Source organism: Camelus bactrianus, chromosome 9, assembly GCF_048773025.1.
Source record: "Camelus bactrianus isolate YW-2024 breed Bactrian camel chromosome 9, ASM4877302v1, whole genome shotgun sequence".
NCBI lineage: Eukaryota > Metazoa > Chordata > Mammalia > Artiodactyla > Camelidae > Camelus > Camelus bactrianus.
In genome coordinates this window covers 13545265-13677921 of record NC_133547.1, presented here as the reverse complement: position 1 = coordinate 13677921, position 132657 = coordinate 13545265, and the positions used below count along the sequence as shown (strand labels likewise).

Here is a 132657-nt window from a genome sequence, read left to right as displayed (position 1 = left end):
GATAAAGTAAGAAGGGAGGTAGAGGCCTTTCTACTTGATATACAGATTTCAGCAGATGCAGGCTTCTAACTCATCAAATACTAGCAAATTACAGTTTCCTGTAATTTCTGACCTCCAAATTACAGGTTGATTAGTGTGATTTTAAAACCAGTGGCAATCTCCTGATGCTTGGCCCTCTAGCCATTCCAAAGATTTGGAAGCATCTAATCCCCTATATTAAATCTTCTGTTTGAAATACCTAGGATACCTAGAGATATTTCTATTTTCCTGCCCTGAATCCTCATATATGGGTTCTACTGCTTCCATGATAGCTGATTAGTTCACAGATGTACAGTTTAAGAGTGGGCCCATAACTTTATATAGGACCATTTATGCTCTTTCCACCTTGCCTATTACATCTCAAGGAGTAAGTATCACTGAGTGATAGAACAGGTTATCTAATGTGTTCTGAGCAGCCCAGCCCATAACGTAACTGATAATGCTTTCATGTTGAAGTAATTTCTGTCACTTTCCTCCTTGTTACAGAGGAGTGGTAAAAAAGTGATGGGCTATGGGTGATTAATAGATTTGCCAAAAATGGGCCAAACTCTCAGGTATACTTGTCATGCCAGAATATTATGTATTTGTCATGTCATGTCTACAGACAAGGACTTCTGAATCTTTTTTTTTAAATCACACACAGAGACAAAAGAAAATATAAGCCTACCTTATTTTCTGGATTTGGGCAATAAGTATAAAGTATGTTAAAAGGTGGTAATGTAGTTGAAGAAGTAGAAATTACTTGTATGATTCTGAACTAGAACAAATAGTCCTAAAATTTATATGCAACCACAAAAGACCCAGAATTGCCAAAGCAATCCTGAGGAAAAAGAACAAAGCTGGAGGCATAACCCTCCCAGACTTCAGACAATACTATAGAGCTACAGTAGTCAAAACAGTATGGTATTGGCACAAAAAAACAGACATATGGATCAATGGAACAGAGTAGAGAGTCCAGAAATAAACCCAAGCACTTATGGTCAACTAATCTTCGACAAAGGAGGCAAGAATACAATGGAGAAAAGACAGTCTCTTCAGCAAGTGGTGTTGGGAAAGCTGGACAGCAGCTTGTAAATCAATGAAGCTAGAACACTCCCTCACACCATACACAAAAATAAACTCAAAATGGCTTAAAGACTTAAACATAAAACAGGACACCATAAATCTCCTGGAAGAGAATATAGGCAAAGCATTCTCTGACATAAATTGTAGCAGTGTTTTCTTAGGTCAGTCTCCCAAGGCAAAAGAAATAAAAGCAAAAATAAACAAATGGGACCTAATCAAACTTAGAAGATTTTGCATAGCAAGGAAAACCATAAACAAAACAAAAAGACAACCTACGGAATGGGAGAAAATATTTGCAAATGATGTGACCGACAAAGGCTTAATTTCCAAAATATGCAAACAGCTCAATATAATAAAAAAAAAAAAACCCAATCAAAAAAATAAGCAGAAGACCTAAATAGACATTTCTCCAAGGAAGACAGATGAATAACAGGCACATGGAAAGATGCTTATCGTTGCTAATTATTAGAGAAATGCAGTTCAAAACTACAGTGAGGTACTGCCTCACACCAGTCAAATGGCCATCATCAAAAAGTCTACAAAAAATAAAGGCTGTAGAGAAAATAATAAAAGGAAGCCCTCCTACACTGTTGGTGGGAATGCAAATTGGTGCAGCCACTACTGAGAACAGTATGGAGGTTCCTTAAAAAACTAAAAATAGAGTTACCATATGATGTGGCAATCCCATTCCTGGGCATATATCCAGAAAAGACGAAAACTCTAATTCGAAAAGATACACTCACCCCAAAATTTATAGAAGCACTATTTACAGTATCCTTCCACCTGTCTGCTGGACCACGGGAAGACACAGGCCACTGGCCCTTAATAGAGCACAAGACACAGCCTTCACCTGCGTCTGCCAACCGCCAAATGGCGCTCGGGCTCCCCTACAACCCAGGTTACCTTCCAATGGCAACTGTGCTTGTGATTATCAAGCTAGCTGCCCTCTGTGCATCGCCCAGGAGCAGTGGGAGGGTGGGTTTCAACTCTGACAAACTGGGTTGTTAGATGAGAAGAGGGAGAGGATACTAGGAAGATGATGGGAGGTAGGAAGAAAGGTGAGCCAGAATTTCTCTCCTCCGGTTACCAATAACCCAGATCTCTGAATATGTACACCATCTTTGACACCACCACAGCGGCAGTAGCAGCTGAAGTGGCGAGACACAAACTAGACTCAAATCCAGATCTAGGTGGATGGTAATGGATTCAACAGGGGGTGGGGAGAGGGAGGATGAAATCTGGTGTGGCGGGCGGCGATGAAGATCCCCAAATCCCCATTCAAAACAAGGGTCATGTCGCCTGAAAATCCTTTGACCTCGAGAGTGGTTCCTATGCTAGTGGGCAGAGGAAGCCCATGCCCTACGCCACACGGGGTGGGGGACGCTGCCCCTCCCAGTGCCTCCCCAGATTCTATTGAAAGCCCCTTCTCTCTGTCATTCTTCCTCCCAGCCCCCCAACTTCTCTCCCCCACTCTAATTCTGCTTGGTAATCCTGGCCTGGCTTTCTTACTCTTGGGAGACCCAACAATACATCCGTACATCGATCCATCCACTTGTCCGTTTATCCATCCGTCCATCCTTCCATCCATGCACTGGACCACAAGAAAACACAGGCCACAGACCCTTTATAGAGCACTGGACACAGTCTTGGCCTAGGCCAGTCAATTGCCGAGAGGCGCTCCCTTTGCACCAGAACCTAGTCGACCTGTCGCATAGCAACCTGCCGTGTTGTGCTCAGGTCCCGCACAGTAGCAGTTGGAAGGCGCTCTTCAACTCTACCAGTCTGGGTAGTCTGAGGCGAGAGGGCCCGGGGAACAGAGGGGAGTTGATGAGAGGTAGGTAGGGTGCATCAGCCATCCTTTTCCCATGTTACCGACATCCCAGATCTCTCTGGATGTCGCCATCTTTAATGCCGCCTGCACTGACACCACCACTGTCACAATGGCAGCTGGACCTGGTGGCCAGATGCTCTGTAGGCTCAAATTCAGATCTGGGTTGGTGGGAATGCTGTCAAATGGGCAGAAGTGGGGACATCGGGGGCAGGTCATGAAATCTGGTGCAGAGGACGGTGAAGAAAACCCCTAGTCCCAGCTTGAAGTGATGGTCCCTGTTGCCTGAAAATCCATTGACTCCCGAGGGTGGTACCTCCCCTAGACATGGGCAGAGAAGGCCCATGCCCTGGGGCCAGAAGAGGTGGGGGGTGCCTGCTTCTCTCAGTGACTTCCAGGAATCTGTTGAAAGCCCCTACTCCCAGCCATTCTTCCTCCCCTGCCCTACAACATCTCTTCCCCACCCCCCTTAATCTTGGCTTGGTAAGCCTGGCCTGGCAGGGAGCCTCAACAATCCAACTATTCATCCATCCATCTTTCCATCCATCCATCCATCCATTTACCCCTCCATCTATCCGCTGGACAACTAGAAGACACAGGCCCCAAGCCCTTAATAGTGCATTGGGCACAGCCTTCGCCTAACCCTGCCAACCGCCAATCTGCACTCGGTTCTGCCAAAGCCTAGCCGACAACGTATCGCACAGCAGCCGGGCTTGTCACTGTGAAGCCAGTTGCCAGCTCGCGCGCAGTTAGTGAGAGGTCTTCAACTCTGGGAAGCTGGGTTTGGGGGAAGGGGCAGCGGGGAGAAGAAGACAGAGGGGAAGTGCTGGGAGGTAAGGAGGTGGCTGGACTTGGGGTGGTGAGACGCTCTGTGGACACAAACCCAGATTGGGGTGTGTGGTTATGGTGTCAAATGGGAGGCAGGGGAATAAAATCTGGTGCGATGAAGATCCCTAGTTCCTGCTCTAAGTTATGGTCTCTGTCGCCCGAAAATTCATTGACCCTTGAGAGCTGCACCTCCCCTACACAAGCGCAGAAAAGGCCCAGGCCCTGGCGCCACACGGGTTGGGGGTCTCTGCCTCTTCCAGTGCCTTCCGGGAGTCAGCTGGAAGCGCCTTCCCCCAGCGGTTCTTCCTCCCGCGCCCACCAGCCTCTCTCCCTACCTCCTTTAATCCTGCTTGGCAAACCTGGCCTGGCCGGGCTTTCCTCTACTTTCGGGAGCCCAACAATCCAATTTTCCAGTCATCCATCCATTGACCCATCCATTTATCCTTCCGTCTTTTCGCTGGACCTCTGGAAGCCAGGCCACAGGCCCTTTCAAAAAGCGTGGGACGCAGCTTTCACCCTCGCCTTCCAACCGCTAGCATCCTCGCTCCAGCCGTGCTTAGTCCGGCGCTTGCGCAGCTGGAGGGTGGGGTCAACTCCAGCGCCGTGGGTTTTCAGGGAGGAAGAGGGAGAGGACAGAGGGAGGTGGTGGTAGGTAGAGAGGGTGCGCCAGTCTTCCTCTCTTCAGGTTACCGACGTCCCAGATCTCTGCGGCAGTGGCTAGACCTAGTGGCGAGATGCAGACACTGCCAGGTGCCTCTGTGGACATAAATCCGCATCGTGATGAGTGGGAATTGTGTCAAACGGGAGGAGAAAGGGGATGAAATCTGGTGAGGCAGGCAGTGATGAAGATCTCTCAATATCTACTGGAAGTGATAGTTGTATCGCTGGAAAATCCATTGACCCCTGAGAGCGGTACCTCCCCTGGACGTGGGCAGAGGAGGCCCATGCCCTGGACCCACATTGGGTATGGTCCCTGCCTCTCCCAGTGCCTTCCAGAAATCTGTTCAAAGTCCCTTCTCACCGTTTTCCTCCTCAGCTCCCCAACCATTCTCCACCATCCCTTCACCTCCACCATCACTATCACCCAAAGGACATTCCCTGGAGTATCTGGCCGAGATGTTGAGGGTGCTTCCTCCTCTGTGTGGGAGAACCTTCCTCCTTGGACAGAGGTGATGATGCTTCCGCAAAGTGTCCCAGGACTCAGGGCTCTTTCCTCAGTAGTTGTCCCACTGACAGATTCCTGTCCCTCTTTGTCTTGTCCCCCCTATGGCTGGCCTCCCTCTGACAAAGCAGGGAAGTCGTGTGGTGCTTCTCTCCTTCTGCCCTACATCTGGACTCAGGGAGAGGGCCAGGGGAGGGCTTGTTCTAAATTCCTGCTGTCCGTGGTGGCTAGTCTCCTGATGCCTTTCTCCTGCCCTACTCGTGTATTTCTCCCCAGTCAAGTGCCCTAGGGAGCAGGAAATCTGGTCTTCATCCTACAGGAAGGTCCTGAGACATGAGTTTGACTTGCTGATGGAAGAGCCTGCCCAGTGGGCTCCCCATTCCCTAGGTGGCCTGCCTGGTGTGGTCATATTTATTGGGCAAGTCTTTCTTGGCCTCCTATCCTATCCTACCCCTCCTGGAGGGAAACATCCAAGCCATGATATGAGGCCATGTTTTGTTGAGGAAGAAATGAGGCCTGCATTGAACCAGCCAGCTAAGAGATGCCCTTGATTCTCTCCAGACAGGAGTTGGCAAGCAGGGCCCAGTCGGAGCCCCTTATTTCTGTCTAGAAGTACCCTGGGCATCATTTGGAGAGGTGGGCACATGAGGTAATCGGCTGTGTCTGAAGGCCTGGTGTTCAGGGCAAGAGGCAGCAGTATCTGGAGGAAAGACATATGTCCAATGCTGTAGTAAGAATTAAGTATGTCTGGGGGTTGGCCTGGCTGTGTTGATTTCCAGGCAAGGCATCTTAGTCTTTACTGTGCCTTAAGACAGACAGAAGAGCTTGGTAAATTGCCAGGATTCCGGACTTTGAAGCCAGCTGTTTCTGAATGTTGGCTCAGACATATACCACTGGTGGGCACTTGGGTCACTGACTAAAATTCTGTGTCAAGCCATTGTCACCTCTGCAGTGGTGATTATCAGGAAAGGGCTCTAATGGTTCTTGAAGGAACTAAAGTGAAGAAGAAGCAGTTTATTCCAGGCCCCGGTGATTCTCACTATCAGTTTTTTCAAAGGCTTGCCAGGCTCTGTCCCCCCCCATGTCCCAGGTCCTGGTGGTGGCAGCACCCACCTCCTGGTACATCTGCTAAAACTCATCAGACCAAAAGGGAAAAGCAGTACCTTTCATTTGATGTGGATCATGCCACAAGGCAGTTCATTGATAGGTACAGGGGAGGTACAAACACACATTCATCATAGACACAGAGGGAAATGCTTAGTCTGGACGGGAATGAAATCTCATCGATAAAGTTAAAAACAAAACAGAACAAACCAAGGAAATGGAAATGGGGTATGTCCAAATTCAGATCAGGGTGGGTGGGAAAGGTGTCAAATCGGGGGGGTGGGTGATGAAATCTAGCAAGGTGGGGGGAATGAAGGTCCCCAAGACTCCACTAAAGTGATGGTTGTGTGAACCGAAAATCCATGGACACTGAGACCAGTACCTCTCCAAGACAGCCCCAGGGATACCCTTAACACCATCCGGAGGAGAGACACTGTTGCTAGGCTTCTGAACCTGTTTAGTCAACCTGACCCGGCTTTCCTCCACTTTCAGGAGCCCTAAATATCCATCTGTCCATCCTTCTATCTTTCCATCCATATATCTGTCCTCCCATTCATTCACTGGACTGGACCCCCCGGAGAAACTTTCACAGCTTTCGCCTGCCCCTGGCCTCCGCGGGAGGGCGATCCCGCACCCCCAGCGCCTGGAGGACTCCAGCTTAGTCACCCTGGTGATCACTGTGATGCACACAGCGCTCTTTGCCTGCACATGCGCAGTTCCAGGCCAGGTGCGACCCTGGGACGCTGGGTGAAGTGGTGGTGCTGGGGAGAGAACGGGGGGATGTGTGGGTAGGGAGGGCCCTGTGCCCACCTTCTTCTACTCAGGTTACCGAGATCTCACACATCTGAATTGCTGCTGCTCCTGCCACCAACACCAGCATCTCCACCACCCTGGTGGAGGCTGGACTTGGTGACTAAACACAGACACACCGGGCACCTCTTTGGACTCATTTTTGGGTCAGGGTGGATGCGAATGCTGTCAGATGGAGCGGGGAGGGCTGGAATATGGTGAATTGATGGTGATTAATTTCCCCGAGTCCCCGCTGGAAATGATGGTATCCACTGAAAATCTGTTTTCCCTGGTACCAGTACCTCCCCTAGTTGTGGACAGAGGAGGCCCCTGCCTCGGCGCTATATTCCAGGGGACAGCTCTCTGCCTGTCTCAGCACCTTCCAGGAGATTGTTCGACGTTCCCCCTCCTGGCCTGTTCACCACCCCCACCACCTCCTGGGCATGGCCGGAGGGTCAGGCCGTGGAGGGCACTACTTCCTGCCAGGTGGGGCACACCATTTTCCTGGCACCTTCCTCCTGGGACCAGGACAATAGGAATATAATGAAGAAGAACACATGCAGGAGGTACAGAAATGTAAGTCTGACATATCCATCCTAGAGAGAATGGAAAATGGAGAGGAAAAACTGTGCTTCAGAGGCAGGTTTGAGGCTCCTTGGACCAACAATGACCCCAAGCCATGCTTTGAACCCCAAAAAGAACCCCAACAATTGTCATGAATGAAAACCATAACCAGGTCCACAAGAGGAAATGCTCTGAAGGCCAACCCAAGATCCGAGAGGCTGGGAGGGGGGGCAGTGTGAGGAGAAAAAGCAGTAAAGGAGTGATTTCAAAGGAGCAAACCTCATCCCAAGCAGCCCTGAAGTTTAACTTCTCAGTGAGAACAGTTGAAGCCAGATTAAGTGTGCATGAATAAGAACATGCAGGTAAACTGGAATTGTAAATCTACCACTGAAGAGTGGAAAGGCAATTGCAGATGAAATACTCAGAATGATGAATTAGAAGGACAAGTACAGTCTAGGTGTAGTATATACATCTCACAATGTACAGATTGTCCTGTGATTTGGAATGAAAGTCAAGGTACGTTATATGTAGCAAGAATGTCAATGCAGACACCTGCCTAGACGTTCAGAAATATATGCTGAGAAGGAAAACTGATGTAACTGATTCCACAGAAGCTTGGCATTGACATTCTTTCATTAGGAGACCTTCTTCTTAATTATGCCAAATCAATACCATTTGAGGCCATGAAAGACAAGAAGATATTGAAATTTTAGAGGCTGGGGGCAGCTGAGGAGAAATTCCTTCCTACTCCTATGCTTATCTAGGAGCAGAGAACAAGACATTAGTGGAAAAACAGTGGATTTGCCATAAGATCTGCAGTTGAGTTAAGAAGGTTGTGTCAAAGTTACTTTCCTGTACCTGATGTTTGCATTATGGTTAGGTAAGATTTGGGGGTTTTTTCCCCCTGACAATAGATTGAAAGTAGAAACCAATAGCAGAAGGAAAATGGAAAATTCACTATGTGGAAATTTTAAAACACACTTTTGAAAAACCAGGGAGTCAAAGAAGAAATCAAAAGGGAAATCAAAAATTATCTCAAGACAAACAAAAAATACAAAATATCAAAATCATGAGATGCTGCAAAAACAGGCTAAGAGGTAAGTTTATAGCAATAAATGCTTATATTAGTAGAGAGGTAATATCTCCAGAATAAAACCTAGGTTTACACTTCAAGGAATTAGACAATGAAAAACAAAGCCCAAAGTTAGAAGAAGGATGGAAATAATAAAGATTAGAGCAGAAATTTTTTAGAAATAGAGAATAGAAAAATCAAGGAAATTAAAAGTTGGACATTTTGGCAGCACAGATAATAAATAAAATTAAATAAAATATAAAGGAAAGAGGAGACATTATAACTGATGCCACAGAAATAAAAAGGCTCATAAGAGATTACTATACTTATACACCAGCAAACTGGGTAACCTAGAAGAAATGAATAAATTCCTAAAAACATACAAGTTACCAAGACAGAATGAAGAAGAAATAGAAAGTTTGAATAGATGTGTAAGTACTAAGGAGTTTGAATTAGTAATCCAAATCCTCCCAAGAAGGAAAATCCCAGTAACAGATGGCTCTACTGGTGAATTCTATCAAACATTGACAGAAGAATTAATGCCAATCCTTCTCAAACTCTTTCAAAATTTGAAGAGGAGGGTAAACTTCCATCTTTACCCTGATACCAAAGTCAAAGACATCACAGGAAAAGATAACTAGTAGGGTTCAAAATGGCCAATTAGAGGGCCATGAACCCACCTCCTCCCATGGATACAATAAATCTACAGCTACATACAGAACAATTTCCTCTGTAAGAAACCCCAGAACTAGCTGAGTGACTCGTACACGTTGAGTGAATGAATAAAAATCCACATTGAAACAGGTAGGAGAGGCTGAGACACAGTCTTGCCACAGAGACCTCCTCTGGCACAGTGACCCACAGTCAGGAGGGACTGACAAACTGGAGCTTCTCCCTGAGGAGTGAAGGGTTTGAACTCCACATCTAGCATCCTAGTTTTTAAGACCTGTACCTGAAAGATGAGGTCCCCAAATCTCCAGCTTTGAAAGCCAGAGGGGCTTGCCTCTACAAGAACCACAGGGGGCTTCCTGAACCAAAGGCAACTCCAGACTCTGATGCTGAAGCTGTACAGTCAGAGACAAGGTCCACCCCCTGATGGTTGTGGTTAACACCACAGATTTCAAAAGACAGTGTCCTTTGCAGGGTGCTATGAACTGAATTGTGTCACCCCCAAATTCACATGTTGAAGCCCTGGTGCTTCAGTGTGACTGTATCTGGACATAAGGCTTTTAGGAGGTAATTATGATTAAATGAGGTCATAAGGGTGGAGCCCTAATCCAATAGAGAAATAAGAAGAGAAATGGAAGATCGTTCTCTCACTCCATGCACGTGCACCAAGGAAAGGCCACGTGAGAATGGCACGGAGGTGGCCAGGCAGGAAGTCAGCCCTCATCAGAACCCACCCAGGCTGACACCTTGATCTTGAACTTGCCAGGCTCCAGAACTGTAAGAAAATAAATTTCTGTTTAAGCCACCCAGTCTATGGTATTTTGATTAGATAGGATTCCATGGAGCTCTTCATTGACTTCATGGCCCCCAAGTGCTGATATAAAGCTTGGATAGGAAAAGACTCCTAGGTAAAAATAAACTAAAAAATGAAGCCACACCATATAAAGATGTTACTCACTCTTATACTAGGCATGATTATAATAGATAATAATGATGATGTTAATAATATATGTTTCTATGGGGTGGGGGAAGGGTAGGGGTATAGGAATAACCAGTCTTTTCAGAGAGAAGTTTTACAACCACACTGTAACTACTCTAACTGGAGCATAATTGTATACAACACTATAACTAAGACTATAAGTGATCATACTAATAATGACCTTTCAGAGACAGCATTGCATGAGGGTTAATATAATAGACGTTGTAGTCAGCTGGCCTGGGTTTGAATTCCCTTGAGCTGTTTACTGGCTTTGTGACTTTGAGCAAGTTCCTCGATTTTTTTTTTCCCCTTAGTGGAGGCACTGGGGATTGAACCCAGGAACTTGTGCATGCCAAGCATACGCTCTACTACTGAGCTATACCCCCAGCCTCAAGCTCTTTAATTCTTAATGACTCAGATGCTCATCTGTGAAATGGGAATAATAGTTGAGCCAGTATTAAGCATTACTGTGTGGATTGAAATGAGCTTATAGATTTAAAGTCCCTGGAACAGGGACTGGTGCACTCAACAAAATTTGCTTATCATCATCATCATCATAATCATCACTATTAGCACTGTGTACTGGGTTCTATGCCATTTAAACCTCACAGAGACTTTGTAATGTGTGGATCATTTCCCTCTGATTTTACAAGATTGTCATCATTCCTAATAGAGGTATCAATTATAATGATAATATTAACATAAATGCAAATAATCACAATGTCAGCATGGCAGCCAGCCTCCAAGATTTCCCTTAATGAATCTTGCCTCCTAGTATTCAAACTTCTGTGTAGTCCTTTCTTATAATGAATAGGGTTGACCAGTGTAACCAATCCAGCCACCATATTTAAATACACACAAGAAGCCTTAAGGGGCCCACATGGTAAGGTATTTAAAAGTCTCCTGCCAATAGTCATATAAGTTAACTTGGAATCAGAGCCCACAAGCCCCAGTCAGCCTTCAGAGGACTGCATAGCTCTGGCCAGCATCTTGACTACAACCTCATGAGAGTTCTTGAGCCAGAACCACCCAGCTAAGCTGTTCCCAGATTTCTGGCCCTCTGAAACTGTAAGAAAATAAATGTTTCCTGTTGTTTTAAGCCATTAAGTTTTGGGTAATTTGTTACATAGCAATAGATTGCTAATGTACTCAGCAATGTATTATAGATATGCTGTTTTCCACAGTGCAGTGGAACCCACCCTGTGTTCTCAGAATTGGCATTAATGATAATCATAAATTTAATATAATTCAAATGATTATATTAATGTGGTGCTTACATTTTCCTGTTTCATAGATGTCTACAGAGAACACAAGCAAAGCCCATTATTATAATAAATATTAAAATAGCACAATAATAATATTAATAAAAGAGTAATCTAAATTGTGCTGATTTCACAGAGGTAAAAAAAAAAACAAAACACTGCCCCTAGAAGCGAGGCTATTGTTGTGTTAATATAATGCAAACAACAACCAGAAGGTGGCAGAAGCAGAAGAGACACAGGATTTCTTAGCATCTGAGTGGAAGTTATTCATGTTGTCTTTAGTAATCAGAGGCGTACGATAAATAATGGCAAGGATTATGATATTAGTTATAAATTATAATTGTGTTACTTATACTTCAAATCAATAAGAATAGGTTAATTGTGGAATTAAGTAAAACAGTAAGTGGTGTGGCATGGCGTATGGTACGGAAAGTGGGGTGAGGTGAAGTGGGGTATGCTAGGTAAGTCTCTCCAGGCAAAGGCCCAAAGGGGAACAAGCTTCCTTGATGTTAAGAATAGCCAGAACTGGGCTTGTTTGACAAATAATAAAAATGTTGACCAGCTCCAACTGCTGGTTCTCCAGACCCTACATCCCCTTTTATTTTAGTTATATCTTTTCACTAAAAACATTAAATGTAGACACGTAAAAATACAAATAACTGAAATTTTATGTAAAAAGCTGGGATACAAAATATAAAAAATACATAATCTAATATATAATCATATAGTATATATATCATATAAAATTGAAATCTTATTTTATTGTAATAAGGAAAATACAATAATGATATTATAATGTACTATATATTATAAATACACAATATTACTATAGTATATAATGATATGCAATATAAAATTATAACTAATGTACAAACCTAATTATGTATAGATATTTATAACCTAACATCTAATAAATAATCTTTTAGCAAACATAATTTATCACATAGTAAAACATAGTACTTTTGAGATTCATCCATGTTGTAGCTTGTGCCAATGAATATTTCATTTTGGCGGGGGTAGTAATTAGGTTTATTTATTTATTTTTAGAGGAGTTACTGGGGATTGAACCCAGGACCTGGTGCATGCTAAGAATGCACTCTACCACTTGGGCTATATCGTTCCCCCAGAATATTTCCTTTTTATGGTGTCATAAATCAGCATATTTATGGCTGAGTAGTATTCCATTGTAGAGATGTACTACAATTTGTTTAATTACTCACCCACTGATGGACATATGGATTGTTTCCAATCTTTTTGTGATCATGAGTGAAGTTTCTGTGAACACTTGAGTATATACATGATTTCTCATTTCTCTACAGTAAATACCTAAGTGTGGGATTGCTGTGTTGTAGGCAAGGATATAATTAACTTTATAAGAACTTGTGCAACTTTCGTCTGGAGTGGATATACTATTTTACCTTCCCACCAGCAATGCACGGAACTGTGCATTGCTCTGCATCCTTGCCAGGTTTTGGTACTACGTGACTGACTGCTGTTCTAATAGGTGTGTGGTAGTATGTCATTATGGTTTTAATTTGCATTTTCATGATTAATGATGTTGAGTGTCTTTTCATCAACTTATTTTCCATGTGTATCTCATACAGTCATATGGATGAATCTCAAATACATCACATTAAATGAAAGAAGTCAGACTCAGAAAGAGATACATACTTACATATATTTGGATACATACATTTATATGACACATGAAAACAGCAAAATTATAGACACAGGAAACAGATCAGTGATTTCGAGGGGTTGAGAGTGGGTACAGAGAATGGCTAAAAAGGGATAGGAGGGAATTTAGGGGAGTGAAGGAACTGTTCTCTTGATTGTGGTGTTGATTACATGATTGTATGCAGTTGTCAAAACTCAGAACTGTACACTCTAAGAGTGACTATTACTGTATGTAAATTATACCTCAATAAATCTGACTTAAAATATCTCAGTACTATGATATTATATCATAATAAATATAAAAGAGAAATAATGGGAAGTAATTTACTGTAAGATAATATGTTTCCCTCTGTGGGGTTTGGGCAAAGTCATACAGAGAGGGTCTGATGCTCACGTCCACCTATAACTAGTAATCTTATTAACGACAGGACACTGTCATCGGTCTCCACTAGTCCGCTCCCCTCAAGTGACTCATAGTAAATCACTTCATCCTCCTTAATTCTATTTTACAGGTGAAGCAGCTGAGGCTCGAGAAAGGTTGCTGGGCATCAGGGCTGGCACCAGGATTTTAATCCATGTCAACAGCCCTCACTATTCTGCTTGTATCACTCCTCATGGAGTAAACGGGAAGCTCAGTTTGTGATCTCCTGGGACCCCAGATCCTGCCCAGCCTACTCCAGACCAATAATTCCCTGGAGTGTGTCTCTGAGGCTACGACCCTATCCGCATCCCTTCTCCATCCCCCAAGGTTCCTGACCATGCAAATGGTGGGGACTTGGAGAAGCAATGCTGGGGGACTTGCAGTAGCCACACTGAGTGGCCTCATGAAGCAATGTGGGCCAACGGCAATCAGCAGACACTGTGTTAGTGAGGGCCAATAGGGAAATAGCAGATATTACCAGGATTTAATGGAAGAGCCACAGATATTGTATTAGTGGGTAATGGGCATCAAAAGGCTTTGTGGGTTGTTAATGAGTCTTACACAGATGGCTAATGTGGAGTTTATGGTGCCTTATCAATCATTGCCCTTACCTGGGGAGAGGGGAAGCAGGTTAACGGCACACACCAGTGTTCAGAGAGAGGACTGGGGGCACCACCACATACCGTGTTGGGGATGGTTACAAACACAGCTAGGTGGGGTCATGGAAGATAACTGGAAACGATCATTGTGACGGACAGCTAATGGAGGGAGACGCAAGTCATCCTGCTAGAGGTTTAATGGAAGTATCAGGAGATATTAAAAGCTGGATTAGGTGGGGTATATATACCATGGTTCCCTACTCCGAGGATTGTAATAAGTGGTCATTAGTCACTAGTTAGGTGGAAGTGGGAATAAATGGGGAGTATGGAGGTGACAAGACTGTTTTACAAGTTAGGTAAAGTAACATACACTATGCTGGAGGTAACTGTAGAAGCCGTATGTCAGATCTCTAGACACTACTTCTTGGAATTAATAAGGAATGATAAACATAGTGATGGAGTCAGGTAAAAGGGGGATAATGGAGGGTGTCCAGACCTTGTGCTGGGGTGGGTTAAGAAGAGGGTAATGGAGCAGTCTCCAGACTCTCCTGAGGGGTCAGCTAACACTGTCCTAAGCTGGGGGATAGTGGTGGGTCACAAGACATTAACTGAAGCTGCAGTGCCAAATGAGGGAAAAGTGGGTAGTGGGTCACCATAGTGTTCTAAGACAGGGAAGGGCATACGGTGGTTCACCAGATACTGTGAAGGGGTGAGAGAAAGGGGAGCTGACGATGGATTAGACGTGGAGCTAAGGTGTGGTAACGGGATATGTCATTACACACTGCCCAATTTGGGTGAGCCGATTACAGGAGAATCTTTAGTCCTGTCCCCTCAACCCGGTTGTCACCATCCTCGATTGGGATTGCTGTGTTGTAGGCAAGGATATAATTAACTTTATAAGAACTTGTGCCAATGGACTGACCTGGAGGAACCACTTTGCTGGTGCCAGTTTGTCCACCCAGCAGCTGAACATTCAATCAGATCCTCTCACACATCTGTGAGGCCACTGCTGCCCAACTCTTGGTTGAGCACCAAACTTCCAAGGAAGGCAAACCTCTCCCTGCTCTTGACCTTTTTTATATTATTGGCTTTGGGTGTACCTGTCAGAGCATGATAAGCAGGTCTGTAGGTGGGCATGGGGTGGGCAAGAGCCTGTCAAGGTGCAAGTAGGGTAGGGCAGGACTTGTGTGCTGGGGCAGAGTGAGGGGGCTCTTTTGTGGTCACTTTGAAGCTGACTGTGGTATTTCAGAATCACTGAAGGGAATCCTGGAACATCAAACATCTATATGGGATTTCCTGTGCCACAGTTCTCCTTTCTTTATATGAGTTGGCACCAGGCCAAAAGGTTTACAATTATGTTACAACTTTCAGGCCAGGAAGGAGGCACAGGCCAGGTAAAGACTGGGGGTGGAAAAACCTGGTGTGTTTTAGGCAATTTGGTTTTCCTCATTGGAGCATTTTATGCTGCAATGTAGAAAGGATCAAAGGGAAGTCAAGGGACGAGTAAGGTCAACACTCCACAATGTGCATCATGGAATGACTGCTGTATGTCAGGCATAGGTCTAGGTCCACAGTGGGGACAAAAGAGGGAAAAACATTCTAGAGTGGAAATCACAGACAAATAAGTTAAATATACAGGGTGTCATGGTAATAAGTGCTATGGAGAAGGATAAAGGAGGAAGGGGAGGGGGCTGGAATTTTAAGCCAGGTAGGCAGGGAAGGGCAGGGAAGGGCAGGAAAGGCCTCTGTGAAGAGATGCCGCTGGAAGAAAAATACGAAGGAGGAAACCACAAAGATATAATGAAGAACTGTGCTCTTTGAAGAGGGCACGGCAATTGCAAAGGCCCCGAGGCAGGACCTAACGATGTGTTTGAGGCAAATGGGGGAGAAGGTCCTTGTGGAGTGCATGGCATGAAGATGGAGAGAAGACAATGAAGGCATGTTGGAATTTGTTTTCGATGAGTTTTGCTTTCAATTTGTTACTATCATCATGAAGGTCAGGTCATTAAGGAAGGCAGATGGGCTGGAAGAACCACGACAGTAAAAGGGAGACTGAGGTGAGGAGTTGATGGAGGTGACCTGAACAGTCTCTCTTTAGAAGCTTTCCTGAAGGTAGTGGGAGTCCAATAAGACCCTAAGCTGGGGGCTAAATGAGGCTCAGCGAGTCTGGGAGATACGGGTAGTGAGCAGAGGTGGTGTTTAGCACTAACGGGCAGTCACAATGCTGTTACAGGACTCAGAAGACAACGTGCTGTATGAGAGCTGAAGACACTACACTCTACTGGTGGCTTAGAAGGTGGCTGCCACTCATGGTGCTAGAGGATAGCGGAGGAGGCAACACACACTCCGAGGTTTATGTCTGTATACATAAATAATTTTTTATTGTGGCATCTCTTTCTTGATAAAAATATTCAGCAGGGGATTGGATACGCAAAACCATGTTAGACTCAACAGAAGAATAACATCCAAAATTCAGTTAGACATTGTGTTCTGCAACAAACACCTCACAGAACTGAGGGTTTATCACTCTCATATATATTGTGTCACTCTACCATTCAACTGTTGGCACTTTACCCACTCCAGAGTAAACAGGATTATCATCAACATGACTTCACGTAATGCTTCATATGCAGAATTTGGTAACAGTGTTCCATTATATTTTTCATGAGAAGGCTTTTTCTAATGTACCAAATTGACCAAGTTCCTTCTCAATATGAAAGCCCCAAGGTTTGCTGAGACTGGTGACAATGTGGGAAGGGGCTCACCTCACTCAGGGCCCTTCCAGAGGTCCTCTTCTGTAGTGTGACATTCTGATGCAGTATTTCTGCTTACGATAATATGCATGTTTTCTGTTGCATGAATTCAGTGATGTAAAGCCAGATCTGATCTCACTGAGGTTTTCTCATTCTGTTCCTCTCAAGTGTGAATACTCCGATGCACATTGAGCACTGATTTCTGAACGAAGCCTTTCCCACAGACTACACACTTATAGGGTTTGTCTCCAGTGTGTGTTGTCTGGTGTTTATTCAAATTCGACCTGTCAGTGAAGGCCTTCCCACACTCAGCACACACATAAGGCTTCTCCCCTGTGTGAATTCGCTGATGCACTTGGAGTTGTGATTTCTTAGTGAAAGATTTGCCACAGTCACTGCATTCATAAGGTTTCTCTCCAGTATGAATTCTATGATGTATAATCAGCTCTGACTTTTGTCTGAAGGTCTTCCCACATTCAGAGCAGATGTAGGGCTTTTCTCCAGTATGAGTTTTCTGGTGTTTACTGAGATTTGACCTGCCACTAAAGGCTTTCCCACACACAGCACACACATATGGTTTTTCTCCTGTGTGAATTGGTTGATGCACCAGGAGCTGAGATTTAGAGGTGAAGGATTTCCCACAATCACTGCATTCATAAGGTTTCTCTCCAGTGTGGATCCTCTGGTGAGTAATGAAGTTTGACTTCCGGATGAAGGCTCTTCCACACTCAGTGCACACATAGGGTTTCTCTCCTGTATGAATTTTCTGATGCACAATAAGTATTGATTTCTGGTTGAAGGCTTTTCCACATTCATGACATTCATACTGTCTCTCTCCAGTGTGAATTTTCTGGTGTATATTGAGGTGTGATTTCTGGGTGAAGGCTTTTCCACAGGTACTACATTCATAAGGTTTCTCCCCAGTATGAATTCTCTGATGTGTAATCAAGTCTGACCTTTGTGTGAAGGCCTTGCCACATTTGGAACATACATAGGATTTCTCTCCTGTATGAGTTTTCTGATGAGTAATGAGATTTGACCTGTTGGTGAATGCCTTCCCACACTTAGTGCACATATAGGGTTTCTCTCCTGTGTGAATACGTTTGTGCACATGGAGTTGTGACTTGGAAGTAAAGGATTTCCCACAATGACCACATTTATAAGGTTTCTCTCCGGTATGAATTATTTGATGGGCAATCAAGTGTGCCTTTTGGATGAAGGCTAGCCCACATTTCATGCATACATATGACTTTTCTCCTGTGTGAATTCTTTGATGCACTGTGAGTGCTGACTTCTGAGTAAAGGCTTTTCCACAATCACCGCATTCATAAGGTTTTTCTCCGGTGTGAATTCTCTGATGTATAATCAACTCTGACCTGTAGGTAAAGGCCTTACCACATTCATTACATACGGAAGATTTCTCTCTAATTTGAACTTTCTTATGTGTATTGAGGTTGGAACTACTGTTGAAAAGCTTCCCATATTCGTTGCATATAAAGGGTCTCATTCTTGTGTGAGTTCGTTGATGTACCTGAAGTTGTGACTTAGAAATGAAGGACTTCCCACAGTTACTGCACTCATATGGTTTTTCTCCAGTATGAATTCTTCGGTGTGCAATCAAGTGTGTCTTCTGGATGAAGGCCTGTCCACATATGATACATATATAGGATCTCTCACCTGTATGAATTTTCTGATGCATCTTGAGTGTGGACTTTTGTGTGAATGCTTTGCCACAATCACTGCATTCATGGTGTCTCTCTCCAGTATGAATTTTCTGATGTATACTAAGATCTGAGTTATAAGAGAAGCCTTTCCCACATTCACTGCATTCATAGAGTTTTTCTCCAGTATGAATTCTCTGATGCCTGAAAAGAGAAGATACCTGGAAAAATGCTTTCCCACAGTCACCACACTTATAGGGCTTCTCTCTAGTATGGGTCCTCTGATGTGTAATGAATTCTGGTTTCTGTACAAAAGCCTTCCCACAGTCAATACATACATAGAGTTTCTCTCCTGTATGAACTTTCAGATGTACCTTGAGTTGTGACTTCTGGGTAAAGATGTTTCCAAATTCAGCACATTCGTAAGATTTTTCCCCAATGTGAATTTTCTGGTGTTGAGAGGATGCTTGCTTATAGCTGAGGGTTTTTCCACATTGATTATGGTCCCACAATTTCTCCCCTGCTGGAGTACACTGACGGCCAGTAGAGGAAGAAATTTTACCATGTTCAGTAATCTTATTAATGTTCCTTGACCCACTGTTTCTATTATGACTGTGTAAATCTAAATTATGCTTCAAGGCATTTCCAAATAAGTCACACTGATGGGGTCTTTTTGGGGAAGGAATGTTTTGGCTCCCATGGATTATTTTTCTAATGTCCTTATATTCATAATCTCTCTTTATAGTCAGTGTTTTCTTGATGAAAGCAACATCTCTTAAAGATTTCTTTTCTCTTTGCTGATAGCTCTCTATCTGGTCACCAATCTGCCAAAATTCTTCTAGAATAAAATACAACAAAATGTCACTTGTAGCATCACTTTCCCTCTCAATGTAGAAAGAAGCTTTTTCAGAAATTCTCTGCTGTGAAGTTTGAAACTCAAACTCTCCTTCTCAAAGGAGAATGAGGAGATGATTTTAGCTCAAAGAGCAGCTAGCAGAGGCAAGAGGGGAGGGTCATATGGCTCATCCAGGTTGAACAAAGGGAAAAGGGTGAGGTGACTCATTGGCTAAGGCTCGGTGACAGTGGTGACAGGAAACATTCTGGGATACAATTCAGTTTATTTAGGAAACTTTATGAAGACAATGCACCATGCACTTAAGTGAAAAAAGTAAGGCAAAGAATAAGATATACATCAGAATAACATTTATATAAACTAATAATACATACCCCAAGTTACTTTAAATTTTAAAAGAACATATATGAATTTAAAAGTATGTTTCCATCATATAAAACAATTGCCTGTGATGGGAAGTGAGATGAGTGTGGGGAAAAGAAGGAAAAGGGAATAAATCAAAAAATAAATAGAGAATCCTTACCCATACTGATGATGATAGTCCTGAATGAAGACATGATTAAATTCAAACCCCATGCGAAGTACAGAAATAAAGCAATTACAAAAATCAGCCAGCCAGGCAGAAAGCCCCTAGTCAGTGTAAATTCTCAAGCACCATAAGAAGGAAAAGTCCGAATGGTACTCCCAAAGGCTAAGCAACAGCGACCCCTAAGTCATCAGCTGGAGAAAAGGCATAGGGAACGGGGAAGTGAGAAATTTTATGTCAGTGACTATGGAGGAAACAGAAAGAGAGCATGATTGGAGGTAAAGTTCAAAAGCATCTCACAGTGAGAGAGAGAGAAATGAAAGAGGACTAGTAGGAGTGGAGTGTCTTACATATAGTAACTTTGAAAGAAAGCAGATCTTAAAGATACATAAAGAAGATCTCAGATAACGGGGAAGGCAGAAAGATAAAAGAATGTTAGACAAATGGAGCAGAACCAAGAAAAAAAGTAAATATTTAATGAGGCAAACCGGCATGTGATCCAGACTCCAAAAAAGCCAAGGAAGAAGACGGAAATGACAAAGGCATTTATGTAGAAGGCTTTTAGTTATTTGAGAGGCCAATGTCAAGGGTTCTCAAGTAACACAAAAAAATTAGAACCCTCGAGAAGAGCCATCTTTACAGCGTTACAGAATGCCAGGCTTTCTCAAGATAGCTGAGATTTACTCTCCTGTCTCCCATCAGCCCAGGTCCCACTCACCTGGACAGCTCTGACGCAGGCTCTCACTCTGCATTGCCCATGGCTCCTTTCCTTGCTCCAACATGAAAACCTCTGGTTCAGGAACTTGATACCCTGTTTGTGAGACATGACAAAAAGTCTTGGTCCAGCTAATTGTGTTTCAGGGACCCATCAATAAAGTTCTGTCATTCAGTGAGGCTTTGTTCTTTAGGAAAGTAATAGTATATCTCTGAGAACAGAGTACAGTTGTCCCTTGAACAACAGGGGACTGTTGAACTGCATGGGTCCACTTATCTGTGGACTCTTTTCAATAACTATATTTACTGAAAATACTGGAAAATCTTTTGGAGATTTGTGAGAATTTGAAAATACGGACAAACTGCATAGCCTAGAAATATCAAAAAAATTTAAGAAAAAGAGATGTCATGAATGCATAAAATACATGTAGATACTAGTCTATTTTATCATTTACTACCATGGAATATACACAAATCTATTATAAAAAGTTAAAATTTATCAAAACTCACCCCCACAAAAACTTACAGACCCTACATGGCACCATTCACAGTGGAGAAATGTAAACAAATGTAAAGATGAGGTATTAAATCCTAACTGCATAAAATTAACTGTAGTGTGTACTGTACTACCGTAATTTTGTAGCCACCTCCTATTCTACTGCAGTGAGCTCAAGTGCTGTGAGTATCCACTTAAAATACCCTCATCATGTGAGCAGTCCCTCTCTCCAGCAAATTGCGTACAACAGTAAAAAGGGATCTCTCCGGGTTCTCATGTACTTTTTGTTCAGTGCAATATGATAAACCCAGAATAACATCATGGGACCCATACTGGTGCCACTAGTGATGCTGGAAGTGCTCCCAAGAGCAGAGAAGCCATGACATTACAAGAGAAATTTGAATTGCTTGCTCATCCCATAGATTGAGGTCTGCAGCTGCGGTTGCCGGCCATTTCAAGATAAATGAGTCCAGCATAAGGACTATTGTTTAAAAAAAAAAAGAAAAGGAAAGGAAATTCATGAAGCGTCACTGCAGCTACACCAGCAGGCATGAAAACCTTGCATTTTTTGAGAAATACTTTTTTTTAATCTTGTACTAAAAATGTAGTTTTTAATGTGGGTGCAGGATTGCTATAAGAAAAGCATAACCAGAGACTCTAACATGATTTGAGAAAAAGTGAAGTCATTATAACTTAAAGTAAAAGGTAACCATAAGTTTATTCTCTATGTCTGTGAATTTGTTTCTTTTTGTAGGTAAGTTCATTTGTGAACTTATGGTTATCGGGGGTAAAGGGGTTGGGAAGGGATAAATTGGGAATTTGAAAATTGCACCTCTTGGGGAGTGATGGAAATGTTAGCTAATCTTGACTGTGGTGGTGGTTTCATAGGTGTATACATTTATCAAAATTCATCAAATTGTACAACTGAAATATGTGTAGTTTACTGTACAGGAACCATACCACAAAAAAGGTGTTTAAAAAAAAGCAAAAGGAAGGTGACGGATCTAACACTAGAGAATTTAATGCCAGTAGAAGATGGTTTAATAATTTTAGAAAGAGGTTCAACCTAAAAAATATCAAGATAATAGGAGAAGCAGCTCTGCTGACCAGGAGGCAGTAGATGAGTTCCTAGACGCCATTAAGAAAATCACTGAGGAGAATGGATATCTGCCTGAATAGGTTTTTAATGCAGATGAAAGTGCTCTATTCTGGAAAAAAAAAAAAAAGCCACAGAAGACATTTATTACTAAAGAAGAGAAGTGAGCACCAGGATTTAAGGCAGGAACTTAAATCCTAACTAACTCTACTGTTTTTGTGCAAATGCAGTAGGGTTAATGATCAGGAGTGACTTTATCTGTTTGTAAAGCGGCTAACCCCAAGCCTTGAAGGGAAAAGATAAACACCAGCTGCCAATCTTGGTTACAAAACAAGAAGGCCTGGATAACAAGAACCTTTTTAGATTGGTTCCACTGAGGCTTTGTCCTTGAAGTCAGAAAGTACCTTGCCAGTAAGGGAATGCCTTTTAAGTTCTTTTGTATTTGGACAATGCCACTGGCCACCCAGAACCCCCACCAAAGCTGTCAAATGGTCTACTTGCCCCCAAACACAACATCTCTAATTCAGCCCCTAGATCACAAGGACCATTAAGGCTTATTACACACGGTACTCTATGGTAAGGGCTGTCAACACTATGGAAGAGAGCCTCAAGAGAGAACACTATGACAAACTAAAAGAATTACACTACTGAAGATGCCACCGTTGTTAGAGAAAATGCTGTGAAAGCCATCAAACCTGAAACAAATTCCTGCTGGAGAAACTGTGTCCAGATGTTGTGCACGACTTCATAGGATTTACAACAAAGCTAATGAGGGAAACCATGAAAGACATTGTGAATAAGGAAAAAAAGGTGGGTGAAGGTTTTTAAGATATGGATCTTGGAAAAATTCAAGAGCTAACAGACGTCACACCAGAGGAAGTAACAGAAGACGGCTTGATGAAGATGAGCGCTTCTGAATCAGCGCCAGATTATGAGGAAGAAGACACAGAAGCAGCAGTGCCAGAGAACAAACTGACGTTAGATAATCCACCAGAAAGGTTCTGATTATTTAAGACTCCTTCTGACTTCTTTTACGACACGGGCTTTTCTGTGATATGGGCACTGAAACTGAAGCAAATGGTGGAAGAAGGATTGGTACCACATAGAAACATTTTTAGAGAAATGAAAAATCAAGAAAATGGTCAGACAGAAATTACAGTGTATTTCTGTAAAGTTACACCAGTGGGCCTGCCTCGCCTGCTCCCCTTCCACCTCCACCTCCTCCACTTCTTCCATCTCTGCCACCCCTGAGACAGTAAGACCAATGCCTCCTCTTCCTCCTCCTCCTCAGCTTACTCAACGTGAGGATGATGAGGATGAAGACCTTTATGATGCTCCACTGCCGTTTGATGAGTAGTAAATAATCACCGTGCTGTACAGTTAATAAACTTACCTGTTGTGTGTGCATGTGTCTTCCTGTGAAAATTTAGTGACTGTATGGCAGCAAGAAAGGGATGAGATGTTTTTTGTATCATCATCATCATGATCATCAAGGATGCATCATGTAGAACACCGTGTGCAAGATTTGTATTAAAGTCGACAGCTTATCCTTACATAGGCATAAGGTGAGTGATATTTAATATAAAATTAATAATGTGTTTGTTTTCTTGTTTTGTAACTTCACTTTCAAAGAATTGCATTACCATATGGTATGCCTCTCTTGTAACTGGAGAAACTGCATATCAGCCTATCATCACAGATAGTGATTTTTTTTTAATGTAACTGTTTCCAATACTGTATTATGAATCTGACTGTAATACCATATTCCATAAAAACTGTACAGCACTTCGTCCATTAGTGTATAGGGTCAGCTACCGTGTAGCCATCACACTGCTGCTTCTTCATCACCAATAAGTGAATTGTTCATTATACCTATAATACGAATTTCTTTTTCACATTATCTTTTCATTTTTGATGTCTAGTGTTGTAATACATATAACATCTACAGTGTTTTGCATCACTTAAGACAATATTGATGTAGGTACTGAAAGAAGACGATTCACCTTGTAAATGATGTAAACTTATGGTACCGATAAATACAGTATAGTACTGTAAATGTATTTTCTCTTCCTTATGATTTTCTTAATAACATTTTCTGTTCTCTAGCTTACTTTATTGCAAGAATACAGTATATAATACATGTAACATACAAAATATGTATCAACCGACTGTTTATATTATTGGTAAAGCTTCCAGTCAACAGCAGGCTATTAGCAGTTAAGTGTCTGGGGAGTCAAAAGTTATACATGGATTTTCAACTGTGCAGGGGGTTGGTGCCTCTAACCTCTGTGTTGTTCAAGGGTCAACTGTAATATTCAGAGTGCCCCAAAGGGCTAAAGAATCCTGAACAAATAAAGGACAAAACCATCATATAAATCAGATATCTCACAGTATTCAGCAACTGAGAAAGAAAACAATCTCAGTGGGCCTTCCCTTAGCCATGCAGGTGACTGTGCTTACCTACTGAGAGCAGGTGGCTGTAGGTCTCCAGCATCACATCCCGGTACAGGTTTTTCTGATCAAGGTCTAGTTGCTGCCACTCTTCTCTGCTGAAATCTACAGCCACATCCCTGAAGGACACTGATCCCTGTAAGGGCACATTCCTGTTCAGCATGAATAATTAGCTTTGGGGGAATGGAGAGACTCTATTTAGAAATATGGAACTTGGGATTTGCTGCTGTTAATACACTTCCTCTTTTTAAAAAATCACCTCCCATCATTTCCCTAACATTTTATTATGCAATTTTATAAACGTACAGAAAATTTAGAAGAATTTTATAGTGAAAACCTATATGACTACCACTTAGAATCTATCACTAACATGTACTATACTTGTTTTACCACACAGTCACTCATCCTTTTATCCATCCATTAATCCATCTTACTTTCTAGTGCATTTCAAAGTAAACTACAGATGCCAGTACACTTCCTCATAAATACTTCAGAATGCAAATCACTAACTAGAGTATAGTTTACCTTTTTAAGGTAAGATTTACATATAATGAAATGCACAAATCCTTGGTATACCATTTGAAGTTTTGACAAATGCACACACCTGTATAACCCAGGAACTTTTAAAAATAAGATTTCATATAGGGTGTATATTAAATATCTAGTTTTACATAATATTTTATGGAAGATAGACATCAAATAAAGAATTTCTGCTTTGTTCTATACGGTTCTAAGTCAATTATTTGTTTTTCAAAACTGAAGATTGAACTAGACTCTCTTATTCTTCTAGCAACTGGATGAATGACCTGTGATACAATTTCTGAGCAATTTAGAACTAGCCATTATGCTAGTTGTGGAAACACAAAAATGAATTATTTATGTTTCCAATGTTCTAGCAACTTAAAAGAACTAGAAAATAAATAAGATCTAAGGTTTAAAAGAAAAGAAAAAGAAGACACAAGTTCACTAAAGTGTCAAAAAGTAAATCTCCATGTGGAACACACTGAGGTCCCCAAACAGGAAAAAGTCCATTCTACATGGGGGTGTAAGTTTATATTAGGTGAGGAATTTAAGTTGGAAGATGAGAAGTGTAATACAGAATGGGGTTGTGAGGGAGGCCAGAAAAGATGAAAGCAAAGGTGTGGATACAGGAAAACACACAGTGAATTTGAAGAACAGCAAACAGATCTATGCAAGTGGAGAGAAGTCTGCACAATATGATAGGAAGGTGGTTATGGGAAAAGCAGTTTGCTTATAGAACAAGTATGAATGTTTCACTTTAAGTAAAGGTAATAATCAGATTTATATTAATACATTTCCCTGTAAGATCTGTATTGCAGAATAACCAAATAAAGAGGAAAAGTTCTATACAGAATGATTGCTCACTAATCTATCCTAGAAGTTAGGATAGAATTAGAATAACATCATTTCATAACTCCTAGTGAAATAATGGGTTTAGACAATAATCATTAAGGGTTGCTCAACTGTTTGAGGTGAAAGGCTGAAGAGAAGTTTAAAATGTATGAATCAGCTAGCAACATCTGCACCCACTGATCAATGTGTTTTAACATCACAAAAAGAGAGATAACCAGAAAGAATGTGCCTCCTGACATGATACAGTAATTAATTTCATTCTATCACCCATTAAGTATTTTCGCCAAATATATTAAAAAAAAATCCAGCCTGAATCTCATTAAGCCTCCAGATCTAACAAATCACTCATAGGTAATTGAAGGATAGAGGAACATAGTAAACAGTATCAAGACCAAAACATCAGTTAAATCCATAAAGCAGCAAATGATCAGTTTCTCCAAAAATTAAACTACAACAGAAAAAACATGGAGGGAAATCTTTTATTAAAAGAGACGTCAGAGTCATACCAACCAAATGCAACTTACAGACTTTGTTCAGCCCTTAATTAAAGCAAACCAACATTAAAAAGGTACTTATCACATGTTTAGAGAAATTCAAACAATAACTGGGTATTAGATGATATCTAGGAATTACTGTTATGTTTTAGGTGTGATCACTGCTTACTGCTTACGTTAAACAAAAAAGGAAGAAAACAAGAATTTTTATCTCTTAGAAATACACACTGAAGTATTCAGAGATAAAATGGTGTTTGGGATTTACTTTAAAATAATCCAGCAGCTGGGGAGGAGGGTGATTTTAGATATTATAAGGATGATAGAACACTGATGGCCACCAAAGCCGAGTGACAGGCACAATAGATATAAGGGCTCCTTATACTATTCTCTTTACTCTTGAATACATTTACATTTAATTCATAATAAAATGTTTTTTTAATGTTATTTTTTAAAAACATGATATTAAAAAAATCTAATCTGGAAATGCATAATTGAAGGAATGGCTATTTTCATCTTGAATCATAAACACTTAAAAAAGGCATTATAGGGACTTGAACAGTCCACATTCAGCAAATTATAAAAATAGTTAGAGTATCATCAATGATATAGAAGAACAAACAACAGGATCTAATCAATATTTAGAATATTTCAACCAACAGCAGCAGAATACACAACTTTTTCAAGCATCCATAGAACAATGACTAAGACAGACCATATCCTAGGCTGCGAAACAAACCTCAACAACTGAAAAGAACTGAAATAATCCAAAGTATGTTCTCTGACCATAATGGAATCACACTAAAAATCAGTAACAAAAATAACAGAAAAATCTCTGAAGAAATTATATTAGAAAATAATAACAAAAGCTATCTGGAAAGTTACAAAATATCTGAAAACTAAACAACACACTTCTAAATAACTTGTAAGTCAAAGAAGAATCCTCAAAAGAAATTTAGAAAATACACAGAACTGAAAGAAAGTGAGAATATAACATATCAAAATCTGTGGGATGCAGATAAAAATGTTGAAAGGAAAATTTATAGCATTAAATGCTTACATTAGAAAAATGGAAACAAACAATCCAAATAAAAAATGGGCAGAGGATTGGAATAAGGCATTTTTTTCCAAAGAAAATATACAGATTGCCAGCAAGTACATGAAAATGTGTTCAACATCACTAATGATCAGGGAAATACAAATCAAATCCACAAAGAGACATCACCTTACACCTGCTAGAATGGCTGTTATAAAAACAAAAAACAAATACCCCCAGAAATATAAGAAACAACAAGTGCTGGCAAAGATGTGGGGAAAAAGGAACCCTTGTGCACTACTGGCAGAATGTAAATTGGTGCAACCACTATGGAAAACACTATGGAGTTTCCTCAAAAAATTAAAACTAGAACTGTCAAATTGTCTAGCAATTCCACTTCTGGATACTTTTTCAAAGGAAATGAAAACACTAACTTGAAAAGATATATGCACCCTCACATTCATTGCAGCATTATCTACAGTAGCCAAGACATGGAGGCAACTTAAGTGTCTAATGATGGATGAATGGATAAAGAAAACGTGGTATTTATGTATGCAATGGAAAATTATTCAGCCATAAAAAAGAAGGAAATCTTGCCATTTTCAACAGCATGGGTAGACCTCGAGGGCATATGGTAAGTGAAATAAGTCAGACAGAGAAGGAAAAATACTGTATGATCTCCTTTTATGCAGAATGTTAAAAAAAAAATCCAAAAACAGGAACTGAACTCACAGATACAGCGAAGAGATTGGTGGCTGCCAGAAGCAGAGGGTAGATGGTGGGCAAAATGGGCGAAGGTGGTCAAAAGTATAGGCTTCCAGGTACAAAATAAGTAAGTTATGGGATGCAATATACAGCAATAGTAACTATAGTTAATACTGTATTGTATTTTTGAAAATTGCTAAGAGAAATCTTGAAGGTTCTCAACACAAGAAAAAAAGATTGTTAACTATGTATGGTGATGGATGTTAACTAGATTTATTGTGGTGACCATTTCACAATATATACAGACATCAAATAATATTGTATACCTGAAACTAATGTGTTAAACATCAATTATATATCAATTTTTTTTTAAATGGAAGAGGAAAGTTCTCAAATCAATAATCTAAATTCCTACCTCAAGAAACTAGAGAAAGAAAAGCAAAATAAACCCAAAGCAAGAAAAAAGAAGAAAATAATAAAGAGTATGTATCAATGAAATTGAAAACACATTTTTTTTTAAAAAAACTGGGGAAAAGTCAATAAAACACAATGTAGTTATTTTGGGGAAAAAAAATCAATGACATTAATAAACCTTGCTGACTGTCCTAGCAGTCAACCAGACTGACAAGGATAAAAAGAAGATACAAATCACCAATGCCAAGAATGAAACAGGAGTATAATTACAGATGCAGCAGCCATTAAAAGAAAAATGAGGGAATACAAAAACTGTGCTAACAGAGTCAATAAGTTAAAAGAAATGGACCAATAACTCCAAAATCACAAACTACCAAAACTTAACATGATGAAATAGAAAAGGTGATAATAACCCTACAACCATTAAATTAAATTAAATTCATAATGTAAAAGCTCCTGAAAAAGAAATCTCCAGGCCCAGATAGTTTTACCAGAGAATTCTACTAAACTTTTAACAAAGAGTTAGTCTCATTTTTACATAATCTCATCCAGAAAATAGAAGAGTAGGAAATACTTCCCAACTAATTTTATGGGACCAGTATTATTACCCCAATACCAAAACAGTGCAAAGACAGTACCAGAAAGAAAACTACAGACTAATACCTCTTGTGAACTTAGATGCAAAAATCCTAAAGAAAATGCTGGCAAACCAGATTCAGCAATGAATAAAAAGAGCCATGTACCTCAATAAAATGGAATTTATGGGAGAACTCTCGGTAGTATATTTTGCAATGCCTTTGACTCTATAAGTATTTCAAAATAAATTAAAAATTTGAAAAAATATACTGAAGAAAGATTATCCTCGAAACAGAGTATTCTGAAATGGGCAAGACAGGAAAGTCAGTCCCAAGAAGCACTGCACAATTCATGTGAGAGAATACAAAATTCTTACTCACCTAAAGTAAGGCTGTGGTAAGGCTACAGGAGAGATCGCTGTTAATAATTAAGGAGGTAAAACTGATACTGAGTTGAAAGTGCGAAAAAGGACTCATATAAGTCTCAGTTAATCAGTTTTGTGTTGCTGTAGGTTCGATGTCACAGATGAGTTTACAAACTAGAGGAGGAGAAAGAAGACCAGAAATAATAAATTTTGTAAATAGTGAGATTTAGGCAATAAGAAATATACAAGGCTGCATACTAGGCAGGTGGAGAGAGAGCTAGTATGGAGTTGAAGATTTGGGAGTTGTATATACAAAGCAGGTCACTGAATTCAGGGGAAGGAATGAACGTGCAGGAAGGACAGGATAGAGAAAGTATTAAAGATACTTGCAGTTTTTAATGTTTAAAATTATGATACTTGAAAGCTATCTTTTTATTTAATTGTGTTCAGAGATTACAGTTTATTTCTTTGTGATCCAAAGGATGACAGTAAAAGAATAAGCAAAAAGCACATCTGAATCCACCAACAGAAAGGAAACAAGAGCCTCTATCCAAACATCAGACAGAGCTGAATTCTAAGGAAAAAACAGTAAATGTGACAAGGACAAAAAGAATTTAGATGTCATTACTGTCACTGCACCAAATTACATAGCATCAAAATGTATAAACAGAAACTACAGGCAAATACAGATAGAAATATATTCGTGATGGAAAACTTTAAATAGTATCTCTTGGCTCAAGAAGATAAAGTGGAAAATAAAAGCTATATTGTAAAAATCTCATAACTATGTATCTTACTGTAAAAAAGTTGGTATCTAGAAACATTCAAGTGCCTATGTACATTGAGAAATATTAAACATAAAACTTGCACACACACACGTTAGTATTCCAAAAGTAGAATAAAATCAATGCAAATAAATCTCTCCAAAGATGCAATCTTAATTTAATTAAAAGCAGAATTTTTTAAGTAAAAATCTTAACACCTACAAGTGGAAATGTAGTAAATGGTAATTAAAGGTTTCATTGGAAGTTTAATGTTCCTAGAAATTTATCCATTTAAGCTAGGTTTTAAATTTTATTTCTTTGAGATAAATTATTTTTCTAGATTATTTTTGAGCATTGTTTTGCTGTAAATAGTTAATACACTTGACTTTTGAATCTATGTTCACAATTTCTAGTTTTTTTTTTACTGCCGTTGACTGGTTTGAGCATCAAGATTAACATAGTAAACAAAATAAAACAAACACCAAAAACAAGATTGGGAATAAGTTGACATACCATCTTGACCCAAAACTTTGTTGTAAAGATCAAACTGTAAAACCACACGACGTTTTCCAACATTTTTGACTGTGTTGGAGGTGTCTGATCAACATTTTAATTTCTTCAAAGGCTTCTGAACCATTTGTATTTGCCATTTTGACATTTACTTTTTGGAAAATTTTATCCTTTTTGTTTAGGTTTTCATGTTTTTGTGTATGATTTTATATAACATTCATGATTATTTTAATATTTGATATAGCAGTAACTGTCTCTGTTTTATTACATATTTTCTATGTATCTCTACTCCTTTTGATCACCTTCACACAGAAATGTGCTTCTGCCATTATTTTTATCAATTATTTCATTCTTTTTGTGACTGATTTCTTCTCTTTTTTTAGTCCTCATTGTTATCTCATATTTGTTGAGTTCTTTTTCTAACTCCTTCAGTTGAAAGTATAACTCATACCATAGGTTTTGTTTCCTTTTTCCCCAGACTCCCAGGATTCCTCAAAAAGCATTTAAAACTATATTTTCCCCTATGTTCATGGTTTAGCTTCACCACACAACTTTAAGATCTAGTACTGTATTTATTAAACTTCAACTCAAAGAATTTTGTAAGAAGACATTTCGTGATTTTTCTTTTAAAGAATATTTATGAAGAAAGAAATTTTAAGTGGCATTAAGTCCACTCACAATGTTGTGTAAAAGCCTTTTGCTTTCTATATAATAGAATAATGCTCTTGCTCAGAAAATAAAATCAACATTATAGCAAAGGTAGGTATTTTTTGTCTGCTTTGATCATGAAGTTTTTGAGAGTAGTTGATAAAATGGTCAATGGTATATTTAATGATTTCTGTTCATTTTTACTTAATATAGTTCAAAGATATATACTATTAATTAAACAAATATTGACAATTCTTTTTGGTATATTATTACTTTTGTAAGTTTGAACCAGGCGTCTCCCTCCCTTTGGATATTTTTCATCTTAAATTCCTTTTGATCTGTTTCTAAACCTGCAGCCTTAGCTTTCTTTTGGCTTTTGTTTCTGAGTCAATTTTTCCATTCCTTTATTTTTAAACAAGGAGAAAAGCAACCCTTGAGTGCTGAGAACTTGCCTGGCACTATTGTTTAGACTTGGGTGTTGCTAGGAGCTGGCCAGGCAGGATCAGCCAGGTCACGGTGCTCTCCAGTTACACAAAAAACACAGAACACCAACATCAAACAGGACCACTCTCTGACCATGATGGCGCAAGACAAAACCAAGACCACTCTGTAATCATGTCTGAGCACAGACAAAAATCAGAACATTGTTCAAACCACAAAAGTGACCAAACATCCCCTTGTTCTAGCTAATACAAGTGACTGCTGCTTTTGACTCGCTCCATTCTTCCTACCTTCTAGATAAAGATGCCCAATCACAGAACTGCCCAACAGCAATGGAAGTGGACGTTCACTGAGATTCAGCTGAGATTCACTGCATCTGCACTGCCTGCACTGGTATTCCACTGCTTCTTATATATACAACAGAAAGGGAGGATAAGACGAGAATTACCCTGCCACATTGTTCACGATATTGTACCATACAGTGTTGAATTTTATCAGTTGTTGAAAAAAAAGTGCAGAAATGCGTCTAGTATGCCACTTTTTGTGAAATGGAAAGGAAAAAAGTTTATAATTGTTTTTATTTACATAAAGAAACTAAGCAGTCACAGGGAGGGTCTAGCTCAGTGGTACAGTGCATGCCTAGCAAGCACGAGGTCCTGGGTTCAATCCCCAGTCCCTCCATTAAATAAATAAATAAACCTAATTACCTCCCACCAAAAATGAAGAAAGAAAGAAAGAAAGGAAGGAAGGAAGAAACTAAGCAGTCAAAACTAATAAAACTGGTCATTTGTATTGGGGCAACCTGGGCAAGCAGGGGACAGAGATGCACCAACCACAGTCCTGACCTTTCCCAGAATTTCTTTCATTATGCCTTTCAATTGTACTGCTTTGTATATTTTTTTTAATTTCTGAAGTGTCTGTATTATCTACTCAAAAAATTAAACCATTCCGAATAAATTATTACAATATTTTCAGATAAGAAATAAGATTACATCTGTGAAATAAGAACAGGATGCTAATAAAAAGAAACATTTATAAAACCAACTAGAGTTTTTGAAAATTAAAACTCCGAATTAAAATGTTGATAGCAGTAATGAGGAACTCAATAGAAGGGCTGGAAGACAAAGTTGATTAAGTTTAGCAGAATAAGAAGTAATAAATAAATAGAAAAACACGGAGAACCAAATTTCAGAGAGAGAATAGAGAAAGTATTTGTGTAGGGGAAACAGTTTAGGAAGAAATAGAGAAATGCTTTCAAAGTCTTGCACGTAACTGATTTCTAACCAAGAATTTCATCTTCAGCCAAAAGATCAATATAGCATGAGGTCAAAACAAAGGAGAGTTTTCCTTGACATCATACCTCTCCACTGTCATACTATTGGCCTCTAGATGTGGACACATGACCTGCACGTTGCTCATTCTCGGCAGAAAGATCAAGATGTTTCAGGAGCAGAGGAGAGTCTGGCTGCTTCCTGCGGCCCAACTCCCTCCGTCCTCAGGCTCTGGTGCTCCCAGGACGAATTCCCACCCCCGGGACTCCTCCTCCTCACCTCACATGAGCTGCTATGTTCCTCTGGAGCCAGGCCCAGGGATTTCTGGGGAGAGGACCAATTAGCTGGCATGGTCATGTTGGGTCTCAACCTTTATTCTCTCAGAAGCCTAAAGTTTGGTGGACATCTGTGAACTCCAGCAGAGCTGCTGGGGAGAGGTGAGCTGGGGTCTGGAGGAAGATCTGGCCCAGTGGCTCCCCAGAGACGCCAAGAAACCTGAAAAGACAATGTCCACATGGTCAGTCATCACAGAAACATTTCCAGGGAACACCAAGATGTAGTTTCCTGAGCTAGACACCACAAAGCAGTGGCTCTCAGATTTGAGTGTGCATTCAAATCACCTGAAGGGTTTGTTAAAACACAGTTAAAAATTCTCAGACTCACTCTGACAGTCTCTGATGCTGTAGGTCTAGGGTAGGGGCTGTCTATTTGGGCTACTCTAACAAAATACCACAGATTAGGGAGCGTATAAACAATGGAAATTTATTGCTCACAGTTCTGGAAGCTGAGAAGTCCAAGATCAAGGTGCCAGCATGATCATGTTTTGGTGAAGGCCTTCTTGGTTCATAGCCAGCACCTTCTAGTCGTATCTTCACATGGTAGAAGGGGCTTGGGGCTCTATGGGATCTCTTTTATAAGAGCACTAATCCCACTCATGAGGGTTGTACCTTCAAAACCTAATCATCCCGCAAAGGTCCAACCTTCTAATACCATACTTTTGGGTGTTAGGATTCCAATATATGAATTTGGGGTTGGGGGGCAAACATTTAGACCACAGCAGGGCCCAAGAATTTGCATTTCTAACTAGTACCCAGGTGATGCTAAAGCCGCTATTCCAGGAACCACACTTTGAGAACCAGTGCTGTGGAGAACACGTTTAACAAAAACCTGTGATAGTCATGGTAAAATACGGGGAAAATCATGAGATACAGAGTAATGTTATCGCAGATTTGAATTGCAGCTCTGCTACTTTTCGGCTATGAGAAAATGAAGAAGCTATTTCAGCTTCAGTTTCAAAAATGAGGATGAAAGTGCCGACCTCAAAGAGTTATGAACATTAAATGAGCTGGTGCTTGCAAAGCACTCATCACCTCCCTGGAACGCAAGCAGCATGCAATAAATATCAGCCACCACCATGCACTACTGGATATTAAAATTTAATATAAAAATATAAAAAGCAAGTAAAGCAATAGACTAGACAATACTGATTTATATACGCGACCAAAGTGACATTCAATTCAGTGTACACAAGACATTCTTTGCATAGATGGTGCTGACATAACTGGCTATCCACTTGGAAGAAAACAAACAAGATCCCCATCCCACACTACACGTTAGACTGAATTCCAACAGGAACAAACATTTTAAGTTTATGTAATTAAAAAATCTCAAAGAATATTAAAATAAAATTTAGAGTATACATTTGTATAACACTGTGGTGGGGTAGGAGGGATCTTATTACACATGAGAGAAAACCCAGAAACTACAAAAGAAAAAACAAATATTTCTTAATTCTATGTTAAAATACACCTTAAAAATAAAAATCAAGATACACATATAAAAGATTTTTTCAATATGTGATGATAGGTTATCCCTAATGTTAAAAAATCTAGCAAACAGAAAAAAAAAATGCCCAGAAAAAAAACAAAGGATATGCAAATTCAAAGAAAAGGCAATTTAGATGGCAATTAAAGAAAAAGATGCTAACTTTATTAACAGGAAAATGCATTAAGGCAACTAGATATAATTTTCCCTCAGAATTGTAAAAGCCTTTTAAAAAAAATGGTGGAAAGCATTTGGGAAAATGAACTCTCTTATAAATTGTTGGTGGAAGCTTAAATTGCTATATCTTCTGAATTATTCAGTCGTATCTATTATTAAAAATACACATAACCGTTCCTAATAATAGTTTCAAATATATAAAGCAAAAACAGATAGAAGGAAGGGCAAGTGGACAAATCACCTTTCCAGTGTGAGTGTATCTTTATAATGAAACAGACAAAACAATCTGTGTAATATATTTCTGAAACAATACAATACAATTAGTAGAGAACACATTGTTTTTACGTAATAGATAATGACATTTAGGAAAACAGACCGTGAGCTGGGCCATAAAGCAATTTTTACACTTGATCATCACCCAGAGGTATTATTTGAAATAGAGAATGCACTTCTAAATAATTCATGCGTCAAAGAAAAAAAATAACTGAAATTCAAAAAAAAGACAAAAACAAAACCCCAACACTCAGACGTGAGCAGTAAAGAAAATGCTACACACCTAAGCTTGTGAATATTTATAAAGCAAGCTCGTCACAGACCCGAGATCCCCATGCTGACGCCACAGACCCTGTCACTCACCAGAGACCCTCATCACTGGGCCCTGAAATCCCAATTACTCATCTCAAAGATCCTCATTGCCCAGAGAGAACCCTATCACTGACCCCTCTGACATCCATCAACCGACGCCACAGACCCCGCCCCTCATGCTGAACCCCAAAACCATCATCACTAACTCCACGGACAATCCTTCCATCACTGACCCCACAGATTCCTAATCAAGACCAGCCAAAATCACCTCAGAGACCTCTCGGAATTAAAATGTGAAGATTCTCTTGAAACAAACAGCAAAAACGACTCCGAGGGCCACTTCCGCTTCCTCTAGCACCGCCCCTAACGGACTGTTGGTATTGCGCATGCTCTGAGTTACCTTGGAAGCGGCGTTCTGCCAACAGTCAACCCGGCGAAGATCCGTTGCTAGGGACCTTGTGCAGTGTCCGTAAGAGGCGCTGTCGGGCAGAGAACATGGCTGCGCCCAACGGCGCTTCGGCTTGCGGGGCGCCATCTTGGGAAGCGTGTCCATTCCGTGCACTGGGGAAATAGGCCTCCTGCCGGTTTTCATACAGGTAGGCAGGGGTTACCACACAGAATACGGGAGTGTGGTCTTGGCTAGGTAGGCTTCCGGGAGGAGGAAGTTATTGGAGATGCGGTCCGGAGCTTCATGTTATGTAATAGAAAACCTGCAATGCCCCTCGGGATACAGCACAGTGCGGAGGGCAATTGCCTGCTTGGAGAAACCACCCGGGAAGTAGGGAGCCAGGGAGGAAAAATCACCAAAGGAGAAAGACAGATGTCTTATATTCCACGGCTGGATTCTGGGAGAAATCACCGGGGGATGATCAGGATGTCAGGTCAGGATGGTACAATCCATTTTTTGGAGAAAGTACTCAGGGAGAGTGTGGAGAGTTTAGAATGGAGTCCGCTCCTGGGCCGAAAATATTCAGCAAGACAGAGAAATATCAGAACGAGCAATCCGCTACAGGAAGGATGGTGCAGTCTTTAACACGAGAAATGAAACTTTAAGTCCAGTCTCTGACTCCTCCCTTAGCTTCTCCTATATGGAAATTCTGGAGCAGCTAACACTCTCCCCACCCTCAGTTCCCCACTCTGGGGGGCTATGAGTGGGAGTTGTAAAGACAAGTCTTTTCATCTGGTGGGCTCCTAGATAGTCTTCAAAACCCAGCTTAAATATTGCCTCTTCCAGAATGTTCTTCCACCTGATGATGGTAAGAGTTTCTATGTCCTACTTAAGGTGTTGTTTCAGTCCCAGGAGATGGGGAAGATGTTTTGAGGGAACTGGGCCTGGGCTCTGATGTGGACATCCTGGGTATCTTCAGGCCAGTTGTGTCCCCTTCTGGGATTCAGCTTAAAAATAGGACAAGTTAGAGGGTTGGACTCTGCTTATGCCAGGTTCTCTTTCTTTTCCCAAAGCCTGATTTAAGGAAAACCCTGTGAAAGTCCATTAGTGAACATACATTTTTATCAGAGGCCTAAGAATTACTGTTAATTTTGTTGGTAATGTGGTTATGTTAAAAAAAAAAGTTTATCTTTTAGAGATTCATATGGAAGTATTTATGGGTGAAATATTAGCTTTAAAAACTTCACTGGAGAGGGGTAGATGAATGAAACAAGAGTAACAGAATGATGATAAATGTTGAAGCAGGGGATGATGGGTACATGGAGTTTAGTATAACGTTCTCTTCTTTAGTATTTGTATGAAACTTTCACAGTAAAATTTAACTAGAAAGGAAAGGCATTTTTAAAACATTTTCAAAGAAATATTATGAAGAAGAAAGCAGGTGTGTTGACAGAATTAAATAATACAGCCATAAGCAAACAATGTTAATAAAGATATTCCATATTTTAAAAAGATGCAGCTACCATGAGCATACAACACTTCTAACATTTATTGCACAATATAGTTCTGTAATATGGGAAAAACTGATAGAACAGGGACATTTTAAGGAAGCTACAATCACAGTAGCATATTAACACATCTCTCAGAAACAGATCAAACAGAAGAAAGGTGAGGATTTAGGCTGTATTGGGATAATATAAATAGTTTGCTTGGTATATCACTCATCTACATTGAAAAAATTTTTTAACCGGAGAATGAACATTTTTTCCCCAAACATAGATAGAACACTCATAAAAATTCTCCACAAAGTAGGCCAAAAAAGAAATTACAAAGCTCCCAGATTTATATCTCATAAGTCATATTCTCAGACCACATCAAAATGAAAATAGAAAGTAACAACAGGCAGATAATGAAATGTTCCAAATGCCTGGGCATTAAAATATACACACCTGAGTAATTCGTGGGTTAAGGACAGCATAACAAGGGATATTACAAATTATTTAGGATGAAGAGGGAAATAATAGTACAACGTATCGAAAATCTAAGGGATGGGCCATGTCTGTTTAACTCACTGCTGTTTAATCAGCTTATAGCACAATGTCTACCATATAACAGGTGTTCAATTAAGTAACTATTGAATGATGAAGGGTTAGGAAAAGGAATTAGAATGAAGGTACAGAAAAATATCAGGAAGTTAAGAAAATAGGGAAAGCAGTTAAGTTTCATAATCATCATTATTTTAAAATAATTTTTATGATATTCTATGCATTGTGGCATTATATAGTTAAGCTTCATATGATTCTGAACTACAGATTTGTGGATGTGGGAAGGCTAGCACTCTCCAATGATGCAGAGTGTCTTAGTGACTCCTGAGCCAGAAACTCTGTAATAAAAACAACACTGAATGTTATCTAATTGGGACAAGGGTATGGTAGTTCAAAGTGGAATACCCTAGGGAAAGTTCAGAGGACTGACTGAGTTTGGTGTGAGCAGATGATGCAGAGGCCTTTCATGTCAAGAGTAGACACTGTGTAATATACCACTTGGTTGGCATGTGATGATGCTGGCCAAGGATGAGAAACTAGATAACTTCACCAAAGGCTATAGCCATTGACAGTCTGAAGTAAAAGCAAGCTTCAGATAGCATGACGGGGAGAGGGACAGCTCAGGGGTAGAGGGTGTGCCTAGCATGCACAAGGTCTTAAGTTCAATCCCCAGTACCTCCATTAAAAAATAAATAAATAAACCTAATTACCTCTCCCCCCAAAATTAAAAAGAAAAACTGAATAGCATGACAGAACAAAATGTAAAGTGCTGTAGTATGAAAATCAAATGAACTCTAACAAAGAGATTGGATTTCAAGTCTCAGCTCTGCTATTTGCAAGGTTTGTGCCCTTTTAAAAATTATTTAGTCTGTAAGTTCCATTTCCTCATCTGTAAAATGATGGTAATACCTGACTTATATATGTGTTTAATTGCGAAAATTAAGAATAATTCAGGACAAAATTGGCAAAATATTGCTGTTGAAGCTGGATGATAGATACATGTAAACTCATTGTACTGTTTGCTTTGCTTTCATGAATGTTTGAAATTTTTTATAATAAAAAGAAAAGATAATAATTTGGGTAAAGTCCTTAGGAAAAAAATTAACTGGTTAGCAAATGGTAATTGTTATAAATAGGAACTTATCTTCACAAAAATCATAAAAGACAAATGATTTTGAAGACATCTAAGTAGAGCTGGGCTGAGAAGCACAAACCCAAAACTGAATGTTATTCTAGTATCCTTCTCCAAAAGTCAAATAAAATTTATAGTACCAGAACATGTGCCCCATATATCATCGTTTTCCAGATGAAGAAAGTGTGGTAATTCATCCAGTTTCACCTATGGTCTTACACACTGGGGCCACTATAATAGTCACCACTACAATGCTCAACAAACACACTGCTTGACGCTTCCAATAACCAGCCCCCATCAGCCCCATTCCAGGCGCTAGGATTACTCTCCTTCAGTTTCTTTGGTGCGGTTTGGGTCTGAGACTCCTAGGTTTCCGCTGCCAGAGCAGCACAGGTCCTGCGCCAGGCTAATCCGCGGAGGAATGAATTATGTCAAAAATGGCGGTGTAGTCTGTCAGTCTGGAACATTCTCAGAGAGAGTTACAATTCCTAAAAGAGTCTTGGGCGCCACTCTGTCCTTCACTGTGTCCAAGCTCAGGGCAGAAAGCCAACACGATCTTGGGCGGGCGCCTCAACCATCCCAACTCTAGACTACATTTCCCAGAAGTTCGTGCGGCTTTAATCAACTTCCGGTGCGACTCCCGCGACCTGTTTCTATTTCTCAGGGAACACATGGCTCCCTGGGATTGGCTGGACAAATGGAGGCAGCTTGTCTCTAGGGCGTAGGGGGCTGCCCCTGGATCTTGAAGACTACTGGCAGCGATTCCGAGTGGGGAGAAGAGATGTGGCTCGGCCTAAGCTGTGCTCTAACAGAAAATCCGAGGGCTGGGAGCCATCTTGTCCAAGAGAATCTGGCTCCGGACTACATTTCCCAGAGGCTCCGGCGGACTTAGGGCCGCCCCTTCACTCGCCTGCAGGACCCTCGGCCTCCAGAGAAGGGGAAGTGCAAGGTGAGCGGCCTAGGTCTTGAGGGCTCGGCTAGGTTCCGGAGGTGCATCCCCGAGGGTCTGAAGGGACTGTCTAGGCGGGTCCGGAGTCTCGGGGCCATATTATTTGGCCGGTCTGGGGGGTGGGCCGAAGTGTGAGATTCCACATGTGCGTTTGTGACCTTTGTGACTGTGTGGCGGTGTGTGCGGGTGTGTTTGTATGTCCCTGTGGTGGGTGTGTCATTGTGACTGTGTGCGCGGAGCTCTGTGTGTAGGTATGGTTGTGTCCCCGTGGTAGGACTGTGATTTTGCGTGTCTGTTTAACTTTGTGTCATTGTGTGTACTGGGGAGGGGAGTGTAGGGAATCTGATGATGTGGCTATGACTTTGCTATCTGAGGGCTGCGTGTGTGTTATTGATTGTGGTTCTATGAATGTTAGCAGTACTAAGTGTACTGGACGTCTGTGACTGTGAGGATGTGTGAGTGTGAACTTGTAACTTTTTGTGGCACTGTGTGTGCGGTTGGAGGGTACCTATAATTGTGCCAGGCTGATTGTGTGTCCCAGTGGTTGATACGTGACATCAGGACAGATTTTGGTCTTGGACAGCATTGACTTTTCCCCTTCTAACACCAGGAATGCTCAGGGCAGCCTAAATTCCTCTAAACTCTCTTCATCCGTCCTCTCCATGGGTGATAGGTGTGGGTCCAGAGTAACCTCGGATCAGTCTGTGCCACCAGAAAGGCCTGGCATTTCATGATTCCTTTCTCCTTTCTCAGCTCTGCTTTTCTCAGGGAGGTCCCCAGAGGAAGAAGGAGGAATGGCTGTTGGCCATGCCAAATACAAGGTGCGCTTGGGTTTCCTTTTTGCTTTATAAGTACCCTGGTGCACATATGCATACTTCCCTAGGTAATAAACATACCAATGTAATTGCTGGGCCAGAGGGTATGTGTGTATCTTCAAACTTCCTGGATAATGCCGACCTGATTTTCAATATGGTTGTACCAGTTAAATTCTTACCAGCAGTTTATAAACATAATCATCTTGTATTCTCTCTAATATTTGGTCACTTGATATTTTAATTTTTGATGAATCTGCTGATGTAATGGCATAGCATGTGGTTTTTAAAAATATACACTCCAAAAAGTACAAAAATAAAAATATAAGACTTGATGAATTTTACAAAATGATCATATTTGTTTAACCAGAGCTCAAATCAGTTCAGGAAATAGAGCATTACCAGCATTCCAGAAGCCTAATTCTTGTCCCATCCACTCACTGCCCACATCTCCCAAAGATAACAATTATTCTATCTTCTATAGCCATGGATTAATTTTATCTGTTCTTAAATTTTATATAAATAGAATCACACAGTATCTGCTCTTTTGTGCTTGGCTTCTTTTTGCTCACCATGACATTTCACATGTAATATGAATGTACTGTATAATAATATTATGTAGTATGGATATGTGAAATTCATCCATGTTGCTTCATGTAGTTGTAGGTCATTTGTTATTGTTGCTTAAAAGTGCATTGTATAAACATACCACAATTTGTTTATCCTTTCCATTAGTGATTGGCTTTTGAGTTGTTTTCAGGTTGGGACTATTATGAGCAGGACTGCTATGAACATTCTTGTGTGTCTGTTGGTGCATGTATGAATGCATTTCTGTTGGGTATATTTCTAGGAGTGAAACTTCTGTAGCATAGGTTATACAAATATTCAACTTTAATATATATTGACAGTTTTCCTAAATGGTTGGATCAGTTTACACTCCTGACTTTAGTGGATGAGAATAGACTTTGAGAGAAGCTTTACTGGAGAGAAAGAGCAATAGTTCATAATAAAAAGGTTAGTCCACCAGTAAGATACTATTCTAAATGTATAGACCTTCATAAAATGACTTCAAATATATATTACAGAACTGAAAGAGGTAGTAGACAAATCACAATCATAGTAGGGGATTTTTAGCACTTTCTTCAATAGCTGGTAGGACAATCAGTCTAAACCCAGTAAAGTTCTATAACATTTGGACAATGTGATTGACAAATCTCACTTAAATGTTATATGTAGAACAGTGTACAATACAACTATAATATATATTACTTTCAGACGCATATGAGACATTTATCCAAACTGATCATATGCTGGACCATAAAGTGAATCTCAATAAATTTCAAAGGATTGAAACATACATAAAACTATATGTTTTCTGACCATAATGGAATTCAGCGAGAAGTCAACAACAAAAAGATAATTAGAAATTTCCCAATGTTCAAGATTTAAGCAATGGTAAACAACTAGTGAGTCAAAGAAGAAACCGCAATAGAAATTCAAAGTATTCTGACTGAATGATAATGAAAATATAACATCAAAATGTGGGGTGTCGCTGAAGCTGAACCTGAAGGAAATATATAGCTGTAAATACATAATTCTAGTAAAGAAGAATGTTGAAAAATCGATCTATGTGTTCATCTTAAGAAATTAAGGAAAAGCATACTAAATTAAATCCAAAGAAAGCTAAAACTAGGAAACAATAAGAGCTCAAATATAAACTTACAAATACAAATATAAATGTATATTGAAACATGAAGTAAATTTATAATTGAGAAGATTAATAAAGCCAAAAGTTTATTTGGGGGAATTAGTACAACTGATAAGCCACAGGCAAAACTTGAAGAAAAAAAGGGAGAAAAGACACAAATTACTGAATTAGATAGGAGGGTAAAAACAAAAACCACCATAGATTATGTTTAAGGCTGAGTTCCCAATTCCTGATTGGTACCTGGGACTTACTGCACAATATTAGGACCTGAGCCAGTGACCATTATGGTGATTCCCTTTTTAATTTCATCAGACGTGTAAATTTTTGATTTTGATATAGATTTTTATTTTTGTAACTCAGTGTCTTTATTGGACATGACGTGTGCTTTGTTTTCATAGTCTGCAACGTCATTACAACTCACTCTCCTGCCATGAAGATATATTGACCTGGGCGAGGGGTGTTTTTTAAAAAACTTAAATTTCCTAGTTAATGTTGCTACATAATTATTAGGGGTTTAATATTGTTAATAAAATGTTCATTTCCTAGGTGATAATGGACTGAGTATACAGTGAGCTCTCATTTGGAACATTCAGCTTACTACTTTACTGTACCCTGTTTCCACTTGGTTTTGTGTGTGTCCACTGGTGCTGACTGTGGAATACGCTTTCTATCTTGGATTATTATGTGAGGCCACAGGTGTGATGGGTCCTTCCTGGTTTTGGTACAGTTTTTCCTTTTTCTGGAGCTAAGTGGCTTTTTCAAAGTACTCTGCATTTATACTTTTCAGATTGCGCAGATGGAAACAAGCACCTTTTACCAGGAATCTGAATAATATAACGAGAAAAAAAAACCCCACAAATGAAATCACTAATTATGGCAAGTTAAAGAAAAAAACCATTCTTATTCACCTTCCTCTTTTGTGGACTTTATAACAGTTTTCCTCTCACATGTTATTATGGACTTAACATTTTCAGATGTTTCAGTTAACTGATGATTGTCATGGGCTCCATTGTAGCACAAATGTGGCAGGAGGAGTGTGTTGCTGCATGAATTTTCATTACTTGGCCAATGAGAGCCCCCTGCAGGAGACTCTGAAAAGGAGTCCTTTCAGCACAGCACCTGATAGTTTTTGGTTTTCGTTTGTTTTCTTATAAACAACAGAAATTTATTTCTCACAGTTCTGGATGCTGAAAGTCTGAGAGCAGGATGGTCTCAGACATGGTCAGGTGAGGAGGGCCCTCTTCAGGGTTGCAGACTTTTTTTTTTCTCCTTTATATTTTAAAAAAAATGTTTATTTATTTATGTTTAGTTTACAATGTTGTGTTAGTTTCTGGTGTACAGCAGCACCTGATGTTTTTGAAAATAGCCTCACTTTTTGGTAATAGCAGAAGGTTCCAGATCTATCCAAAAAAATTTTATTTTTTCTGTTCTAAGACATGTAGTCAGCTGTTATCCAGGAACCCTCTATTCTTTTCTTTTGTCTTCACTTTTCCTCTTTCCTTCTTAGAAATGAATAAAAGACCAGAAACAGGTGACTTATCTTATACCTGAGAGTTTGTTGGGCAAAAATGCTGCCATTATTAGGCTACTTTACGTGGTACCGGAGCTCAAAAGTTTTCTTTTTAAGGTTTTGTGTTCATATTATTTTTCTCTAATTTTCTTATGTTAAGTGATTTTTTTTCAACCTTCAAAAGTTTCTCATACTTCTCATACTGAAGCTATTCAATGTTAGCTTCATTATGTAGTGATTAAACATTCCAGTGGTAATTCTATGACTGCATAAGGCTAAAAACTTTCTTTATGACTCTATTAACCTAAAAATGAGCAGCCTTAAGAGTTGGAGAGTTAGGATACAGGTAGTATTTTTGCAAGTTAAACACTTGGTGTTTTGAGCAGGCTTACTCTGAATTAAAGTAATTTGGGTGGTTGAAAACATTTACTGAAAATCTGGAGTTTACCCAAGAGAAATTAAGATGAGCATCAGTCTCCCGAGTTTTGTTGGCCCTATGCCCTTTCAGTCTTAATTTCCTCTCCAGTCCATTTTCCTGGCCAAAACCATGCAAGGATGTGCTGATTCCCCTCTCCCATTAGCCACGCAGAATGTTTACGCCACCCTCAGTTTCTTTTCCTTACTAGGAAACAGAGTTATTGTCTATTCCAACATGAGTGGGGATGCCTTGGGAAAGTAATGGACTGTATAGGAAATTACATTAGAAAAGCATTCTAAAGAATTAGGTTCTTAAAAAACTAATTTTACTCAACATTATTAGTCATAAGGAAAATGTGAATCAAAGCACAAAGAGATACCACCTCATACCTACTAGGATGGCTCTGATTAAAAAAACAGACAGTAAGAAGTATTGGTGAGGATTTGCAGAAATTGCTGGTGGGATATAAAATGGGGCAAATGCTTTGGAAAAAAGTTTGGTAGTTCTTTAAAAAGTTAAGCAGATTTACCATATGACCCAGCAGTTTCACGCCTAGGTACATACCCAAGGGAATTGAAAACATATTGACACAAAAACTTGTTCCAGGAATGTTCAAAGCTAGGGGAGGAAGGGAAATGGGAACTGGCTTTTAATGGCTTTTCTTTTAGGGGAGATGAAAATGTTCTAAAATTGGATTGTGTTAATATACTAAAAAACATTGAACTGTATACTTTAAATGAGTAACTTATATAGCATATGAATTATATCTCAGTAAAGCTGTTAAAAAATAAGAAAGCTGACCTAAAATTAGTGGATTAGAGTCCAGGTAAAACAAGATGTGACTTGATAATTGTTGAAGCTAGTTAATGGACACATGGAAGTTACTTATACTATTTAAATTCTATTTTTGTGTACATTTGGAAATTTCTGTATTAACGAGTTTAAACAAAAAGCTAACCTCATGCCTAATGATGAAATACTAGATGCCTTCATAGTAAAATCAGGAAGAAGGTACAGTATTATTTAACATTTTTTTTTCTAAATCTACTAGAAAAACAGTACTGCATAGGAAACGACTAGAAAGCAATTGCTTTTTGTCTTCCCATGACTTCTTCTATCAAGTTGCTTTAGGGGCCAGTTGATTTCCTGCCCATGGATGAGTTTTTCAGTCAGTATTGGATAATAAAATGTCCATGTCACTGAACTAATCAACACCATAAACTTTTATAAAAAAAAAAATTAAGCCTCCTGACTCCTTGAGCAGGAGCTTGCAGTGAGGTAGCCTTGTTGATTACTTTTCTTTCCTTTTCCTGAACTTCTCCTCTGTCCCATTCTGAACTCGCTGAGGTATTCTGAACTCGCTGAGGTTGGGAGCAGGGGAAGGGAGAGAGTAAGGGATAAAAAAAAAAATCCTAGTTGTATTGACACTGGTCCTCTCTTGCCCTGGGGCGTGTTCACATCTGACTGTGAAGAGAGGGCAGTGGCCTGCTCTAGCTGGCTGCCTGCAGTTCCCACACTCGGCCTTTGGGTGTTAGTCCCCCGTGGAGCCCATCTCTAGAAGGCAAGGTGCGCTACTGAAAATCCTCTTGGTAGACTTAGAATAACCTAACCCCAGGCCAGCTCCTACTGTGATGTCCAGTCCCAGGAGAGAATTAGGCCCCAGTCTTTGTGCCTTCTAATGGAGAACTCTCGTTATATTCCACGTGGAATCCTGGTGGCACTGGGGTCCCCTCTTTTCTTTATGAGGTGGCATACCGGTGCTTTCCAAAAATGCATCTTTCTGTCAAAAACAACCTTCTCTCCTACACTGCAGCCTCCTCTCATACACTCTCAAATCTCTGAACTACCTTTGGAATAGATGTTGAATTGAACCAAGGGCACAAAATCAGTTTCCAGACAGCTCATTTTGCACAATGTATAAGATAGCCAAGGTTTTCACTGTGGAATCAGGGTTCTGTGGCCCATGTTGTCTTGCTCTCCTTTTCCAGGGCCTCTCTTAAGCTGAGGATGAGAAAGGCATATTTTAACATCCTGTTATAGACTGAAAACTAGTGCAAATAATAAAATTCAAAAAGGTACAAAGTCAACATCCAGAAATCAGTAGACTTTGTATGTTATTAAAAAAAAGTGGAAGATACATTGGGAAAAGACACCATTTAATAAAAGCCATAAAAATTAGTGTAAGACACCTAGGAATAATCTGAATAAGAAACATACATGATACATAAGAAGAAAAATTTTAAATGTTCCTGATGGATACAGACATTGACTTGAATAAACAAAGGTATTCTGTGTTCTAAGAAAGCAAGATTCAACATCATAATCAAAGAATTTCTTAATCTACTCATTTTATGCAGTCGTGGGAAAAATACCAGTACAATTTTTAAACTGATCTACATGGAAACTTTTGAGAAAAAAGAGTATTGAGGGGGTTATTATCTGTTTAATCTAGCTAGTCAGGCTTCAGAGCCAGAACTTTTTTAAAAATGATGTTATTTTTTTAGAGCAGTTTTAGATTTACAGCAAATTTGAGAGGAAGGTGCAGTGATTTCCCATATACCTCCTGCCCCTGCACATGCTTAGACCATTGTCAACATCTCCCACCAGAGTGGTACATTTGGTATGACTGATGAACCTACATTAACACATCATTATTAAAAAAAAAAAAAACACACATCATTATCACCCAAAGTCCATAGTTCACATTAGGTTTCATTCTTGGTGGTGTATAGTCCATGGGTTTGGACAAATGTATAATAACATATATTATTACTGTGGTATCATAGAGACTAGTTTCACTGCCCTAAAAGAACTCTGTGCTTCACCTATTCATCCCTCTTTCCCCCCCCCCCAACCCCTGGCAACCACTGATCTTTTTACTGTCTCCATAGTTTTGCCTTTTCCAGAAAGTCATATATAGCTTTTCATATTGAAAATGGCAGACATATATATGGCATGCATATATGGCATATATATGGCAGATAAAGCCTTTCATATTAATTTCTTTCACTTAGTAATATGTCTTTTCATGTCTCCATAGCTCATTTCTTTTTATTGCTGAATAATGCCCCTTTGTCCAGATGTGCCACAGTTTATTTAACCATTCGCCTCTGAGGGCCATCTTGGTTTTTCCCAAGTTTTTGCCATTATGAATAAAACTACTATAAGCACCCGCACAAGTTTTTGTGTGACATAATTTTAAAACTCCTTTGGGTAAATACCAAGGAACACAATTGCTGGATCATACGGTAAGAGTATGTTTAGTTTTGTAAGAAGCTGCCAAACTGTCTCCCAAAGTGTCTGTACCATTTTGCATTTCCCCCAGCAGTGAATGAGAGTTCCTGTTTCTCCGCATCTTCGTCGACCCTTGGGGTTCTCAGTTTTCTGGACTTTGGCCATTCTAATAGGTATGTAGTGGAGGGGTCTTTTTAGAATTAAGACGATAAAATACATTTTTAAATTATAATAAATAGAGAATGTGGTACTGACAAAAGAATAAATAGATCACTGAATCAAAACAGAACCACACACAAAAAAAGTAGAACCACAAAAAAATCCCAACATGTATCTGTGATAATGGTAACATTTAAATCAGTAGGGAAAGTATATTCCATAGTCATCTGTTCTAAAGCTCACTTTTCTTTTCTCATTTCAGCATATCTCAAGTCAGGTTATATCTTAAATAGTTTCTTTCTTAGTGGCATATAAAATAACGGTGCATTTTAATTCCCATGAAATATTACATTATTCATATGTGACTTTGGTACACTTGAGTAGCCCCCTCTGGGGGAAAATTAAGTAGGATTACCAACTCCTATCTTACACTAAAATAAAATTATAATTGATAACCTTAGTCTGTTGTCTTTTACCAAATAGTCTCATACCCAAATAAAATAGTAATTGATTAAAGACTTAAATTTGTGGGGGAAAGATAAATTAGGAGTTTGGGTTACCATATACACACTACTATATATACAGTAGATAAACAAGGACCTACTGTATAGCAGAGGGAACTATACTCAATATCTTGTAATAACCTATAATGGAAAAGAATCTGAAAAAGGATATAAGTGTGTATGTATAACCGAATCACTTTGCTGTACACCTGAAACTAACACAACATTGTAAATCAATTATACTTCAATTTAAAAAAAAGAGAAAAAATGACTTAAATGTAACAAATGAAAGTGTTAAAGGTTTTAGAAAAAAGAGACATTTATATAAATATGTATAGGTTAGAAACATCTTACCTCAAAACTAGAAATGTTGACATTTTGACTGTTTTGTGTGGCAAGAACACATAAGAAAAGTTACTATTTTTTAAAACAATAGAGCTAGAGCATCTAGAGTGTAAGAATGAGGAGTGCCTCATTGTGGGTATGAGTGTGTGGTGGGGGGAGTTGACTGACTTTCTGGTGCCTGGGAGATGAGAAGGCTTGATTAGGGGAGTCTTTAGTTCCTCTGATTAGAGTGAACTGTGTTCCTGACCAACCTGCACCATTTGGGTGAATCTGGCTTGGGGACCTGAGGGCTGCAGGGGAGCACTCTGTTCAGGGCAGATCATAGCAGCTCTGTCTTAGGTTCAGAGCAAAACATCACTGGAATGGGGCAAGGTCCTGCCTGAATCACTTGGCTGTTCAGCCAAGTGATTGCCCGAGTGAAGGAGAGGGAACCTGGATTGCCCGGGTGAAGGAGAGGGAATCTCAGTCTGTATTCCTTTGGATCCACTAGCCGGGATCCTTCTTGTTGCAGCTGCAGCCTGGAGATTCTGGGGTTGAGGAAGGAGTAGGATTTATTCCATACTCCCACTAACTAGAGTTCTATCATGGGACCAAGGGAAGTGGAGGTAGTTTTGCCTGGACAGTCTGAGGACTGTAAGGCCAGTGTGATTTCTAGAACTTTCCTTTGTTTCACCAGGCCTGCCTTCTCAGAACACTATCCTTTTTCAGGAGAACAGCCCCAAGGAGGACTGATCGTCTCCTACAATATTGAAAGCCATGGCCCAGGTGAGTTAGTTGTTGTTCTTTCTTACCTTCCCGACACTCAGTTCTTTCTAAGAAAAAAAAATTTTTTTAAGGGCATGTGAGTATTTGCTTTCTTTCTCCTGACATTTCTGGCTATCAGGGTCCCCCTTCAGGATCGTGGTTCCCATTTCCTCTCATTGTTTATAGATAATCCTGTGCCACACCTACACACCTGCTTCTTTTGACCCAGCCTTAATATTTTCATTCAGTAAACAACTGAGCATCTCTTTTCTCAGCCCTCTCCCAGGGACTATGATGGAGGGGAAATGCATTTTCTTAAAGGAAACAAGAGTAGATTTATAGAATGAACTTGTCCTGTCTGTATGGTGATTTGATGAGGTGGAGGTATGAGTTGCTTAGCTCAGACAAACATCGAAAAGCCAAGATTATCTCTACAGATCAGATGGGAGGTGGTGTTGGTAGCTCCAAATGTTAGATTGTTGCAAGATCTCCTGTTTTATGAGGCTTGGAGGACTGTTGGGTGGGAACTGATACAGACAGATCTCTGGAACTCTGTTAGGATATCCATGAGAGAAGTCCAGTTTAAGGTTGAGCAGGAAGTGTGGGTCGTGAGAGTTTCCATCTGAATCACCAGTTTTCTTTATCTCAGAAATAATGATAGGATTGATGGATGATTACAGTGAGTTCAGCCAGTTCATAAATTACTGAGATCATACTATCAGAGCTCAGAAGAACCTTCTAAATCTCGCCAGTAATATCTATATTGTAGAAAATTCTGGTGTCAGAAAAATAATTATTAAAGATTTGTATTAACAGGAAATTATTCTTATAACCATAAGGCACAAGAGAGAACTAGAGTTTATGAGAGTCTTTAAAATTATATGCTGTTTCAGAAATATTGCTGTTCTTAAAATGTATTTGTCAAATTTTACATGTTAATAATTCAAGGAGCATTAATGGAATCACATCATCACGTATGAAATACTCTTGACAAAAAAATCCCAACTGAATCTGATCAAGTTTCTGGACTCACCACTTCATCCTACTCCATAAAGGCAGGCACTCTTATCTCTTTTAGCGGTATCCAGTGAATTTAACTGTATTTTAAATTAATATTTCTATGATGCTATTTCTTGATTAATTAATTTTTAGACATTTTCTAGTTTTTTACTTGCAAGGTGTGTGTGGATTTAGATATGCTATATCTCACTCTCTACTGCCTTTCCTCACAACAGAGTTATATCACAATTTTGTTTAAATCAATGCTATATACACGGTTGCAACTATTCTCTACCACCCCTCTTTAGAAAACTTTATTATAATAAATTCCAGACACAGAAAAGTGGAGTAGTCTTATGAGCTACCATATGCTCACCATTAAGTTTTAATAATTATCTACTCACAGTCTTGTTTCATGCATACCTCTTCCTGTTTCTTCCATGCACACTGCCTACCCTCACTCCCACACATAGGATTATTTTGAAGGAAATTGGTATGTAACTCTAAAAGATAAGGATTCTTTTTTAAAAGAAGATTCCTTATGCCATTATTGCATCTGAAAAAGTTAAAGATAATTTGTTAATGTCATCAATATCCAGTGTTCACATTTTCTTAATTGTCTGATTTTTTAATTATTTATTTGTATTAGAATCCAGATAAGGACTGTGCACTGTAGTTGGTTGATATGTCTCTTGAATCTCTTACTTTGTAGGTACCCCTTCCGTCTCTCTTCTATCTGTGCAGTTTTTAGTTTGTTGTTGTTGTTGTTGTTAGAAAAGAAAAAAAGAAAAAATTCATTTGTCCACTGTTTGGATTTTGCTGATTTCTTCTCTGTGGTATCATCTAAGTCTTTCCTGAAAATCACTCATTAGATCTAGAAACTTGATCAGATTCAGCTGGGATTTTTTTGTCAAGAATATTTCATAGGTGGTGATGTGTGAGTCCATTAGGAGACATGTTATTTCTGATTCTCTTTCCTTTTATAATGTTAACCACCAGTGATTATTATTGTCTAGATTCATTAATTCGTTAGTGGTTTCAAAATGATATTTTAATTCTGTCATTGCGTCTTCATAGATTAGGTAGAGTACTATCTGTAAAGTTAAATGTCTTATCAACTGTTTGGTTACCCTGAAAGACAGTTTGTATGGGAACGGATGTTTGATTCTTGCCCTTTGTTTTCCAGTGTTTAAAATAATGAGTTGGTTTCTTAGACTTCTATAAAGATAACTAGTGATTTTTTAATTCAGTATAGTTATGAACTCATAGATTTAAATATTTTTGGTCTGATCAGTCCATTATATTTCCTCTTCACTTTATATCGTCTTTGGCCAGTGGGAGGCACTTTAAGTTGTCTCCCAAGTCCTTTTAATATGATTCTAATAGTTTTTGATCACTCTCTTGCTTTCTGATATAGCAGAATGTTCAGACTCATTCTGTGTATTTCTGATTCAATCCTGAAATCGTCCCTTTCCCCAAAGAACTTTGGTTCCTTTTTATTTGAATATGGTACTTAGAGGCTACAATCTAGATAGTAGGGATGCTCGTTGCCACTGGGTTAAAAGGCCTTTTCTGTGGACTGAGTCAAATTTTTTTTTAATATAAAATACACTGATAACTCTTGCATCTAATTCTAGGATCCAGAGATTCTGGTTCTCAGTGATACCAGTATAATTGCTCATTCGCTTTACCCCACAATACAAGCATGACAGTCATGATGTTTATTTTGTGACCACAGATAATACAGTTTATTGTTTCAGGGACCAGTGGTGTTCAGTGATGTGTCTGTAGACTTCTCTCAGGAGGAGTGGGAATGTCTGGACCCTGCTCAGAGGGACTTGTACAAGGATGTCATGTTGGAGAACTACAGCAACCTGGTGTCCATGGGTAAGGGCGTCTGTACCAGGAACTTAGAGTTCTCCTTGGCAATTTCTGTTTCCTCTGCATTGACTTTCTCATCTGCTTTTCGAGTTACCGGCTGAGTTTTTGCTCCCTGTCCCCAAATGAATGGTTTGAGCTGAAATGATAAGGAAGAGTGGGAAATGGGCACCTCCAATTGGCCGTGGCTGAGCCTCTTCTTCCTCCTTTGACTGCTCCTGTGGTGGCATCTCTTCCTTGATCATCAAGGGACTGGATCTTATTTCTGGATCTGATTTACCCGCAGCATAACCATGTTCCGTATCTTTTCTTGTGAGCAGGACTTTACATTCCTAAGCCTCAAGTTATCTCCTTATTGGAACAAGGGAAAGACCCCTGGATGGTTGGCAGAGAGCTGACGAGAGGCCTGTGTTCAGGTGAGTGAGAGACTGTTGGCAGTGAGAAGCAAGGCATCACGGGTAATAACTCAGCCCATCAGTGGAGGAACAGCACCTTCGAGATGTTATCTTGGAAGCTCCCATCAAAACTGTAGGCCTGTGGGGAAAACTAAGCCCTTTTAGCATGAGTTTACAAGTGACCTGTTTCATTCCTTCTTTTGCTTACTGCGCTTTCTACTTCTCTTCTCCCATACCACTCTTATTTTCAAGTAGAAGGTGCCCTTTACTTCCCCTACAGAGAAAACTTACCCATATGTTAGAATCAGTTTCTTGCTGGCTTTTCTTCCTCTTCGACTCATCTCAGCGTTCTGTCACCACTCCCAAAATAACACACGTGTTTGTGTGTGCCTGTGTGCATGTCTGCATTGCCCTTCCCCTCCAAGTACCAGTCTTCACTATAGCTGCCTGCCAATGACTTTATTTTTTTTTAATTGAGTTATAGTCAGTTTACAATGTTGTGTCAATTTCTGGTGTGCAGCACAATTTTTCAGTCATACATGAATATACATATATTCATTTTCATATCCAATGACATTTTTTCAGTTTGTTGTGCGTTTTTCCTTTCTCCAGTATTTTTGATTTCCTAAATTTGTGGAACAAAGTCTGCCGTGTGCTGCAGTTTGCTAGTTGTGTCAGCCATTAAGAACTGGGAGCCAAACAATGGTGCCAAAATATACCTGTGAATAGCTTTCACAGAGTAGAATCTAGTAAAAGAAATTGACAGGGATCTTAGCAGAAAGTCAGGGGCTAAGTATGCAGAAGTAGAATGAATTCATACTGAAATAGCAGTTGGAGCCTTGCAAGTGATGGCAGTCACCGTCTGTAGTGACAGTGTTGGGAAAAACAGAAAGCTCGCAGCCTAGATGGGGAAGGCAGAGGTGGCAGAGGAGCAGAGATTTGGTATAGAGCAGGGCGACCTGGGGAGTGCTTACTGAAACTCTGCTATGTACTAAGCGTTGGTCCTGATGCTGCGATTACAGGATTGAACAAAACAAAGCTCTGTTCTTCTGAAGTCTACGTTCTAGAGGATGAGAGAGGAAAAAAATACCAGCTGGTGATAAGTGCTGTGAAGGGAGGTGGAGAAGGCCTGTCTGAAGACGTGGTGTTTTACTCAAGACCTGAAGGAAGTGAGGGAACAAGTAATGTAAATATCTGTTAGACGAGATTCAAGCAAAAGGAACAGGAAGATCAAAGTCCCTGAGTTGGGAGCTTTTTGGCCCTTACCATTGTGGCTGGAGCAGAGTGAGCAAGGCGGGAATTGTGTGAAAGGGGCCAGCAAAGTCTCAGGGTGTCTGTGTGTCTGGGCTGAATGCAGGCAGGAGGGAGAGTGTACCCGCAGATGATTCTGGGTCCTGATGGCCTTGGTATGGGCTTTGAATTCTATCCTAAATGAGACATAAAGCCATTCTATTCTGAATGAGATGATTTGAGCAGGGGAGTGTGACGTCATCTTTTTAAAGGATCTCTCCAACTGAGAGGTTGCTAATGTTGGATTCCTTTGGATAGGATTTAGGGAATTCACGAACTCGGATAAGAAGAAAAGGTGCATCTATATATTTAGTCATCCCTAATTGAAATTTTGCATTTCTTCCTGTTATGATGTACACAACAAACTGTAGTAGTATTTAGTTCTTGTGACTTTGACGTGAATGGAAATCACAGATATTTTTGTATCATTTTATTATACTTGTAGACATCCTGAAATGTCATTTGTGCTCATGACTATTTCAGAATGATTTTAATGCCAGGCTCACCACTAGGTTTTTGTACTAATAAAACTATTTAATGTGCTAATGAAGAAGAAAACTCCAGGCAGAGGGAAGAACCCCTGTGAAGGCCCTTCCAGGAGGGGAAAGCTTGGTGTGTTTGAAGAACTGAAAGAAGGCCAGTGTTGCTGGGCCCCCTGAGCAAGTGAGAGTGGAATATGAGTCGAGGTTGGAGAGACAAGTGGGAACCACGCCATTCAGCCTTTGCCAGAGATTATAAGGAGTTTGGATTTTGAACAATGGAAGCCCAGGCCAAATGTCATTTTAGTCCCTGAATACATTAAAGAGTGTGAGAACTTGGTGGAGAGACTGGCTTAGGAGGCTCCTTGAGTCGTCTGAGTAAGAGATGATTCTGGTTTGGAGGAGGGTATTGGCAGTGGAGATAGACAAGGACAGTTTTAAAAAGTTGCTGAGGAGCTTAGATAGATGAAAGTTGCTGAAAGATCCTATGGAGGAAGGAGAAAAAAGAGTATGCTGGAATGAAGTCCCTGTTTCTGGCTTGAGATGTCCAGTAGGCTCCATTTTGATGTCTTCAAATTATTTAATTTGCCTAATGTCTCTATTTTTGATAAATTCTTTCATAATGTTAGCTATCAAATACTGAAAGACATCCCCTTACACTTTTCCTCACCCTTCCCATAATCATGAATTAAGGATTATCTCCCTTTTACAGATGAAGAAATGGGGCCTAGAAAGGTTAGATAATTGCCTGGGAACCTGTAGGAACTGTCAGTGTTGGGAACTCAGCTGTCATCAGTCTGCTTCTGACTCCTGTCATCTTTCCTCGGCAGTATCTCGCTCCATGTCTGTTTTAACTTGTCTGTCTTAAACTCCATCTGCCTCCCATCACAGCCACTACAATGCTACATGATCAAGTCTCTCTCTTCTCCCAAGATCAGCATCACAAAATTCCAAGCAAACAGTATTTTCCCGGAATCCCCAGCATATAGCATATTCTGAGTTTTCCCTGTCTGCCACTCACATCAGATTAGTTCTGTACCTTAGACTGATCTCAGGTTATTCCCCCATGTGGCTAACCCTCCGTAATCTCTTTCAAACTGCATCCAACATAGCCTTTATTGTGGACCCTGTTCTGTTTTCACCTCAGCTGGGTGTGCTGTGGTTTAATTCTGACACTGACTACCCAGAGTTAGCATAGACCCCACAGGTTAGCAGCCAGTCCTGCACAAGACTGCCCTCACTTCTGGCACAAGCTGCAAGTCTCAGGGGGTCCTCAGACCACCCACACTTCTGACCAACTGGCTTTAAAAGATGCAGGGATTTCCATGGCCCCCTCGGGCTCAATAATTTGCTAGAATGATTCACAGAACTCAGGAAAGCTCTACACTTAAAATTGCAATTTTACTATGAAGAAACCATATCAGGCAAGTTCTGGTAGGCTTCCAGATGCAGAGGTTCCACACCCTGTCTCTGTGGAGTCAAAGTATGTCACCCCCTTAAGCACATTAATGTGTTCACCAACCAGAAAGCTCTACTGAGCTTTGGTATCCAGAGTTTTTATTGGGGCCTAAATACATCGGCATGATTGATAAAGTCATTGGCCACTCAGTCCCTGGCCTCTCTCTCCTCCCCAGAGGTCAAGTAGCTGAAAGTCCCAACCCTCTAACCATATGCTGGGTCTTTCTAGTGACCAGTCCCCATCCTAAAACTATCAAGGGACACACCGTGAGTCGCCTCATTAGCATAACAAAACACTGCCATCACTCAGGAAATTCCAAGGCTTTTTGAAGCTCTTTTAGTTGCTGAGGACAAAGACCAAATGTGTATCTTATACCATAGAGCCCAAGAATCTTCCCCTGTGTGCATTTATTCCTCTCAGGAGACCTTTCATGGTGGTAAAAAATTATCCAGTTTCTGTAATACATATAGTGTGATATACTCTGTTTCTTACATATAAATACGACAAGCTTATCTTATATATATAGATGTATATAAAACATATAACAAGTCATCTAAAGACTCGTATGCTGAAGCATTGAGGAGTTACCAGACTTTCCAGATGATTCTGATCCATGTCAGTATCTGAGAATCATTGTGGTTCCCTGTTTCCATAGTCTCCTCCCTCTGCTTCCTGCATTATAGCTCAGTAATTTCTATGCATTTCTTCTCCATTTTTTCAGATTAAACAGATACACTTGAGAACTGTATGTTATTTACGACCAGATATGATTTTCACTTTAATGTTTCCATTTCTATTATAAAAGTTTAACTTTTCACAAGTGGGATGGGGGAAGAATATTTACCATTTCTTTTTCTTACAGATCTGGAATCAATGTGTGAAACCAAGTTACTGTCACTTAAGAAGGAAGTTTATGAAATAGAATCATGCCAGAGGGAGATAATGAGACTTACCAAGCATGGCCTTGAATACGCCAACTTTAGAGATGTTCTAGAATATAGAAGCCACTTTGAAAGACAACTGGGATATCAAAATGGGCATTTTGGCCAAGAGATATTCACTCATGAATACATGCCCACATTTATTCAACAGACATTCTTTACTCTACATCAAATAATTAACAATGAAGAGAAACCCTATGAATGTAAGAAATGTGGAAAGGTCTTTAGTCAGAATTCACAGTTTCTTCAACATCAGAGAATTCATATTGGCGAAAAATCTTATGAATGTAAGGAGTGTGGGAAATTTTTTAGCTGTGGCTCACATGTTACTCGACATCTGAAAATTCATACTGGTGAAAAACCCTTTGAATGTAAAGAATGTGGAAAGGCCTTCAGTTGTAGCTCATACCTTTCTCAACATCAAAGAATTCATACTGGTAAGAAACCCTATGAATGTAAGGAATGCGGAAAGGCCTTTAGTTATTGCTCAAATCTTATTGACCATCAGAGAATTCACACTGGGGAGAAGCCTTACGAATGTAAAGTATGTGGGAAAGCCTTTACTAAGAGCTCACAACTTTTTCAACATGTGAGAATTCATACCGGTGAGAAACCCTATGAATGTAAGGAATGTGGGAAAGCTTTCACTCAGAGCTCAAAGCTTGTTCAACATCAGAGAATTCACACAGGTGAGAAACCCTATGAGTGCAAAGAATGTGGCAAAGCCTTTAGCAGTGGCTCAGCACTTACTAATCATCAGAGAATTCACACCGGGGAGAAACCCTATGATTGTAAGGAATGTGGGAAGGCCTTCACTCAGAGCTCACAGCTCCGTCAGCATCAGAGAATTCATGCTGGTGAGAAACCTTTTGAATGTCTTGAATGTGGGAAGGCCTTTACTCAGAACTCACAACTTTTTCAACATCAGAGAATCCATACAGATGAAAAACCATATGAATGTAATGAATGTGGAAAGGCCTTTAATAAATGCTCAAACCTTACTCGACATCTCAGAATTCATACTGGTGAAAAACCCTATAACTGTAAGGAATGTGGGAAGGCCTTTAGTAGTGGCTCAGACCTCATTCGTCATCAGGGAATTCATACTGATGAGTAGTAAAAGGTAAAGCTCTTGTCGCCTTCCTGATATTTTACACAAACAAAACTCATGCTTGATAGTTACCCTCTTTCACTATTTTTTGTTTCTTAATTTTATTTCTCTTTTTAATCCAGATATATTTTACTCAAAGTTGTGAATTCAGATTTTAAATTGACACTTGTCCACCCTTTTTTCCAGCCCCCCAACTTGCTAATGGCAATTCAATAATTCTTTTCTTCCCTATTATTTCGTTCTACCTTCTGGGTGATATGTTATATTCCTGTTTATATTTGCTTGAGTTTCAGGGCTATTCTTTCTTCTCTGATCTATATATTTGTGCTTACACCAACATCATACTGTTTAAATTGCATGACCTTGTATTTTTTAATTCCTTATAGAATTATAACTCTGTTTTTGAAGTCTGTTAATTTTTTTTGTTTCATTTCACAAATTTGTATTTTCTTGTTGTAAAACAGAATATCAGAAAACAAGAAACTGAAAAGGCCAAGATTAATTGTAATCATACCAACTACAGACGACTACTCTCAAGTTGGTAGAGCAAGTCCTACCAGACTTTGTTTGGTTTTAAAGAAAATATACTCATGGTACTTATGTTGTACTTTCATCCGCTTTTATAGTGCCAGGAAGTATTATTGCCACTTCAGTAAATATAGATTTTTATTATTTTTATTGATACATTAAATGACTTTTAAAAATGACCTTATTTTTCATGTTATGTTTGCATCTAATTATTTGTCATTATATGCAGTGATTAATATGAACCAACATTTATCTTTGGATGCTTGTTTTTTTCCTTTTATAGCATCTATTTTAATTGCTGAAAGTATCCACATTTTCTCTTCATAAACTGTTTTGTTCCTTTTCATCAACCCTAACCACAGTCCTCATACTAGAAAGTAACTAACCACTGTTACCAATATTATTTATCCTTCTAGAATTGTTTTTATTTTTTACTTGTATATTTTAGTAACATTTTATTTTTTATGTCTTAGTACATATAATCCTGCCATATGTATTGGTTTGTTGTGAGGATGCCATGAATTAATAAAGTGCTTAGAACTATTCCTATCATGTAGTAAATGTTTAGTAAAAGTTGTCCACTATTATCATTGACACACATATTTTCATAATTGTCTTCATTATGTTTATGGAAAGGATTTTAACCATGTTGTTTACCTTTGTCTAAATCAAAGAATTCATAATGGAAAAAGAGAAATGGTAGTTAAGATAGGAAAGCTTTTCCCGTCACTCATTATTCAACATGGAATTTCAAAAGGGAAAGAAAAAGTATGTGTGGGTAGTCTACATTCAAACTTCACTTTTTATGCTGCACAAAGATTAATACCTGTCTGAAACCCTGTGGAGATAATGATGGGTAGTCGAAAGTACAGCTGTCAAATAAGCAGGAAGAGATGAGAATATTTTTCCTAGTCACTGGCTCCCCACAAAGCAAAAAATATACAGGCCACATTCTTTGACCAGAATGGAGGAGAGACAGTAACAAAAGGACAGCCAGCAAATATCTGAGTATTAATTCAGGGTCTTCTCTTGATTAACATGGGTTAAGGAACTAAATCCTTGACATACATGTTATTTAAATGTGAGTGAACATGAGAACACAAATGAAAAACCTGTCTGACTGGCAGCCAAAGTTGTATTGGAAGTTTTATAACCCAATATTCATGCATATATTAGAATACTAGAAAGATCATTAATAAAAATCAATATAGAACCCAAAGAGCTAAAACTAGCAAAAATAAATCTAAAACGTGGATTGAGAAAGGCATTATTAGTTCTACAGAAATAAATGACAGAACAAAGTAAACAGTCTAGAAAATTTTATTATTTGAAAAAAGTAGACAAACTAGTGACTCAGGTGGGGAAGTACAGATGATAAATGAGCAGCACTGTGAATGAGAAATCAAAATAACTGCATATTTAAATTTAAAAGGTTATTTTTTTCGGTGATTAAAATGTTCTAGGATTAGTGGTGTAGGTTGCACAACCTTGTGAATATACTAAAAACTGCTGAACAGTAATACTTTTAAAAGATGATTCTTATGGTATATTAATTTTCTCTCAACCTGAAAACTCAAAAGTAAGTACTAGAGACACTTTTATAATAAATCTGGAAGAGCATGTGTGATTTTTATAAAGAAATTGGATTGGCTTGATATCAGAATTGACTAGAGAAGAAATGTAAAATCTTAATAGACGCCTCTCTGAAAGGAACATTTGAAAGTTAAACCAAAAAATACTTTAAATGTCACACAGCAACACTAAAGATACCAAGTTAGATATATTTATAGGTGAAACTGTGAAATGTTTCAGGAACTCTTCCAGGACGTAGGCTGAGGTAGCAAGTTATCTGTTTTTATGAATCTGTCATAATCCTAATGATAAAACTTGCTAGGAGAACGCAAACAGGCAATGTGTCCAGAATCAGATATGAAAATATGCAATGTTAAATATTAGCAAATCGAATCTAGTGATCTATTGAAATAAATATTTGTCACAATCTGAGTTTTGGAACAAAACATTAAAAAAAATTTTTTTTTGGTTGAAGTATAGTCAGTTTACAATGTGTCAATTTCTGGTGTACAGCATAATGTTTCAGTCATACATACACATACATATGTTCCTTTTCATTATAGGTGACGACAAGATACTGAATGTAGTTCCCTGTGCTGTACAGTAGAAAACTATTGTTTATCCTCTGTGCTGGTTTCTCTCACTTCTGTCTGCCAAGCAGCTGCTACTTTCTCTTCCGAGCCTCTGAATCTCCCTTCCTGTCCCAGCTGACCTCCCCGCTGGAGAGGGGGCTTCCCAGGGTGAGGGCACTTCTCCTCCTTTGTTGCTTCCTCCCCATGGGGGACAGGTCCTGTATCAATTTCTCTTTTCTTTTTTCTTTTTTTTCTCCTACCTGGTTTTATGAGGATTCTTTGTATTTCCAATGTAAGAGATACTCTGCCGAAGTTCAGTAGGTGTTCTGTGTGAATTGCTCCATATGCAGATGTAGTTTTTGATATGTTTGTGGGAAAGGGTGAGCTACGTGTCCTTCTACACCATCTTGGCAATCTCCGCACCTTGGAACAAAACACTTCTAATAAATCCTTATACAGATTTGCTACCCAATTTCTGAAACTTGGAAATCAAAATGATTTAGTGAACATAGTATTCCTTAGTATCTGAATTTGGGAAACAAATAGATTTGGATAGCAAGGGATTCTTGGAATACAGCACAAGCTAATTTACATAGAATTTCTAGAGTTTAAATAACTAAAGCACTATAAATGAAGATATATTATCAAGCCTCAAAAGCCTTCTATTATCAATATTTGACAGAATGAGATGTATTTAATAAATAAACTTGAGTAACCTACCTCCTGCAGCATCACTGCATTCATCCATTTATACCCTGTCTACTTCTCATTGAAGAGTCTTTAAATCATAGCCAACGAATCCAATCATTGCCATGCATTTTAGTATGCAGATGCAGTGGGAGGTGGTAAGGAAGGGGCTTGTTAAAACAGTCACAGAATTTCAACTTTCATCGCAATTAGAATATAGAATATGAAAGGTGTTCACTCCCATGCTAGCAAGAAAATCTGGACAAGATAAAAACCATACTTTCCTATGTGTGTAACGTAATGTGTATTTATGACTATAAACTTCCCTATAAGCTTTATTTCATCCCATTTATTTCTTATATTTTATTTTGATTATCATTTGGTTTAAATAATTTTATAAATTCAATTGTAAAATTTGTATTTGACCTACATTTAAAAAAAACTTTATTTTGACATAATTATAGATTCATATTAAGTTGCAAGTAAATGTATAGGGAAGTCTCATGTATTGCTTTACTCAGTTTCCCTCAAAGGCGATATTTTGTATAACTATAGTACAATAGCAAAATGGAGTAAGGTATGCAGCCTGGTTAACAGTATTGTACAATGTCAATTTCATAGTTTTGATATTGAACAGTATATGTCATTATTGGGGATAGGGTGAGAGGTTCACCTCTTCATATGCTATATTTGCAACTTCCAGTGAATCTGTAATCATGAAGAAATTAAAAGTTTTAAAAATAATTTTAAAAGTAAAATTAAAATGTAAGAGTCAGTGCCAATTCCAGACCAATATAAAAGTCTTATTTTTTGTCCCGTTGATTACATTGTCATAGACTTGTAATCGATGGTACCGGAGGCTGAGTAATGCCGTCTTCAACATGTAGGCCTAAGGTGGCATCTCTCGTGCAAACAAAACAAAGCAAAACCAACAAAATGTTGAAAGCCGTTTAGGGGGAGGGTGGTTCGTCTATAGTTTCATTCCCTTGTATAAACACCTCCTACTCCCAGTTTCCAGCCCTGGCAGAGCAGCTCAGGCTTTCCATCCCTACACATCCCCACACAAGCAGTCACTGGCTCCTTCTTCCAGGCAGCCACCGCCTTCATCACAGTGGAGCAGAAGGTGCGAGTGTCAGGGCTGTTGCGTTGTGCGCAGCACCCCCTGGAGGATGGCCCTGTCAAGATGACACCGCCCAGCCGGACTGTGTCACAGCCTCAGAGCAGGATCCCTTGCGGCACAAAGGGACTTGAGCAGGCCAAGGGCGGTCTATGCGCACGCGCAGTGCTCAGTGCTCAGATCACGCCGCGTGAGCATCACCTGGGTAACGTCTACTCGGACAGGTTGGAAAAGTCCCCAGGTGTAATGCCCCACGTTTCTCAAGAAGAATCCTGGTGAGTGTCAGAAGTTTGAGCACCTAGATGTGGACAGATTGGAAGTGAACGAAGTCATCCTATGTTTTGAGAGATGGAGATTTGGTGATCGTAAATTTTAAGTTTTTCTTGACAGAAGTGATGGGATAGAAATCCTTGGCTTGAAGGATGACAGACTGAAAAATGAGACGTGGAGAACACTTCTTGGGAAACAGCCGCATGAGATACTCAGAAAGTGTACCTGAATGCTCCTTTTAATTCTAGTCCAGAGAGTCTTAGGCATCAATCCCAGCCTCTGCTGGATCACAGGATTTTGCTATGTTGGGCTCAACAGACCTTCAGCCTTGGCTTCCCCAAGACTTATCACCACGGCTTGAAGTTATTCTGGCCTGAAGCAGATCCTGGCAACAACCACGAAGCCCCTCCTGGAGGGATGATGGTTATAGCCGGCAGCAGATCAAATACCTGCCGCTGGTGGATCCCAGGTTGGCAGCATGGAGCCCCTGCCGCTCTGTACTCCTTTCCAGTAGAAAGTCAGGAGACTAGAAATGGTCCTAGGGCATCCTCGAGAGTGTTGGAGAAGAGTATGAACTGGAATCATCTGGGGGTAAGTTTCTAAGACTTTTTTTTTGTTTAATTGAAAGTTCTGCTTGCCACTTGGGTCTTTCAGGCTAAAAGAAACCCAAGGCCCACCCATCCAAGGTTATTGTATTAGAAATGGGAAACATTTCTTAGTTGGTGCACAGGCAGGGTATTGTAGTAATTAAGAACATGGACACTGGGGATGGGGAAAGTGGGGAGACACTGGTCAAAGGGTACAAACTTCTAGCTATAAGAGAAACAAATTCTGGGGATCTAATACCGGATGGTGACTATAGTTAACAATACTGTATTGTATACTTGAAAGCTGCTAAGAGAGTAAACCTTAAATGCTCTTGCCACCCCAAAACAAAGTAATTATGTGAGGTGATGATGTGTTAATTAACTTTATTATAGTAATCATTTCACAATATATATATGTGAATCAGATTATCACATTGTCCACCTTAAACTTACACAATGTTATATGTCAATTATATCTTAAGAAATCTGTGAGGAAAAAAAAGTTTACTGGAATCAGATCTGCCTGGGATCAAATTCTTGTTTTACCACTTTGTACCTTTGTGATTTGGACAGTGTACCTATCTGTACCTCAGTTTACTTATCTCAAATATGAGGCTAATGATAGAATATACCTCATAGGGTTGCTGCAAAAAGTTAAAGAGTTAATATGTGTGGAATATTTAGAACACTGCCTGACATTATTTAATATTAGTCTTTACTGTTACTACAAGATGACTAAATTAAGGCCATCCAATGATGCAGCATTTTATCTGCTTGGTGAAACAACGGTTTATATATGAAATGAAGCATTTTTGTGATTGACGTCTACTGACACATTTTTTCCTCTTATACAATAACTCAAAATAGTACAGAATAAGTTAAAACATATTCCATATTTTAACCTAATCATCCCACATATGCAGTTAAGCTTATTCAATAACCATCACCTTTGGTGTTTCAAAGGCAAGATAATTATAATAATGCTCTTCAAAAAATGTTTTCACACTTACAGAGTGGTAAGAGAAAAGGCATCATAATGGAACCCTGGGGTACACAGGCATTTATGGCATGATGGGGAGAAATGACACTGGAGGAGACTGTTTACATTTTCACGAGAGGGTGTGATAGTTCCCAGGATTAACATTTTCAAAGTACTCAACAACCCAGCATTCCTTCCCAAATCCAATTAGTGTTGTGGGTGAATGGGATTCCTGAATCCAATGCACGAAATAGGGATTACATTCATTTAGACTGGATTATGTAAGTTAGATTGGATAAAATGTGGATTGGCTCAAATATCAAAGGTCAACTGTCATTGCAGTGTGATTGTGGATTAGGATAAAAAGCTTGTCTTCCCCCTCCAAGCTTCTAGACAGAACAGCAAGCAGGGCAGAGTCTGAGACTCCATAGATATTTGATATCACAAAGCAGATGAAACCAAGGTGAGTTTGTAGAATGGTTTTAACAGTTTGTTGGGTCTGGGTCTTCCAGATCAATAGTACCAGATTTATGAACTTATTTATTTATTGAATTTCTAACACGTATCTTAGTGCCAGATATATCGACAATATTTGGTAAATGCTTTTGGAAAAATGGAAATAAATGTCTGAGCACCAATTAAGATGAAGTACTTTGAATGATAGAACAATTTCAGTCACACGGCCTGCACATAAGGAGTTTAAACTATATTGAGAGAGAAAGACATTTAAACTCTTTGATACAATGGGAAAATAGAGGCTGGGACTCAGCTAGAATTTGGCTCAAATTCTGATTCTAGTATAGAATGTATTAGTTATATATTCTGAAGCACTTTAAGTTTGCTCTGAAAGCCTCATTTTCCTTATCAGTAAAAAGAGAATAAAATTTGCCTCTTTATGTTTGTTATTAAGAAATAGTTTCTGTAAAGATACAGGCACCCCAATGTACATAGTGGAACTATATACAATAGCCAAGACATAGAAGCAACCGAAATGTCCATCAAAGATGACTGGATAAAGAAGTTGTGGTATAGTTATACAATGGAATACTACTCAACCACAGAAAAGAACAACATAATGCCATTTGCAGCAACATGGATGGACCTAGAGATTGTCATTCTAAGTGAAGTAAGACAGAAAGAGAAAGAAAAACACTATATGATATCACTTATATGTGGAATTTTTTAAAAAAAAGAAAAGGAAAAAGAGGATGCTAATGAACTCATCTGTAAAAGAAACAGACTCGCAGACATAGTAAACAATCCTATGGTTACCAGGGGAAAGGGGGTGGGAAGGGATCAATTTGGTAGTTTGAGATTTGCAAATGTTAACTACTAGATATAAAAATAGATAAAAACCAAATGTCTTCTGTGTAGCACAGGGAACTATATTCAATATCTTGTAATAACCTTTAATGAAAAAGAATATGAAAACAAGTCTAGGTATTTATATGTATGACTGGGACATTATGCTATACACCAGATATTGACACATTGTAACTGACTATATGTCAAAAAAATAAATAAAAAGAAAATTTGTTTCTGTAAAAACACAGCAGGGCTCTGAGAAAGGCAGTTTTATTTATTTATTTATTTATTTTTACTTTAAACAATTATTTATTTATATATGTATATAATATATATTTTTAATTGAAGTATAGTCAGTTTACAATGTTGTGTACAGCACAATGCTTCAGTCATACATGAACATACATATATTCATTTTCATACTCTTTTTCACCATAAGTTACTACAAGATATTGAATATAGTTCCCTGTGCTATACAGTATGAACTTGTTGTTTATCTATTTTATATTTCATGGCACTCTTAAGTAAGTTATTTATGGCTCTTTTGATTGAACCCAGTTAGCCATAATTCCCTAACTGTGCAGAATCATCTTTATCAATTATTATCACTTTGGACTTAATATTCAAGGAAGGCAAACAGAAAACAGCTTCATTTTTGTCTCTCATTGTCACTTTAAATATGCTCAAGTGGTGCTAGATCTTCCCTGATCCTGTTAACATTTAATTAGAAATCGTGATTTTTTTTCATCACTCCTACTTACTACAAATGATTTCAGCTCAGTAATATAAATATCCAGTCTTCATGGTAGAATGAGAATGAAAACTTCTTCCTTTACTTTAATCTGTTTGCAGTTTATGGCAAATTGTATTTTCCAAAAATGACTATGACTATACTTTTGTTTCCACATGGTCTTCCAGAACCTTGCCACTTTCCCTTCGGGAAGTGGAGTCCATGTCCCTTCCCTTTGAATCTGGATGGGCCTTTTAAACTGTGAGCACAATGGAAATGATGCCATGTGATTCTGAGACTAGATATAAGAGGGGATACAGCTTCCATCTGGATCTTTCTTGGGACTCTTGCCTTTAGAACCTTGAGCAGCAATGTAAGAGGTCTGAGGCTACTGTGCTGTTAAGAAGCTCGAACTACCCCACACAGAAAAACCACATGGAGAAACCCTGAGATTACTTGAAATAAGAGATATCCAGCTAGTTCCCAATTGCTTCTGGAACTTCACACTGTTCCAGGTTCAGCGATCATGAAAAACCAGAGCCAGAACTGTACAGTTAGGCTGTTTCCGAATTCCTAATCCAGAGAAACCATGAAAGATAATAAATGATTGCTGTTGTTTGAAACCATTAAACTTGAAAGGCTGGGTATACAAACAGACAACGCCAGATCATATATGACAATGGAACTCTGTTCACAAACTCTGCGGCCACCAATTGGTTTCCAAACAGGAAATCAAACAGCAACCTTGGCAGCAATCAGCCCAGAACATTCAGGATTTGGTCACTAAATGCCAGCTTCCCTATTTTTGACCTCTGCTTCCAACTCAGGACAACCGGGGAAAGCCAAGTAGAACCCCCAAACCAATCACATAAGATGCACTGCTTGTAGGTGGCCCAGCTTCTCCATGGCAATAACCTCCAATCAGAACATACCTGAAACCTTCCTTTCTTCACTATAAAGCTTTGCCACTCCTCTGCCTTTGACTCTGCCAAACACAAGTAGTGGCTGTAGTATCAGTAATTTGAAACAACCTAATGACAAGATAAAAATTAATTACAAAAGTGGCATATAGAATTTACAAAATATTCTGGGAGGACACTTAAGTTCAATATATATTTGACTTAAAAAGTAGGTTAAGATGACGTAAATATATGAAATGATATAAGCTTAAATATAGCTATGTCTGAATGGGGAAATTACAGGGGCTTTGGGGTTGTTTTTGGTTTGGGTTTTTTTTTTTTTTTCCTCACTTATTTATAATTGTAGACGGGAGGAGACACATGCCTGGTTTTGTATTTGTGTGTCCAGACTCCTCTCGCAGGATGTTCCCAGTTGAGACTCCGAGCTCACCTGTTGGCCTCGCCACGCCCCCATCGCGCCTTGGGGAGGGGCTTGGAGCGCGCCCCGCGCAGGGACTTCCGGGAGATGTGGTCCCGCCGTCCGGCCTCGGCGCCTCCTTGCGCCCGGGCATCGGCTGCTGGGCCTTCTGGGTCCGCCGCGCGGTTGGGCCTCGTTGGTTCCGTGAAACAGCGGCTCGTGAAGGCCCCGTGGCGGCCTGCATGCCCAAGACTCCCAGGCCTGTGGAGGTGAGTCCTCCAGTTTCACTGGCCAAAGGCGGCGGAAATAGCCAGGGGTCCCCGGATCGTGCGAAAGGTAACGGGGAAAACCGAAGGTCTTGGGGGGGGGGGGGGGTCGCGGGGTCTAAGGGGCGACGCAGGGGACATCTTGGTTTTATTGAAGTGAGGGTGGATGGCTGCGAGTGTGTGTCTCCAGGCATCCTTGGGTTGAGGGGTTGGAGACAGGGGTCTTTGGATTTAGGGGACAGCCCACTCCAGGCATTTTGGTTTGGGAGGCACCTGGGCATTGCATCCCCAGGTTGCTGGGGAGAAGGCAATGAGGCAGGGTCCAGGGGTTTAGTGGGAGCTTCCGGGGCTGTATGTTCTTAGGTGTTTGTAGGGGCGGCTAGATCTGTGCAGTCTCAGGTTGGGGAGATGTGGGGAGAAGTTAGGAAGTGGGTGCTCCTGGGTTTGGGATGTAGTGGGGATTTTGAGTCTTGGTCTTTAGGGTGACAGTGTGTTTTGGCTTCCCTGGATTTGGAGGTGTGACTTGGACTTTGAGGCGAGGGAACAGAGTCTTGTATCTCCACTTTTGTTGTAGACTCTCCTGTGAGACCACCTTCACCTCTGACTCAGAGGGCTTTTTCTATAAGTGAGCCAAGGGGTGTGTTATCAGAGCGGTGGGCAGATAGTCCTTGACACCAGGGTGGGCTGTTCCCCCAGCCAGGCCTACTGTGAGTTGCCAAAGGACTGTCGCCACTTTGCATCTGAGAAACCCCACAGCTCAAAGGGTCAGCAGCTTCTCTAAGCTCCCAGGTGCTGTGGAGTTAAATGACCTTCTCCTGGGAACTTGCCTCTGGGGTAGCAAAGCCAGGAATATCACTCCTATAATCACCTCCTTATCTGCAAAAGAGAATTCTCCATACTCTTGGCCAGTAAAGGCTGTAGGGGAGTGGTTTTTCCTTTGTCGTCTCAGTGGAAGTTAGAGTCCCAGGTGTTAAAGGTGGCGCTGTCCCAGTTGTGAATTTGGTATCACAGGTGACAGCTGTATCTCTGCAAAGCCCCTCTGAGTGCAGAGGTTGCAGGATGTGCATGCTCTGCGTTTTCCTTGGTCCTGTAGATCAAGATTGACTCCTGACTCTTTTATTTTCCTTTAGGTATAAGAGTGGATCTGCAGAGATTGGGTGTGAGGATTTCTGGCATGTGACCCAGTCCTCACTGCTCCTGGTTCCCTATTCTGCCCTCTTTGGAATCTTCTGGCCCTGAGAGATCTGTGAAAAGAGGAGAAAATGGCACCTGAGTTCCTGGCAGCAAGACCCCCAGTGAGTGGGATTTAACCTTTTTTATGCAGTAATTTCTGTCCTGTTAGATGACGTGTTTATTCACTGCCTCAAAGCACCTCAAAGCTCTAAGACAAACATGGAACTTGGGGAACTTGGTGCAGGTTTGGAAAACTCTAGAGGAAAGCCCACTCTCCCTCCTCAGTTTACCCCCTCTTTCCCCCATCATTGTATGCTCTTGGCACACCTTAACCTTTGCCCCTACTTTCCATTAATTTAGTCCACAAATGGTTTAGCCTTCCTTCCACATGCCCCGATGTGTGTTATGTGCATTGAGAAGTACTGTCTTTCCTCGGGGGCTTGTAGACCTTGTTGAGGGTTTGGGGTTTTTTTGGTTTGTTTTTGTTTGTTTGCTTGTTCTTCCCTTACTGCAGTGGATTTTAAAATGTCAGTGGAAATGGAGAGGATGTAGCTCAGTGGTAGAGTGCGTGCTTAGCATGCTCAAGGTCCTGGGTTCAATCCCTAGGACCTCCGTTAAAATAAATAAGTAATTAAATCAATATAATTATCTCCTCCCAAAAAACAAAAACAATAAAAAAAAGTCAGTGGTATTAAATTAACAAGAATTGCAAGAATAATACAACTAACACTTGTGTATCCTTCATTCATATCCATCAATTGTCAGCTTTTTGCCACAGTTACTTTACTTCCACCTCTATATGTATATTTGCCACTTTTGGAATCATTTGAGAGTAAGTTGCAGACATTATGTCTTTTAGCCCTAATTACTTCAGCATGCATCTCCTAAAAACAAGGACAGTCCCTTAAATAATCATAATATGATTCAGGAAATTTGGCATTGATACAGTACTATTGTCTAATGCCCAGCCTACAAGCAAAATTTGCCCGTTGTCCTAATAAGTTTCTTTAGGGCTTTTCTGCCTCTTTGTTACCTCTCTTTAGTCTTCTTTTTTTTCATCAATTTCATTTCATTGACCTGCAAATTCTGTAGTCTTCTTTAATCTGGGACACTTTCTCAGTGTTTCTTTGTTTTTATTGCTCTTTTGAAGATGAATACATTTACATATACATTTTTTAATGTTATTATTTTTATTTGAGGGGGGATTATTAGGTTTATTTTTTTTAATGGAATTACTGGGGATTGAACCTAGGACCTTGTGTCTGCTAGGCATGTGCTCTACCACTTGAGCTATATCCTCCCCTTACATAATGCATTTTTGAAGAGTACAGGCTAGTTATTTTGTAGAACGTTCCTTGAGTTGGATTTGTCTGTTGGTTCTTCATGATTAAATTCAGGTTATACACTTTTGGCAGGAAGAACACGGAAATGATGTGTATTCAGTGTGTCATATCAGATGGCACATAATATTGATTTGTTTCATTATGATACTAACTTTGATCACTTAATTATTTCCACTGTAAATGTTCCATTTGGGAATCGGAGAGGAAAGGAACAGGTCTCTTAAGCTGGCTCTTACTATCGTGTGGAAGGCATGTCAAAGTGGGAGACAGAGAGGGAGTAGAATGTTATGTAGAAGACTATCACAGTGGTCCATGTAAGAGTTAATTGTGTCCCAGACCAGGGTGATGGCAGCGAAGAGGGAATGAAACAAAAATATTCAAGAGCTGTGTGGAAAGTAAAATCAATGAGATTAGGTCGTTAGTTGAGGGAGATGTCAGCTCTAGATTTCTGAGTTTTGTAACTACATGGATGGTGGTATGATTTTCTGAGATAGGAAGTAGAGGGGCCACCAGATTTTGGCAGGTGTGTGTGAAAATGAGGACTCAGAGAGTGTGTCAGAATCCCAGAAAGAAACATAACATACTCATAAGGAATGAGCAATGAAACTTCCCTGAAGGGACTATTTATAAGGGTTTCAGAGACCATTGTGGGATGGTTTCAACATCCCTGGATTAGCAACATAATGGAGACTTTACCACCACAGGCTGGAATGGTTAGGAAAAAGAGCGGTTCCTGGAACCTGGTTTCTTCTTTGACCCTTTGGTTCTTTAGGAGTATGTTGTTTAACTTACACATATTTGTGAGTTTTCTAAATGTTTTCCCATTATTGATTTCTAATTTCATTCCATTGTGTTCAAAGAACATAAACTTTGCATTTTTTCTATAATTTTAAATTAATGAAGATTTATTTTATAGCCTAGCATATGTTCTATCCTGGAGAATGTTCCATGTACTTGAAAGTTCCAATATACTTGAAAAGACTATATGTTCTGTTGCTGGCTAGAGTGTTCAGTATGTGTTTGTTAGGTCTAGTTGGTTTATAGTTTTCTTCAAGTCTTCTAGGTCCTTGTTGATCTTCTGCTTAGTTGTTTTATCTGTTGTTGAAGCTGAGGTATCAAAGTCTCCAATTATTGGGTATCAAAGTCTCCAACTTTTATTATTGAATTATCTATTTCTCCCTTTGTTTCTGTCAGTTTTTGTTTCATGGATTGCAGTGCTCTGTTACTCGATGCATCTATCTTTATAAACATTATACCTTACTGACCCTTTTATCATTGTAAAATGTCCCAGTTGATCTCTAGTAGCAGATTTTGTTTGAAGTATATTTTGTCTGATACTAGTATAGCCACCCCAGCTTGCTGTGATTACTGTTTGTGTGCTGTGAATATCTTTTTCCATCTTTTAACTTACAAACACTTTGTATGTTTGAATCTACAGTGTGTCTCCTGTAGATAGGGACTAGCTGACGCATAATTGTTTCTTTAAATCTAGTCTGACAACTTTTACCTTTAGATTGGATTTTTAAAAACATGCACATTCAATGTTGATGTAGTTGGACTGACGTGTGTCATTTTACTTACATTTTCTATATGTCTCATGTCTTTTAGTTCTTCTATTCCTCTTTTAGTTTTCTCTGTATTAAGTGGATATTTTCTAAGGTAGCATTTTAGTTTCTTTAATTATTTTTTCATTATTTGGGTTCAGTTTTTGTTTGTTTTGAGGCTTCCCATATACATCTTATTCAAATCAGCTTTCAATTTATACTAGCTTAATTCTAGTGATACGTAGAAACCTTACTACTTAATAGCTCTATTTCCTTTTTCTCCCTTTTTTGTCTTGTTATTGTTATGTATGTTATATCTATTAATGTGACAAACCCATCTGTAATAATTTACCCTCTGTAACAGTTTACTATACCGTCTATAATAATTCCCTAACTCCAATATAGCTTAGCTCTTACTTTCTTTGTGCCATTATTGGCATGAAATGTATACACATGTTATATTTCTAAGTTACAGGCCCAGCAACTCATTACATGCATGCTATTTAGTATGACTGCATTTTAAATCAGTTAAGAGAGGAAAGGAGAAAAATATGCTGTTAAAAATAATAATTTATATGTTTTTTTATTTAATTGAAGTATAGTTGATGTATAATGTCATGTGTTACAGGTGTACAATATAGTGATTCAGTTTTTAATGGTTATATTCCATTTATAGTTATTATAAAATATTGGCTATGTTTGCTGTGTTGTACAATATATTCTTTTCTTTTCTTTTTTTGCAGGGAGGCAGTAATTAGGTTTATTTATTTATTTGTTTTTAACAGAGGTACTGGGGATTGAATCCAGGACCTCGTGATGCTAAGCATGCACTCTACCACTGAGCTCTACCCTCCCCGCCTTGTAGTTTATTTTAAACATAATAGTTTGTACCTCTTAATTCCCTGCCTCTATATTGCCCCTCCCCTTTACCTCTCCCCACTGGTAACCAGTAGTTTGTTCTCTATATCTGTGAGTCTGTTTCTGTTTTGTTATATTCACTAGCTTGTTGTAATTTTTGGATCCCACATACTTTCCTGGTAACTTGCATGCTTCAAATTTTTGTTGGAAAGTGGACATTTTAGATAATATATTGTAGCAACCCTGAGTACTGCTGTCCCCCTACCCACAACCAGGGCTTTTTATTTGCTTGTTTATTTGTGACTAGTGACGTATGAGGCCCTTGAGTTATCATTTTGTTTCTCAATAAAGAACTACTGTCTTAACAACAGAATCAGGTGTTAGGAGTTAGGGCAAATTGTTCCTCACTGACTATTACAATTCCATGATTTAAATTTCAGATTCTACTGAGAGAGCCAGTTGGCTGGTTATGTTGCAAGTCTGCTTTTATGTACGCAGATAGAATCAGGATTCCCGTTTTTTGGAGGAAAGAAGGTTTTGTTATGAGGGGATGGTCATTGTTGTCTTGGTAGGACTTTTCACTGGGACAAGTCTTCCTTTTTAATTATAAAGTAGTGTTAGTTTGGCCTTATTATTATTATTATTATTATTATTATTATTATTATTATTATTTAAGTGAAAGTAAGTTTATTTAGAGAGATACACACTCCATAGACAGAGTGCAGTCTGTCTCACCCAGAAAGGAAAATGGCTCAGGGGATACACACTCCATAGGCAGAATGTGTGGCCCCATTATTACTGATTTGTTTCTTGTGGGTTTTGGAGTTAGTCCCACAGTCTGTTGTGAGGTCTGTTTGCATCAGTGGTGTTTTCACCTGGCTTCTACGTACCACCTTTAAGATGGTGCTGATTTGAGTCATCTGTACCCCTTTGGCTAAAGCTCAAGTGGGTAAATCCACTTTCCCCACCCTCAAATAGTCGTAATTTGCTTCTGTAGTGGCACTTAGTGATATGCTACCTTGGCATATGTTCTACTTAAATAACTTGGAACAAAGCATTGAGCAAAGGGTATAGAGTAACTGGGTTGTTTTTAAATTTATATGATATTTTAATGAACATAAAATTGTGTACACACTAATAAGTAATTGTTTCCCTTTAAAAATTACCCAACTGGCAAACTCTCTGCACATTCTACAAAACTGGCCTGTACTCTTCAAAAATGTTATGAAAGACAAAGAAAAGCCAAGGAACTTTCTAGGTTAAAGGACACTAAAGATACATGGCAACAAATTGCAGAAGTTGATCTTAAGCTGGGTCTTCTATTAGGGGGCAATATTTTATAAAGGACATCATTAGGACAACTGGAAATGGAATATTTTTGATTCATGAAGTGCTTTTTAAATATAATCTATGTGACATTTCTTTTTATTATGTGACATTGAAAAAATTGGATCATTGTACTGTGGTTATCTAAGAGAATAGCCTTATTTGTAGGAAATACACTCTGAAAGATTATGGGACAAGGGACATGATGAACATTTCCTCCTCTTAAATGGTTCAGAAACAAAATTGTGTGTATTTGTGTAGAGAGAGAACGAGAATGGTAAAGCAAATGTGCCAAAGTGTTTTTTTAAAAGGTGAATCTGAGTGAAGGGTATATGGGAGTTCTTTATACTATTCTTGTGACTTCTCTGTAAGTTGAAATTACTTTCAAATATGATTTTTAAGAAAACTATTTGAAAACAATAGTGCATTTTGTTGATAGACTACTATGCAACCATAATGAAGGAGGAAGAAGCCTTTTAAGTACTAATATAGAATGACCTGAATATATGTAGGAATTCTTGATTGTGCCAATGGTTACACAAATAGAGATGTTTGTCAAAACTCATCACACTGTACCCTTAAAATGGGAGCATTTTATTGTATGTAAAGTGTACCTCAAAGTTAATTTTAAAATACAACTCCAGATACTAATTACTAGATATAAAATAAATAAACAACAAGGCCCTACTGTAAGCACTGGGAACAATACCTTGTAATGGCCTATAATAAAAAAGAATATGAAAAGGAATGTATCTTTATAAATGAATCACTATGCTGTAAACCAGAAATGGACACATTATAAATTGACTATACTTCAATTTAAAAAAAAAATAAAAATACAACTCTATAGGGGGAAATATTGCAATCCAGTGTGCATAGTGTGCTATTGTTTTGTATGAAGAAGAGGGGAAAAAATGTGACTTTCCTGAACATATCCATATTTAAGGATGCATAGTAAGGATAGATACATAAAAGTATTTAACTTTTAACAAAAATGTTTAATGTTTAAACTTAAATGCGTATCACTAAGCTGAAAGAAGCCAGTTTGAAAAGGTTACATATTGTATGATTTCAACTACCTGACATTCTGGAAATGCCAAAACTATGGAAACGGTAAAAAGATCAGTGGTTGGCAGGGGAGAGAGAGATGAATTAGGCAGAGGATTTTTAGGGCAGTGAAATATTTTGTATGAATATATAATAGTGGATGCATGACACTATAAATGTGTCCAAATCCAGACTGTACAACACCAAGAGCAAAAGAACTTGATATAAACTATGGACTTTGGGTGACTATAATGTGTCAATGTAGGTTCATCAGTTGTATGAAATGTACCATTCTGGTGGGGGATGTTGATAACGGGGGAGCTGATGCAATGTGACGAAGGTTGTGGGGTCAGGGGTTATATGTGAAACCTCTGTACCTTCCCTTCAGTTTTGCTGTGAACCTGAAACTGCTCTAGAAAATGGGTAGGTGTTTTTGGTTGGTTTGTTTGTTTTAAGTGTAGCAGGGATTGTCTCCAGGGAGGAGAGGGAAACTTGTCACTATATGTACTTTTACACATGTAGACACATAGTATGTGTAATGCTTTTTCAAAAATAAAAAATAAAAATTCTTAGAAAAGAAAGGCTATTTGAACAAAAAAGGAATTTAGGAAAATGATAGTTTAGACTGCAAATTTACAAAAATGAAGAGTCTTTTTATATTAACCATAAATGAATTAGGAAATTAATGGGGGAGAACAGTTTCTGTTCACAAAAGCAACAAAAATATCCAACACATTGCCTTGAACCTAAGAAAAAACATGTAAGATCTTTAAGAAGAATGTAACAAAACTCCCTAAGAGACAAGAACATTACCCATTGTTCTCAGATTTTAAGAGATGATTTAAAGTTCCAGGTGTCTTTGGAACAATATAAAATGGTTTTAAGCTAAGAATCATTACGGAAAAATTGATGTTCCAGAACTGACTGGAAAAATTCATGTGTATAACACACGTAAATTTTTATCAGTGCCAAGAATATACAGTTTGTAAAGTACATGAGCATTTAGTAAGTGCTTACGTTCATCACTGTCCATTTGTTGTGGATTTTAGATCTAGATAGCTTTTTTAAAATTTTTATTTTATTTATTTATTTTTAATGAAGGGACCGGGGATTGAACCCAGGAACTTGTGCATGCTAGGCATGCACTCTACCACTGAGCTGTACCCTCCCCAACCAGGTAATTTTTTGTACTGAGTTAGAAGTGCAAAAGAACAGTATAAAAGATAGTAATAGTAGTACAGTCTCGTTTATAAATCAAGAAGTGGTGGACTGTGTCAGGGACCTTTGGTATTTTTCAGAGTATTTACTTTTTAAAGGCTTTCATTATAAATTTTAATGAACACAAGGCAGTTAGATAATTTTTGGAAGTCTAGAAGAGATAGAAGAAACTCAATTCTACCAGTTTTCAATGAAAGAATAGAAAGTAGAAAGTGAAGTTCCCCCATTTCTCCAAAGGTAACCATTGTAAACAACTTGTTTCTTTCCAGAAATTTTTTTTTGCATTTGTTCCTAAACCCACACATAGGTGTACATACGGTTTTTGAAGTGAAAATATTAATAATCTGCAACTTGCATTTTTTTTGTCTAAACATTGTAACATGGATTTCTTTCTAAGGTTATCTTCTCTTTAAATTTATAATGTTATCTTCTCTTTAAAGAAAATTTTAAAACTGCATGTTATTGCATAACTTTGCTAATTAAAGGTTTTAAGAATCACTGTAACTTTTTAAATTTTTGCAAAAATTTTTCAAGTGAGATGTAAATTGTGTACAATAAATTGCATAAATCTTAAGGTACAGCTTGATGAATTTAAACATACACATACACACAACAATGAAATCACCACCAAAAAATTATGCAGAATATTCTGTCACCTTACAGAGTTCCCTTTGTGCCCCTTCCCAGTCAGTTTCCACCATAAGCAACCACTGTTTCTGATTAATTTTGCCTATTCTAGAATTGTGTAAGTACAGTTTGTACTTCCTTCACTCAGCGTAATATTTCTGAGATCCATCCAACTGTCACCTTAACGTTTAGTTTTTCACTTCTTATTCCATAGTTTGTTTTAAAACAGAATAGCATAATATTTTGCTTGTTAAAAATAGTGGAATATAATTGGATATAAAGTTGAACATGAAATTATTCTGTGTCCAATTTCCCATCCAGTGCTTTGAGAATCATTTACACTTATGTAAAATAGTCATACTTTAAGAAAACTTACAAAAGTGAATCTTAACAGAGTTTGGCTGCTTTCTTTGTAAAGTTATACTAAAGTTGTCTGTCAGTATATACAAAACTGCCTTATTCTTCAGCAGATATTCAGTATTGTGTGGTCCAGTGTGAACACACTTTCATTGTCACAAATGTGACTACAATAAACATCTCTGCACTCATATCTTCATGCTCTTGTACAAGTCTTACATGTAGACTCGAAACTATGGGACCAAAGGTGTTCTGTATATTAAAAAACATTTTTTTAGTGATCTGAATTTTTTGTATTGAGGATTGACACATTATAAATTGCACATATTTACAGTGTTCAATTTGGTATATTTTGACATTTTTATACACTCATGAAACCATCATCTCAGTCAAGATAATGAATGTATCTTATCACCCCCAAAAGTTTCCTTGTTCACTTTTGTAACCGCTGCTTCCTAACCCTCCCTGCCCCTTCAGTTTGATGGATACTGTCAAATTGCTCCCCCTAGAAGACTGTACCTACTTATGGTCTAACAGCATATGAGACTGATCGTTTTCCCACAGCCTCACTGGTGATAAGGTTTTCAGATTTTAAAACATTTACTGGTCTAATAGCAAAAAAGAGGAATTCAAGAATTTCACTGGTTTGCCTTTTGAGAATTGCGGATTTATATCCCAAAGTGGGAGAATTCCAGGAAAGCTTCACAGAAGAGGCAGCATTTGCTGCCCTGGGGCTTGATCAACCTGTGAAGCTACAGTCCTGATAAAGTCAGAGCTGGGTCCCCCTAGTGGGGTCATGTCTTATACACAGTGGGTGCTTAATAAATGGTTATCACCTTCATTGTGTTTTAGTTTAGTTAACTGTGCTCTCACTTAAATAGAGAAGCCCAGGACCCAGCCTGAAGTCTGGGCTGCTGGGACATATCTCCTGCTACAGGAACAAAGCAGCTGCCTGAGCATGAAGGCCACGGGACGCCCCCCACGAGTTCCACCTCTGGCGGAGACAACACCTCCTGAAACTCCCTCTGGATGTTCCAGGTGGAGTTTGGACAGGCTGCAGAGAGTTTCCCCCAGCAGAGCCACTGGGGCTCGGGGGATTCCCTTCCTAACAGGGAGGGCAAGATGTGGGAACATGTAGAAGCTGGAGCCACCTCAGAGTCCAAGGAGACAGGTGAGAGTTAAATCGTTACCGGGCACTTAGTAGGTATTCAGTAAATTTTTGGAAGAAGGGAGGTAAAATGTGTCTGGGTGGAAGGACCATCTGTAAAAGTAGAAACAGAAAAAGCTTTGTCGGGGAGGGCATGCCCGGTAACGGTAAACAAGGACCTGTGTTACCAGCTGAATACAACGTGCCCCCTTCTCCTTTCCTGGTAACTAAGACGCTCAGTGAGTCAGGTTCATTTTTCACTGCTTCTTTCTTCTTCCCCAGCACTGCCTTCTGAGGGCTCTGCCCTTCTTCAGGAAGAGGAGGAAATGCCCAAATTACAGGTAAGTTAGAATCCACCTTCTCTCCCTGGAAATATCACCGAAACACCTCCTGTTGATATTGGGGAAAGAGAGCAATATAATGCATATATTGTGCTGGCCCTGGGCTAGACATATATTACTCCAGTTTCTCAAAAAATAGTTGTCTGAGCCCTGCTGGTAGGAGTGTAAAATGCTATAATATACTTTGGACAACAGTTTCAGAGTTTCTTATAAAATTAAGCACACACTTATCATTGACCCAGAAATCCCACTGTTAGTATTTACCCAGAAGAAACGAAAATATACATTCACCCAAAAATCTGAATGTCTGTTCATTAGCAGCTGTGTTCATAATAGCCTCACACTGAAAACAACCCAAATGTCCATCAGTTGATAAATGGATAAAAAAAAAGTGTTAATCTGTATAATTAAGAACTACTCAGTAAAAAAAAAAAAAAAGGAACAAATTACTGATACTTATAATAGCATGAATAAATCCCTGAAGCATTATGCTGAGAGAAATAAGCCAGACACAAAAGTGCTATGTGTGTCCACTTTTATGAAATTCTAGAACAGGCTAAACTTACTTATAGTGACAGCAGATCAGTGGTTGTTGAGAGCAGGGATTGGGGGCCGGGATCAGCTGGGAACAGGTAGGGCAAAGGAACTTTCTGGAGTGATGGAAATGATCTAGATCATGACTGGTATGAGTTACACAGGGATATTCTTTTGTCAAAACTCATCAACTGGTACACCTGAGAGCTTGTTTGGAGGTTCTAGCAGGGGAGCACAGCTACTCGTATACCCTTGACCGAGAAGAACGGTCCTCCTCTTCAGGGATGGTTGTTCTCTTTGACCGAGCTCGCAGCTTCAGGAAGGATGCGCATGGAGCCGTGAGGGAGGAAGGGGACATCCACCCAGACAGCCAGATCAGCCGAATCAACCCTGGCGATCAATGGGGTGACAGATGTCACAGCCAGATCGCCCTCATATCCTATCAACCGGTACACTTAAGATTCATGTAATTCACTGTATATTTAAACCTCAATTAGAAAAAAATTGTAAACAGAAACAACATTAAAAAAAAAACAAAACCCAACTCAATATTGAGGACATACCTATTTTAAGAGAAGAGGAAGGAGGATCAGAGAAGGTAATTTTTTTTTACCCAGAATCATCTGTTTGACCTCTTCAGCTTTGCAGAAAGCATCATGGAGGCTGGCTTGACATTCTCTTGCCCTCCGTGTGTTCCCATCATCCCCCCGTTGTGAGTTACCAGCCCTTTGTAAGCTCTCTTATCCTCATTCTTTATTTGACAGGCTTAATATTTGTGCTGAAAATCGGCCAGAGACCAGGCTGCTGGGGTTTGACACCTGTCTGTTGTCTGATCCTTGCTCCCTCCCCAATTCCCCCTCAGAGCTGTTCTGTGCCTTCCCCTCTCTCTGCATGCTTCGAACAACCCCCTCCCCAGGAGAGAACCCCCTCTGCCCCACAGTGGTAGCCACTATTCTGACTTCTAGTATTGTAGGTTAATTCCACCTGATTTTGAACTTTTCAAGTAGAATCAAGTGTACCCACAGTAAATACTCTTTTGTGCCTGGCTTGTTTCAATATTATGACCTATCTTGTTGCATATATTTGTAATTTGTTCATTTTCATTTCTGTGTATCAGTAGTTTCTAAAACTTTTTGGTTTCAGGACGCTTTTACACATTTAAAAACAGCTTTTGTGATGTGGCTTATCCATATTACTATATTAGAAGTTCAAATGAACAAAAATTTAAAATGTCTATTAATCCATTCAAAAATCAATTAATCCATTACACATTAATGTCAAATTTTCTGAAAAATACTTAATTTTAAAACAAAAAAAATTTAAAGAGAAGAATGGAAAAGTTTCACATTTTTGCTGATCTCTTTAATGTCTGACTTAATAGAAGCTGGAATGTCACCTGTTTCCACATTTTCTCTGTTGCAGGGTCATATGTCATATAAACATCTAAAAAGTTCCTCTGTATAGTTGTAATAGAATGAGAGTAAATAAATCCAACAATATCTTAGAATTATTGTGAAACTAATTATTTACTTTACAGATCCCCCCCCTTCCCGCCTGACAGGGTCTTAGGGAACCTCAGGGGTCCCTGAACCACACTTTGAGAACTGCTGCTGAATATTGGTCCTTCATGTGACGGTTCACATGTCCTTTCTACTATGGGTGCGTGAGTGGGGATTTTGGGTCCGTAATAAACATTGTTAATACATAATCCTCTGAGGGAGGTTTCCTAGATAGCATTTCTCATTAACCAAAGAGTCCAGGTTATTGATTTATGTCTTGCTCCTTCCCACGCAACTGTCCACTCACTTTTCTTGCCAACTGGAATTCTCCACCTGCCTTCCCTCTTTGCACGTTTTAACCATCTCCCAGGGCTGGGACCTGGCTTTCTCCATGGTACCTGCCCTCATGGCCCCAGTCCACCCTGGATTCCTCCTTTTCTAGACCCTTCCCTGAGGAAATGTCAAGTTTATTCTAATTCATAGACTTGTGTGTGAACAGCACCGCTGGAACTGTGTAGCTTTTGGTGTACTTTGGTTGAAGTTTGAGTCTTGTCACCAAAGAAACTTTTAAGGACTGAAGAGTTTTTTAAAATGTGCCTCACTTATCTTTTCCATCTTCTGTGTGATATAATACAACCAGATGCATGGATGCATGCCTAAGTTAGGACCCTCAGGACCCGGGAACCTGCCAGAACCCCTTGCAGGTGTCAGAATTTACTGGTACTTGCCAGCTGCATTACTCTGTGGGAATGGGTATGTCTGAGGGTGACTGTGTTTGTTGTTTTAGGAGCTGGTGACATTCAAGGATGTGACTGTGGACTTTACCCAGGAAGAGTGGGAGCATCTGGACCCCTCTCAGAGGCACCTGTACAGTGAAGTGATGTTAGAGAACTATGGGAATCTCATCTCCGTGGGTGAGAACAGCATCTTCCTGAGCCCACCTGCTCTCTCAGTGGTACCGTGGTGTGGAGTAAATCCTAAGGGGATTTGTATTTGGAGGTCCACACATTCCATATCCCTTATGGTAGTAGGTATCAGATTTGAGAGTGCATAAAAATACCTGAGATGATGGTTAGAAATGCCAGTTCCTGTCCAAATTAGAGACTAAAGAGATAAGACAACTAAATGTGGTATGTTATCCTAGATAAGAAATACTGAAGAAAAGAGCACTAAAGGGGACATATTTGTGACAATTGGCATCGTTTGCAAATTAACTGTGGGCTAGATAGTAATACTGTGTCCATGTTAAGTTTCCTGATTTTGATGACTGTACTGCGGTTACGGAAAAGAATGCCCCTGTTCTTAGGAAATGTACACTGAAGAATTCAGTCAGAGACCCACAGGCCTGTAACTTTCTCTTAGATGGTTTAGAAAAGAACTGTGTGTGTGTGTGTGTGTGTGTGTGTGTAGAGAGAGAGAGAACATAAAGTAAATGGATCAAATATTAACAACTGGTGAGTATGGATTAGGGTTCCATGGGCCTTCTGTGTATTATTACTCTTGCCATTTTTCTCTAAAATAAAAGATTACCCAGAAAAACCTATATCCCTAGGTTCCATCACCAGGGCTACTGAGTCAGTGGATTTGGGATGGAGTCTGCATTTTTGACAAGTCTCTTCAAACCACACTTTGGGCAGTGCTTCTCTAGTGGACGCAGAATCATTACTGCCTGTTCAGCCCATGAGAGTTATTACGGGTGTATATGACCAGCGGGCCTCTTCACCAAAGTCCCCGGGAACTCCTAGAACTTTTGCTTTTAGGAAAAATATTTCTTTGTTCATTTGTTTCTGTGTGTGTGTGTATGTAAGTAAATGTGAATCGTAATATTCATGTGTAATGGTTTTATTCATCTTTCTCAGTCTTCCAAGGACCTTCATGAATACCAAGGGATACGATTTGCCTGGAGGGAGGGTCCTTGTCCACATCACAGTGCCCTAATCCACGTCTTTCCCCTCAAGCAGGACATCTGCTGTCCAAACCAGAAATGATTTCCCATTTTGAACAAGATGATGTGTGGTTGGAGTTAAAAATACCAAGAAGCTCCTATTCAGGTGAGAACCAGTCAGCCAGGAGTAAATGGCATTGATAGCCCTATGAATCCAGGAGGGCATGGGTAGCAATTTTAAAAATACATATTATTTTACATTTTATGCTGACAATGGAAAATGTTTATTTATTTGACTGGGGGTAAATATCTTTTTTAATAAAAGCATTAAATTCCCAGGCTCCTCAAATGCACTTGAAATCAGCCTTACCATCTTATTGGTTCTTCATTAAAGCTTTTGACAAATAGTCACTCCATATTTTTATGAAAGTCATGTTTTTAACTTTTTGATAATTTATGCTTTGACAGCCATAACCCACATGTAGCTCACAGAATTTGACTTGGTGTTTCTAGTAACATGTAGTTTCCTTGATTAAGGAAAAGATCCCCAGTATCTTCCCCTTTCTTTCTTTTTTTTTTTTTTTTCACTTTTCTTTGTTTTGGGTTTTTTTTTTTCATTTTTTTTTGTTTGTTTGTTTTTATTCTTTCTCATTTCTTCTCTTTCCCCTTGAAGCAAAAATGAAAAACAGTGTCAGGAGGACAGAGACCAGCAGCCCAACACTCTCCAGTCAGCAAAGTTTCTTTACCTTACCAGTACTGCCTGAGTGTGGCCAGAAGCACTGTGCAGCCTCAGGCAAAACCCCTGCTCACTTGCATCATCTAATTTTCTTTGTCCCAGGAGTCAGGGATGAGAATGATGGGATTCTCTCTTGGCGAGTATCTCCAGGAGAAAAACCCTGTAGCTGTCCCCAGAGTGGCCAAGACTTCAGCCGGCTCAGAAAGCTTGTAATTCACCAGCGAACGCAGAAGGGAAAGAAGCTCTCACCACGTGACGAGTGTGGAGGAGCCTTCAGTGAAAGGACAACAGACCTTAACTTTCCTGTGCCCCTCCCAGGGGAAAAGCTCCACCACTGTGTGGAGTGGTCCAGAGTCTTCAACTCAGGATCTGCTCTGAGAAGGCACAAGAAGGACCACATGGGAAAGAAAGCTCACACGTGTGAGGAATGTGGGAAGGACTTCAGCCACAGCTCCAGCCTCTCCATCCACCAGCAGGTACACACGGGTGAGAAGCCCTACAGATGTGGTGTGTGCGGGAGGGACTTCAGCCGCAGCTCCAACCTCTCTATCCACCAGCGCATCCACACAGGGGAGAAACCCTTCAGGTGCCGTGACTGTGGCAAGGACTTCAGCTGCAGGGCAGCCCTGCAGATCCACCAGAGGGTCCACACGGGAGAGCGACCCTACAGGTGTGCTGCTTGTAGGAGGAACTTCAGTCATCACTCGGCCCTCAAGAGGCACCAGACGGTGCACACAGAGGAGAAGCCCTGTCCCTGTGCTGTGTGTGGGAAGGGCTTCAGTCAGAGAGTCCACCTGCAGACACACCAGAAGATGCACTGTAGGGAGATGCGTCCAGGATTGGGCTCCGCGCATGCAGGTGCCTTCCAGAGCTGAGGGAATGCCAGGGCGTGGGAGCAGAGGTGCATGGCATGGATCAGGCTTAATGGTCCATGGTGCTTTTTAGTGTGTACCCAGAAAGGAACAGAGATTATGTGTGCCAGTTGATAAATTTTCACATAGTGAACACACCTGTGTCCAGCACTTGGCAGGAGAAATGGAACATTCCCAGCCCTCCCAAAAGACCCCTACTAGTTACCCCTTTCCATTCACGACCCCACAGAGGGAATCACCGTCCTGACTTGTAAAACCACAGATTAGTTTTGCAAGTTCTAGAATATCATATAAGTGGAATTATATAGTATATAATCTTTGATGTAGGGAGATTTATTCACTTAACATCTGCAAGAATCATTCATGTCGTTGCACGTATTTAGAAGTTTAATTTTATTATGTAGTAGTATTCCATTGTATGAATGAACCACTGTTTGTCCATTCATCTGTTGATGCACATTTACATTTGGGTTATTTCCAGGTTTTGGTTGTTGTAAATAAAGTTGCTGTGAATATTTGGTACACATCTTTGTGTACAAATATTCTTTAGTTTCTCTTGGGTATATACTTAGGAGTAGAATTGATGGGTATACCAAAACTTTTTTAAAAACTGAGCTTATTAAAATCCAAAAATACATGATTAATTTTCACTACATATCAATATACATATTATGTCATCAAATAGTAATGCCTTGTACATTGGATTTTTACTTATACTTGGAAATTTTCAAACAAACGTAGACATGGAACAGTATATCAAACACACATATCCCCATCACCTAGCTTCAATAATAAATTCAGGATAAATTCTGTTTTCCCTGTTCCACCTTCCCTCACACACAATTCTGAGGTAATTTAAAGCAAATCATAGACTAGGATATTGTGCCATCTGTAAATACTTTAGATCTTCAAAAAAAAAGATGTATTAAAAATTTTATTTCATAGAATCACTCTTTTGCTTTAAAATTTTTTATATTGAAGTGAAATTTAGATAACATAAAATTCACTGTTTTAAACATTTCAGAATGTACGTTTTAGTAGTTTTTAGTACATTCACAACATTTTGCAACCATCACCACTGTCTAATTCTGGAGGGTTTTCATCAGGCCAAAAAGATCCTCCATTACTATTTATCATTCTTCATTCTCTCCTTCCCCCAGCCTGTGGCAACCACCAATATACTTTCTGTCTGTATAGATTTACCTATTCTGGGCATTTCATATTTATGGAATCAGACAATATGTAGCCTCTTACATCTGGCTTCTTTGAGTTAGCATAATGTTTTCAAGGTTCATCTTTGTTCACATATCAGTACTTCATTGCTTTTTTACGGCTGAACAGCATTTCATTGTATGGATAGACAGCATTTCAGAATCAGTTCTTTAGCTGATGGACATTTGGGTTTTACTTTGTGGCTTTTTTGAATAATACTACTATGAACATTCATGTACAAGTTTTTCATTGAGCATATGCTTTTTAATTCTCTCGGGTATTTATGGATAGGAGTTGGGAGAGTGGGTCATATGGTAATTCTGTTTAACTGCTTGAGGAACTGCTGAATTGTTTTCCATAGCAGTTGTACCATTTTACTTTTGCCACCAGCAATGTATGAGAGTTCCAGTTTCCCCACATCTTCACCAACACTTGTCATTTCCCATTTGTCTGCTTTGTTTTTAATCATAGCCATGCTAGTGTCTGTGAAGTGGCATCTTATTGTGGTTTTGATTTATTACATTTTCCTAATTACTGATGATTTGAATTTCTTTTTATGAATTTATTGGCCATTTGTATATCTTCTTTAGAGAAATGTCTATTTAAGTCATCTGGGACTGTCTTGACATTTCTCCTCCTTTTCTTGAAGGATAGTTTTACTGGATATAGAAATCTTGGTTATGATCTTATAATCCTTTTTATTTCTGTAAGGTCAGTAGTAATGTCCCCACTTTCATTCATGATAATTAGTAACTTGAGTCTTCTTTTTTCCTTAGTCTATTTAAAGGTTTATCAATTTTGCTGATCTTTTCAAGGAACTAACATTTGGTTCTGTTGATTCTCTATTATTTTTCTTTTCTCTATTTTATTTGTATCCTTTCTAATATTTATCATTGCCTTCCTTCTGCTTACTTTATGTTTATTTGGTATTTTTTCTAGTTCCTTAAGGTAGAAGTTTAGGTTATTGATTTGAGATCTTTTTAATGTAGCATTTTACAGCTATAGATTTCCCTCTGAGTACTGCATTAGCTGCAGCCCATACCTTTTGTTGTGTTTTGTTGTTGTTGTTGTTGTTATTGTTGTTAATTGAAGTATAGTCAGTTTACAATGTTGTGTTAATTTCTGGTATACAGTATAGTGATTCATTTATACATATATATAAATATATATACTCCTTTTCATGTTCTTTTTCATTATAGGCCATTACAAGATATTATAGTTCCCTGTGCTATACAGTAGGACGTTGTTGTTTGTCTATTTTATGTATAGTAGTATCTGCTGTTGTGTTGTGTTTTCATTTTCATTCATCTCAAAGTATTTTCTAAATTCTATCATGATTTTTTTCTTTGATCCCCTGGTTGTTTGAGAGAGTGGATTTAATTGCCATTTAGATGTGAATTTTCAAATTTCCTTCTGCTATTAATTTTTAATTTCATTCCATTTTGGTCAAAGAAAATACTTCGTATGGTTTCAGAGTTTATATATTTATTGAGACTAGTTTTGTGGCCTAATATATGGTCTACCCTGATGAATATTCCATATATACTTGATAAGAGTGTTTATTCTAATGTTGTTGGGTGGAGTGTTTTGTATATGTCTGTTTGGTCTACTTGTAGTTGTTTTTTGATTCATATAGAATCAAGATGAGTTATAGACCAAAATTATACTAATACTGACTTTTATATTTACCTGTGTAGTCACCTTTATTGGTATTCTTTATCTCTTCATGTGGATTTGAGTTGTCTAGTGCCGTTTCATTTCAGCCTGAAGGGCTTTCTTTAGCACTTTCTAAAGGGCATGTCAATACTGATGAACTTTCTCAGTTTTAATTCATCTGGGGCTATCATGACAATTTCTCTTCCTTTTTTTGATTTTTTTTTTTAATATTTTACCAAATATAGAAATCTTGGCTGACAGTTTTGGTTTTTCTTTTCAACACTTTGAATGTGTCATCCCACTCTTTCTGGCCTTCATGGTTTCTAATGAGAAATCAGCTGTTAATCTTGTTAATATTCTTTGTACATTTTGCCGCTTTAAATATTCTATCTTTGGCTTTTGGCAGTATGATTATAATTTATCTGTGTGTGAATCGCTTTCAGTGTATCCTAATGAGGAGTTTCTTGAGATTCTTAGATGTGTAGATCATTATTTTCAAATATTCTTTCTTCCCCTCCCCTTATCCAGTTTGGAATTACCATTTTTGAGTATGTTTGAATGCTTGAAATTGTCCCACAGACCTCAGGCTCTATTCATTTTTTTTTTTTTTTTTTGTCTTTTTGCTCCTCAGACTAGATAATTTCATTTGACTTGTCTTCAAGTTTGCCAGTTTTTTTTTTTCTGCCTGTTCAACTCTACTATTGAATCTTCTAGTGAATTTTTCATTTCAATTATTTTATTTTTCTGCTCTAAATTCTCAGTTTGACTCCTTTATATAATTTTTTTTTCTTTATTGATATTTTCTTTTTGGTGAGAAATTGTTCTCATGGTTTCCTTTAGCTCTTTGAACATATATATAAGTAATTCATTTCAGGTCTTTTTGTGTTAGATCTAATGTCTGAGCTTCCTCAGGGACAGTTTCTGTTTCTTTTCCCAGTATATGAACTATACTATTTTTTGCATGCTTTTTTTGTAGTTTTTTCTTGAAAACCAGATATCTTGAATATAAAGTCTGAAAATCACATTTGCCCCTTTCCCCTGGGTTTATTTTTGGTTCTTGTTACAGTTGATATGACTAGTTTGTTTAGTGACTTAACTGATTTTATAGAATCAAGTATATTGTTTTTCATTTTCAAATATCTGTTCCATTGTCTTGTGTTGAGCTAGCAATTTGACCAAGATTTCTTTTGCCTGGAACCAAAGATAATCACCCAGTCTTTGCTGATGTACTGTATCTGTGTTTGGCGTACCTTCAGACTTAGTTAGGCAAGTTGCAACTGTGTCTTGGCCTTCACTTCCTCCTTGCACAGAGCCTGAAGATCAGCCAGAAGTGAAAGTTTAGGACTTTATCTGTTAAAAACTCATATAGATATAAATAGATGGCTATTTATTGAAATATTAGTTTTGGTGATAAAAAAGTACTTTGACATCTTAAATTATATGTAATTTATATGACACATATATATGTGGGATATATATAGGGATATGTGTGTGTGTGTGTGTGTGTGTGTGTGTATACATATATATAGTCATATTATCCTGTCATTATATCCTGTCATATAATGGAAAATACTTTAACTCTTACAAGGAATGAGTTTGCTCTTTATCTACTGTCCTGATGTGTTTCATGGTAAACTGCTATATGAAAAAGTAAAATGGTTTATAATAAAATAATGAAAACAAGAAACCTGGTATATACTTTTGTATGTTTGCAAATACTTACATGAATCCTGGAGAACATTGTGGAAAGACGTTCATTATCTTGTTAACATTGGAACTGGGTCAGAGGGTGGGACTGGAGGGGGAATACTGATTTTTCCATATAGAATTAAATAGATGGAGGAAGAAAACTGATTTTTAAATGCCTGAAGGGATTGGGAAAAAGAAGGAAAAAAAAAAAGAATCCAAAATATATCATAGTGACAATATATCATAGCAATGTATCATAGTGACAATGCTTGTGGACTTGGAAGCCAGACCTTGTGGGTACAAAACCTTGCTTTCCACTTGCTTTGTTACATTGATAAAGCCTTCTAGTGCCTATTCTGGTTTTAATTTCCATATGAAAAATGTGAATTATTGTACTTACATCTTTTTTCAGGATGAAATGGTAAACTCCATTGTTACAATCAGTGTAAAATAACTGCACATAGGCCTGGCACATAATTGTTCAAATCATTTTTACTATTACTATTATTTTTAATTAAAAAAATTTTTTATTGAAGTATAGTCAATTATAATTTGTCAGTCTCTGTTGTACAGCACAGTGTCCTAGTCATGCATACACATACATATGTTCATTTTCATATTTTTCCATTAAAAGGTATTACAAGATATTGAACATTGTTTAAAAGAAACTTTTAAAAATATATTTTTATATATAGTGGCTAACATTTGTAAATCTCAAACTCCCCAACTCCCCTCCCACTCCCTTTCCCTGGTAACCATAAGACTGTTTACTAAGTCTGTGAGTCTGTTTCTGTTTTGTACATGAGCTCATAGTGTCTTTTTTTTTTTTTGGATTACATATATGAGTGATATCATATGGTATTTTTATTTCTCTTTCTGGCTTACTTCACTTAGAATGATCTCTAGGTTCATCCATGGTGCTGCTGCAAATGGCATTATTTTATTCTTTTTTATGGCAGAGTAGTATTCCATTGTATAAATATACTACAACTTCTTTATCCAGTCGTCTGTCAGTGGACATTTAGGTTGCTTCCATGTCTTGGCTATTGTATATAATGCTGCTATGAACATTGGGATGCATGTATCTTTTTGCATTAGAGTTCCCTCCTGATAGACACCCAGAAGTGGGATTGCAGTTACTTAGCAACAACAAAAATCCAATCCAAAAATGGGCAGAAGATTTAACACGCATTTCTCCAGTGAAGACATACAATTGGCCAATACACTTGAAAAAATGCCCAATATCACTAAGTATCAGAAATGCAAATCAAAACTACAATGAGGTATCACCTCACACAAGTCAGAATGGCCATCATTCAAAAGTCTATGAAGGATTAATGCTGGAAAGGGTGTGGAGAAAAGGGAACCCTCCTACACTGCTGGTGGGAATGTAGTTTGGTGCAGCCATTATGGAAAACAGTATGGAGAGTCCTCTAAAAACTAACAATAGACTTACCATGTGATCCTACTATGACTACTATTGTTGATTCAATAGAAGAATGTGCTGAGTAGTTGGATGGAAAGACAAAGATTCTTAGGATAGGAAAATAAGTTTAAAGAAATTTTCAGCTGTGTGCTGTGCAACCTGCCCCTGGGTTTGGTTTTGCAAAGGGGCCCTTCACTGAAAGCATCTGTTTGATTTCTTGCATTAATGTTTCCCCTGTCCACTTCACTTTATTATGATTTATTAGCCCATTAATAATGAGACCTGCTGTGGGCAAAGTCGGGTCTCGTAGCACCCAGACAAGGCTGGAGAGTCTCCAGCACCGGGTGCAAATCTTGGAGAAAGCAGCCAACAACGCGAGCGTTGACTGTAAAGTCCGGGTGGGCTGCCCAGTGCAGGAATCCTGGGGCTGAGACCCGCAAGAAACCTTTTGGTAAAGTTTGTTGGGGTGTCCGCCCCAAACTTTTCTCATTGCTCAACGGGAGGCGAAACTTCCCCTCCCTTGCACATCCATTGGCTAATAGCTCAGTCTGTATTTGGAGATGCGGGCATTCTTTCCTTCCGCCTCCCCGTTGCCTGGAAACGGAGTCCAGTCTATTAACATTTGATTGTTTCCCGTTGGCCATGGTTTCCGGAAGCTCGCCCGCATTCGGAGCCACCGGCAAGCGCGGGGCCAGCAGACGTAGCCCTGGCAGGCCGTGCTGAACCTAGTTCCGAAGCCGTGGGTTGTCCCGGCAAGGCCGGCAAGGCCGCGGGACTGGGGACGCTGGGGGACTGCGCGGCGAGAAGTCCTCCAGGTTGGTTGCGCGCTTGGGAGGTCGGCTCTCACGGCGGGAACCGGGACTCGGGCTTCGAACCCGAGGGGTAAACTCCGAGCTGCGGCCGGGCCTTTCCTCTTTCCAGCCATCGTTGGTGGGCGGCCCAGCCCCTTGGGCTGATTCTCAGGGTTTCCCAGCCTCCGGCTCGCAGAGTCTCGGGATTAAAGATGAAAACGGGGATTTTTCAGGCCACTCCGGTAAAACACCCTTTTAGTTTTTGGTGAGGTTTGTTTTTTGGGGTTTTTTGTTTGTTTGTTTGTTTCCAGAACGCCCTCCTGGAGGAGTTGGCCGAGGGGTTCAGATTTATTAAATAAGTTCCTGGTTTAGAGTGTGTTAATAGTGTAGCGCCCCAACCTTTTGGGGGGGGGGCGGGGAGGTAATTAGATTTATTTATTTATTCTTAACAGAGGTACTGGGGGTTGAACCCAAGACTTAATGCATGCTAAGCAAGCTCTCTACCACTGAGCTATATCCTCCCCCCAACCCCGACCTTTTAAAAATCCTATTCTTGCTAGCTGTATTATTTAGTGGAATGTCTTGTGATGAAGGCAGCCAGTTACAGTGACTTTGGGATTTTTGTTCTTGTTAATAAAACAAAATTTTAGTTTCGGTTGTCCTAACAACTTCTCCAGCTTCATAAAATCATTTATTTTGAGAAATTGCTGTGAAAGTCACAGCAGGTTAGTTTGGAATTTTTTTCTTTTAAAGTAAAATAAGTTCTTGATTTTGAAATCTTGGTATTAGTAATGATTCCCAGCTCCTTTAAATTCTTATTTTTGGGGAGATGAATAGGGAATGGCTTTTGTGAAAGGAACAGCCAGTTAAGGTTTGGGGATTTTGTTTCGTTTAAAAAATGTAATCCTGGTTTTGACTCTTTTAATAATGGTTATAACACCACCTTCACAGCTCCTTTAAAATGTTCCTAGGTAGATCTCATTTTCGTAAGATTTATTTCATAGGCTTGGATGAGAGACCTCATGTGGGCTTTAGATCCCTGTCTTCATGAAGAATGGATATTTGGGGTTTTATAAAGCAGCCCTCACACTCTTCATAGGCCTTGTCCTTAATTCTCAACATCCCTCTGCCCCTGACATTGTCCTGAAAATTAAACTAAGTTTTTGTCATTACATGAGAGCTGCAGAAATATACAGCACTAGCCACTGTCTCCCCCTGATACATCTCCACATCTTTGTACTGAATCCATTCCTCAAATGGGTGCCCCTTTTCTTGGATGCCTGGAAACCATGATTGGATCTCTCTCTGACCTTCCTACTGAGTTCATCCTTTTCTCTCCTCTCTCTTTTCTTGTCCAAACTTAAGTTAGTGACCCTCAGCCCCTTTATGACTAGCCTTTTGATGCCTTTGGCTCCATCTGACTCACTCAGGAGTTCTTCCTCCCAGTTCCATGAGCCAGGTTTTAGAGGAGCATGAGAAAGTCTCGTCTAAATTTTCATCTTCCTCTAATTGAAATGGAGTATTTCTTTCCAGCCTGAATGTAGGCCCGCTGGGTATGGAGCTTTGTGGGGACATCACAGCAGCTTTTATGTCATAATACAGCATCTCCAAGTAGTCTTAGGGTTATCACAGCTTCCTGATGACGGTTCCCAATGACAGCCTGCCACTCAGTGTTGTTACAAATGTGTTAAAGTGGCTGGGCCAGGGACTGTGCTGCATAAGATATTACACCCAAGTTTAGTGGCCTAAGCAATTTATTATGCTCATGGATTCTGTAGGGATCAAGAACTGAGACGGGACCCAAGTGTGACCAGCTTGTCTCTGTTCCACAATGTCTGTGGCCTTAGCAGGGAAGACTCAACTGCTAGAGGCTAGAACCATCTGGAGATTCATTCTCTCATGTCTAGTGCCAGGGCTGGATGTTTGGAAGCCTGGGCTCAGCTGGGACTGTCCTTTGAAGTGCCTACACGTGACTTCTCCATTTGGCCTTGGCTCCCTCAGAGCCTGGCAGTCTCAAGGTAGCCAGACTTATCACATGGCACGAGACTCCAAAGGTGGGTGTTGTAGTGATCAGAGTGGAAGCTGCATGGTCTTTTGTGACAGCCTTGTAAGTTACATAGAATCACTTCCGTACTCTGTGGGTTACAAACAACAGATCTACTCAGAGTCAAGGAGACAGATAGAAGGAGTGTCAAGCGATGTGCAACTATTTAAAAAATAACTGCTACAGTGACATGCCTATTAATACATCAAAAAATTTAAATATTGTGATAGCTGCATTTCCATGTAGTTGTTTGAAATCCTACAAATTTCTGTTAATTGAAGTATAGTTGGTTTAGAATGTTATGTTAATTTCTAGTTTGAAGGCCTACGAATTTATGTCATGCAATTTATAGCATTATTCGGAAAAGGATTCAAAGGATTCAAGGACTTTCTCAGATGTAAGAAGGATCTAAGACATAGAACGGGCTCAGGCTCCTTCCTGAGATTTGAGGTGCAGTTTCTGCCCTGGTTTTATTGCTCAGGGCAGGATTTCTCATTTGTCTTGGACACTGCAGTGGTTGTTTTGGAAGTTGGTCTGTGACCTTTTTTTGAGTGGGTGGAGAGGTCTGATTTCCTTTTGTTTTTCTCACCTCATTAGAGGTTAGGAGCTTCTTTTCTAGCCCTGTTCCTCTGTCTTGGATGCATTTGAAGGCAAGTTTCCTTGTAAGCTAATCTTTGGACTCATTTTGCTGGTTTTGCCAAATGGCATTTTCATTCTCGTATTATGTTCCCATTCTTTGACCATTCATCAGCTTATAAATGTGTTTACTTTCCTGGGTTTTCATTTTCTTATTTTTCTTCTGTCATGTCTAGCTCACAGTGCAAATGCCAACCAAGAAGAATAACTTGAGGGATGTGGAGAGATACTTTCTTTGTACTTATCACCAAATGAGGTTGATTTTTAGTTTTTGAGCTTATGTGTCTCCTCAAAGCCTGCGACATTATGCGGTAAACCAGAGACTGACACATTGTAACTTACTATTCTTCAGTAGAAAAATTAAAATTTAAAAATTAAAAAAAACACAAATAAAACACTAGATTTAAGTAGAATGTGTTTTTCTTTAAACATAATCCAGAGGGAAAAGATCAAAGTCCCTTAGAAATCAGGGCAGAAATTCCAAAGTGTCTCTTTCCCTCTTTCCCCATAGTATGGCTGGAATGTGGGTTCCCTTCCTTGTCCCACTCCCACAAAAGACATGAGGCCACAGACTACAGTGCTAATGAGAGATGGAGGAACTGTGGGCAAAAGAGTCTGATCACTCATTCAGACACACAGATGCATGTGTCACCTCCTGGTGTCGCCCCACTGGATAAGTGCTTCTCCAGATGCAGCCTATTTTTTTCAGTTGAAACATCCAGTCTGTGTGGTACCTGCTGATCTGGGTGTGACCTGGTGTCACAGTGATAAAAGAGACAATGACCCTAACAGGTTAATGGCCCTTCAGCCTGTGTGTAGGTAACTGGGAGACAGTATATGTATTATTAATCTATGTCTGAGTCACCTGTGATGGTTTTGTTATTTTTTACATAAACTGTTGAGAATGTCTTAATAATTTTATAGAGAAACTACTAGCCACTCTAAAATCTTTCCATTTCTTGGTCTAGAGCTGGGACTGGACCTCTCAGCAGCAAGGAGTGCTGAAGGTCAGAGTGAAAAAAGCAGTACTTCCTTTTAAACCTCTCATCTATCTTTCTCTTCCAGTTCCTTCTCTTTCTTATTTTTTTAATGCACATATTTTTAAGTACTTGGAGACCCTTAGCAAGATGGTAATTAAACTGGGTTTGTACTTTTTCATTGGAGAATTTAGACCATTTTTGCTTATTATCGTAACTAATATGTTCAGTTGTACTTTGATCATATTTCATGCATTCACTCATTCACATTGGACCATGTTTTCTTTGCTTTGATTTTCTCTGATAGTCGATAGCATATAGCCAATATTTAGTTTTAATAAGTAGTTAATTTTATACTTTTTTTTGTGGGGGGAGGTAATTAGGTTTTTTATTTGCTTGCTTTTTTAATGGAGGTACTGGGGATTGAGCCCAGGACCTCGTGCATGCTAGTCATGCAGGCATGCACTCTACCACTGAGCTATAACCTCCCCCACACTTTTCAAAAATATCTTTGATTTCACATTTTCTGTAATTATTAAATACAAAATTAATAAAAGAACTTTAGATTATTTTCTTTGAGCTATCAATTGACTTAGACACTTTTCCCATTTTTTTTATGTGTCTTTCTTGAAGGATCTCCAAAGCTTTGAGACACCAGCTGAGTGTCCTGCAATTCAGCTCAATTCTGACACTGTCTACTCAGAGATAGCATCAGTTTCCACAGGTTAAGGGCTTAGTCCTACAAGACTGCTCCCCACTCCTCCCACTCAGGATGCCAGTCAGAAGTCCAGGTTGTCACCTGGGCTTCTGATCAACTGGCTATAGATTTGCGGGTCCAATGACCCCCTCCACGGGTTCATTTAATTTGCTAGAGTGGCTCACAGGATTCAGAAAAACATTTTACTTACTTATCACCAATAAGGGTATAACTTAGTAACAGCCAGTTGGAAGAGATGCACAGGACAAGGTAGGGAAGAGTGGTGCAGAGGTTTCATGCTCTCTGACTGAACCATTCTCCCCGAATCTCCACCAGCCTGGAAGCTCAACAAACCCTATCCTTTTCAGGTTTTGCAGAGGCTTCATTACATAGGTATGGTTGATTAAATCATTGTTCACTGGCAGTTGATTCAACTTTTAGCCCCTGTCCCCTCCCTGGAAGGGAGAAAGGGGAGAAAATTTCCAGAGTCCCATCATCACCTGACCTGCTGTTATATTATACTTGATTTATTATAATCTGTCAGCCGGGGTCTCTCTTCACCGACTGTACACACGTGTCTACACATAGGGATTTGGATTATCTCAGGATCCCACCTCCTAGCCCCATCCCCCATCCCTTCTCTGACACTTTTCAGTTCTTCCATTTCATTTGTGCCCCTTAGAGCCCCATGCCTGACTTTGGTGCCCATTGAGTTCTTTAACAAGCATTCCACATTCATGGATATGAAATCCTTGGCAAGGTGCACCACCAGGACTGGAATGAGTTCCCAGGCAACTGCTCTTTCCTAAATATCTGTCCAGTGGAAGACACCGATATTAACATGCAAACCTTGTTTTTCACTTCTCCAGGCAAAGGCATATTGAAAGAGATTCTAGATTCAAAGAGTAATCTTTGAATATCTGCATTATTGATAGGTCTTGGAGGTGCCTTAAGGGTGGGGCTTTACGTGGGATGGTTATCAGGAAATTGTGGATATTAAGGAAGTCAGGAAGGAAACAGTAGGATCACTTACAATTCAACAATTCAGGGTAAGTTCCTAAAGGATTTTCTGGCTGCTTAATGCCCAGAAGCCAACCCCTCATCTCTTATAAAAGCTACAGGCCAGTAGGTGCCAGTGAGGTTTATGTAGTGTCAGATCAATCCAAGCTTTTCCTTACAGTGGGAATTTTGGGTACAGAATTTAAGGGGGCTCCAAAAACAGTAGTAAAGATAAATATTCTAATGTACTATTTTTTAAAATGCCCCCTTTCCCAATCCATTATGAACAAAACTGTCAAATTATGCTTCCTTTTCACCTCTCTCCCCTCTCCCCTCACCACCACCACCACCACTTGGGAAATTTCCTTCAAGCGGTACCTGACCCTCAGCCTTCAATAACAACCCCAGGGAATTCTGGATCAAGCCTTGGGACTTCATTACACTACTACCATCAGGGCAACTTCTGCTCTTTGCCTCAAGTCTAGTCTCTGTACTCTTCCAAATCCCGGGGACACGTGACGAGAGCCACTCCCACTGCCATTTCAGGAGTTGGATCCAGCCAATCCCACTCTTTCCGAAAACAGCGTAGGCGTTCCCCATCCGTAATGGCACACCGTCCTTCCCGCGGGGACGCAAGTCCGCCCTTATCAGGCAGTCCCAGCATAACATCATCGCCCTGCCCTATCCCCCAAGTGTTTTACTCTGAGCCGCGCTCACCCTCCCACCCCAATCCCTCACCGACTCAGGCCCCACATGTCTTGACCTCAGTTTCAACTCCAGAAAGGGAACTCGGGGCAGAGACTTGCGTAGGGGAGCCTAGGTGCCCCAGCGGCTCATGCGCGCCGCTGAAGGTCAGTGCGTACAGTCTGGCCACCTGCCGCCGCAACACCGGTCGCCAGGACCACATTTCCTAGAATCCTCAGGCGTGTCCGCGACGCTCTCGTGGTTTGCACATCTCATTGGCCCTTGGTGGAGAAACTTGTGAACCTCGCGGTCTGGGCATCTTAACAATGGGCTCCTAAAGTTGGCTGTGTAAGTGCAGATGTCAGTCACCGTGTATTGGAGAAGCCTGTTCGCCGGCCCCTTCTACATCCAAAAGACTACACTCTCCAGAGGCCTTTGCGGCCACTTCCGCCCTCCCTTCCGCTTTCCCCTTAGCGGGAGGAGGTGGCGTAAGAGGAAGACTTCCGGTTGGTGGGTTCAGCCCGTTAGACTGGATGGCGGTGGGGTAGATCTTATTCTGGTCTTTTCCACACCTCTTCTTTTGGTTCCCGAGCTTCGGCCTCAGGATCCGCACCGTGTATCCCGCGTTCCGTGAGTGCCCTGTAGTCATAGCCTCGTCCATTCAGCACGTCCCTATGCTTGTCCCCGTTTTATTCACGGGGACCCAGGCTACCTCCGAAATCGGGCGCTCTCCTGTAGGCATCCGTAGGCCACCCATTTTCCTTTCACTCCAGCCCACAGGTTTAGAGACAAACCCTTTCTCCTCTGCTGGGGGATATGGGCTTCACTGCGGCCAGAATTTGGGGCTGAGCTTGAGGATGCTCCGTCACCCTGGGCCCTTTCTCTAGAGCTCTGGATGGGAATTGGCTTGTGCCGGCGATTTCTGTGACACTCCCAATCTCCAGTAATGGGGCTCTGGAGCAGACCCCGCCTGCACTGGGAAGGGGTTTTCCAACTAGGCATCTTCTCATTTCTCTTCACACCCTCAGATCTGCCTTCTGAGACTGCCCTTCTTCAGGGAGAGCACTCAGGAGACCAGGAAAATGGCCTCGAGGCTCCTGAAAGCCAAGAAAGAGGTGAGAATTTCCGTAAAATTCCATCTTGGCTGTCAAGAGGATGGATCCATTACCTTTTCTTGCTCTGGAAGCTGCCTTGTTGGTACTGGACAAAGTTGACTCCTGGTCCTGGAGAAGTGGCTCATCTTACATGGAATCGCCCCTCAACATTTCCTTCTGCTCCATCCATACTTAAGGCATTCTGAAAGTAGTTAATTGTGAACAGCACACATGGAGCAATTTAGATGAAAATACAGGGACATCCAGGCTAGTTGTCCAGTGATAAGGATGAAAGGCAGGGACAGCGGAGTAACCAGTGGCCTGCAGTGGCTAGAGAGGACCTCCAGGAGAAGTAGGGCTGTCTGAACTACCCTTGAGTGTCTGGTAAATTGGAGAGTTGGTGAAGACGTACCAGTAGGAGGAGGGCAGAAAGAATGATTAGTCTGAGGTTGGGCCACTGGGCACACTACCCTTGCCACAGTGTGGGAAGATTATAGTGGCCAAAGGACTTATTTTACGTTTATTTTTGGATATGTACTTGTGAAGATACAAACTAGCTGTCCACCCTTGGAGCAGAGAGGAGTTTGATATGGTCTGACCTGGATTTTACATTTGAGAGCATTTTCAGCATCTGGCAATGGGGAGATTTCACCAAAAATTCTAGATTACCTGCCTCTTTGAAAATAAATTGCACTGTACTCTGTAAGGACATTTGAGCTGAGCAGTGTCTTCATCATTTGGACAGGTCCTGCAGAGTCTGTTTGTACTTTCCATAGTATCCTTCATACTGAGGTCCTGCGGAGTTGAAACCATTGACAGCTAACATTTTGCCTGCCTCTCTCATTTTTTTTACCTGTCTGGTCCCTGAAGGATTTTCATTTTCCAGCTCTGAGTCTGGGTGGCCAGATTGAGTGCCAGGATCAGGAGTGTAGACTTTGTCTTTGAGTAAGATGAGTTTTGAAGGATGTTGAGAAAGGATTTTCTTTAAGGAAATCAATAATATAGGCATACAGGGACTTAAGGGGAAACTTTCTAATCCCTGAGCATGGTGACTCTGAAGACCTTGACTTAACTGAATGTGACTAACATTTATTGAGTGCCAACACAGTTGTCAGGCTGGTTTATTATGATTTTTGATATGCATTAACTTGGTTATTTCAGATCTGCCTTCACTATCCTCATCCAAAAAATCAGAGTAGAATATAGACAGGAAATGAGATCTTGATTTATTCTTAATCCTGGCCTCCCATGGTAGAGATTTATAACTTCTTGGGTGTTATCAGAATAACTTTGAGAGTTCTTTGTTTCTTGTTTGTAAAGTGTTTCATTAATTTGGAAGGTGTTAGTGCCAAGAATGCATAAGAAATCCAAGTCAGGGCATTTCCTAAGGTAACATTGAATCATCTTATGTGGGTACTTTCTTCACCACTCCTAATGTTAATAGGGAAGCATTCTGGTTTTCTGGGAAAAGCCAGAAAAATTTGTGTCAGCTGACTTTTCTTGCCCTGATACTTAAAAAAAAAAGATATTATGAAAACTTGATCAAAGTGCACAAGCATTTGAATGGATAAGTTGTTTAAGATGAATCCTCTGTGCCTCAAGGCGTACCTGGCACACATGAAATGTTTGGTGCCTGGAGGAACCACAACCTAAAATAAATTAATTCGAAGGAACTAAGTAACAAAGGAGTTTCTGTTGTTTGTTTTGATGTTATTTGAGGCATATAATTAACCACATATTTCAGGGGGTTGGGGAGGATTTCCAGGTAGTCTGATATGCATGACATCTGAATTACAGAAAACAATTTAAGCAAACATACAGTAGGATATTAGCTATCACTGCCTGAGAGGATAAATTAGATATGTAACAAGTGAGTTGGGCTGGCAGGCAAATGATATTACTAATTCTTAGCATTTTTTCATTGATTCCATCGAAAAAATTTGCTGAATATCTACTGGACAGAACACTTGATAGACCACAGTCAGTGATGTGTTAAAGCACAGCCTGCACACTTATTGAGCCTTCCATTGTTATTTTTGGATTTCTTTTATCATTGGGATTTGGTTTAATTTATGTACATACACACACGCCCCTACATACATACATTGTGGTAGATATTAATGATAAAATCATATTGTATTAAAGTTAGAGACAGTGTATCTACTCAGACCCATTTTTAAATAGGTGAAGGAACAGCCAACATTTATCCCACTGAAAGTGATTTCTACAAAGTGCTTTGAATGGATGAACCCATCCACTATTTCCCAATATAGGGTAACATTCAACTTGTTCCCAATACTTAACTGTAAATAATGCTTCTATGACCAACTTTGTGCTTGAAATTCTTTTATAGATTTGTATTTATTCTCAAAAAAAAAGTGACAAGGTGTTTCAAAGCAGTGGGCACTCACACCAGTTGGAGCTTTGGAACCCTGCCTGTTCTAAAACCTTGGACCCTATCAATTATTTCTTCCATTTTTGAGATTCCCTTCTTCCACCACCATGTCTTTGCTTTACATCGTGCAGTTTTACGTTCCCAGGGTATACCTGCCAGTGCAGATCTTTTTCTTCTCTCATGTGAATGTTCATCATAATGTCCTGATTTGTTTCCCCATGGTGATATGTTCCTTTGCTACCCATTACATCTGTAATCCTCATTTCCCCCAAACATTACTGCAATAGCATCGCTTTTCTGTTCAGAAGCCTTCCTTCTGTGGCTCACAACAGCATCTTAATATTCAGGACAGTCCTCATTTCAGATTTTCTCAGTGTTCTCTTTATGACATCGTGTTCTGATTATTCATTCTGGAAGTGTGTTTATTGCCACCACAGTGGAGTAATTTCATATATACCTTTTAGATAAGTTCATTTTTTAGGCATTTGGCTGGAAATGGGAGAGAAATAACCATTCATGTCATTCAGATGAATCCATCCTCTTTAACCTAATGCCTTCATGCCCGAGAGTGAGTGAGAAATGGAAGGACTGAATTTATTGCTCTCTAAATCTGTTTTAGGAGTTTCTGACAGCATGAGGATCTCTTAGCAGATCAAGGTTAATATTAGTTGCAAAGTATTTTTCATATAACAAGACTCCTTTATCAGTATATAGGTTAGCCTTTGCTACATAACAAACTACCCCAAACTTATTGACTTAAAATCATTTATTAGCACATAGTTTGATAGGTCAGTATTTTGAGCTGGGCACAGATGGGTGTTCTGCAGGTTTCACTTGGGCTCTTGTTGCTGCAGTCAGCTGGTGGTTTGACTGGGGCTGAGTGACCACCCATGCCTGACAGTTACCAGACTGGTTGACTAGGGTGCATTGGTTCTTCTTGGTTCTTTTCTGTGTGGGCTTGGGCTTGTTCTAGAGACTCTGCTTAGACTTAATCAAATGATGGTTTTGGGTTTCCCTACACGGCAAGAGAGAGGACAACCCCAATGAACAAGCACCTTAAGCCTCAGGTTATGTTACGTTTACTAATGTCCCTTTGACCAAAGCAAGTTCCATGGCCAAGTCCAGAATTGTGGAAGGGACTAACACAAGGGTGTAGATACAGGGAGACCTTATTCACTGGGATTCGTTACTGTAACTATGCTCTGGTCCCAATGATCCATATCCTTCCCATGTGTAAGATAAACTCACCCACCTCCCAGGATCCCCGGAAATTTCATCTTCAGTCTCAAAGTCCAGTATCATATGTATATCAGTCTGGATGTGGCTAAGGCTTCTTCAGTGAGACTCCTTTCAGTCCAAGACATACTAAAAAGACAAGTTATTTGTTCTTCTCCACCCCCAACTACTCACGTAGCATAAAATGGTGAGACATAGACAGGAAAACTGCAGTAGACACTCCTATTCAAAAAGGGGAGGAATTGGAGGCACATAAGAGGCTTCTTCATTTTGAACTGTCTCTAGTCCTTTTAGTCAAGCTGATACAACTTCTTTAAAAACTCTTTGGGTTTCCCATGTATCAGATTATATTACTCTATTAAACAAAAATATAATTCTTTTCCAGATCTCTCATCTTTGGGTGGGGTGTCGATGCTGTGGGACAATACCTGTAAGAATCTCAGAAGCCCTTTTGTCTAGTTTAGAATCTGCTAGGCATCACTTTAACAGTTTCAGACGTCATAAAATTTAGACCTTTCAGCCAAACTCTTAATCTTCACCCTGAGGCCATTTCTTTTCTTCAGACTCTTGCTGGCTGGAGAGACTGGAGATGTAAAATAGTTTTATTTTCCAACCTACAAGTCCTGGCTTGTGTATATTTCGTCTAAATTATGCTTGTGAACTGCTTACTTGCTGCTTTTGCTCTTCTCTTTCTGTATATTATCATGTGTAGCTAGAAGCATCTAGCTGAAGCTTTTAACTGGCTTTCAGGAGATCTCTTTAGCCAGACCTGAAAATTCATTAGGTATTTTTTCTATATTTTAAATTAATGCAGGAGATAGTTTTACTAATACATAGCAAGCATTGCCTTTTTTTCAAGCTGCCATAGTGTTTCCTCACCACTTTTCTAGCCTCTGCTAACAGTTTGTTTACTATTTTTCCAACCTTTGCTATCAGTTTCCTGGATGCTTTCCCAGCCTCTGCCATGTCCTAGTCCCAAAGCTAAAAGTTTCAGGTATTCGTTATGGTGTCACTTCATTTCTATGTGCCAGTTTAGGGGCTTAAAACAAAGTCATTTGTTAGTTCACAATTTTGTGGGTCACCATTTAGGCTTGGCACAGCTGAGTGGTTGTTATGATTTACTGGGGCTTGCTCATGTGGCTGCTCAGCTGGAGCTATATGGTGTCACTTGCCTGGGGGTTGACAGGCTGGTTGGCTGAGGTGTCTCCATTCTTGGTTCTCTCTGGCCTCTTCAGGAGGCAGACTCAGTCTTTTTACATGGTGGCCTCAAGGTTTCCTGCACAGAAAGAAAGAAACCCAGCCCCAAACCCAAATGCCTTTCAAACCTATGCTTGCATTATATTTGCTAATGTCCCATTGGATAAAGCACGTCACATGGCAAGCCTAGAGTTAGTTTAGGAGGAGAAAGAGTATAAAGGCATAAAAAGTAGAAGCAGGGAGGCATGATTCAATGGGGCCATTAGTATAACGATCTATCAGATAGGTTGCTTTTGGTTGCAGGCAACAGGAAACCCCACTTAGGCAATTCTGAACAGTAAGTACTTAGCTCACATATAGCAAGGAGACACTTTAGGGTTGGTCCTCTAGCTTCATAAGCTTATCAAAGGCTGGGGTTCTTTTACTCCTCCACTAAACTCTGTTCTCCACAGTGTTAGCCTTATCTAGGCTGGTTCCCCTCAGAACCGTAGGGTGTTTACCAGTAGCAACTTTATTTAATTAGACTTTATTTCTCACAACAACCCTAAAAGGTAAATACTATTATAATATCCATTGTTAGAAAATTGAGACACAGAGATGTTAAGTTACTGATGCAAAGTCATGGGAGAAAAAGAACTGTCATTTGAATACAGTTTGTCTCCAGAGTGTGCTTTTAATTACTGAGTAGTTTGCAAACTTTACTGTGAATCAGAGCCATAAACAAGCCTTACTGGAAGGCTTGTTAAAAACAGATTGCTGGGCCCCACCCCCAGAATTTCTGGGGTGGGGCCTGAGAATTTGCATTTCTAACAAGTTCCCAAGGGATGCTGGCACTGTGTTCAGGGACCACACTCTAAGCCAGTACACTAAGCTGTGCTGCCTCTTTGGGGGTAATCTGCACCCACGTTATGAGCCTTAGGAAAAGTATTGGCTTCCCATTACTCCATCTTAAAAATGAAGAAGTCTCCTGCTAGAATCCTAGAGCAGGCGTCTTGTGACTTTGTTGGTTAGCATTGGCTAATAGATCCATTCTTCAGCTGACAAGGGGATGGATTACTTTTACACCAGTGAGGCCTCCTCTTGACTTTAGTTCCCCAACTCTAGCTGTGTTGCTTCTCAGTGGGAGAGATCTGGAATGGAACATACAGTTAGTGTTTACCAACCCCCGCCCACAACACACACACACATGCATGGTTCGCAGACAAGCAAACAAGGAAACCATGAATTTTTTTAGAGTTGCAGGAATACCAGTTGTGTTCAACCTGTTGAAGTAACATAGGCTGGTCTCCAACGTAGCTCCTTGGTCAGAGATTTTCAAGATATGGGTGCGTATGTGTGTGTATGTTCATTCTGAAAAAGGATTGTAAGATCAGATCACCACAGGGACTAGGCAGATACCTGAATGAGTGAATAGTCTTTTTCTCTCTAACATTTAATTCTGAACAGCTTTGAACCTACATAAAAAAAGATAAAGACTCGCCCATTGACACTCACATACCCACCACCTGGATTCAACAATGAGTATTTTGCTATGTGTGCTTTACCACCTGTCTGTCCACATGTGCTGTCCTCTACCATCAGTTCAAGGGTAATACTCAAATACTGCATTAAATGCACAGTAAAGGATAGAGATTTATATTCCTTTGATCTTTCAGACTCTCTGTAGACTGCTACCACCTGCCTGCTCTCTTTTGCAACTGGCCACTTTTTCTTCTTTGTTTCTTCCCATCCTGACACCTTATCTGGAGTATCTAGCCCTCCTCGCTCTCTTTGATTCTTTGCAATCCTGCCTGGCCTTTAAGATCAAGATCATACTTCCCTCTCAGGAAACCTTCTCTGATCTCTCTATCCCACAGCATCCTCTGCCTCTTGAGAGTCCTCTGACCCAGTGATTCTCAACCATGACTATACTTAGGAGCCCTTAAAAGTATAATATAAAAGCCCTGCCCCTAGAGAGTCTGATTGTATTGATTTGTGGTGGGACCCAGAAACCCATAATTTAAAACACCACACAGTTAGCTCTAAAATATAATCAGGGATGAGGAGTGGGAACCATAGCTCTTATTCATCCTCTCTGTGCTCTTTATGGTTAATTACGTTGAGGCAGGCTGCATTCTGGGATTGCTGTTACTGTAGGGGTGGGGGCAAGGTGGGAGTGGTGTCTTAAGACCATTCCACGGCCCAGCCAGCATAGAACAGCTGGTAGGGGACAGGAAATTTAGGGGAAGGTCCTCCACGTGTGTAAGAGCCATGGGGAGGGCACAGCATGGAATTAGTTTGAGAGGTACAGTGTCATCCCTCAAGGAGTGAAGGTATTCTGAGAAGGGGATGCAAAATCAAATCACCGAAGAGACCAGGCATGTACCTAAGTGGGTGAAACTGACAAGGCAGGAGTTGTAGCTGTCTGCCAATAGCATGCCTAGGCTAACGGGCCCCCAGCATAGGTCACCTCCAGCCAGCCAGCTGTGGCTGTGAAGAAGTGCAGAGCCCAGAGTGGTCAGACTTACGGATTTTTCAAAATGACCCGTAAGCTGAGCTTTTTATGAGAAATCTCCTAATATATAATTGATATTTTAAAAAGTTTTAAAGCGATGTATGGGTCAAACTAAATCTATCTGTGGACTGCAGATTGTGCCCTGTTTTAAAAGATAAAATATTTCATGGGCTAGAAAAAATCCTAGTTTATTTGGGCTTGGTTTCCACACACCTTCAAGCTAAGACATGTCACCAAAACCTTCATGCCAAGGACTGCTTATATTCCCACCCTCCAGTGTATAGCTTTCTAAGTCACAGAGGGATAACAATAACAAATGCATGTGAAATCATCTAAAAATACTTGACTGGTTAGTGTTTGCAGGCTCTGTTCTAAGCACTGGGGCAATGGTAGTAAGTAATGCATATGGAGCTTATAGTCTACTGAGGAGTCAGAAAATAAAGGTGAATAACACATGCAATTTCTATAGTTAAGGGCATGCAGCAAAGTGGGAAAGGGGAATAAGAATCCTAATGAGCAGATGGAATTTCACACAGAGCGGCCAGGGAGGTCCCCCTCCGCCCGAGCACTTCCTATGTGGAGCAGTCAGTTGTCTGAGTCCTTACGTTTCTCTACTCATCGGATCCTCAGCACAACCTTGGGAGATAAGCACTGTTATTCTCAGATCACAGAAGAAGAAACTGAGGTGCTGGGAGGTTAACTAATTTGCCTAAGGGTAAACTCGTTGGGGATAGGTGGGTTCCCCACCCCAGAGGCTGAGCTGCTTCATGTAGAACATAAATGCTTAGAGCAAGTAGTCTCTTAAATTCTTCAGACTAAGCAAGATGATTATTTTTTCCCTTTAATTTTGTGTGTGTGGTGCCTTCCTGCCTAGACTTAAAGCTCCCAATGTGAAAGGACTTTTGTTTTGCTTTTACCCCTCATAGCATCGAACCTAGGACGTTGACAGTGACAGGTGCCCTAATGATGTTGGCTGGATGGAGATAGGAGAATAATGGTCTTTGAATTCTTGGCACCAAGGTCATGTAGGGTAGAAGAAAAAAGAATTTTTCTTCTACCCATCTTAGGTTCATTGACTGGGGCCCTGTGAATTAGACAAAAGACATATTTACAAGAGAAAAACAATGAGAAGCTTATTAGCATGTGCATCATGCATATACATGGGAGTACGTGGTGATGGGTAACTTGAAAGAGGTGGTTAGAACTTGAGCTTATTAATCATCTTAACAAAAGAACAATAACTCCTTAGAGAAGTGACAAGACAAAGGAAAAGGGCTTTGCACTTCTAGGATAGAAAATTGTGGGAATTAATGGAAGATAAGTGCTAGTTATTAAAGATTTACTGTGTAGATTCTCTGGCGCCCATCTCTGGCTGATAAGGGTCTAGAGTTGTCCCTGGGGATTAATTTCTGTCCTCCTGGTAGAGAGGAGGGGAGACACTTTTATAAATTTATGTTCTGCTTTTAGGCAAATGGAGGGCAGAGAGCTTTCCTTGTGTCTGCTTATTAATTCAGTGCAAAGTAATCCTTATGCCAAAGTGGCATATTTTGGAGTAGTGCATTCTGTCATCCTTCATTCACCATCCATAGTAAGGTCTAGAATCTTCTCTACCTCCTCAGGGAAGCCTTTTGATCCCTTACCCTGAGGTGTGGGCAAGGTGGACTCCTGGATGAGCAAGGGTGTGTTTTGTGTTAAAAGGCATTCGTGGCGTTCGGGGATGTGGCTGTGGACTTCACCCAGGAGGAGTGGAGGTTGTTGAGCCCTGCTCAGAGGACCCTGCACAGGGAGGTGATGATGGAGACTTACAGCCACTTGATCTCACTGGGTAAGAATGGCTTCCCTTAGCACTTAAAATCTGCTCCACAGAGGATTTTCTGTATACCAGGAAGAAAGGCTCCTTACACAGCAGCTTTGCCTTAGAGTTGGACTTAAAAACAATAATTTATCTTTTTCCTCAGACTAGATCTGTATTTAGTAGAGTTGAAAGCAGGTAGATTTATTCGTATTGTATATGTCACCCTGCATTTCCAGGTCTCCTTCCCAAGGCTAGGGCTTTTTTGTTTTTTTTTTTTAACTTCATCTTGCCCCAAACTCAGGAGATTTTCATTTATCAAGTGTTAATATGCTGTTTTTCTGAATGGAGTCACCTTTGCTCACTCAACCCTCCTACTGCAGAGAGTTCACTATTCATAGGTCCTTTGTACCACCTTCTGGGTTTCCTCCCCATTTTGGCTCTGAGTTCCAGGGTGGCCCCTTGAGCCCACAACCAAGAGTCTCCTTGTTTTCTTTCCTTCTGAGCAGAAATTCCATTTTCCAAACCAAAACTCATTTCTCAGCTGGAGCGAGGGGAAGAGCCCTGGAAAGAGGAGAGACAAAGTCTCCTGAGACTCTGCCCAGGTGAGTATGACACAGGGGAGTTGGACCATCCACAGCGTGGCAGGTAGGAAAGAAGGAGACATCTCTCAAGTACTAGGGGGAGCTCTTTCTAAGACCCTGAGGCCCCAGTAAGGCTGCCTGGTGTGACTTCCTTTCCAGAACAACATCTTCAGTTGATGGAGGGACCTTCCTGGTTGCCTTGTCTCTTTCCTCCACCAGGAAGCTTCCCTGCCTCTCATTTGGTGGTGTTTTTTTGCAGGGGATACCAATTCAGTCTGCTGCCATTCTCAGAAATGGGCTTCATTCTGTTTATTTTTGATTTGATATTTGGAAATTACTTCAAAATTACAGAAAGTTTACAAGAATAAAAATAGTGCAAAGAATACCTTTTATATCCTCTACACGCATGTATATATATAAATATATATGGTATATATATTATATATATAAAATGGCATGACAAAATCACTATTAATATTTTACCGTTTGCTTTGTCATGGGCGTGTGCGCTCTCCCTTCTCCCCCCACCATGTGTATGAGTATATATTTATGTACATATGTGTATGTCTATGTGTAGGCTCATATGTTGATGTTTGTTAAAAGATTTTCTAAGACTGGTAATATTCTAATGTAACCACAGTACAGTTATCAACTTCAGTAAATCTGAAACAAGTTAACTTTGATACAATAATTTTATCTAATATCTGTGATCTACCTCTCATATTACAATTGTCAGTAGACACAGTATATCCTTTTTCCTCTCCAGAACATGATCCAGTAGTGCATTTACATGTCAACCCTCTTTAGTCTCTCTTAACATAGACCATTTCCAAAACCTCTCTGTCTATGATGGCACTGATGGTTTAGAAGTATACAATTTCATGGCTCCTGCTTTTTTAACAATTTCATTGAGGTATAACTTATATACCATAACCTACTTAAAAGTGTATAGTCTAATTGTTTTTAGTAAACTTTTAGGGTTGTGTGACCATCACTTCCATCCAACTTTAGAACATTCCATCACTCCAAAAAGTTACCTTGGATGTATTTGCATCTATCTCCCACTTGAGCTCCAGGAAACCATTGATAGGCTATCTCTATAGATTTGCTTTTTTCTGGACATTTTATATAAATAGTATCAAAAAATATCATAACTGGCTTCTTTCAGCATGGTGTTTTTGAGGTTCATCAATGTTGCAGCATGTGTCAATAATCCATCCCTTTTTATTGCCATGTAATATTCCATTATATGCTATACTATGTTTTGTCTACCTATTCACAGGTTGATGGACATTTGGATTGTGTCCATTTTTTGGTTATTGTTAATAGTGCTGCTAGAAACAGTCATGTACCAGTCTCGATGTGGACATATGATTTCACTTCTCTTGGGTAGGTAACTAGGAGCAGAATTTTTGGATTGTATGGTGTGTTTATGTTTAGCTTTTTAAGAAACTGCAAAATTATTTTCCAAAGTGGCTGTACATTTTTATTAGCATTTATATTTTACATTTCTGTCATATTTTTATTTTCTATTTTTACATTTTTCTAGTAGCAGTATATTAGGGTCTCAGTTTCTCTACATCCTTGTCAGCACTTGGAATTGTCTCCGATTTTGATTATATACATTCTAGTGAGTGTGTAGTGGTATTTCACTGTGGTTTTAATTTGCATTTCCCCAATGCCTGGTGATGTTGATCTTTTCATGTGCTCGTTAACCACTGGCATGTCTTCTTTGGTGAAACTGCTACTCAGTTCTTTTGCCCATTTTTAAGTTGGGTTGTTTGTCTTCTTTTTGAGTTGTAAGAGTTTTTCACATATTCTAGACACAAGTCTTATATCAGATAGGATTTTCAATTATTTTCAACTAAAATGAAGTTTCAGAGAAAAGACAAGTCCATGGCTTGTCTTTTCAGTCTCATAATGGTGTCTTTTCAAGCATAAAAGTTTTAAATTTTGATGCTGTCCAGTTTAACAATTTTTTTTTTTAATGAATCGTGCTTTTGGTGGTGTAACTAAGAAGTTTGCTTAACCCAAAGCCACAAAGATTTTCTTCTTTGGTTTCTTCTAGACATTTTATACTTTCAGCTTTTACACTTAGGGCTGTGATCCATTTTGAGTTAATTTTTATGTATCAAGTGAAGTGAAAGTCTAAATTCTAAATTTTCTTGCATATGAATATTCAGTTGTCTTGGCAGTATTTGTTAAAAAGAGTATGCTTTCCCTCTTTCAACTGTCTTGGCACCTTTGTCAAAAATCAATTGACTGTAAATCTAAGGGTTCATTTCTGTACTCCTAATTTTGTTCCATTGATCTCTATGCCTCTTATGACAATAGCACACTATCTTCATTACTGGGGCCTTATATTAAGTTTTAAAGTTGAGTAGTGTAAATCCTCTAACTTTTTCAAAATCATTTTGGCTCTTCTCTGTCTCTTGAATTGCCACACAAATTTTAGAGTCAGATTGTCAGTTTCTACAAAACAAAACAAAACAATCCGGCTCTGGTTGTGTTAGGGATTGCATTGAATCTATAGATCAATTTAGGGAAAATCACAGTTTTAATAATATTGAGTCTTCTAATCTATGATTATCTATTTAGGACTAATTTCTCTCAGCAGTGTTTTCAAATGTTCAGTTTACATGTCTTATGTTAACTTTTGTCAAATTTATTCCTCAATATTTTATTATTACCTATGTTACTGTGGATGGTGTTGTTTTCTTAATTTCATTTGTGGAATGTTCATTCCTAGTATGCAGAAATACAATTGATTTTTGTATTTTGAGCTCTTATCATATTACCTTACTAAATACAATGCTTATCTATTGTCCCTTTTTTGACGATTCCTTGGAATTTTGTACATACTGGGTCATATAATCTGTAAACGGAAGAGAGGCTTACGTCTTCCAATTTAGATGTCTCTAACTTCTTTCTTCTCATCTTCCTTGTTCTGCTGCTCCCCTCCTCCTCCTCCTTCTTTAGCTTTTTGGCTAGAACCTCTAGTGCAGTGTAGAGTGGAGTTGTTGATAACAGACACCTTTGTCTTGTTTCTGAACTTAGGGGAAAACATTCAGCCTTTTACCATTAAGTATGATGTTAGCTGTGATCTTAGCTGTAGGTTTTATGTAGATGCCCTTTATCAGGTTGAGGAAATTCAGTTCAATTCCTAGTTTGTTGAATGTTTTTATTATTTATGGGTATTGGATTTTCTCCATCTATTGAGATGGACATGTAGTATTTGTCTTTATTTTGTTAATATGATCTATTTCATTAATTGATTTTCAGATGTTAAATGAACTTTGCAATCCTAGAATAAATTCCACCTTACTGTAGTGTATAATTCTTTTTGACTTACTGCTGGATTTAGTTTTCTAATATTTTTTAGGGATTTTGCCACTCATGTTTACAAGGGGTATTGATCTGTATTTTACTTTTTTTTTTTTTCACTTTCTTTTTGATATTTTTGTCTGGCTTTGGTATCTGGATAATGACTACGTAGAATGAGTTGGGAGATTTTCTCTCCTCCTCTATTTTCTGAAAGAATTTGTGAAGGATTTGTATCATTTCTTCTTTAAATATTGGTGAAGACACTTGGACAGGGGCTTGTCTCTGTGGGAAGACTTTTAATTAACTAATTCAATCTTGTCACTTATTACAGGTCTATTCAGATACTCTAGCTTTTATTGAGTTAGTCTTGGTAGTTTGTGTCTTTTTAGACTTTTTCTGTTTTGCCTTTGTTGTCTAGTTGTTGGCATAAAGTTTTTATAATACTCCCTTCTAATTTCTGTGAGGTCAGTAATGATGTTCTGTTTCATTTCTGAATTGGTGTTTTCTGTCTTCTTTATTTTTTCTTCCTTCTAGCTAAAGATTACTCAATTTTATAGATCTTTTCAAAAAACAACTTTTAATTTCGTTGATTTTCTCTATTCATTTATAGTTTTCTATTTGGTTAATTTTTTGTAAATGTGTATTATTTCTTTTCTTCTGCTTGTTTAATGCCTAATTTGCTCTTTTTCTAATTTCTTAAGATAGAAGCTTAGATGATTGATTTGGAATCATTTTTCTCTAATACAGGCATTTAGAGCTATAAATATCTTTCTAATCACTTCTTTAGTTACATCCCATAAACTTTATTATGCTGGGTTTAGTTTTCATTCAGTTCAAAATATATTTCAGTTTTTCTTCTGATTTCTTCTCTGACCCCTGAGTTACTTAGAGGTGTCTTATTTAATTTCCACATGTTTGTGGTTTTTCCATCTTTCTTTCCTTTTCTGGTTTCTAATTTGATTCCTTTGTGGTAGGGAAAACATATTTTGTATAATTTTAACCTTGTTAATTTTACTGAGACTTGGTTTTTTGCCTAACGTATGATCTGTCCTGGAGAACGTTCTGTGTGTACTTGAAAAGAATATACATTTGGCAGTTGTTGGATGAAGTGTTCCATACATGTCAGTTTGGTCAAGTTGGTTGAAACCCTATGGATTTCTGGGGCTCTTTGTTTTTCTTCAGTCACTCTTTCACTCTGTTCTACTGTTTTAGGTAATTTCTAACGATTTCTCTAAGTTCACTGGTTCTGTTACAAAGTCAAACATGCTATTGTATCTGTCTAGTAACTTTGTAATTTTAGTTATTTTACTTCTCAATTTCAGAATTTCCTTTTGTTTCTTATTAATAGTTTCTATTCTTTATTGAGATTCTCCATTTTAAGTTGTTATCATATTTGCTTTTAATTTTTAACACATCATTTTCTTTTTGTTTGTTTGTTTTTATTTTCTCACACATTGTTTTCTTTAGTTCTTTGAATATAGTCATAGTATCAGTTTTGAAATCTCTTTTGTCCCTAAGTGTGAGTCACTCTTTCCTGTTTCTTTGAAAACTGGGTATTTTAAATGTTATATCGTAGCCATACAAAAAACAGGTTGCAGGCTGGATTTGGCCCACTGAGCAAGTTTGCAGATTTTTGCAATAAAAAATGTAATGCATAAAGTGAAATGAAAAGTAGATCTTGGGAAGGGTGGCTGAGTGCGAGGCAGTAATGTAAACATATTATGAATGACCAGTGGGCAAAGCAAAATTACCTAGCAGCCCAATCCGTGACTGCTCTGACTAAAAACATTCTTTATTCAGCAGGATCAAAGCTGGAAACTCAGCCTTGTTTCCCCTGTCCTCCAGCATTCTCTAGTCAGCAAGCCCTCAGCCAACGTGTGTGGCTCAGTCATCTCCCTCAGCTGTTCTCAAGTTTACGTGCAGGAAATCATCTCCACCCAGGGAAACCCTATTCAGAAGATCAGGAACAGCAGCAGGAGCAGCTCTTTGATCAAACCTGCTTGAGCAACAAAGCAGACCTTCAAGAGAGAGAAGATTTCAAGCCCGTGTGTGGGAGAGAAAGCAGAAGCCGGACTTTGGAGGTGTTCTCCAGCGCCCCGGAAGAACAGCCAGTAAGGGCCAAGGAAGACAACTTAGTGGTGGATATAGGGCCCAGCCCAGAGGAAATACTGTGTGGTTTAGAAGTCTCAGGATTTGGAGCAATCAGATATGGAGAGCTTGGGCTAGGCTTTATCAAGGAGTCAAACCAGCTCAGCCTCCAGAAGACACACACGGGGGAGACACCTTATATGTACAGGGAGTGGAGACAAGGCTTCAGCAGTATGTCAGTCCTCATCAAAAACCAGAGGACACACTCTGCAGAAAAGCCTTATGTGTGCAGGGAATGTGGGCGAGGCTTTACCTGGAAATCAAACCTCGTCACCCACCAGAGGACACACTCAGGGGAGAAACCTTATGTGTGCAAGGAATGTGGACGAGGCTTTACCTGGAAGTCAAACCTCTTCACACATCAGCGGACACACTCAGGGGTCAGGCCTTACATGTGCAAGGAATGTGGGCAGAGCTTTAGCCTGAAGTCGAACCTCATCACACACCAGAGGGCACACTCTGGGGAGAAGCCTTATGTTTGCAGGGAATGTGGGCGAGCCTTTCGCCAGCATTCACACCTCATCAGACATAAGAGGATACATTCAGGAGAGAAGCCTTATGTTTGCAGGGAATGTGAGCAAGGCTTTAGCCAGAAGTCACACCTCATTAGACACTTAAGGACACACACAGGAGAGAAGCCTTATGTGTGCACAGAATGTGGGCGTCACTTTAGCTGGAAATCAAACCTCAAGACACACCAGCGAACACACTCAGGGGTTAAACCTTATGTGTGCCTGGAGTGTGGGCAGTGCTTTAGCCTGAAGTCAAACCTCAACAAACACCAGAGGTCACACACTGGGGAGAAGCCATTTGTATGCAGGGAGTGTGGGAGAGCATTCACCCGGAAATCAACCCTCATCACACACCAGAGGACGCACTCCGGGGAGAAGCCATTTGTATGCAGGGAGTGTGGCCGAGGCTTTAACGATAAGTCAACCCTCATCTCACACCAGAGGACACACTCAGGGGAAAAGCCTTTCATGTGCAGGGAGTGTGGCAGAAGGTTTAGCCAGAAGCCAAACCTGTTTCGGCACAAGAGGGCACACTCAGGTGATACACCCTTTGTGTGCAGGGAGTGTGGGCAAGGCTTTTGTGATAAGTTAACTCTCATTACACACCAGAGGGCACACTCAGGGGGGAAGCCCCATGTGTGCAGGGAGTGTGGACAGGGCTTTAGCCGGCAGTCACACCTAATTAGACACCAGAGGATACATTCAGGAGAGAAGCCTTATGTTTGTAGGAAGTGTGGGCGAGGATTTAGTCGGAAATCAAACCTCATCAGGCATCAGAGGACACACTCAGGATAGAAACCTTGAGTGTACAAGGAGTGTAGTGAAACCTTTAGCCAATAGTCACCCTTCATGAGACACCAGAGGTCACACCCAAGGCTGTGGCTTTAGTAAGAAATCTGCCATTGCCGGACACTAAAGCAGGGACATCTTATGTGTGATGGGAGTGCTCATGAGACTGTTAACTGTAAGGGTCAACGTCTCTAGTCCACCTGAGGAATTGCTGGCCCATTTTCAGGAGCTCTGGCTTTCCCTAGTGGGGATGGAGGTTGTGGACAGTCTCTCAGGTAACTTGATGGGGCAGAATACTTCTTAAGTAGGTTGAAATGAGAGAATGGACACTATTCCAATGTCACTTCCCAAGTATACTTGAGCTATCCTTCCACAGTAACCTGGATGTTAAGGAAACAACAGTTCTAGAGCTCATCTCTTAATGTCTGCCTGGCCTTCTGCGAACAAGAGGCTTGACAGACACCATGGCTGATTTAATCTTAGTTCCCCAGAGCATGACCCAGCAGAGTCAGCTTCAGGGAGAGCTTGGGAAATGGTGAACTCATGGGGACAGAGATAGTGCGTGGGTAGAAGATTTTATTAGACAGAGGGCTGACAGGTAAGAAAGACTGTAACTATTGTAGCTCTAGGTTTGGGAAGAGGTGTCCATTTTTGGAAATACCGTACCTTTGCTCGCTTCCTGGGGCACTCTCTGGTTTCTAGGTTGAATCCATACTGAAGCTATTTTTATTAACTAGTGCATTTAGCCTAGAAATGTGTTATTTAGTGTTACGAAGAAAACGTGCACGTATATACAGAAGCACAAAATGAAATTACTTTCTATTCTTTGAATCACCATACAACATCCCATTAGTAATTATTTGGTTTAAATCTTTCCACCTGTTGTAAAATAGACTACTTTTTTGGTTGAGAATACTCTCTTTTTGAAAATGACCATGTCCCACAAATTCACTTAGGATTTTGTCCCAAGGCCCAGGTTTTTTTCATGAAACTTGACTATGATTGTGAATTTTATTTGGAAAATAAAAATTTCCAAGAATGGGCAGGAAAGTATAGGAATTGTATAATAACATACATCTTTTTATCTGTGTATAGGTGTTTAGAATAGATATTTAAAACCATAAGAAAACAAAATATATGAGTATTTAGAAAGTGGTGAAGCAGGATTTCAAGTACAAGATTCAGTGCCTGGATCATTGACTCTCAATTTAGGGAAGAAAATAAAAGAGGTCCCCAAATTTCAATACCCAAAGGAGTGTGTTAGGGAATCACTATCTCAAATAGTGTGAGGTGTAGAGTTTTACTTTTTGTTCAAAATCTGAGTTTGAGTGGAGTGAGCAGAACCTGATGGAAAATTATGAAGTATTATCCTAGATGGAGCAAGTGCCATGGCTTTTCTTATCCTTCTCTGTGGTAAACCCTGGTCCAGTGCCCTTACTCTTTCACAACAGAAAAATACCTTTTGTGTTTTAATCTCTTTGAGTCTTAGACTCTAATTATTCTTTTCCATAAAATCATGTCACAAAAAGGATTCCAAAATTAAACGTGTACCATTTACTGCTTTTTAACTTTTAGAAGGAATATTTCAGTTTTCAGTGTAATCGGTACATTAAAAATAAATAAATAAAAGATTTTGCCCTGAAGTATTTAAAACTCTCAACAGGAAAAAAAAAAAAAAAAAAAAAAAAGAGCACTGCCGGTGTATGAAGAGTCAAGCAGATTCAAAGAGATACAAACCCTGGGAGACATTTCTGTGGAGCAGCAACCAAACAGAAGGACCTGGAAATGTTCTGAGAAGGGGGTAGAAAGAAGTCCCATCCTTTGGCCCTGTCCAGACCCACCTCTACTGATTCTTAAACCCACATAAGGCCTTCTGCCTCAGAGGAGACAGAATTGGGACAGGTAACCTGAGTTGTCCGTCGGGGCCTAGCATTAAAATCTGTGTGCAAATTTGGAAGCTGTATAGGAGGCAAACATGACATGGTATTCAGATAAGTCTTCTCAGTCTTGTGTTTTTATTTTTTATTTTTTTCAATCTGTGTCTGGACTACCAATCCACTAGTGCCCCCCATTTCATATCCTGAGGTGTTAGGTCTAGATGTTTAAAACAGACAGAAAAAGTGCCCCAGACCAACCACTGCCCATCCTGCCAATCCTCTGGTAAGTAGTAGACTATAAAGCATGGAGAAATTTTTAAAGAAAAGATGATAAACAGTATGAAACAATGAATATTGCTTCAAATCCATTAAGCCTGTTATGATCACCATTGAAATGTTCCAGTTTAAAAGTTTGCAGTAAATTTTAATATAACTTTCATTTAATTCTGTCCTATTATTATGGATCAGTGGTTCTCTGAGTGTGGTCAGAGGGTGTTAGGGGGCTCTTTCAAGTGATCTGCATGGCCAAAACAAATTTCATTATAACACTTAAGACATTGCTTGCTTTTTGTTGCTGCACTGAAATTTGTGCTGATGGTGCAAAAGCAGCGTGGATAAAACTGCTGGCTTTAACATGAATCAAGGCAGTGTCACCAAATCGTACTTCTAGTTATTGTATTCTTTTCTTCCCCTGACTTGTGGTTAAAAGAAAAAAGCCAATTCCACTTAAGAATGTTATTCATAAAATAGTAAAAATTTAATTTTGTTAAATTTTGACCTTTGAGTAAAACATTTTAAAATTATACTTTTAATTTTGAGATAATTGTAGATTAACACACAGTTGTAAGAAGTTATATAGGGAGATCCCATGTACTCTGGCCGTTTTACTCCAATGGTAATGTTTTATAAAACAGCACTGTAATATCACGGCTAGGATACTAAAGTTGATACGAACACATCTTTTAAAAATTTTATGTGATGAAAAGAGAAATACTCATAAAGTCCTTCATGTTGAAGTATGAAGTTGTTTCAAGGAAATGCACTTCTATGATTGTTTTATTTGTGAGCCGAACCAGCTACCTTTTTAACGGACATCAATTTTATTTGAAATATTAGGTGACAGATTTTGAGTAAGATGACTCAGACTTGGATATTTGATAGACATTTTATCAAAATTGAAGTGAATTTTAAACTGACAATAAAGAAAACTGATAGTAATTCTTGTTAATTTGGTTTTCAAGCAAAAAATTAGAATACTGAAAAACAAGATATCGCCACCATGAACTTGACCCCTTCCCAATACTTAGTCCTTTGTGATGAGATCGGTGATGCTAATAATGAATGTGATTTTATAATACCATATAATGAAATATGGCAATGAGAGATCTGCCTAACTCACTAAATCAATATTTTCCAAATGATTAGTACATAATGCTGCAATATCATCTGTGGGTATATTAAAGTATAAGATAGACAAATGGATTTTAATTTAAGAGCTGAAGAGCCAGATTCCACATTATAAGTAACCTTTAAGAAATTACCACTTGTTGATTGTTGGTATAATATCAAAGAATAATATTTAGACAATTACTGAAAAGTTCATTAAAACACTTGTCCATTTTCTAACTATATCTGTGTGAGGCCAGATTTTCCTTATTTATGTCAACAGATTAACTGTAGGAGCACGTATAAAATACTAGCTATATTCTGTTAAACTGGACATTGAAGAGATTTGCAAAAATATAAAACAACACTTCTCACCTTTTTTTAGGGTGGAAAATGTTCAAACCCAAGTAAAACTGAAACACTTTACTTTTCACCTTTAAGTGTATTGTTTCTAGATGTTTATGGTCTATAACCCACAGTGGAAAACACTTCACTCTCACATACACCAGGAAAAAAAAGTTATATTCTAATACCTAAACTACTATTAACATCTATGCTTTATATAATTTAAACTAGGCATAGAAGAAACAAATGCAGAGAAAATGCTTGTTAACACCTACTGACAGAGGTAAACCTGCCAGCAGGTATGCTGCTCTATCGAGACAAAACAGGAACTTGGGGGATATTCATTTCTAGAACTAAATGATATAATTACTTAATCTCCATGCTTGTGGCTGTGTGTCTCTTTCTGAATATTCTTGCCAATTATTTTTTCTATTTTTTAATCTCTCCTTTTTAATATATCTTTTTATATCTACATTTTTAAATCAAAGAAGCAGCTTTATGCTTTTAATCATTTCTTTAGTGTGTCTTTATATTTTGTTAATTTCTGGTAATATTTACTAATTTCAAGCTAATTTCCTTTTTATTGTATTGTTTTTCAAGCTTATTTAATCAATTTGGTTTATATATCATCTTTTTACTATTCTGAAAGTTCATTTCTAAATGGCACATATTTTTCATTTTATTTTCCCTTTTAGACAAGAATTACGGTTTCAAAAAGTGCTTACAAATGGCTAGTTGGCTATATTTATTTTTACAAGATCCTAGTATTTAACTTTTTATGTTATAGCATTGTAATCAATGTATTTGTGATTTCTTCCATTTTAATTCATAAAGTTTAGTTTTGAATGTGATCAAGCTCTGGATCTTAAAGCAAATATTTAATGTGTGAGTGTATATACCTACTTTAATAATATTATACAAAATTAACACAAAAGTTTATAAAATTTGGTATTTTTCAATAGTTATTTTATTCTCCTGTTGTTTTGATTAATGATCTATCTTTACTTTTATTTATTAATTTATATTATATGTTTAGCACGTGTAAAGTTAGTGATATAAGTGTAAATATAAATATTATTAATAGAACAAATGCCATTATGTTCACCCCAGCAGAAGAAATAAGCCTTATTATTTTTTAAAATAATTATTTTTTAAAACTTAGTACTTACATTTCTATAAGTGATATAATAAATTTATGATCATGTTAGGAAACATTTCTCCATATATTTCCATCCAATTTTGCCTAATACATTTCAAAACTATTTTATTTAGCTCTATGGAAATTAATAACATTTCTTCTTGATGAATTTTCTCTTCTAAAGCCATGGAGCAACTTCAGGTCCCATTCAGTACTTCTAATTAGTCTGCTTTCAATAGTGTTGCACTTGCCTTTTTTGGTAGTCTTTACTTTTTTAAGTAAAATTACCTTACAGCTTTTGGTAGTATTTTTATTTTGATATTATTATTTTGTGAATGAAGTATTCACTAAGTATTTTAAACTTTGTATAGTACTGAAAGCCATAGTCAGAACAATTAGGTACGAAAGAGAAAAGTCATCTGAATTGAAAAGGAGGAAATAAAACTGTCTCTATTTGCAGACAACATCATTCTATACATAGAAAATGTAGATGAATCCATTAAGAAACTACAGAAACCTAATATATAGGTTCAGTGAGAAAACCATCCCATTTACAACAGCATCAGAAAGAATAAAATACCTAAGAATAACTTTAACCAAGGAGGTAAAAAGACTTGTACACTGAAAACTGCAAAACAACAAAAAAAGAAAAACTATAAAACTACAACATTTAAGAAGATCTTAATAAATGTAAAGGTATCCCATGTTCATGGATTGAAAGACTGAATATTGGTAAGATGTCAATACTACCTGAAGAGAATTGGGTGAATTGGATTTGGCTCAGAGGCTATTGTTTGTTGAACCCTAGTTTAATTTAAAATACTCTATTTCAGTATTTCAAAGTTAATAATTTGTATTCTGGGATAATTTTTGTCTTCCAATTTCCACATGATAGCCATAGTAATAATTTTCACATTGATTGCTTTTATGAAGGAAATTTTCACCAATTTCAGTATTAAGGTATGGAGAAATCATTCTGGCTTACACATGATTTTGGTTGAACTTTATGCTAACTAGAACAGCCTGCCTTACAGTCTGTCAAACATGCATTTTGCACATCTGCTTTAACCATTAAAGAAATGAATGCATTTACCAGACCGCTTAGTGTCTGCTTTGAAGACAGGGATAACGGCCTCCCCCATGATACTACTGCTAGTACTCCTTTGAAGATAAGGCTCCCTTCCCAGACACTAAGGTCATGCAGACGCACTATGTATGTGCTAATCTGTCTCTTGAAACCTTAAAGGAATGTACCTTTGTCGTGCTTGCTGTTTATTCTTTGTTCTGACAAGATTTAGAAGATTTAAGTTTAAAGTCCTATCTCCCCAGAGGCCTCAGATGCCACTTTTGCTTCCCGAGCCCCTGGGCCACCCGCCCTCCAGGAATCGGACCAGTGAGCCTGGAGCCCAGCAGCCCACATGACGGGCTCATGCTTGGGCCTCGCCTACAGGGAGCTGGAACCCGGAAAGGGGTTCCCCAACCAGCCTTTATGCTGCAGGGGCGCTCCGCGGGATTTCAAACTCTCGCGGTGCCAGAGGCCCCTTTCTTCCGACTCCAGTACGGAAGCTAGGGCAGTCGGCCCCGTGGCGTCTCTTGAGGCTTGTTTCTCCGGTTGGCTGAGTGAGGTCTGGGAAGCGCCAACGTCTTCTCTCGCCGCATTTTGCGGCCGCGTACAGGCCCCTCTTCAGCTTGTGCAGCGGCCCTTTCTCCCAGCGCCTTTCCTTTCTCTTCAGTTCCTCCCATCTGCATTTTGGAGATCTGTGCTCATCTCCAGGTAAAGCACTCAGGAAAACGTGAAAATGGCTGTGGGGCCCAGGAAAATTAGAATACAGATGAGTGTTTACTGAAATTTCATTGTCTCTGACATTTGGTGCATCCATTCCCTTCTCTGGCCGCGAGACGGCCTTGTGGTCAGTTCTGGTCCTGACCCGCACTGGTCTTGGAGCTCGCCCCGCTCCATCCGTGTGGAGTTTCACCAAGTGGCTTCCTTTGAACAGCACAGATGGAGCATTTAAAGAAAAATATAGGAAGATCAGTGCTTGAATACCCAGTGGTAGATGATGGCAGAGGATGGCAGGGATATCAGGGAGCCCGCGGGCTGGAGAGGTAGGGGAGGACCTCCAGAGGGACGGGCAGACAAGAAGGATTTGGTAGGCTGGAGAAGACATGCCACTGGGAAAGAGGAGGGCAGGAAATGTGGTCATTCTCAGATGCGCCACACTGCGCTTGCCACAGTGCGGGAGAGTGTCATGGCCAACCTTATTTAAGGTTGTTTTTTTTTTTTTTTCAACATACCTGTTGAAGATACAGTAGCTGTACACATGTGGAACAGGGAGGGGCTTGATTATGATGTTTGGGTGAGTTTTCAGCGTTAATAATAGGAAAATTTCACCTCAAAATCTGGATAATCTGCTTCTGTGTCAACAAGTCATTTTCCCTGTGCTTGGTCCACATTCTGGGTTGGCAGAATTTCCAGTTAGACGTGGCCTGTAAAGTCCACGTGTTACACCTCCTACCTTTCCCTTTGCTCCCCTGGGCATCGAGGTGGGAACCACTGAACAGAGCACACCCTCCCTGCCTCACTCCTTGAGTTTCCCTGCGTAGCTGGGGAAGTTTTTTTGGATTCACCACCTCTTAGTCCAGGTGGGGACAGGTCAGGCAGAGTCTGAATGCCAGGCTGAAGAATAGGGACCCTACTTTGGAGCAAACTGTGTTTTGAAGGTGTTTGAGAAAGGGTTTGATATGCTTAAATCAGTGATTTGGGTGAAGATAATAAAGGGGACTAAAGGACAAACTTTCTCATCCTGGGAATTTGTCCGTTTGATGAAATTAAATTACCTGAATGCATTTAACATTTATTGAACAAATATATGGATAATACTTCTAGGCACTTCTATGTTGATTATCTTCAGAAAGGATGCAGTGTCTTTTTTATGTGGAGTGGTTTACTAGTTCAGATCTCCCTCGATTATACTGTATTCAGATATTTTGAAGAGAAAGAGCCCTTCACTTGATCTTTTCTTTTAACCCCCTTGATGGAGGCACTGGGGATTGAACCCAGGACCTAGTGCACGCTGAGCTTAGGCTCTACCACTGAGCTATACCCCCCAACCCCAAAGCACTTCACTTGATTTTAATCTGTTTTCTGTGGTGGAGATATACATGTTTCTGGATAGATTTAAAAGAATCGGCTTAGATGTCAGGTCAACACTAATAATTCCAAGTTCCTCATTTATGAAATATTTCATTCTTTTAGAGAATGAGTTTCCTGATTGATTTCTAGGAATTACAAATCAGGAGATTTGAATATTTGTTTCCTTTACCACTGAAATGTCAAAGATTAACTGATCCCAACATTAAAGTGCTGAGAACACATTTTAATTAGTAATATACTATTGCAAGAGAGGAAAGAGTCCACGGTGAACTGAACTCCAATTTGTGCAGTGGTGATAGGGCATTTTGAAGGGAGATTGAGGGAGTAGGGTGGGGGGCTTCAGTAAGCGGGGGCTCAGTAGGGTCAAGGAAGTGAAAATTTACAAAAAGAGGGCAGAGGGGTTGGGTTGGTCCATGTGAAACCCATTTGAGTTTGCAGTCTGAGCTTATGGAAGTTAGAATCCTGCCCTCCCACAGAGACTGGGAGAGAGGGGCACTATCCTCAGGTGTTGGCTGGAACAAATAGTAAAATCTTTGTCACATGGTGTTTAAGTAGTTGCGGATATGTTGCCATATAATTAAAGTGACAATAATTATATTTATCTTAGACAGATTTTCTGTGATGTCCATAAGTGCTTAGCTTCTTGTCTGAGCTGTAATAAATGTCTGTTAATTGTCACCAAAAAAGATACTTGATGTTGATTGGAATGAACAATAGTTATAAGACATTTGTTAAATTTAAAATATTTATTAGCATAATTACTTAAATATGTACTCATTTTAGGCAGGAAATCCTTTTTACTGAGTCCCATTTCATATTAAAAAGGCTAATTAAGGTGCTTAATCTGTTTTACTTAATATGAAATAATTTCTTGCCAGATATTTTGTTTTTGTTTTTGTTTTTGCTGTGGAATATAGGAGCAGCCTCCTTTGTGCACAGGAATTTATGTCTGGAACAAAAGATGTAGGATTCAATAAGAATGACTACTTTATTCATGTACACTTATGTCACAGAAATGGTCTTTTTCTTTGTTCTTTTTAATTCTAGAAAACATATTAGTATTAACCAAGCAATCCATTAAAGTTCTTTAAGAAATTTGAAAATGCAGGCAAACATTAAAAAAAGAATCAGTTCTGCACCCAGCTTTCAGATACAGCTTTTAATATTTTCACATACATATTTGTACTTTTGTGTTTTTTCTTACATGGAAAAATCCTGCTCATAGTGTAACACATTTTTATACTTAAGAATTTGTTAGTGTTATCCTGTTTATTAAACACATTCCTTAAACTATGAAACTGTATTTTTATGGCAATCAGTGTTTAGTGGCCGTGAATATACGGCAGTGAAACCACTGTTAAAAGTCTCTGCCATCAGGGAACATGCACTCTGCTGCCTCCTTCCGATGGGACAGTACTGTCACCTTGCCTGTATAGTGACTGATTTCACCTGTCATCGTAGGTACACACTTCAGTTATTTTCTGTATTTTGTGTTTGGAACCACAGCTCTGAACATCTTTTTAATGATATCCAGATGAGAGGACATATTTTCTTGATAGACGTTTGTGTCCCCATCTCATTCTGACATTTCCTTGCTGTGTGATTATTTCACATGACTAACCTCCCAGTGCTTCTCATTTCTCATCTCATAAAATAGCAGTAACTGTTATCTGCCTTTAATATTTTCTTAACTTCTATATTCTAGTACTAGCAAAGACCTCTAAAGGGAACCTGGTATATAGTAAGCTCTTAATTAACTATTTGAGCGAGAAGTTATTGCCATCCTTTTATTCATTTGTTTTTTCCTACTGACATTACTGGTCATCACTGGGGCCAGATACTTGTCTGGACTGGGTGCCTGCATTTGTTGTAGTCTGTATGTTAATAGAAAATACAGGTAACACAGAGAGAAATAAAATGTATGTCACATGTTGATACAATCTCTGGAAAAAAAAATTCAAGCAAGAGAAGGACATAAAATCTGATAGAGGAATGCAGTTTCAGTAAGGTTGCCAGTAAATACGACCTTTGTGGGAGACATGAAGGAGGAGAGGGAGAAAGAAAAGTTTTGTCGTTCTTTCTGGATGTCTAGGGAAGTATTATTCCAAGTAGAAAAAAGAGTGATTTCAAATGCTCTGAAAGGAAGCTTTGTCTGGCTGTTACAAGACTCTCAAGGAGGGAGGAGGCTGCTGTGGCTCAAGTTGAATTTGCAAAGAAATAGGAGCTGAGGGCCTAGAGCTAATGCCAGGCCAAGTTTTGTAGAAGCTGGTAGACAGCTCCAGTGATGGTTATTTTTCTTCTCTAAGTGATTAGAGTGATTTGCTACTTGGAAACAGTAGAGTGCCATGATTGGCTTGTATTTAAAAAGTAGCGCCTTTTTAAAGGTTTATCTGTTAAAAATAAGGATCTGCGGGGAAAGTTAAAGTATAAAATTAGGAGGTTATTGCAATAATCGTGTGATTACAATTAGTCGAAGTGGAAGAAGTGTCAGGACTCTGGATATATTTTCAAGGTAGAGCCAAAGTTTTCCCTGAAAAATTAGATGTGGGCTATGAGAAAAAGGCAAATCTAGAGTGGATTCCAAAGATTGCAGCCTGAGCAAATGGGAGGTGGAGTTGTCATTTGCTTAGGTGAAGGGACATTTGGGAGTGGACATTTTGGGAGGAATAAGAGCAAGAATTTAGTTTTAGTTAGGTTGATTTTCACATGCCTGTTACCCGAGAAGAGAATAGTTTAGTGCTGGTACTGACATAGTGTCGCTCCCAGCGCAGCCTGGTGGTCAGAGCAGTCACGGAGCAGCCACAACTGAACAGGAGACAGACTCCATCAGTGGGAGGAGTGTTCAAATTTCCGTGGCCATGTTTCCTCCACCATAGCGAGTTGTTGGAGGTTTAAGGCAAGCTAAGAATATGTTAAATATTTGTCAGTGGGAGTAGGAAACTTAGTGGACTATAAAATAGAGTGTGTTTTGGGGAAAGCACTGGGAGCCATCACTTTCAGGTGAGAAAAGCCTGCTTGCTTGTTTTTCTTCAGCCATATGCAGTGTAGCAGCTGCAGGCATGAATCAGGAATCAGTAATCAATAATAAGAATCAAAATATCAAATAATTGAAAAATCAGTGATACCAAGATTGATATTTTTGCAAGATGAATGTGATGAAACCAGCGTAATAAGGGGATTGAAGATGTGAGTAGGTAATTGAAATGAAGGAACGTGGACATTGAGATAGGTAAGGAGGGGAGTGAAAATTAGGGGTGTTTTAGGCAGTGAAAACATGGTTGGAGCAGTGAACTGAAAATCTCAGCGAGATGGTTGAAGTCGTTTCAGTTAAGGTTTTTGGGACTGAGAAAAAAAAATTTCAGTGTTGGATACTTAAAATTAAGATTATGGAAAATTGTTAATAATAACAAACAAATACAACAAATGACATAGGGTGAGTGGCTGAGGTAGTCAATAGGATGAGAATATAGGGGGATGAGAGGTTATGGAATTGATAGATCAAGTTAATAAAATATGTATCTAATTAGATCTTGAAATCCCCATGAATTAAGACAGGAGTTGGGTTGGAGTAAATGACAGTGAGCCAGGAGTTACTTTCCTTGAGGAATGATGGGATTTGACCCTGGAATTTATAGACGGCTAAATGCCAGTCTACACTATAGGCCACCCTCATCTCCCATGTGAAAGAATTTTAAAGCATTCAGGGTGTATAATATACACTTTTATTTTTTATTAAATCTTTAGTTTTGTTTGTCATTTGCTCTTTATTCATATGTGTAAAATATCTTTGTTCTTTAAAATATAGTAACCAATGTAGTTAAGGTAGAGTTTTAAAAACTAGGATTATTACAGACTTTTGTTGGAGCAGTTAATACCATGAACACTACCATAGACAATGCTTAAATTAAGACTTTTTATTATGCCCTTAATTAAAAGTTTTCTCTGTGATAACAGTGGTATTCACAATCATATTCATAAAGGTTTCTCATTTCAGGGGTTGGTGAATTTCAGAGATGTTTCCATTGACTTCTCTCAGGAGTGGGAATGTCTGGACCCTGCTCAGAGGGACTTGTACAAGGGTGTGATGTTGGAGACCTAGAGCAACCTGGTTTCAGTGGATAGGAATACTTTACTCTGAATTCAGAGAAGAACTACTGCCTTTAAATAAGAAATAACTAAAAAACCAGAACTCATAAATACAGAATACAGCTGGGTGGTTGCCAGAGGCAGGGTGTGGGGGTTGGGCAAAATGGGTGAAGGCAGTCAAAGGGTACACATTTCTGAAATAAAATGTCATGAGGATATAATATATAGCATGGTAGCTATAGTTAATAATAGTGTATTGCATATTTAAAAATTGCTAGGAGAGTAGACCTTAAAAGTTCTCATAACAAGAAAAAAATTTTTGTCTGTACGGTGATGGATGTTAGCTAGACTTATGGTAGTGATCATTTTGCAACATACACAAATATCAAATCATTACATCGTATACCTGAAACTAATGTAATAAGTCAATTATACCTCAATTAAAAAAATAATGTACATAATAGTTTACAAAACAAATCACATACATGATTCTCACTTTGAAGTCATGAGGGCAATTAGTGGTTCACCATGAAATGTTTATTTTGATAATAACATAACATTGGGAAATATATATTTATTATAAAAATTACAACAAAATAGGTAAAAACATGAGTGCATTGAAATAATTACATATTAAAGTAGATGTAAGCTATTTCAGAATTTGTATTGCTTTGTTATTAAGATACCATTACAAAATATGAGCCCTTTTTGTCATCTAATAGGATTCCTTTGTAAGGAAGTAGAAACAGTATTGAGAAAATGGACTGGGAAGAAAAATAAACTTGGAAAATTATATTAATGTATTTCCTAGCAATTAAAAAAGGCTCACGTGCTGATTATTTCCATGTCATTGTTTCAGCTTCAAGCATGCCTTTCTCTATTCTGCGATGCTAGGACTGGAACTCTGACAAAGACTTTTCCCTTGCTAGCTGGCTTCCTGTTACAGTTGGCCAATGGAGGCATTAAAGGGATCTGAGGAGGCAGAAAGGGAGAAGGAACTTGCTTCCTATTTTCCAGTTCTTTCAGTATCTCTCTGGCAGTATCTAGATACTTCTAGCATATCTCTGGCAGTATTTCCTCACGTGCCTGCAGAGTCTTTCTGCTTTCCCAGCACCAAACTACCAAGCCTAGTTAACAGGCAGGCTGCGACCCCTCCTCAGAGCTTTCAGGTTCTGGTAAATCCATCTCTTCCTCTTTGCTTTCCATGCTCTAGGGTGTTGGCTGCTTCCTGAAGTTACAAATCTCTCCCCTTTTTGCTCTTTTAGTCCTTCAAAATTGTGTAATCCATTTCCTGTAATTAAATCTTCGGCTTGAAATTCCCAGTGTAGTTCTGCTTTCTTGACTAGACCTTGACGGACAGAGACTACGACAATTTGTTTTAGCAGTATAACCACTTACTTAGTTGGCATACTTTGAAGACCATTGTCCTACTCTACTGGAGGTGACTAGACTCAAACCAGTGTTGGACTTGGCGGTAATGAGACAAGAAAAATAAAGGACAAAAAGTCTTCTTATGATCAAATACTGATATATGAAGAGATAGTTATACACATACAGTTTCTCTGAAGGTATACCTTACCAGTCAATTATGGAGTATCTTAAATTTCTAGCACTTTATCATGAAACATCCACGATGATCTCTAACCTGCATGATAGTTAAGTCCAGGGAAGAGCTGTTTGATGTATTTGTCAAGCACAAAACCACAATTATCATCCAAAGAACACTTAACTGATACATTTCCCCATTAAAGCAACTCAACTATTAAATGTTTGTAGACCCTTGAAAAATAATTGCTTGCTTTCTTCTGAATGTAACAATGCCCAATTTCACAGAGTAAACCTCAAATCACTTCAGCCCTTGTAGCCAGACTCCCTTTGTCCAAGACTCTCTGGCCTTAGCTATCTGAGGGCTCTTTCTGGGGAGAGGACTGGAGGGATTACTCTCCAAGGATGGGTTCTTATTTCAGGAACTTCCTTTTGCTTCCATGTACCCTTCCTTACTGAGATCTTGACTTGGGTGCACCTTCCAGATCTTCCAAGGTCTGGGGGTAGCAAAGAATGTTGGCTTGTTTGGAACTTTTACTGAAAAAGACTCTCTCCTTGACCAAACTTTAGTCAAACTCCTCTGAACCCACTTCTCAACTAGGCTTCATCCCTGGGCTTCAGTGTTTGTCTTTGCATCACTCAGTTTTAGCAAGAATTCTGTCAAGTCAGTTTAGCCAGAGTTCTTGATATCCGATCACTCTCAATATCTAATTAAAGTCCTCATCCACCCACATGATATCTGATCACTCTGGCCTGCCCTCAGCAAGAATCCTGTTGGTCAGTCTTGCAAGAATTTCTCCCTACCCTTGATGTCTCCTCTTTGTAGTTTTCCATTCACTAAGCACCCTCCAGCCCCAACTTATTCCTTGCCTGTAAATCCCCGTTTGTTCTTGCTATGTTTAGAATTGAGCCTAGTTCTATACTGAAGTCTATTTTCCCGTATTGTGATAGTTCCTCAATTAAAAAAAATTTTTTTAACCCCTTCAATTACTGTTCAGCTCTGGTTTACTTTAACATCAGTCAGGGGTTCTTGTCCTCCTGACTGGACAGTTTTCTTAAAGCTGGGCCCTAATTAAAGTTACAAAGTGAAAAGTTGGAAACAGCAACAAAAGAAACCCCAGAACTACGGGCTATATTGTAAATGGCTTTGGTGCAAATGAGCATCTTCCTGCAACTGGAATCTAATTACCCTTCTTGCCCCTAATGTGAATTAGGGGCAAGTAGAGAAGGGATATAAAAATAAGGATAACACTGACCCCGCCCCTGGCTGGGGATCAGGGGTGAGGTGGGGGTGGGAGAACAGTTAGACCTGGATATGGGTACACACACAGACGCACAATGACTCTTCTCCTACAGACTCAACCCTAAATAAAGCAAGCCCGAAAACACCCGTTATGGGAAAACTGTGATGTCTGGGATAAGAACACAGTTACAGAAACGTCATGCCCAAAGTCAGCCACAGTCCTTCTTGCACGCGCGCGCACACACACACACACACACGCACACAATCGCTCTCACATTCTCGGCGTGAAAGACCCACAGTGTGTAACACAACGACCCACAATCACGGGGCGTGATTTAAAATAGAGGCAAAAATTAAATAAAATACAGAGCCTCATGACATTGACAGAACCCGTTGCCCGGTGATACGCAAGCACAAAAGTGTGCAGCGACAGTCACACACAAATCGTCACACACAAATCGCCACACCTGAGCATTCAACACCAGCCACAGACGCGCACATCTTCATTGTTCCCTCACACCTAGCCGCGAAGGGTCACTTGAGTGGCCGAGATCGCCCAGGGTCGCACACATCTCCCCGGGTACCCGCTCCTGCGGCCGCGGCCGCCTCTGGCGCAGGCGCGAGGTCGAGGTGTGCCTCGGGGCCCTCTGGGAACTGTAGTTCATTCAGGAAACACGGCCGAGGCGCAAAGCGTTCTGGGGCTCGGGGTCCGCTGAGTTCGGCCAGGTGCTTGCAACTGGATGTTTCCCCAGCCGAGGGCGGGGTCCCGCGCGACTCAGTCCCCGCCCCGCTCCGCCCCGCGGGGGATGCTGGGAGGCGACGTCGTGGGTCTCGGGTCGTTGGGCGGGTTTCCAGAGCCTGCGGCGGCGCGGGGAGGTGAGCTGGGCCTGGCTGCGCGCGAGAGCCGGGGGTCAGGGCCGGGCTTGGGGTGAACCGACGGAGACCGGGATGGGGACCAGACAGGCGCCGCCGGGGAGACTGTGTCACTGCGTCTATCTATGTGAGAGGCTGCGGGTGTGACAGCGTGTGAGCTTCTGTGTCACCGTGTGTACGCGCGACTGTGACCGTCTGTCTCCGGTGTAAAACTCTTTTGAGTACATGTGTATTTGGGTGTGACCGTCTCCGCAGGTATAACTGTGTTATTGTGTATGGGTTTGTGAGAGACTGCGGGTGTGACATTACCTGTATGTGATTTTGTTTGACCACTTGTCTCTGTGGATATAACGGCGTTTGAATGTGTGTGACAGAAAGTGTGATTATGTGCCCATGACCGTCTCTCCAGGTATCATTTTGTATGAGTAATTGTGGCAGGATATGTGACCTTGTGTGGTATGTCACTGTGTATGAGATTGTGTGTGACTGTGTCTGTTGGAGTAATTGTGTATTGTGATCTCTACTTTTGTGTTAATGCCACTGTCTTTGTATGTGACATTACAGTTGCGATTGTGTGTCCATATATATGTGTGATTGGGTGTGAATTTGTATGTGAGACCTAGTGTGTGGTTGTGAGGCACAGAAAGATCAACATTACTCACCCACATTCACAGTTACTGAGTGACAGAACTGGGACTTAAGCCCAGGCTATTTGGCTCCAGAGTCCTTGCTTTTAATTACTAAACTCTCTTGATTTTTCCCACGTTGTGAGAGTGAAAAATGGGGGCCCTGGGTTCTGAGGGTATTGGAGAGGATTGTCCTTGGTCTTGGACTAGGAACCTTCTGGACATGGAATTTAATCTGGGTCTCTTCCTTTGGTCCCCTTGTGAGTCACAGAACCCAGTCTAAACACACTGTAGTGAGACCATCCTCATATTGGCCGCCTTTGGAGGGGGAAAGCCTAATCTGAAAGCCCAGTATTCCTCTCCTTAGGGCACGGAGTTTGAGATTTTAGGTTTGTTTTTGTTAAAACTCTTCATGCTTGTTACAGAGAGAGGCTGATCCATGGCTCTTTTTCTCCTGTGCCAAGTGAGCTAAGTTTTTGGTTCTGACTTTTCCAGTTAATTACAAAAAAAACTTCTTATTTTCTTTTCAAATGTTGTGTAGAATTAACTGGGAACAAGGGTGGCACTTCTCTGGGCCAGGAGTTGGCTCAAGCAATCCTGACAGTGAGGAAAGAAAGATTCTGACAGTTGGATTGATTTGCCGAAGGTCATGTAGCCCACAAGGGAAGAATGGAGGGCCAGTGTGCATCTGGGGGATGGGAGCTATATAAAGCCCAAGTCTTTTCCATCACCTTCCTTCAGAGATTCATGGTTCATCTCAAACTTGAAAATTATCACTCAAGTGATACACAGCTATTTTAAACAGAAATTTAAAAGATATTTCTGTTATGTAGAAGCTACTTGGGGTTCCCAGATGCTGAGAAAACTTCATTGATTCTCCTCTTGGGTTGCAAAGGCTTTTATGGACAGTTTCAAGCTGCGTTGCACTGACGAAATAATTTTCTTAGAGATTAAGCTGGCTAGTGCAGAGTAGCCCAGAATTAGGGGGTTGTATATCTTAAATTCTAGGTCAAATACAACTATCCTTTTCAGAATGAAGAAATGTTGGCTCTGAGAAAGCAAGGAACTTATTTCAGGCTGTGCAGTTTATTGTTGGTTTGGTATTGAAATTTGCAATGTTTGCCTCAGGCTGAATTTCTGTGGAGTAATAAAGGTAACACCTGCCACTTCCAAAGATGCTTCTCTAAAAAATATATAGCATTGAATTCTCAGGTTATGTTGACTATTGCCCATGTGGACATTGTGGTCTCTTAAAAGAGGACCAGTTTTTGAGTCACACTGCAG

At 39.6% G+C, this 132657-nt stretch overlaps 4 protein-coding genes across 13 annotated transcripts in view; 3 read left to right on the top strand and 1 right to left on the bottom strand.

Annotated features, from left to right (window-relative positions):
• Window positions 1-12011: 12011 nt before the first annotated feature.
• Window positions 12012-36174, bottom strand: ZNF585A (zinc finger protein 585A). Of its 4 annotated transcripts, none has more exons than XM_010963757.3 (5): window positions 36057-36174; window positions 33482-33697; window positions 24618-24744; window positions 20570-20662; window positions 12012-19310 (listed from the first exon to the last, which is right to left on the bottom strand). In XM_010963757.3, exons 2-5 carry the CDS (start codon window positions 33557-33559, stop codon window positions 16975-16977), a joined length of 2634 nt encoding a protein of 877 aa, XP_010962059.2. In that variant the 5' UTR covers window positions 33560-33697; window positions 36057-36174; the 3' UTR covers window positions 12012-16974. The 4 variants fall into 4 exon arrangements, with proteins under 4 accessions (XP_010962059.2, XP_045379719.2, XP_045379725.2 ...); XM_045523763.2 differs by having other exon boundaries at window positions 36066-36152; XM_045523769.2 differs by having other exon boundaries at window positions 36022-36134.
• Window positions 36175-49732: 13558 nt separating this feature from the next.
• Window positions 49733-89356, top strand: LOC105075782 (uncharacterized). Its single transcript, XM_074370859.1, has 13 exons — window positions 49733-49756; window positions 52495-52621; window positions 52933-53028; window positions 57098-58292; window positions 62658-63038; window positions 63282-63502; window positions 67901-68287; window positions 69167-69228; window positions 78749-78881; window positions 79140-79198; window positions 82019-82145; window positions 83193-83282; window positions 83790-89356. Exons 1-13 carry the CDS (start codon window positions 49748-49750, stop codon window positions 84725-84727), a joined length of 3825 nt encoding a protein of 1274 aa, XP_074226960.1. The 5' UTR covers window positions 49733-49747; the 3' UTR covers window positions 84728-89356.
• An 8663-nt stretch (window positions 89357-98019) lies between these two features.
• Window positions 98020-118195, top strand: ZNF875 (zinc finger protein 875). 3 transcript variants are annotated; one of them, XM_045523554.2, is made up of 5 exons: window positions 98020-98165; window positions 98564-98650; window positions 107650-107776; window positions 108253-108348; window positions 113452-118195. In XM_045523554.2, the coding sequence occupies exons 2-5, from the start codon at window positions 98618-98620 to the stop codon at window positions 115104-115106; spliced, it is 1911 nt and encodes a 636-aa protein (XP_045379510.1). In that variant the 5' UTR covers window positions 98020-98165; window positions 98564-98617; the 3' UTR covers window positions 115107-118195. The 3 variants fall into 3 exon arrangements, with proteins under 3 accessions (XP_045379510.1, XP_045379504.1, XP_010962012.1); XM_045523548.2 differs by lacking the exon at window positions 98020-98165 and adding an exon at window positions 109610-109716 and having other exon boundaries at window positions 98182-98650; XM_010963710.3 differs by lacking the exon at window positions 98020-98165 and having other exon boundaries at window positions 98603-98650; window positions 113455-118195.
• An 8616-nt stretch (window positions 118196-126811) lies between these two features.
• ZNF527 (zinc finger protein 527) overlaps window positions 126812-132657 on the top strand; it is a 22571-nt gene continuing 16725 nt past the window's right edge. For 2 of the 5 annotated variants that reach the window (XM_010963672.3, XM_074371128.1), the window contains exon 1: window positions 130767-132657. This exon is cut by the window's right edge and continues 949 nt beyond it. The gene's annotated coding sequence lies outside the window, so the exon portion shown is untranslated. The other 3 variants (XM_074371126.1, XM_074371125.1, XM_074371127.1) reach the window with 3 other exon arrangements.

Bases quoted from the DNA above. Each gene is read 5' to 3' on its own strand.
- ZNF875 (XM_045523548.2), top strand. From the start codon at position 98,482: ATGGGGCTCTGGAGCAGACCCCGCCTGCACTGGGAAGGGGTTTTCCAA. The intron at 107,777-108,252 runs GTAAGAATGGCT...CCTTCTGAGCAG, and splicing joins CAGCCACTTGATCTCACTGG to AAATTCCATTTTCCAAACCA. The intron at 108,349-109,609 runs GTGAGTATGACA...ACCTATTCACAG, and splicing joins TCTCCTGAGACTCTGCCCAG to GTTGATGGACATTTGGATTG.
- ZNF585A (XM_010963757.3), bottom strand. From the start codon at position 33,559: ATGACCATGCCAGCTAATTGGTCCTCTCCCCAGAAATCCCTGGGCCTG. The intron at 24,745-33,481 runs GTGAGGAGGAGG...GTGCCCTTACAG, and splicing joins AACATAGCAGCTCATGTGAG to GGATCAGTGTCCTTCAGGGA. The intron at 19,311-20,569 runs GTGAGTGGGACC...ATTTTATTCTAG, and splicing joins CCTGCGTCAGAGCTGTCCAG to AAGAATTTTGGCAGATTGGT.
- LOC105075782 (XM_074370859.1), top strand. The intron at 69,229-78,748 runs GTGACAGCTGTA...TGGATGTTCCAG, and splicing joins TTGTGAATTTGGTATCACAG to GTGGAGTTTGGACAGGCTGC. The intron at 82,146-83,192 runs GTGAGAACAGCA...CCCCTCAAGCAG, and splicing joins TGGGAATCTCATCTCCGTGG to GACATCTGCTGTCCAAACCA.